Raw genomic sequence first — 144,179 nt, 5'->3', positions numbered from 1 at the left:
TATTCGACCACAACCTACCTTTGACAGAAAGAAGTTTGAGTATGAACTGGAGCCCTCTGCAGAGGTTGAAGTGAATCTGGGTGGTGCCTGGTCGCTAGGCGTCATCTCAGATGTTGGAAGCTGTGGATATGGGGTAAGGCTAAAAGGACATGATAGCTCAGAGGAAGAGGACTACATGCTTGTGTCGCGTGCTTTACTCAGACCCTACTGCAAACTGGATGATCAGGAATTGATGCCTTGTACAGCAAAGGTATTTCTCCAACTAGTCATGTTGTTACTTGTGATTTGGGTATTTTCTCCTCTTCTTTCTTGGTACTACCAGTCTACTGCAGTGTTCATTTTTCTGCTGTGAATAAAAGTTTACAATGTTTTCTTGCCGTGCTTGTATGCCTTCTTGGAATATGTGGTGTTTGTCATTTTAATGTCAGTATGCCAGCTTAGTTGTCCCTGTGCTCTGGACAAGCAGGTAACAAGGTTGAACAAGCTAGAGAACAAGAACATAAAAGGGAAGGCGCGCATGCTAGTTTCAAGGAAACTGCCTAACCTAGGCTGCACACGGAGTGGTGGTAAACAAAGACACAGCATGAAAAAGGTTGTCCTGATTCCGTTCTTCTTAAATTGCAAACTTAAATTGTGTCTTAAATTGCAAATTTCCGCGCATTCATACAGAAAAGCCCGCTTGGCGTGAGAGCTTCATTTTCCAATAGTGCCAGGACCTGTGTTCCATATCCATTATCTCGCTTTCACAGGTCATAGTGCTTTTATCAATATATATTTTGACCATCAAATATTGTGCTTCAGCATCTTATGCTAATGACATCATGTTTTTGGTATACGCTTTCTTCCTCCAAGCAATGACATCATCTTATGCTAATGACATCATCTTATGCTAATGATTTAGTTCTCTCCTAAACTGCGTTGTCATTTGGATAATTGTTGTTCAGGAATTTGCTTGTACAAGTTTGGATCTTCCATGTATCTCTGCACCTAAAGATGCTGTTGAAATCAAGGGCAAATCTAGTTATGTCGATGTAGTCGAAATCAGTGACAACTCTGGCTATGATGTTATTCATATCAGCGATGATTCGAGCTGTAACCCTAGAAGAAAGAGAAGGCGACAGAATCTCCTAGAGGAAGAACTCCATTCCCGGCATACTTCCTATCCGATTCAAGAATCACAATCCAGGCTGAATATGTCACCAGCACGAAGTCCTTTGAACTGTGACCCGTTGCTAGATGTAATGAGGCATCCTAAAGTAGAGTCGTGCAACCATGTGTCATCACCAATCTTGTCGCCATTGGAAACACCACAGGCTCATTTCAACAACAATGCTGGGCAGCTAATTCCTCTGCCAAGTTATCCGGTATTAGAGAAGTTGCCAGTTAAAGTGCTTCCTGAAATGAATGAAACGAAAGAAACAAATCATGCTCATTTACAAGCTGAGTTCTTGGCACCTGATGATTGTACAGCCGGAGACCAAAACTATGCTCTGCCTATAAAAGTTGAGGTACATACGTCTGTTATCTTTATTTGAGATGAAAATTAATCCCTTCTTGATTGTCTATCTGTTGCTAACTCACCTCAACTTAGGTGGAGAGCTGGGTCGCTGATATCCGCAAGAAAGAAGCAGGTACCGGTCTGACTACCTCAAACAACTGTGAGTACTTGTTATAACGACTTTGTGTTACATTCAATTGTAAAACCTGTCTTAACTAGAACGAAAATATCACCAGCAATGCAGACAATTACTGATAGTGGTGAAGACAATTCAAGAAGGCCACGTTCAGGAGATTCTGAGATACCAAATTCCAGTAAATTAGAACCATATTCATCTGAGCAACAAAGGTTTGAGGCCGATCTGCCATGCATGCCAGTGCCTAACAATGTTACTATTAATACTCTTCCTCTTGTTACCAGACATACGTTTCAATTTGTTTCTCGGAACAAACTGGAAGTGCCAGTGAGACATAAGAAGGCCCCTGATGCTGTAAGACCATCTACGTTTTCCCCCCTGTTTTATCTTCTGTTTAAATGTATGTGTATTTCCCATCCATGCTTGATCATCTTGATGCTATTTGTACAGCTGGAGATGAATACCAATTCGGTTGTCTTCTTTCCCAAGGAGCAAACACACTGTAATTTGGAGATCTTTAGTCCAAACTGTAAGTCTTGCCACAACTTTAAGATAGTAATTTTTGATGCATTGATACTTAATACTGGTCTGGCTGATCTGAATATTATTTTTCTGCAGCCAAGAAGATCATTGATGTGTCACACTATGAAAGTTATGCGTCATTACAGCAGCATCCTTTGGGCCAATGTCAAGTTCCAAATTATTGGAGTGCTGCAGGGCAATCTTCATTTGTGCATCCGAGCATAACAATGAACCTATTCACAATATTGCCAGCACCTAACAGTCATCCAACTACTTTTGCCTCAAGCTTGTTGATGGGGCCTTGTGAGAAAATGGAGGTTTTTGAGAATCTGCCACAATTACCACATTTCGGAAAGTTGATTGGTTGCCCTCCTGAGCTCCGCGAAGGAAAGGCTCTGGGGCTAATGGCATCCTTCGCAAATATAGCAGAGAGCATACAAAACATGCGAATTCAGGACGAAGAAAACGTCTTTGAGGAGAAACTGAGGTGCCTCTCGGAATTGGAAGAGGACGGATTTGATGTTAGGGCCCTGAAGGAGCGGCTTGAAAACCTCGTGAGCATAAAGAATCACCAGACAGAACTCAAGAAGAAAAGAGCAAGATTGGATCAGTTCATGCTTGAGAGAGAGGTGGACAATGCCTCTGTAGAGCAAAGCCAGAAGCTGCTCGACATAATGATCAAGGAGCTTGAGCTGAAACTTTTAGAGTACCGAGAGAAGAAGGCATCACTCGTGGAGAAGAAAGCAGCGAACTGTTCGGAAATTGCAAAGCTCCAAGGCGACATGGATCAAATTGAGGAGTCATTCCTTTCTGCCGAGTATGATTTCCACACCACCGCTGCTGCGCCGTGGTAAACATTGATGACAGTAAGTACTGCTTTCTTGCTTGCTCATTTGTGCACTGCAACCAAGTCCATTTGGATGGTGTTAACTGATGTGAAACAATGCAGGCAGAGAGTTCTGTTCACAGTTCACCTAGACATATCACATACGCATATGGTTTACTGATGTGATGTGAACCAATGCATTAGGGGAATGAGGCAGCTAGTTCTGTTTGCCTAGACTTGAAATGCTGAACTTAATTAAGTTTGTATGTATAATGGTTGTCACTTGAATTTGGTAGATCATCTCATTCAATCAGGCTTGCCCCCCTGACATTGATATGCACTGTTTTTGGCCTTTAACCCCCCCTTAATGTTGGCCAATCAAGCAGCTGTAATTTTCTTTGTATTCTCTTGGTTGTAACCCCTGTACTCCGTTTTTTTTTTCTACTCTAATGTTAAATTCCAGCAGATCTCCTGCCGTTGTTCTCCTTAAAAAAAAAAAAAATCAGGCTTGCCCCATCTTCAATGCTAGCTCTGTTCACTGATGTATGTGAACCAATGCATTATTAGGGGAGTGAGGCAGCTAGCTCTATTTGCCTAGACTTGAAATGTCGAACTTAATTAAGTTTGTATGTATAAATGGTTGCCACTTGAATTTGGTAGATCATTTCACTCTTGCCCCATCTTCAATGTGAGCAAGGTCTCCAACGTCTAGAATCACCTAACCTGGTTAATAGTTTTCTGCTGGAAAAATATGATGCTCCTCACAGTACTCTGGTTGTTGGGGAAAAGTGAAAACCTCTTTCGGGGATATTCCCAATCTCAACAATGAGAACTGAAAAGCGATCTTATTAACTTAATCTCAGACGTTCTTAGTTTCAGCAGTATGATAACCTGGAGTGAACACTGAACTGACCTTGGTTCTTACATCAGGGCTGCACGCGCACTGAATCTAGAAAAGCCTCTGGAGTAGTACTAATTAATTAACTAACGATATATAGCCAATGACTACTGGTGCAAACCTTATACATTATAGGAGTGTGTAATTAATTAACTCTGTGTGTGTGTGATGAGTTCTATAGCTAGCATTTCTCGTCGGCGTCGGCGACGGCGGTGTGCTGCTGCTGCTGCTCCGGCGAGGTGGCGGCGGCGGTGGCGGCCCACTTGGCGCAGACGAGGTAGGCGGCGAGGTTGAGGACGCTGAGGACGGCGAGGAGCCAGTAGAAGTAGTCGAGGCGGCTGCGGTCGATGGTGTCGCCGAGCCAGGTGGTGGCGCCCTTGACGAGCGACACGAGCACGCTGCTGAAGAAGAAGCCGAGCGAGAGCGTCGTCAGGAAGAGCCCCGTGCTCATCGTCTTCATCCCCTTGGGCGACCTCGTGATGAAGAAGTCCAGCTGCCCCGTGTAGATGAACGCCTCGCCGGCGCCCACCAGCAGGAACTGCGGCGTCAGCAGGAACACGCTGATCGGCGTGGAGTTCCCGGTGGTGGCGGCGACGGCGACGGCGAGGCGCTTCTTCTCGCAGAGCGCGGCGGCGGCCATGCCGAGGATGGAGAGGGCGAGGCCGATGCCGATCTTCTCCAGGTTGGTGAAGCCTTGCTTGCCGGTGAGTACGCGGCAGAGCGGGATGAAGACGCGGTCGTAGACGGCGAGGGTGAGCATGATGGCGCCGACGAAAAAGACGGTGAGCGAGGCGGCCGGGATCTCGAAGCCGGCGCCGACGCGGCGGTCCATGGTGGTGGCCTGCTCCACGGAGAAGGTGATCATCTGCGCGTAGATGGTCCAGAAGAGGATCGTCGTCGCCCACACCGGCATCAGCCTCGCCACCATCTTCACCTCCTCCACGCGCGACACCGAGCAGAGCTTCCACGGGTTGGGCGCCGCCCGTCCGCCCGGCCCGGCCACCTCGTTGTCCTCTTCGCCGGCCACCACCGCCGCCATGTCCAGGCACGGGAACTGCGCGGTGTGCGCGATCCGGGCGTGCTCGGGGCGGTCGTCCTCGTAGAGCTCCGCCGCGGTGGGCGGGCGCTTGACGACCCCGCGCTTCCGCGCCGCGGCGACGAGCACCTGGAGGATGTGGACGATGGGGCTCCCGGAGCTCCGCTTGTAGCGGTACCTCCTGGTCCCGGAGAGGAAGACGGCGATGGCGGCGAGCATGGCGGCGGAGCAGATGCCGTAGGCCCAGCTCCGGCCGACGTGGTCCTGGACGTAGACGAGCACGGTGACGGCGAGCAGCGTGCCGAGGCTGATGAAGAAGAAGAAGCGGTTGAAGAAGAGGCCCATGGCGGCGCGCTCCCGGCCGTCGCGGTCGTCGAACTGGTCGGTGCCGAAGCCGGAGACGCTGGACTTGAGGCCGCCGGTGCCGAGGGCGATGAGGTAGAGGCAGACGTAGAGCACGGCCATCTGCACCGGCGTCGGCTGCTCCCCGGGCGGCGGGCGGAGGTGGGTGACGAGGGTGGAGGCGGCGAGGAGGGCGGTGCCGATGGACTGGACGAGGGCGAAGACGGCGATGGTGAGGTAGCGGCCGAGGAAGGAGTCGGCGAGGAAGCCGCCGAGGAGGCAGAGGAGGAAGGAGGTGCCCATGAAGTCGGTGACGACGTTGGCGGCGGCGGCGCTGGGGAGGTGCATGGTGCCCGTCAGGTACGTCACCAGGTTCACCGCGATCCCCATCGTCGACAGCCGCTCGCACAGCTCGATCCCCAGCACCAGCGCCGCCGCCACCCACCCCCCCGTCGCCGACCTGTCCGCCGGGCATCCCCGGTAGTCCACCGCGTCCCGCACCATGTTTCCCCCGCCGCCGCCGCCGCCGCTCCACGCCGACGTCTTCTTCTCCACCTCCTGCACATATCCATGTCTTTAACTAACCATGCAGAACAAATTGCATGCAAACACATGACAGTGTACGTAGTTGCTAATGGAATTAATTAACTATGAAACTAATTCTTATAACCTACATGTATATATATGAAATGATTGAACAAGAAATTAATATTTGTATCTCACACGAACCATTAATTCTATGATATATTTCTGTCGACTCCTAGTCTCCTGTAAGCTGGGAGATCGATCGAGTGAAAGCCTTGGTTGCTCGACGACCTCGTCGACTTGCGATCTTCCCCTTTTATAGGCGCCAAGACGGGGGCATGCACAAACACCATCAAATTAACTTAACCACTCATCATTAATTAGCGTCGAAAGGGACTTGCACTACGTTGTAATCCCTGTTTATGCAGGATGTTTCTGCTGCACACATGCAAATGGTGGTGGGGGCAGGAAATGGGTACAATAATGCAAACCTATGCATATAACAATCCTAATTATATATATTCAGACTATATGATCGATCTGTCAGTCATAAGGGCACACACAAGAAAGTGATCAGATCAGATCAGCAGGTAGGAGCACTTAATTAAGCTAAGCTAACCCGGCCTCCATGCGTTGTCGTTGGACGGTCACAAAGGGGTCAGAGGAGAGAAGAGAAACTGCGACGTGGAAACTAAGAAAAGTGAGCAGCATCAACTGGGGGAGATAAAGTGTAGTACTAGTATGAGATGAGATGAGATTGGTGAGGAATTGAAGTTGGGGTTTCCCCTCTCTAGTGGGGAATGTTCCAGGAGCTTCAGCTACTACGGCAGCTGCATTCTGTTTGTGTACATATGCATGGGCCCTCTCATCTCATGCCCACTAGTGATCTCACAATAATGCAAAACTAGATATATAAATACTGATAGACAGAGGCAGGGGATCACTGGTTGATCTTGTTGTTCTGTCCAACTTTTCCAATTTTTCACATGAACTTGCTAGGTGCAGATCATTAGCAGATACAATTAGTATACGTTTGTTGTATTATTGAGCAATGCTGTCGATCAGTTGTGGCTCTAAAAAGAGAGAAATCAGAAGAAGGCTATTATAACTTAACAAGAAAAAAAAGTCCATTTTGCTCTTTCGAACTTTTTCCCTTGGAACGCTTAACCCCTTAGACAATTTCTTGACTCATTTAATTTTGACACCCCACACTATTAAAAATGATTCACACCTTACTCTCTAACAATATTTGTCTTTTTCGTTTCTCTCTCTATATAGGTCATATTTTGCAATGAAATTTGATAGGATTGATATATGCATTATAACTTACCTCTCAATATTTTTTGAGTTTTTAAATCGCTGCTTATATAGGTTAGAAGCACTGAGACTAATTTAAGAACAGAGGTTTTAAATTTCAAGCAAAAAGTCATGAAAAAATTTTAAACTATTTTGGAACTTCGATAATGGTGTCATATATGACTTTACAAAATTTAAGCTTAAAATATGACTTGTATAAAGAGAAATAAAGAAGATAAATGTAATTAACCAGTCAATTGAACTATTTTTAACATTTCAAGAGCTAAAATAAGCTGAAAAATAGTTTAGGGGGTTAAGTGATCAAATGAAATAGTTAGGGGGAGTAAATTATTTTTTTTTGTTAAATTCACATCGCTAACTGAATTTTGAATAAGGACTAGCTAGGTAGTGTCCTCCCACTTCCTAGATATGAGAGTTTCACCATGATATACATATTTTAAAGTTTTTTGAACTTTTGAGTTTTTTGTTTTATTATATGTTCTGGTTATCTACATTTGACACCCTTCTTCCTACCAAACTCGTTTTGCACAATTGCCCTTCGAGAAGGTGGCAGGGTTCTAACTTCTAAGGTGATTCTTCCTGTTATCATTTTTTTTCATACCATTATCTCATTAACTATATTTTATTATTTAGTTATTCTAGTTTTATCATTTGTGTTGTTTGATCATTATTCTTTAGAAATTCAACATGTTTCTTGTAAGAATTCTGTTATTTATGTCCATTCGCACGCCCTAATCATTTGTAAACACCTCTATTAACTAAATGGTAACATAAGTCACTGTATAATGCATTTTTTAGACAATGGAAACGATTTACACACTGTATAGAGCGTGCATGGAAAATTAAACAACTTAATTTGGCCACATATTGGTAAACAAAGTATATATTCATATGTACATGGAAATAGATGATATATATGCATATACCGGGATATTATATTCCATTATCTAAAAAAATATATGCATATAGATTTTGTGAAAAAAAAGGCATACCAAGTTATCATAATTCTAAAGTGTTTGAGATGTCCATTCTAATGTCGGGAATAACAAGCAAAGAAGAATGGAGCTGAGGTAGTAGTACATACATCTCTCGAATATTTAGAAGCACATTTGAGGGAATACATCCCTTTCTGTCCCATTACGCACTCGATCTACAGCTCAACTTTTTTTCCTTGATGCGGTTTAAAAGATCTCTTTAATTTTGCCCCAACAAAAACAGTGATAAGCCTTTGCTAGGTAGCATGGTGCATATGATCAAGATAAGCACTTTCTTAGCCAATGGCCACATCTAGGAAAACGACCTTGCTTTGCAAAGAGAACCATTAATTGGTATCTTCATGCACACCATGAACAGTACCTATACACTACTGCACATGGAAGCATATATTGTGTCCATATATTTCAGTTAGTTGGATCGATCTGATCAATCAGCTAATGTTGAGATCCTAGATAGATGCATGATGGATCATATTGTCTTCCTCCTCTGGCTGCCATCCCTCCATCTTTTGGAGAGAGAGAGAGAGAGAGAGAGAGAGAGAGAGAGAGAGAGAGAGAGAGATCCCACACCATAAGCATGGAGAAAAAAGGCAGCCTCCCTTTGAATCTCCTCCTCTAATTCCATGACCTCCCACACCTTTTGCACAGGGGCCTCTTCTTTTCCCCTTCTTACACCAGGTCCTCCATTTTGTTGATTTTTCATGTACACATCTCGATGAAATTATATATATATATGGGTCTCTGTTCCAACCTTTATATACGTATCGCGCGAAAAAGATCGACAGGTATATTTTTTTTGTCAAAATTCAGTAATATTGTAGCTGGCTAGGGTATCTACCATGATGATCGATCAAAACGATGGTGACAAGTTGTCAAATGGAAGCCTTCCAATCTGAATCCTAAATCCTAGCCATGCATGTACATATCACAGTAGCCAAAAACCACACATTTTCATAGTATGCACTCTATATATTTCTTTCTCTATCACCCCAAATTCCCAGAAGCCACCAGGTGCTGATAATTTAAGTATGGAATATTTTGTATGACCAATTAACGACAATTGTTTCTTTGCTAATACTAGCAGAACATATATATATGCTTGTAATTCTAGTATTAAGCTAGCTAGATCTAGCTAGATAGTACAAAAAATGTTGAATTAGTTAATCCATCGGACATATATATGCATGTTAACTCCATATATATTTTAAACTTAACTAGGAAGATAACCCGCGCATTCACGTAGGCATGCTTATTAGTTTGTTTGAAAATAGTTCTAACAAAATAAGTTGAAATTAAAGTAAGGTGATTTCTATTTTTAATTGAGTGTTCATCGTATCTTTTTTTCTGAAGAAATCTCGATAAACTTTTATTGGTAATAAATGTATTTTTTTACCACCCTGCAAGCCCTCTCTTTAAAAATTCATATACATGCAATTCGTTATGCATGTGATTCAATAAAGATGGAAAAGTTCTTTTAAAAATATTTATTGTATTTTAAATTTAGTGATCGAGTGATTCTAATTTCAAATCTGTATTCAAATCAAACTATTGTTTTATTCTAAATTGTCATTTTAGTGATTTAAATTATACTTAATATTGTATCGTTTAGTATTTGGACTCATCTTTTTAATAGTTATTTTATTATTTCAAATTTAATATATTTATAACTCATACTTTTATATGAACTCTTGATATTTTATATTCTACATGAAATCTTCTTATTTTTTTATAGTTTTAATATTTTTTTTACTTTTTGAATGTGTATTTAATCAAATTGCTTGTTTTATTTTTAGTTCTGAATTTAGTTATAAACTCCTTGTAGTTGATTTGCCTATCACCATCGGCCTCACGGATTATTTCGTGGATCTCCTCGTCAATGAGCCTCTCCTGATGCATTGGACATGATATGGCGTGGCTCGGCGGTAGAGCTGGAGCCGTTTTCTAGTCCTTGTCGAAGACGTGGAACATCTCTCTCCGCCCCTCTTCTCAATCCTTGTCCTTCATCTAATCATCTAGCGCACTATTAGGCGCAGGAACTCGTGGAAGTTGAAGCTGCCGCTACTGCCGTCGGTGTCCACCTCGCCAATAATGTCTTGCAGTTCCGCCTCCGTCGGGTTCAGGCCTAGAATATGCATCATGGTTCTAAGCTCCTTGGTGGTGATTGAACCTGAACTTTAGGCTCACATATTTGAATTCTTTCATCGTTTTCAAAGTGCAAATTTTGTTCAAATATTTGTAATTAGAACGGCTGCATTATCTAATTTTTATATAGTAAATATGAGAAATATGGATCTTGAATTATGTACTCCCTTCATCCAAAAGTCCAAGACCAAGGAGCAACTAACTCATTCATCATGTGACAAAACCAATAAACATGCAACCAATAAATACTAAAATGACTTATTGGTTCCAATCAATAATTTAATTTAGCACATAGTGACTACAAATAGGACTAGATTTTTAGAGAAAACCAAATAATAGAATGGGTCTTAGACTTTTGGATGGAGGGAGTATTTAATTATAAATAACACAACAAATCAAATAAATTAAGAAAAGTATGTGTAACTTGAGAATCACGATCATTTTGCTATCTAACTATTATCTTTTTATATATTATGTGTTAGCTAGAAAATAGGGGAGGAGAGTTGGGGGGGGGGGGTACCTGATTTTTTTGGAGATTTAAGGGTGAAAATTATTGGCTCTACCTGTTTAAAGGAATATCAATCGTTAGGTTTTCTTTACCATAAATTTTAGAAATTTTCTTCTCGTTTATTAAGCACTGTATGACGTCTTAGGAGCGTTAATTTGTAGAACGCCATGTGACAGCTTGAGAGCTTTTATAGAGAATTCAATGGACTTTTAGTTAGTATATAATAGATATTCAAAATGGAATGGTTGTGCTAGTACGTAGCTAACTGGAGCAAAGCATGCAGTCATGCATATAGAGTGGAAGCTGGCGCAACTTGGTGGCCGTGATGAAATTGTCGGTAGCTAGCCCTATTTCATTTCGGGACCCAAGAATAACATACAGTTGCACTTACCTGTATTTGCTTACCTTCCAATTGCCAAAATAAAAGGGGGTTATGATAGGTTATTGGACTTGGACCTAACTTATAAAGGAGCTCAAGAATGAAAATACATGTAGAAGCTTGGAGAATGGAAGACTTGAGAGGAATAATGTAATGTTGATATATTGTTTGCACAATATTGAACTTATCATGCATACATTGCATAGTGTTCAGGCTTAACAGAAATGCACTATGGTTGGGCGGATTGACTATAGGGTATCACTGCGTCGAGATCCTATATGCAGCTCACTGTCACATGGGATGGGCCTAAAAGGGTACATGTAGAACACATATCAGTAAAGTTTACTACGACTGTACATGCAGTACTGCAGAGAATCTGTATCCGGGTATCACTATTATATACTTTATTTTCCTCGAGAGGGTGAGATGTGCTAATTGAAGTGGCTTTATAAAAGGGGTGGATGTCTGTTGAGTAGGAGGCGGCGACTAGAGGAGCGGAGTGGAAGGAAAGGCAAGGGTAAAGAATGCAAAGTATTTACGTACTATTTTGGAGAAGGGATAGATATGAGATAAACATCCGGTCACCTTTGTTCAAAATTAATTGGGGCCATAGCCAAATTGATAAATATAATATAGGGTGTGTATGCATGGTAAGATATTATCTATATCCATGCACCCCATTTTGATCCTTCAGTTTTAAATCCCAAGCATGATTTCAATATTTATTTAATATTTATATATATGCGAAAGATACTACTAATGAACTGAAGCACTGGATTGCAATTTAATTATTATCTCTATGAACATGTTATGGCCATTGAGAATATCCACAGTACAATATTTATGAGTAAATAAAAATCATAATAATACAAATATACTTTTGTTATAAAGCTGTACATGTGATTAATTCTCATGAATCCAATCTAAAATGACTTGGGGACGTATGTCTATTTTTTTTAATTAGCAGTACCATTTTTATCTCTATTATTTAAAAAATGTAGTCGTCTTCCTTCCTGTTGACAGAAAACACGAGGCCTGGGAGATCTGCTTAACTCCAGTGCAGATCCAAAGCTCGCCTTCGGGTGTGCTAGCGTGCCAGTTGATTTGATCCTGTAACCAACAAGAAGTAGAAGCAAAGAAATCGCGGTTAAATCTATAAATGATAGCCGATCGGCTAAGTGCCGATGACATATCATTTATCTTTGAGCCGATGTCATATGTGTATCGATCGGCAATCTTGAATAAGTAAGAAAGAACTAAATCTACTCAATCGGCTGTAGATGTTAACGATATATACTCCTTATATCGATATATACTTAAATCAAGTGATTGGGATAGATCGGTCGCCATGCCGAGACAGTATAAATCACTTAGACCGAAATATATATTAATAACAGGACTATATATGTTTATAGCATAACCGATCAGATAGATCTAGCATGAATCGACTAATACTCCGATACTACTTTATATCAGGATATTAAAACAGGTATAGAATATCAAGCAAAAGTCTAATATATTCAAATACAGCAATATCTTGGCATAAAGGGCAAATTTAACATGTCAATAAAGCATATAGAGCAAATATAGTTAAATTAGATAAGATCGGCTGAAACTCCGATGCTACCCTAATCGGCAACCAGAAAGCAGGCTAGAGATTGATATTCTAAGCACGACTTAATAGATCAAACTCAACTGATACAACATTAAGTATAAAAAGAAGAACAATATCTAGACAATCAAGCCGCTGGAAGTTTCATAGAGTGGTAGATATCTTATATAATCTGAGTCAACGTCAAAATCTAACCTAATCGGCTGCCCTCTTCGACAGATGTTAGCCGATTGTAGATTAGATAGCGGTATTGCCAGAGATTATATAAAATATATGATAACCCGACGAATTACATAAACAAGATTAGAGTGTCATAAAGATGGAAGCACTAATCCCGAGAATGCAAGCCGTCATAACAAGTTTTACCTCTTGTTGAAGATCGAATCCAATGCAGCTCAACCCGAAAGTAAGAACTCGTCGAAATAAAACTAAAGCAAAAAGGTGGCGATGCGCCGAAATTGTATTGAACGTGTGTTAAAAGTTACATAGGGCTCGGGTCTATTTATACCCGAGAATTACAAGATATGTCCATAACGGACACGACTACTATCTCTAACAAACTCTAAGATACTATAAGTCTTTGCGGCAGACTTTTGTCCAATCATATCTCTAAGGAAATTACATAAAACATCCTAATTAATAGATACAATTGCCTCCTCAGGACTCTATCCATGTGCGGCAATCACCTTGAAGCACCTCAATCCAACCCAACATCACACATCAAGTTGTATTGCTAGGATCGGCTACGTCGGCTTACCTAATCCGACTCAGACTCAGCTGATCTTATCGTAGCCGATCTGGACTCCAGCCGATCCCTGCTCTGTTTCCGAACTCGATCTCCAACTCCGACTTCGCTTCAATCTAATCTTCTTTCCCAATGCCGATATTACCAAATTTGGTTGTTAACACTTCCGTCCCTTTCTCATTGCGTGCTTTTTTATGTGTGCATAGCCATAATAGCATTTTCAATTCAATCCACACATCCAACCCATCCTGAATTATATAGGCCTAGAACGTGTTTTATCCTCAATCCACTCATCAAACCAATCACAAAATCATATGGGTTTGACCTGTTATAAAGCACAAACATATTACTAGTATATGAGATAATCTGACATTTCACTCTAGATGCCACTCCAAGATATGTGTTGGACCATGCTAGAAATAAAAAAAAAAGAGTTTAAAGCGAAATGGTAGATTTGCATGTCTTCTGAATGACATTAAAGCATTATATTTTTGAGTGGTAGGTAAACCGGCCTTACCTCTTATAAGAGTGGTATATGTCAAATTTTCTCCTAATAAATATTATCTTGATTTCTTTTCATCTATTGGTTCTCTGACCTCTCCGGAGGCATAACACGTGTGACCACACTAGCCTTGCCACATGTTGAGTCCTCATGCACCAACAGCAATAAGCCTCTTGAAAAGCTAAAAAGCTCCAACATCCAACAAGCACTCGGAACTCATCTGCATTTCCTCGTGAAGGACACGCGATTTAGCTAAACCACACGGAATGAAAAATTATGTCACCATATAGCAAGCCATACAGACATACATACACATCCTACCAAAAACTTCCTAAATTAATTGACCAAATATAATACACTGATTGTTTGTGAAAGTTACAAACCTTGTAAGGCACGTTTACCTTCTAATGTGACATATAATAATGTGTTTGCATTCTATGATCAAGCTCAAGTTTAAACGTCTTTTTTTTGAATAATATGTGTGTGCTCTAGTTGATATAAATTAATTAATATGAAAAAAAAATATGCTAGCAATGTTAACTTGTAGGACCACCACTGTGTGTAATGAAGTTGAGCTATATTTAAAGTTCTTACAGGTACTCCCTCCCATTTGATAATTCCTACCACTTTGGATAAGGAAACATCTAAAACATATCTTTGACTATAATTTTTCTTTTAATATATATAATAAATAAATATTTAGCTTTGTTAAAGTACTAAGGGTGAGTTCTTTTGTAGTAGTTGGGAACTCCTACCTTCTGTACGAATAATGAAGCATCGGATTAACGTATGATTAATTGAGTATTAGCTATTTAAAAAAATAAATTAATATGATTTCTTAAAGTAACTTTCCTATAAAACTTTTTTTTAAAAAATGCAACGTTTAGCAGTTTAGAAAAAGCGTGCACGAAAAACAAGGGAAGTGGAGTTAGGAACTCACACTAAAGAACACAACCTAAATAAATATTTATTGCTTTCGAATGTTTAGTTCCCTTAGCAAAATTTTTCACCCTATCACATTGAATATTTAGGCACATGCATGGAGTATTAAATATAAACGAAAAAATAACTAATTACACATATTGCATGTAAATTGCGAGACGAATCTTTTAAGCCTAATTGCTCCATGATCTGACAATGTGGTGCTACAATAAACATTTGCTAATGACGGATTAATTAGGCTTAATAAATTTGTCTCGCAGTTTACACGTGGATTCTGTAATTTGTTTTGTTATTAGTTTACGTATAATACTTCAAATGTGTGTCCGTATTCCGATATGACACGCCAAAACTTATATTCCGATGTGACACGCCAAAACTTTACACCCCTGGATCTAAACACAGCCTAAATATCCTAAAGTTTCTTATAGCGAAAGTTCTGATAGTTTGATCACAACCTTATCCAAAACAACGAGAATTATGCAACTTGAGGAAGTATGATAAATTATAATTGAAACACTACCTCACAGTATTTTCTAAGCTAAAAGGGAACTTGTAAATTGCTAGCTAGGAACCAACCGGCTAGTGCAGCGCGCCTATATGTTGTGAAATTGGTTTATGTCGTTATACATGGCACTCTGACTTTGAAACATTCGGATAAATCCTCTTGTAAGTTGCTTTCATGTTGTTGAATTTTCCATTCTTTTGCATCGACTTCTTCCTATATTTTCCAAAAAGAGAAAATTAACAACTCCTTTCCTTGTAGCATCTCCAAAATCTCAAGTGTTGGCTAGGGTCTTTGAACCATGGAGGCATGGACAAGTGGCCGGACATATGACTGACAAACTGCACCATGACCATGACAACTCGCCACACATTCACCTTCAACTTGTGCGAAAACATGTTCTCCTTTTCAACTAGTAAGCTAATAAGACAATTTGATCTTTAAATTCCTGAAAACCTCAGTAATGACACTTATTTTGGGTGGCAGATACATAAAATTATAAGACAAATCCAACATATATATAAATACAAATCATGCACTGAGATTACCAAATAAATACTGTAGGTTTTATAAACCTTTCTTTTGAGAAACACAAGACAAACGTAAATGTTCACATACACGTATGCACACTCACCTCTATTAACACACACGCACAAAGACACTCACATACACGTGTGCATACTCATCCTTATGAATACACATACGCACATCCAATTATAATGAGAACATCTGAAAAATTGAGCTGACATATCTTGAGACTGATGAAGTTATAATCGATGGCTTGCTGTCAATGGATACATCATCTACGACTAAAATAAATAAATAGCCATAAATACGAACACCCGTACTAAGTCTAGAACTTTAACCTGCATAGACAGGTTTCACCGTAGGTTTGTAACCTTGATGGCTCTGTAAAACCTAGACAGATTGATGAGTTTGGAAATGCCAATTATTTATAATGCATACACATCATTTTTACCTTTCCTATATCAATATATTAGGCAATCCCTTTGCTTTCTTCATGAAAAAAAATCACAACATTTCGTTATGTGCATCCCCATGCTTGCCCTCCCAAGTACCAACCTACCTTGGTTAACTTGTGACCACACTACTAGAATTTCACTCCCCAGCACTAGTGACTTTTGATGCCAATAATTGGGAGATCAATAACCTGGCTATATTGTCAAAAAGTTGTTTCACCCTCCAAATTAACAATGGTATATTCTCTTTGACAGCAACTTTTCAGCTACATTTGATGGACTAACACACATCTAACTTGCCAGCCATAAGGAGTAGTCATATAGGCTCATGGCTAGTTGCTTCATGAGCATGTTAACTTGTTATGGGAGACTAATCACAATAGCTGGAGTGGGAATAAAAAGGTGCATGTGGATAGATGGCACCACTCTGTCATGATCAGTGTAAGAGCAAATCACCAAGTGGTGGTACAGGGGCTTGGATCAGAACAAAAAAAAAAGGGTGACTTCTGAAAGACACATGTCCATGTGTATATACATGTATGCTTGACATGCATGTTTGTATTTGACATTTGGTGTGTGTAGTGTAGTTGACATATGTTTGACTCTTCTGATTATTCCACAGGGCCCAGCTAACTCCTCCTCTAGCTTAAATTCTCCTATCCTTAGCATCATCTGGTATGTGTGTGCCGACCAGTTAGTGGGGCAAGGGTTATCAGTTATCTTCAGACACTAAACTTAATAATTATGTTATGTGTGTGACCCAGCTGAGCATTATATATGTTGGTAGCTAGAGAGAAGAAAAAGGGGATAACTAATGAAGCATGGTGCTCCTCCCAGCAGCTTTTTTCAGCTGAAAATGTTTTCTTCTCAGATGCATACCATGTGAGAAAGTTGAGGCTCAAGGGAGAGAGATCATGAGATCCATTGGATGTACCTGAGGCTGCCATATGATCTATGTAGGTGTCCATGCTTCCATGGACCATACAAAATATTCCCCTTGCCTGTTTGTGTTTGTTGTTGTGTTGAGGGGGGGGATTTCGGAATCAATTGGGTGAACAAACTGGATCACAAAGAAGTTATGATAACCAGTAAAAAAGACAATAATTTTCTTAGGGAGTGTCTAGATTTCAAATGGTTGAGAAGATTTCAAAAGTTTCTATCACTTTTCTCATTTCTTGAATGACAATCCAATGATTTTCATCAATTTTCTTATTACTTTTTTAAGTGACGCTATTTCTATTGAATAGTCCCACATTGGTTGTGTAAGGTCAATGGACCTAATATATAAGTGGAGGAGTCTCTTACCTTATTGATTAGCTTTTAGGGTGGGAAAGACTATTTACGAACTTTCTTTCTTAGATAAAATTATTCTAACCTGAACATAAATTTATACTCCCTCCGTTTCACAATGTAAGATTTTCTAGCATTGCCCACATATACATAGATGTTAATGAATCTAGACATATACATATGTCTAGATTCATTAACATCTAAATGAATGTGGGTAATGCTAGAAAGTCTTATATTGTGGAACGAAGGAAGTAGTTTATAAAAGATTACAAAATTACATGTAAAAGTATTCAAACTTAGATAAATAAAATAAAATTATATACAATGATAAAATCGCACATCATATGGCACAATTCTAGGCTTAACAATGTACAATTTTAGATGATTGAAAAGTTAATTCCATTTTTGATAAGCAGATAGATCGCATATATACGAGGGAAGTTGACTGATCATAAGTCCTCCCACCGTTTGGTTAATATATATTAAGAGAAAAAAAAGCTAAAAACGCTAGGAGAAAGGCAAACACACGCTCCTCGTGTGGTGAAATAAACATGGCAAAGTGTGATAGCCAACCAAGCGCGGATAGTGAAATCAGAAGAGAATGGGGGAGAAGATACCCTGGACAAACAACACTGGGGCCATATTAATCGAATAACCGTGGCATGTCAACGTTACAAATATACCCATCAGCACAATGCAATAATTGAGCTGACCCAGCACCACCATCAAAATCGCTACTGGCATCGACCCAAAATTTCTCCATGATCGAACACACGCACACACATCTCCTTCCATGACCAGTTCATCCCAATTGACAATTGTCATCGTAGTGTTAGCTGCAGCTCGATTTAGCCCAACAATTGATCATCCACTTGGCCGTCATCAGTGGCAGGTCAAGTAACCCGACACACACAGGAGAAGATCAGATTGCTCTAAATCGCTTTTAATCTTTTGGTTAGTTGCGTAGTCGAGTCCCATCCTGGCACCGGACCACCTGGCCTGCTGCCGGCGATTATCACTGGCTGCAGATCGATCCGTCTCGCTGATTAGATTTTAGCTTTAATCAATCTCAACGCCGTGCATTTCACCACCCATTATGCCCTGTCTCGTTTGCTTTTTTTTTTCTTCTTTTCTTTACTTCTCTTCTTCCTTTTTGTGCTTTAGAGAGATTAAGCCCATCTCGATCGCTACATCCTCCAAATATCTCGCTGATCAAAACATATCCTCCAGCTACGTGGTCAACACGCGTGTCCGGATCACTCACTCACGCTTTGCATACATAGTTGCAATTATTGGGCTTAGTCGACAAAACATCCCTGAAATGTTATGTAATTCATACTCTCTTCGTCCTAAAAAAACTGATTAAAAGTTTTTTTTTTGACGAAGGATGTAGTCTGTAATGATAGTGACAGATAAAGGAGTAGCTAGTTGAATAGTCAGGTCAGCTATAGCTAAAGTTTCATACAAAAATGGTCAGCTATAGCTACGTGGTGTTTCCTCTGAACCTATCACAAGTTCAGAAAAGGAGATTTTTTTTTTTGGTCTGAAAATTTTGTAGCTGTCTGTATCTCCCACTAACTCACATTCCTGAAGAAACAGATACTGAATATACCTCAAGAGTTAGGCATGCAAGCAGTGAGAGGTTGCACTCTCTGAGTCTCAGATTCTTCAAATGAGAATGAGAGGGCGTGTGCAAAAAACGCAGGCTTCTTGTAATGACCAATACCAATCTATCAATTCAGAGTGTCTTCTCTCCACCGTTCTTTTAACCTAAGAGAACAAGATAACAAAAGAGGATATTTTGTGGCGATCCTGAAAGGACATATACAAAAAGTGCAGAGATGCCAAAAGCATCTTTGATCCTGTCCCATGATGAGCTGCCCTCATGCCAAGAAGCTTTCAGAAGTTGTCATCCCACGCAATTGATCTCCCAAAATGTTCAGTTATCTTGATACCTTTCTTTCTTCTTCTGCTGCTGCTATGCAATTGCAACTTTGCAAGCATGGAAGTGATCAGATATCACTAAGTGCTCGTGGAAGGTAGGAAAGGAGATTCTATTCTAGACATTGCATACGCAGCAGAACAAGCAACTAAACTGAATTGAATGCACTGTGTTTTGTTTGCCCAAGGTTATTATATGATCATATGATGTATATATGGGTGTTTTATTCTACGATGACAAGGCAAAAGGAGCGCACTGCGGTGTCCTCCAATGGTAGAAGGTTGTGAGAAAGAAACAGCAGTGGTGTTGTCCTGATAGTTCCACTGTATCTTTTGCATGAAAAATCTCTTGCAAAGCAGCAAAGGAGACATCCATGATTAACCAATAATTCGTTGCAGAATCGCCGTAGGTGCGACACAACCAGATCTGGTCCAACCACCACCAGTGCATTTGATTCTCAGTATTCAGAAATTATATCCCTATCACTGCACTCACAGTCACAAAGGACACCCCATAAAGCTTATAGAAGTTTTTTTTTTTTTTTTGAAACTGATCTTGAATTTGCTCTGAAAGACTTATATGAAATCCCTTAATGATATGGGTTCCAAGCCGTTTCAAAAATGGGTAGAGGCTGAAGGAACCCAGGAATCAAGGTGTGTCCAGTTTTAGTCCTCTTGCACACAGCACAAGCTTGATCCAATTTAATATGATATGTTGCTCTTTCTCCAGAATGTCCCCCTAAGGCCAAATCATGAAAGGACTTCTTGAGTTTGTTTTCTCAAAGGATTTCATGTTCCCACAATATATCATGTCTCTGTACTCTCTGCATAATTTCTTGAGTTGTGCATTTGGATCAAGCCTAAGTTTATATTAGTTTCAATTTCTCTGCATTTTTCATCTTCGTTTAGGACCTATTTGGTAGAGGTCTAACTCCTAAATTTAGCTCCAGGAGTTGGGTCCGGAGTGAAGTTGTGGAGCTGCCTAAACCCAGCTCCACATCTCTAGTTCATTTTGTGAGAGAACTCCGCCCAGCTTAGCTCCTATTTTGGGTGGAGCTGAAACTGTTTAGCTGAGCTCTAGCTCCACAGCTGGAGCTGTGCCAAACAGGCCCTTACTCTCTACAACCTAGGTGGCTATCTGGGAATCACTATTAGGACTTCCATAAAGTGATCCAAGGATTGGACTATGGATAAAGCATTAGCAGTTCTATTTTCCTTTCCTATCTTAAATTTAAATTTATAGTAATAACTCAACAACTTGATGAGTAATTTGTGTCGTACTCCCTCAATTATCCTTTACTTATTTATATAGTCAAAACTGGCTTGTTCTATTCTAATGGATGTTCCAACAATTAGTGCTTCATTTCTTTTATGCTTTCAAGATTGCGATTCCTCTTTCTCCTAGGTAGACATTACAGTTGCTTTGGGGCCTATTTCAGGAGCGGATTCAGTGTATGACAAGTCCGAGCCTCGACCCAGTCAAATTTTACTCCATATCGCATGAGATTAGCGAGGACACTAAAGCAATGGGATATGTATATATTTATTTCATGTCTACATGATTTTTGTAGGAAAAAAATATGTTCAATCTAAATGACCATTTGAGGGCTTTTAAAGTAATTGATAAAATGATTTTTCTCTTTATATGATCTTTTTTAATAACTGACACCAATCTTTTTGGCACTAAATATTCCTTTCTCTATATTTTCAGGAGTTTTAAAGAACCCAACATTGATATATTATTTCCTTTTATTTGCATAGAATTGACATTATACATGTGAATCATCCAAATAATCAACCTCACACATTCTTGTGTTCTTAATTTACATGTTTAATGTTTTCGCCCGAGATGTGTTTCTACATCTTATCACCCTGTTTCAAACAAATACTATGTGTTAAATTCAGGCCTCTACTCTACAAAATAAGTTTTTCAAGTTCTGTCTTGATACCTCGGATCACTTTTTCCTTGTCAATACTAATGTGATTTCTTTACTTAATTTCCTTTCATAAGTTCACTATCTAAAGATATAACTAAACATGACCATCTGGAAAGCTTTTTCTTGGCAATAAATAGAAGTTGGTAGCCTTTGTCGGGGAAGAAAATTTAGGCAAATTTGATAAGAAAATTTAGTCAAAATTCAATACAAACATCACATTTATAAGAAATAACTTGCAGTATTATATTTTGACATATAACAAACTCAATATGTCACGCGACCCATGTACAAACACTCATATATTTGTGTTTCAATGTTATTATATTCCAAACATGATATAAGTTTGTTATATGACAAATTGTTCAAATATATTTAGTTTTAGACTTGTTTGATCCTCTCACCGTTGAAAACATAATAGAATATACATATTACAAACTCTATACGTTATACATGCAATCATTTCAAATCTCAATGGTTATATGACCAACAATTTATTATACTAGGACTTTTGGCGCGCTTCGCTGCGCCCCACCGTTTGTCAAGGGCTATGCAGCTAATGGATGAACATGTGCTGGCATTGTAGATTATTCTGAGGAAATGAAGCAAGCAATATGAGCATAACAATAGATGAAAATAAGGAATTGCAAGGAAGAGCCAATATGAGGTACGATGCTGAGTACAATAGTAGGAAGGTTTCTTAATAAAACCTCATCTAGCTAATATCAGGTACTAAAACAAAGGACATATAGCACTGGATCGCATGTAGTTTTATGAAGACATATATTGTGCTACTGGTCAGGATCAAACCAGTTTATTTTGTCAAGGTCGAGAGGTGGCACTAACGGTGACCCTCCTTCGATTGGACCATAATCAGAGTCAATCTGACCAGGGACCCATTGGAATGTCTTCATGATCGGCAAGCGCTGCTTTGTCTTCTCATACTTTGTGAGAGCTCCTTGATTGTCTTCAGTTGTATTGTTTTCATTGCTATAGTCGAATAACTTTTCAATGTGAATAAGTATGATAGATAGATCACCGTTTGGTTTCCACTTGAGATCAGTACATTGCTCCTCTTCCTGATTTGTTTCAATGTTCCATTCTATAATCTTGGGGATAAGATCACAGTTTGTTGTCCATGCAGCCAATCTAAACACAGAAAGATCCTGGATATGGTGCTCTCTGCATATATTTTTTCAATTCTACAGTTGTTGTCAAGCAGGTCTGATATAGCTTCCTTGTTCCATGATTCAGGTGGAACCCCTTCTAATGCCAGTATCACTCTCTGGCGCAATGGACTTGCAGTGCTGCCGAAATTCATTTCGAAGGGTCCAAATTCAAGCTTTGTTGTTCGGAAAGTGAATGTTTTTTGGGCTATTGCTTTCTGCTGTTGCTCTTCTTGTTTGCTGTGATCCATGAAAATAATAAGGTACATTCTGTGCCGGAATGGAAGCAAGGCAAAATCATCAGTTTGACAGTCACACACAAACCCTACCATTGCAGATATTTGTGTGGTGCTTGGATTGCCAGCTCCAAGTACCTTGACAACTACTGAGTCTCGGTATATAATATCTACTAGCAATTGCGAGGTTTCTTTTCTGTCTGAAAACTTTGCTGCTGCTAGGGGTCGTTTCCTTGCATAAGATGATGGTTGTGTTACCGGCATTGTAATCTGCCTGTTGCTGTCGGGTTCCATGTTGCTGTACAAAATAACAAAGAAGATTGCTAGTAAATGTGTTTGCATTTGACATGCAAAAAAACAACTATCTTGTCTATCGGGAGTTTAGGTTTTCCTAAAGGTACATCTACTCTGGGTTTCTCTTCTTATCTGTATCAAGCAATAATAGAGCCGACAAACATAATTCTTTCCAGACCCCCATACTCTAATCCTGCTCTATCACTATCCATTTCTCTAGCAAGTTCTCTCTCCCTAGCTCTCCCCCTCTTTCGTTTCTGAGAAACCATCCTTCTCTTCTTTCATCTTCTTCAGTCCATTTTTCATCTCCACCTGTTCTTTCTCTGATTGTTCCCTCATCTTCAACTCTTCTTTGCGGATTCCTACTTACAAGACAGGGGCAACATCTTCTTTGTTCCCCTTTCGTCGTCTTAATCAGTGCCAGGTACCACAAAGCATTGAATCTACCTGCCATGCTGCTACCTATGTTGTCTTTTCCAAGTCTTTTCGAGGGCAGGTGGCAGCTGAGCATAATTATGTTTATTGTTTTCACAGTGTGTAGGTTGGGTGATGTTGGCTACGGTTTGGAGAACGAATCAATTTTGTTTGCCATGTGAATTGTGTGGTTTAAGATTTGGGTTGTTATGTCTATCTAAAACGCTAGAGCTGATAAGTTTTTTGCACGCTTCTATGTGAGAAATAGCACACATGTTACGATAGTTTAATAGCAGTCGATACCAGCTATGCGAGGCAATGCTAACATGCGAGGAGATATAATATTTGCCACCATCTGTTAGCATCCAACATCATTACGACCGATCATGATAATCTAGCCATACAGAGTTATGTTGCCATTGCAAAAGCTACAGTTTGTTACCATCTGACAGCATTCAGCATTATCACGATGAATCATGATAATGTGGAATCCCAGCCACATAGATAATGGATGTTCACCTAAAAGTCTGTTTGCAAAAGGAGTAAGTCTAGCTTAATTGGTTTGATATGCACTCATGCAACACGGCAACAACGCAGTCTCTAGAATTATCATAATAACATTAGCCATAGATTCCTTTTGATCGGTGTGAAGAAAAGCCTTTTAGTAATGCTGGGCTTCTCAGGATCAAGGCTAACAGAGCAAAAAACAATAGCCATTCTGCTTGATGTATCAGGCCTTGCTGATGGCACTGCAAGTATGTAGGAAACATCATGTTAGAGATGCAGAAGATCTTTCGTATACCGTCAGAGACAACCACTATCATTATACCTGCCACCAGTGGCACCATCAGTATCATCAGCAGCATCATCTTTGAACAGTTTCTTAGCAGCACTAGTTCCAGGAGATGGCCTAGGCCTGTTTTTGTGTGTTTCGGTTTCCAGTTAGCTTGGCAGAAAGGTTTGCACCCGGTACTCTGATGGATAAAGAAATGAAGTGATGTACCTTTTTTTGTACGCCTTTGAAGTGTTGTTCTTAGTTGCAGGGGCAGAAGCCACTTGTGTAAGGCTGACTGCCTCATCATCCTATTTGACAGTAGATAGAGTTAGCAAATATGATATGCAATATATATATGCTACAAAGTCAGGCATAAAACAAACTGACCTCATAACAATCTTCATTATCACCAGCATCCTGTGCAGGACTCTTGGATGCATATTCATTTCCTGTGTTCTTATCCTTTTCTGTATTGATTGGTGGGCTACTCGGAGTGCGCTGAGCACCACTGAACCCAGCTGATGGGCTGGCCAATGGAAGTATCCTGAGATACAACCAGCGATAGAGCCATGCAAGGCATCAGAGAAGATGTTTGGGATCCAGATGGAGATTGCAAGAGAGCAAGGGAATGACTCTGAGCACCCTTAACAACTCTGTTCACTTGAAAAGCAACAATGCCGCTAGAGACCGTGTTCTCTGTGAAACTCACATTCCACACAAATTCTTTCTCAAGCAGATCAGTGATCTCTCTGGATATGCAGCCCTTGCCAGTTGGATTTTCCAGCATCAGTGCCTCAACTGAACGACCAATCAGCCTCTGCGCTAAACGCCCAAAGATAATAAATGTAGTATCTCCCGTGTCATCTCCTGCTATCACACTGAGTTTGAACCTACAGAATGTAATGTAGCATTAGCTGTAATGTATCGGTGTCTGTATTGCTTCAATTGCTTTATCACGACTCACCTAGGTGAAGCTGAGCCAGTTGGGGGGCATGTGCTGTTTCCACACCTATATAGATTTCCATATGGCTTTGCTGTCTTCTTGCATATATCGCATGCAGTATACCACCAAGAATACTCCATGTTAAGTTTCTTTATCACGACAGTCACTGAGAATTCATGTTTCTGTTAACATCAGACGGAAACAGTTAACACAGTTCATGGCATAATGCAGATTATAAGTTCATGAAGTGACTATAGCAAGGTCACACCTTGAACTTAAAAGGGTGCGGGTCTCTTATCTCAGTGATTGTCTTCTGTTCATAGTTGTTCTGAAGAACAGGTGCAGCTGGGAGATCAATCCATTTGATTGCCTCGTAATTCCCTTCAACACTGCACAAAAAGAATCAGTTTAGCTCAAAAAATCAGGACAAAGTAAGCTAAGAGAACATTGTCTGATAGCGAAGTGTAGAGAATAAACCTAGCAGCGAGGGTGTTGACCTCTGGCACATTAATATTTATGTACCATTTGCAAGCAGAGTTACCCGACAACGAAACATTCCCTATAACAACAGTGTCCCACGCTATGAGAACAACAGCTGAAAACATAGGACAAAATGCAAGCAAGGAAGCTAATTGACTTACATCCATGTCCTCTGACAAGTGTGCCAACAAAGATAACTATCTGTGGCTTCTCCTTGCCAGCACTGAGAATTTCATCTGCAGGAAAGCTTGTAGCTCTTTCTCCCCATAACACAATATTTGTTGTCTCATTTCTATGTTGTGTATGTTTAAAAGAAATCAAAGAGGAATTGTGGTATGGTAAGTAGTTAGTCTTGAACCCAAAACAGTGGTGTGTTGGAATAAAAGCAGTTGTCAGGGCAAGGCAATATGCGCAGTATGAAAGAAAAATGTTATGACAGTGATTGTCTGATGTAGATGACAGATTATTTGAGAGGGGTTAGAAAACATCAGAAAATGCATTAATAATATGGAGTAGTAAATAAGGGATGAGTGCTAACTCAGCATTGCGCATGTAGACATTCCTTTTTAAACTGTCACTGTCTCTAACACGTGTCCGAACAGTTGTCACAGATGATATGTCAGTGATCACTCCAATCACATCTGTTATTTTGAGAGCAAGAACAAAACACATGTGTGAGCAAACCAGAGGTAGTAATATAATAGATAACCAATTATAGAACCATATCTGCAGTACCTGTGAAAGAGTCTTTCCTGTCGACACGAGAGCGGAGCTCTTGGTAAGGTGTGAGAGTATAAGCATAGTGACCAAAGCCAGCTGGTACGTCAACATATTCTTCTATACCAGTCCATCTGGTGAAATTGATCATCATCTTGTTGTCAACTAGCCTGTAATGTTTGGTGCATGGCTTGACCCGATAGTAGGTAAGCAAGTAGACCTTGCCTTCGCTGATCAGTGGTTTGAATTTCTTGCCCCATGGAGGATAAATCATAGCAGCAATGGCATATCCCTAATGAAACAATACTGTCAGTAAAACAAATGACATATTGCTCAGGTTTTACAGCAGATAAAGTTCGCGAAGCAATCACCTTGTCACCAACCAAAACAAGACCAATATGGCGTAAGTCGCCTTCATCGTCCTGGTCATGATATTCCCATAACCTTGATACACGTACCAATAGAGTTGGATTCCCATCACCGAGCTCAAGGTTAGGAATCTGTACTTCACCCAGAGATCAGCGCACATTGAAATTTTGAAGAAGCTAAGTGCGCAAGTTAAGAGGTCATTAGATGAATATACGGAAAAAAATTCACATGGACAATGAAGAGCAGAAAAACAGAGGCACACAACAGCATCAAACATGGGCAGTGCGAGTGATAGCTAGGTACAAACATCCTGCAATTGTAAAGATTTAATATATTAGTGCACGGTATGGCATCCTGGTAATTTAGCTAGGGATCATCCAGGAAAACCAGACAGCAAAGTATACCGTAGATGTGACTGCTTGCAGTACTTCTTGGTAAACAACATTTTTGGTTTTCGTACAACATGCCTCGTCCTCATCCTCTATGAGAATCCTAAGACCTTCTCTTGATGTTGATCTAGAAACAACAACATAAAGTTGCCCATGTGTGAACACAGGTTTTTTCAAGTACACGCCGACTCGTGAAAGGGTTTGTCCCTGGCTCTTGTTAATCGTCATTGCATAACAAACACGAACAGGGAACTGTCTTCTCTAAATCGTAAAAGGCCACTTAGGACTTGTGGTGGTAAGTGCAATTCGTGGTATGAATGTTGTCTCGCCAATATTTGTCCCAGTTAAAATCACACACTCTAACAACCTATTACCAAGAGAAGTGACCAATAACCTTGTCCCATTGCATAGACCCATAGATTGATTTAGGTTTCGTAGTAGCATAATCGTCACACCTTTTTTGAGCACAAGCTTGTGCGATGGGAAGTTGTTGACATTAATTGAATTCAAAAATTCAGGGGGGTAAAGGATGTCAAAGTCAGGTAAATGATCTCTTGATTTTGAAATTGTATCACATATTAAATACTCCTTTGCGTCGCTGGGTATCATGTCAACAGTACAATCATTTATTTCATCAACTGTTGAGTTATTCGGGCAAACAATTGCCCGACATGCAAGGTAAGAATGATCTGTATAGCAATTTGCAAAGTGTGGAAAGATCTCATCTACTATAGCCCTTATTTTGTCACCGCATGTCTTGATCAAAAGGTCATCAGGGATATCAATCCATGTTGGCTCAAATTCGTCAAGCTTTTTTGTTGCAGGCAACCTACCGTCACCAAGTGCTAGGACCCAATCGCCAAAGTTGCTAAGATCGACACGGTTTTGGTCAGCAACGTTACCATGAAGAAGTCTCATGTTTATTGTCAGTCTAAGAAGAACAACATGCCGCCAAAGAGGAGAGTTCGTGATGGATGCATCGACTATAGAAGCACGTGAACCTTTTCTTATGACCGGCAATATTTGATGGAAATCACCTCCAAGAACAACAACTTTACCACCGAACAGAACAATGCAGTTAGAAGGCATGTGCTCAGAAAGCAAATCACGTAACGTTCGATCTAAAGCCTCAAAGCATCGTCTATGAATCATGGGAGCCTCATCCCAGATTATAAGAGACGTTTTCTGAATCAAATCTGCAAGCATAGTTCCTCTTTTAATGGTGCAAATGTTGTTTTCATCTATGTCGATCAGGATTTTAAATCTGGAATGAGCAGTGCGCCCTCTAGGTAGGAGTAGAGAGGCAACCCCTGAGGAGGCAACCGCTAGAACAATTTTTTTCTCGGATCTTATTTTAGAAATCAGTGTATTCCACAGAAATGTTTTGCCTGTCCCACCATGGCCATAGACAAAGAATAACCCAGGCCTGTTTTCGTTCACCCGTTGCATGATTGTGTTGAAAACATCTCTTTGATCAGTATTTAGCCTAGGTATATTCAAATTAGCTTCTGCAGTTAGGGCCGCAACATCAAGAGCAAGTTCTTCGTCAACCATCCTATCTCCTGTAATGTCATCTGAATAAATTGCCAGCTGCGGTAAGTCGTAATCATCAATGCTACCACCACTGTTTGAAAACACAATGTGAAGTTCTTTCATTAATAGAGACAGGAGCCTATCAGGAGGTATTACGTACGAAGGATTCGATAAAGCAGTTCTGACACGTCGCTGAATGTCATCGGTAAAATATGTCCAATATTTTTCAAAGAGCGAGCGCACATTTCCAACAGAAAAAAACATTACAACGGTAGCAAACAACTGTCTCAATTGGCCCGAAGACGCAGATACTATAGCCTCATCAAATAGCAAGTGCCATTCGTTATCGCTTTCAAGTAGGCCTCTTGCCTCACATGCTTGCCTAAAGGTCGGATAAACGATACCATCATAGGTCCTAACATCAGCATAGCATGTTGCACCTTTCACTATCATTAATAGCATTCGTAGGTAGTAGAGCTCACCGCTAACTGGGCTGACATAGTATATCCTGCCTATTTTTTCACATGGTGTTCTAGGACGCCAACTACGTGAGCTGCTGTCCCATGTCCACTCTCTCGGAAAATCACAGTAAGTAAGTGTTCGCGCACTGTTATGTTTTCTGTTAGCCTCGAACCACTTGGTTAGCATCGTTTTTTTGGCTGCAGGGCTGGATAGCAAGGACTTTAGGTCAGAACCTTTTTTGTATCGGACAAAGTTCATGTTTGGAAGGTGCACAGCTAGGCGTTCTACAGAAGGCACTCTGTAGTGAATGTCAAATTCAAATGCACGCCAAAGGGACTCACAGGTGGACAGAAATCTTGCATCGATATATTCTTGTATTTCATTTCGTGGAGCAGTACAGTTTTCAGCTGGTTTGTTCGGTGCATTTCCAGAAATCTCAAAGAATGCTTTTGTTCTATCCGCCCCTTTAGTGACATATTTGAAGAGATATTTAATCATATTAGATTTATTGCACCATTCTACATTAATGTGAGCCTGGTATTTTTTCAGAAGTTCCATGTTGTAGGGAACAACCCATCTGTTGTCAAGTTTAATATCATTTTTGAGAACATACCGACCATTATTGCTACGTTTGTAAACAGTGAATCCAAATTCATCCATGATGGTCTCTTCTTGAAAAGATTTAGGGAAATGCTTAGAGCACTCTCCCTTCTTCATACAGGAGCATGTTTTGTTCAGATCGCCACAAGGGCCATGGATCATAAATTCATCAACCAAGGCATAGCCTAAAGGGTCGGTTAGCACATTAGGTATTTCAGCGGAAATAAAACCATCGACAATAGGAGCACTAAACTCAATATTTCCTGCAGCAAGCCAAACCAGGCAATGGATATGAGGAAGGCCACGCTTTTGGAACTCAACTGTATACAACACTACATATAGGGATAGCCAATGTTAGGACCTATACAGAACATAAAAATGGAACTTAGAAACCAGGTAAACATCCTACTAGCAAGGACTGGACCAAATGTCTTTCCTTCTCTAATATCTGAAATGAATTCATTCACTTTCATGTTAAACACCCTCACAATCATATCGGAACGATCGCTTGGCACCTGGCCTGGCTCAAACAGCAAAGCATCATATATTTCTTGCCACTTTGAGTTGCATGTAAAGGTCACAAAAAGATCAGGTGAACCAAAAACCCGACAAATAGCCATCGCATCTTGGTAATTTTGAACCATGTAACAACGCCCTCCAGTAAAACTGGAGGGCAGCACATATCATTGGCCGACAGAATCCCCGGAATCGAGACCATGATCAATCGCATCAGCTATTCCCTGGATAGATTCAGAACGCAGGTCGGGCTGGTTGTCAAAAATGTACTTAAGCCTAGATGACTCAACAGTTGAGTATGAGTCAACACATAAGGAATCGCTAAGATGACCACAGCAAGTATATGGATTTGGTTTGTTCAATCGGTAATGTAAACGATAGCGGTAGTACTCAAGCATGGTAACATAGCGTCTGGAGGCACCAGTGATGCTAGGAAAGTCAGTGTACTTTATACCTAGATGGAATCCTCGTTCACCATAAGGAAAGAGCAAAGGGTACTGAAGAGCCATATAGGATGGGTGCAAAGCTGAGACACGTCACAATCTAGCATCGCAAGACTGAACCATCACATCATACGTGTATTCGCCAGCTGAGTAATCTCCAGCTACTATACCAGCAATATCACCACTCGTTGGCAAATTGTACTGGATTTCATCTCTTGAATCACAACCAAGCAATTTAAGTGCAATCTTTTGATCACCATTATCTTTTAGCCGATCTCTAGCAAAGCGGAATGCCTTAACCAAATCATTATGCTCATCAAGCATAGAACTAAGCCCATTAACAATGTCTGGGTCTGGTTCATCAGAAGGATTGTCTTTTTCGTAAATATTCATTCTGTTTGCAGTTTCATTTTCAGTGTCATATATGTAAAGTTGTGCAAATTTAGGTCGTGAGCCTTGCTGTGGCAGCAGGCTGCCAATACCTTGGTGGACAACCCCATTAATCTTGAACACACAAGGTGCGGTCCCATTGTTTATCGTCTTATCAATGTTGGCTCCTAAGGAAGTAAACGCAAAAAGAGAGTTATATGATCGGATCTGGCGTAAGAATCTTTTTGATCGCACACTACCATCAAACAGTTCTGCTAGCAAAGAAGGTGGTTTTTTCAATTCAGGCAGACTAATCTTACCACCTCTACAGCATAGGTTGTACAGAATCTTGCGCTATGAGACTACAGATCCTTTCTTTACCCTCTCCTGGTACCAGAAAACGGCACCGCAGTGTGGACATTCATGAGATGGACCACCATAGTAGGACTGATGAGGGTACAAAGCTGCACAACATTGATATGAGAGTACGACAGACAGTAAAGCTGAAGAAATTGGTGTAGTATGCAACACAACAAACCTTTCAAGGACGCAATATAGTCTTTTGGCAAAGGCAAGATGTCATCAGCACTGGGCGTGGGACCTATGCGAACCAAAATTGTGTGCAAAATAAGCAGTATGCGGTGAGTCAACCCTTTTTTACCCCGCAGGGACACATGGAAGGCATAAACCACCAGATATTTTCATACGCCGCCTTTCCCTATTAACGGCAGCAGCACTTCGTGGTATATCTAGCAATGATCTTTTCCCTATGTGTTCAAAAATACTTAGAGCACTATCCGAGCCTCGCTTCGTTTGTTTGGTCAAAATAGTTTTTTCGGTTTATTTTATCAAAATCTGGCTTACTTTTGGCATTTCCTACCAAAGGCTCACTGTCAGTGGGCTGTTCCATGGATGGTCCTGCACCAGCACTGGTACCCTGCTGCCCAACATGTACAGATTGAACCGGGACAGAACACATGGAATGGTTGACTGACTGTGAGGAGCTAGAACCTACGGCAGCAAAAATGGGAGCCTGCAAGTAGCCTATTGGACCAAACCAATATGTTTAGTTACCTGTCCAGAAACCAAAAGCAAACATATAACAGAAACGCATGGACAACAGACCCTGGCCTATGGAAGCATGCCGCCTTAGCCGGCTTTCACGTGCGCGCTGAACACGCAATGCTGCACGGCCTGACATCTGCCACAAATCCTAAATCACAAAACACTGTTCCCTGCAACGTTTCTTGAAAGACAAATGCATCAAACAATCCAGCTCAGAACACAATCTCAACGCAAGCATGTATACACAAAAGAATGAATGCACGAAACGGAAATAGCTAAATTAACTGCAAGGATCCTGGCAATACAAACCAACTCAGCATTACAAAGTAAACCCAAACTCTGCTCTAAGGCTGTTGTGTGCTATAGAAGAAGTGTTCTTCCCTAAGAAAACTAAACCAAAGTGATTTGCACTGGCCGAGCACACCCTCACACGGCAGATCTAGCGCCCCATAGCGTGACTGGAGCCTAGCAAGACATGAAGCCGCTGTGAGAGTAGCATCCACTGCAGAGGATGCAACCTTTCTATAGGAAAGCAGCATGTGAAAATTGTAGTCATGAACAGCGAACCGGTACTTTGCTTGCATGAACCTAACAGCCTGCTAAGCAACCATCTCGTGCGAAACAATTAGCGGATCTGTTGCAGCAACCCAAAAGAACTTCCTAGCCAGATTGTTGGATGGGTGAGCCTGACCACTGGCAGGGTCTTCAGGCGGAAGGATAAGCTCTACACCAGCTAACAGTGTACCATGCCCATCAAGCTCCCAAAGGTATGACACCAAGGGCAACCGGCAATGAGAACCTGCAGCATTCAACAACGAAACGAACGAAACCCCAACAACGGCCATCCTGTCACGTCCGGAATTTCTATCCAAAATTCCAAACGCTTACATGTGTGTGAACCCTCGTCCAGGAATCAGCCGAGGCACACAATAAGAAATTGATAATAGAGTACAATTATTACTCTAATTAATAAGCGAATAAAATGTCATTACAGAGGTAGATAGTTCCTCTCAATCAATAAAGATCTAAGCAGTGGAAAATAAGATAAACGGCGCAGACGACTCCACTCCACAGGCATCTTGACCAGGGCTACACCTAATCCTCCACACCATCAACATCACTGTAGAACTCCTCCTCTGATAAATGATTGCAAGGTGAGTATATGACATACTCAGCAAACCACGCAGCAAATATGCAAGTGCACAGGATAACAAAGGATGGCATAGTAGGGTTTCATTTGCATAAACAGCATTTAATAAACATTTCAGAATTTAATATAACAGTTAAGTAATAATTAAACAATATTAATCCAACGCTATACAACATACCCTGTTGCATAGGCCCAACCATTCTGAACAACCAATCCCGGCTGCACAGTTCTATCTCCAAACCAGGAATATACCATTCCAAACCAGGAGCTAATCAAATTATTACCAGTTATAGCATCTTTTATTATGATGAGAGGTGTGAGACTAATCACGAAAGACATTGTTAGACCCGCCCATAACCGCGGGCACGGCTATTCGAATAGTTTTACTCTGGCCAGAGGTGTACCACTGTACCCACAAGACACAGCCCCACGACATGTCACCATGCGCCTCGATACCACCACGGTACCTCGGAAAGGAGCTGTGACAGTACCCCTCGCACAACACAATCCACCACAGCGCACCGTTCCTGGATCATAATCACCCTCTTATAAACAAAGCATGGACTCCCCAGCGACCCCCGTGGGCTTATCTCCGCCACTTCTCAGTCTGGTGCCCCGCAATGAACCATGCTATACAAAAGGTAAAGCCGTTGCCCACACTGGCTTGTGGTTGGCATGGTTAATGTTTCACAACCGAAACTCGTGAACCGGTCCTTAATTGTCATGAGCACGACCATCAAAACCATGTGCTCACAACCCACCATTATCAGGTTTTAGTTGGCAAATCAATTAATTAACCAATCATAATTAACCATCATGAGCTATCATTAAGCCATCATTAAATAATAGTGAATCATAAGTTATCCTAAAAGTGTGCTAAAGTTTCTAAGCATGGCTAAGCAATCACATCTAATATCTAGCTGAACCAATATATAAAGCTCAACTAGTCAATTTATAATAACCCAAGGTATCAAGGAATAAAGTAATCAAGAACAAAAGGGCTATAACAAACAATAGGTTAATTCCACCCAATGACATTCGAAAATAAATGCAATAGTTGAATAGAAACAATAGCTTTAAACGGGATCAACATGCTCAAAGCGTTGTTTGGGATCTGTGTGACTTGCCTTGCTGGCCTTGGAACTCTTCAAATTCTTCTCCTGCGAAAACGGACTCTCCGGAAACGTCGGAATCTAAACAGAAAAGAGTAAAAACACCAAAACAGCACATAAACAAGCATAAACAGTACATGTGGATATTTTTAACATGTAGATCTCAATTTTAGAAAAATTTAGAGACTTGAACCAACTAAATCCGAGCTAAGATGAATTAGTTATGAATTTTCAAAGATTAAATCGGATTAAATCATTTATTTAGATTTTAATTGAATTATGACGCAATAATGAATTATTTTTGAAAAGGAAAAGGGAATTATTGTGTCAGCGGCTAGGGTTCGCGGTGGACTGGGTGCACGGCGGTGGTTCACGGAAACGAACGGCCGGGATCGATCCTATCCAAAACAGACGGCCAAGATCCATCGGTCCACGACCGGGCCACGGGGAACGACGACGATGACGTCGGCGGTGACGTCACCACCGGCGGCGGCTCGGGCGTGCATGCTCGCCGACGAACGACGGCACGACAGCGTGAACGAAGGGCATCTACGGGTAGCGGATGGCACGGCGAACTCACCGGTGACCAAAGTAGCGGCGGAGGAGCAACGGACGGCGACGGCGTCGAAGAAGAAGCGGCGGCGACCTTCGGCTTGACGACAGCGACGGTGCTCCGGTGGTTGACAGCGACGGCGAAGGGGCGGACGAGGACGGCGACCACGACGGTGACCTCCCCGAGCAGCGACGACGACTGGAGCGACGGCGGCGCACGGCTGGAGCGGCGGCGATGACGGCAGCGCGAGGGCTCACGGCGCTAGGGCTCTACAGGGGACGAGAGGCGAAAGCGAGGGTGGCGGCGGGTAGCGGCGGGCTTGGGGGTCCTTTTATAGGGGCAAGGAGGCGGCGGCGAAGGCCCACGGCGACCGGCGACGGAAAGGAAAGGTTAGGGTTCGGAGGGAAAGAGAAATCCGATTCGAGATCGAATCCACCGCTTTCCAAACGATTTTAGCCGACGATTCCAAAAGAGAAAAGGTAGAGGAGATCTCGAGGATCATTTCCCCTCAATTGATTTCACCGGAGAAGGAAAGGCGCGACCGAATTTGGAAGGAGACGGCGGCAGTGCGGCGCGGCTAGGGTTTCGGCGCGGCGGCTGGAGGTGGACGACGAGTCTGACAGGCGGGCCGCACCTGTCAGCGGGCGGACGCGCGCGCGGGCGGCGGCTGCGGGCCGGCTTGGGCCGAGGGAGAGAGAGAGATGGATTGGGCCGACTTTCGGCCCAAAGCCAAAAGAGGATTTTAAAAACCTTTTCCAATTTAAATTATTCATGAAATGCAATTTCATTTATTAAAAATACTTCCTTAACTCAAATAAATCCCAGAAAAATCTAGGAATTATAGAATTAAGCAAAGTATTTAATGAAATGTTATCTGGCACCATTTTATATTGGAATTTATTATTTAAAAAATTAGATCTTCTTTTCAAGGCTTTTAAAATCAATTCTAATAATTCCAATTAAACAACAATTTATATATTTAGGATTTTTAGGGTGTGACACATCCCGCCCAACAGCACTGCGAATTGCAGAGAGAGTTTTCAAACAGGAGATAAACCACCCTTAAACAGTACTTTAAAGGATGAAGGTGAGGAAGGAGGCAGTGTGCAAGAAGAAATCGTCAAGAAGCAACATATAGGGCAAGTATATAGGGCCAAGACCAGGAGACACTATATCTGTCCCTTTCGTCAAGCGTGGGAAAAAAAAGCGCTGACGATGCGTCAGCCCCACCAACGGTTAGCGCCCCCCCCCCCCCTCCCCGGCCCCTCTCACCCACCAAACATATAATGCAACAGAGCAAGGAATAAAGGCGCACAAAAAAAAAATGCAAGCACCCAAAAATTTTAAATAACAGCCAGAGCAAGAAAGCACCTTCGCCGCCACGCACCGGAACCGTCACAGCACCCGCCACAAGGAGGAAGAAAACCAGAGGAAAGAAAGGACCTCAGCCAGTTCGGACGGAAAGAAGCCCTCCCTGCACAGCACACGAACAAAAGATGAAGCAAGCATAAGATGGATCAAGAAAAAGAAGAAACAAAGGTGTCACTGACCTGGCCAAAACGCGAAATCACACAAGAAGGTGTCCTCCTATCAATCGGCAGTGAGGTCGCTGCAAGAAGCACACACGAAGTAAGCACAAGGAACTCCGCCACCAAGCACAGTCGATGCGAGGATAGCACATACCTCGCCATAGCCACGAACAGCAACAGAGAGGCCGGAGAAGAAGCGGAACAAAAGGGACAGCAAGACGGAAGAGCAGTACAGTGGAAGCAAAGAGGATTAGGCTGGAGAAGAAGCGGAAGAAAAGAAGAGGAGAAAAATATGGCGCCTTTCTCGCGTGGGACGCCGTCTCGGGCAGATCTGTACCACGTTGTCTAACACCGATTGGCCAGGCAGTACATTTGTGGGGCCCACCCCTCTGTCCACAACTACCCTCGCCATAAAAAATGGGACCCACACGTCTGCCCACCACCACACGCACGATCAAAAAATGCACACCTGGGCAATTTTCACAGGGCAACATCTACCCACCCCAACTATAGCAGCAGGGCCACCCACCGTACACAGCGGCAGGGCCACCCATCAGCGACCGAGCTGCCCGTCCCCGTCGAACGCGCGCATAAGGAAGAGGGAAAAAAGGGGGCGAGGAGGGGGCGAACATGGGGGCAGCAGAAAGAGCAGCATGCAGCAAGAATGGTGGGAGCCCACAGGACAGAGGCACATAGAAAAAACGGTGCAGCCCCACAGGACAGAGACACAAAAAATTTACCGAACGACGTGGATGCAAGTGCAAACGAACACGCTAGTGCAAATACCGCGCAAATCGCTCCGGGAGGAGCAGATCGCCCTTACCTTTAATTACTCCGATTATTTAAAAGGAAGAGAAGGGATCTTTACAAAAATGCAAACACCTAGCAACATGCATTGCGGTATTTTATATCTCACTGACAAATGGCCCAAACTAAAAACCAACTGAATTTTGCTTTGCACATAACAGCTTGCCTCTTGTATCACTGATGGTTGGTCCAACCTATGGTGGACCCCTTGTACAGTCTATGGAGCCATGCAACAACCAAAGAGTTTGCATCTATGGAGAGGGTAAAGCGAACGGTAAAGTAAAGCATGTACTACTACTACTAACCATGAACAGTGCAACAGTAGAAGTAGCTACGTGGATGGCTGTGGCAGCTCAGGCTGTACCTCTCTAGGAATATAGATATAGGTAGATGAGCCCCTAGTAAAATAAGGCCTATTCAATTTGAAATACGCATGCAACAAATAACACAACATTCTCTAAGTCATTCTTTAAAATACACGTCAACAAATAACAAAATATTCAATTTAAAACACATTTCCAAGAAACAACACAACTTTGTTCATGTGGAGGAGGAGGTCGATAGGGTACACACAATACATAAATTGATGACATTGCACAACTTCATTCCACAAACAAACATAACCCTAATAGTAGACACATGAATGAGAGCACACACTTGTCTAAAAGAAAACGCGCTCTAAGAAGAAACAACATGTGATTCTTCTTCTCTTCCATGTCAGGACAGGAACTGCATGCATGGGAACTAACTGAGGAATGGAAGAATGATGATGGGAAACATAGCGTGACAAACAATATATGAGCATACATAAACATGCTCTTACGCCAAGACATGTGGTTGGACGGCCGGTTGTTGCTGTATCAGAGAGGGCAACTCAAGCCAAGGTCCTCCTTATCAGCTGCATATTGTCCCCTGCTTGCCGCAACGATGCCAGGTGCACCTAGCTGCCATATGGCCTACATGACCACAAATCCAACAATGGCGAGGGCATTCCTTGTAGTTATGCATCCCTTACAGAAGGAGCACTTCTCCCAGCTTGCGCTTGATGACATTGTTTTGTATTGTTCGAGTTTCTTCTTTGACTGTATGATTATGAGTTTGGCAATAGACTTTGTGATTATGGATTTGGGACTTTATATACGAGCCACACCAGATCACCACGGGCATATTTAGTATATGACAAGCGGGGGCCTTGGCCCCTTGTCAAATTTAACTTTATATTGTATCCCACATGTGTCTGTTATATGGGCCCCAAATCACATGAGGTATATTCAATTTAAAATACATGTGCACCAAACAAGCCATTGATATTCAATTTAAAACACATGTCCAACAAATAACACAATATTTATTCATCGAGGAGTAGGTCAATAGGGTATACACATTACAGAAATTGGTGACACGACACAACTTTTTTGCATAAACAAACATAACCCAAAAAATACACACTGAAGCATAGCATAGCACACACTTAATTAAAATGAAACACACTCTAAAAAGAAACTAACACATGATCTTGTCCTTCTCACATGTCAGGGTCGACATCTCGCTTGTGCATGAGAATTAATTGAGGAATGGAAGAATGATGATGAGAAACATTATACATGCATACACAAACAGGCTCTTACCACCAAGACATGTTATAGAGAGGGAACCTCAGGCCTCGTCCCCTACTTGCCACAACGAGAAAAATGTCAAGTGCACCTAGCTGCCTTGTGGCCTACATGGCTGCAAATCCAACAATGACAGGGGCATTCCTTGTAGCTATGCATCCCGCACAAAAGGAGCACTTCTCTCTCTTGCGCTTAATGAAATTTTTGTGTTTTTGTTCGAGTTTCTTCTCAAACTTTGTGATTATGGGTTTGAGGCTTTATATAGCAGCAATAGCATATCGCCAAAGGTAGATTTAATGTATGACAAGTAGGGCCTTGGCCCCAGTAAAATCCTATCTTACTATAAAGTTATCCCCCACTAACTCCTTGAGCTTGACATGCAAAGATGCCACATCATCATCCACTAACAAGATGCCACATCATCATCCACTAATTAACAAGATGCCACATCATCATCCACTAACAATCATCACATTTAAACATCATGCAAACATGCTATATCTTTAGAGTTTTTATAATTTAAGAGCTTTTCAAATACAAACATGTTAAATTATCATCCAACATAATTCACATAATGTTTCAATGTATATCTTTATTATGTTTTATGATATCCTATATACTTTTATAGTGCATCCTCACTTAGTTAGTACTTAAATGATTAATCTATGGTCCAAATTATCTTTCTCCTTTTTTTCATCTAATTAATTCATATCACATCACCTGTTTTTAGCCTTTAGATGATTAATCTACAGTCCAAACTATCTCCCTACTTTTCTTCTTCCATAAAGTCATACCAGCTTACTTTTTACGCTTGAATCACCATTCTACATACTATTTAAATTTAAATTATCATAAACCACATTAATTTATTTAATCTGATGTTATCTAGCTATCTTACACGTTATTTTTTTATTGTTATCATACTAAATTCCCGCAGCAATGCGCGGGGTTTCACCTAGTTTTACTTTGTATTGTACCCCCACGTGTGTCCATCATATACTTATTCCGGTTTAGCTAACACATCACCCCCACTCCTCGGGTACTTTTCTTTTCTTCGCGAGCTTCGTCCTTCACGTCGGTGATTCAGCACTGCGCATCCGCTCTAATCTTCTCTCCAATTGAAATGGGAATTAGTTAACCAAATTAAGAGAGGTGAAATTATACCCTACCTAAATTTGAGGATCTCAATTCCCAAATCCTCATAGCAAACAAAGTGAAAAGTAAAAGGATATTCATGTCGCCTAGAGATAGGGTGAATATGCATTCCTAAAAGCACTCGCAACTGAATATACACTCCCGTCAGAGTATCTGACCACAAACACTAGATACTCCGATCAACATGTTCTGATTGACAAATTTGGTCAACTGGATAGTCTGGCTAAGTACCAGATATTCCGATCCCCTAACAACACCTCCTAAGGAGCTTGTGTCGAGAACAATCTCACCACAATGATTTGTGAAGGTTTTCCCTCAACACCACAAGGGAAGAGGTAATTGAGTGTAAACTGAGCTAGATTGTTACATCTTGGTGGTTGCTTAGAGGCTAAAGTTTCTTGTTGGTTTGCTAGCTTGGTGAGATCTACAATCGAAAGAGATCTGGCTTGGCTCCTTGGAGTGTTCTACCACAAGCGATGACAAATCAGAGATTTAGGAACCCAATGAGAAACATACTGATTAATGTCTTATGTACTGATGTTTGTGATGCAGAAGTATTATCGTTCTACCCTCATAGATTTCTTTTTTGCTATATAAATATGATCAGAAATTTGAATGCCGATAGCATGTATCATTATACTCTTTCATACCAGAAGAAACCAGATCTTCTAATTTTTATGTACTTCAATTTAGAACTTGTTTGGCAAGACTCCAACTCTAGCTCTACCTCTCCTAGAACTGGAGCCCAACTAAAAAAAGAGAGTGGACTGGACTAGAATGATCTGAAAAAGAACTAGAGAGGTGGAGCAAGGTCTGGGACGTTCCACAACTCAACTCCAAACTCCGCTCCAAGAGTTAGATTGAGGAGTTAGAGCTCTCCCAAACATGTCCTTAATTGGTCTATCAGATATATTCAGAATTAGGGAGGTATAAAAAAAGAGGTTACGATTTTGCAACTTCCATTTGAATTTTTTTTAAATCTTTACATTCTTTAATCCTTTCATTTTAGGTACTGTTCCTGCTTGATGGGAGGATTTAGATTGAAACATGTGTAAACTCCCTCCATTTTCTTAATAGATGGCATTGTTGACTTTAACATGATATTTGACCATTTGTCTTATTAAAATAATATGTCTCATTTTTTTTCTTTTATAACTTGTTTTCTCATTTAAAAAAACTTTAAGTATGGCTTATATTTTTTAAATTTATAATATGTTTTTAATTAAGACGAATGGTCAAACATTATACCGATAGTCCATTGCGTCATCTATTTAAAACGGAGGTGGTAACATGAACCAACCTACCAGCCCTCATTATGCTATTTCTAGCTCTTTTAACAGCATTTAGGATAGCTACATGCAGTTCTATTCATATGCTATAAGATCTATGCAAATATATTTTCCTTCCAGGTCATTCATGTTTTGGCTAGGTTTGGGTATCCGTGAAGCACTGGTTGTTTTCTATTTCTATGTTTGAAAGCACTATTTAACGGATCTCCTAAGATTTGTTTTGACAAAAAAAACAACAAGAGGGCAAACTTTACAAGAGAGATTACATAATTTGAATTTACAAGAAGTTTATGCTACAGTGTGTGTCCATATTGCCAAATGGGTATGTGTTCCTTCTTTACCATGAACATATGCAGGGTAAAATAATTCCTGAAGTTGGTCTTCCATAGGTTCCATGAAGGATTTACATAGTTAAAATTTTTATTATCCATATGTTCCAAGTGACGATGACATGACATCAATAAAAAGGGCTTTCCAAACTAATTTGCTGCAAGTACAATCATATTAATAAAGTTCATATGCAAAGTCACAGGTGAAAAAAAGATGCATCACATCCTCCAGGGCAGCACTATACATTGCATAATACACACTCTGGTCCTCCTTGGACGTTGTATTGTCTTCTTTTCAACATATCTCTAGTGTTTAATCTATCCATTAAAAGAATATAGAGAAATACCTTTAGATTCATTGTACATTTTCTTTTCCATATCAATTTTATCGGCAGAGGTGGTTGCAAGTGTTCATAAAAAAGATTGTAAACTTTTTTGGTGCTATACTGACCAGTGACCAGTACTCCATATATTGTGTTCTGAGATTACTGTATCTTGAATTGTACTTTCCATTTATTGAAGCTGTTGTAAAGACTAAACTGATAAAGGAAGAGTGAAATTGTCGTCTATGTTTGCACTTAGAAAAAAATCCCTTATTGATTGATCTTCATTTCTAACAAAACCAAAAGATCAGGGAATTTTTCTTCCAACATATGACCATTCCTGTTGTCTTTCTAGCAAACTATTGTATCCCTATTCCGAATGTTATTTTCGATATAGCTCTATAGAGTGGCAATAATCAGAAGATGTCTTTCCGCCAAAGGAACCTTTTTCAGAGAAAGCATGCGGAGGTTGCTGAGATTGGTAGTTTTCTGTCCAAACTAACTTGACCCAGCGAAGATCTCTTCTATTATAAAGTTTATCCAGTTATTTCATGAGCAGCGCTATATTATGGTGTTCCAAATTGATGATTCTTAACTTCCCTTTTGTTTAGGTTTTTTACCCTATCCTAAGCTGCCAAAGAACTACTCCCTCCGTCCTAAAAATAAACCATTCTAAAATGCGATGTGACATTACATAGTACAATTAATAGTACAATTAATCTGGACATGCTATCCTAGATTCATTTATTTTTGAATGGAGGGAATAGAATTGAGTTGCATACCATTTTCTCGGTAAACAACACCTCCTTGCTCTGTCTTTATGTTACATGATTTTTTTGGAACCTTCAATGTACACATGTGGTAGGTTGGTAATGATGAAAAAAATAGAATTACCACTGTTAACTTTGACCATGTGATAAATAAATTTCTATGGAAGATAGCCTCCTGTCAGTTCTATCTATAAGTGGACCACAGTCAACAACTCTGGACTTTGTTGTGCAACCCAGAATTCCTGCTATATGATTTATTGAAATTAATTTTAAGGCCTGTTAACTGGACATGAGTATGAAGAAGGGACTTAAGAAGAAAAAAAGCTTATTTTTAATATACTTTTGTTATAATAATAGTATCATCTACACATTGAATAATTGGAAAATAACCATCTTCTCCTAAGATTGTTGTGCAGGTTCAATGGTCAATGTACTTCTTTCCGAAGCTTCTATTCTTTTGAGCGCTAATGGTGTAGAGTAATAGCGGTTGAGGTAGGGGAGTTTCCCCGTAGGATCTGATGTCAAGGTCTCTGCACATCACCCGTGAGCCATCTCTGTGCTTCCTTGAGGTTGCCACTGCCACGGACGAAGGCAGAAAAATCTCAAGCCTAGGGCTGGTCTGATTGGACTTAAGTATTTTCACAAATCGTGTGGTATTTTCACATGATTTACATGGAATTTCAGAGCTAGGTCTAGGGCTCAATCTTTAAGCCCACCCCCAGAATTTTAAATTAAGTTGTGTATTCAAAATAAAAAATGGGTCAAAAGTATGATATTTGGCATGTATAATATTGCATAGTATTGATGGTATAATACATAGCATAGGTATTATGTGTTGGATACAACCTCTTGGGTTAAATACAACTACTCATTTTTTATACGCACGCATCACATATTATATATATATATCTATTTTGTAATTAAAAATATGGGTATTCATCCTAATACCCTTGAATTGTGTTGGGGCCTCCCCCGAGCAGCAGAGGCCAAGGAGGTGAGGGATGTCTATCGCATTATTTGTGTTTATATGCTCTCGGCTCACAATGTTCTCTTACATGGGCCTTATCCAATGACATGGGCAGCCTTCAACTGATCTGAGTTACACCCTCATAGAGAAGCACTAACTGATATTTGTGATGGCAATGACATCCACCTCCCTCAACTGCCTTTCACATCGCAAAGATGTCCTCACAACACAACTTTAAAGCAAAACTGGCAACAAAGAACAACAATGACCCGAATTGTTTGAATATTCTTTTGCACTATATTTGAAAAAAATTAGGTACTAAATATATTTATTGTAATTTTTGTTTTCCTGTCGTAACGCACGGACATTGTGCTAGTAATAAATAATTCTTGGTAAATTATATGATATATAGATGGTGAATACATTCAGAGATATGCCAAATTATGTGACGCGTGGAATGGATGGTACAGATTGTTTCGACAAGATGTGTTTTATTAATGATTTATTCAAAGATATATGACTTGTTTATTGATTTGCCTGGCTAGATTAAGCCAAATTCTGATGATGTTTTTCTGATGGCGAACTCAAACGGCGTGTGTGAAGTGGTCTTGAGAAATGAAAGTGACGTTTTCCTGGGGCAGCCGTCCACTTTTACCCTTTACTGTGTGATACTACAATGGCAGAAGCGTTGGCATGTCCTTGAGCTATGCAGTTAGCATCTGAATTGGGTGTTTCAAAATCAATCCTTGAGACCAAACAGTCTGGAGGTTCAGAAGATGGTAGCTGATGAGAAAGTCAGCAGATCAATATATGTAGTAATAATCCAAGATTTGAAGCAACGGCTAAGTTTGTTTCATGATTTCAGGATCAAATGGATTTGTCGGTCAGCCAATATGGCGTCCCATTTTTTAGCAAAGAAATAGTGTGCTACGAATTTACTTCGACCTATTTCTCTGTCTCACCAGAGTGTTTAAGGTCCCAGGTTGTTAAAAACTGTAATCAAACCGGTTCCTCTGAAAGGAAAAAAAAAAAGAAACCTAAGCTGTGATGATGCATGAACATCACTTAAGAGTTAGATTTGAAATCTATTTGCTGTTTGATTCACTAAATCTTTTTAAATAAATATCAAACCTTAAAGAGTAACGTAATTGATTTGATATTAATTTTGGCACAGATTTTGTGAATTGCGGCCATGAATTTCAGACCTGAGGCTAAAATCCATCAAATCCTCCAAAACATCATTTCACAATATACTGATGCACACATGGCACATCACCAGTAGTTTCAGTGCTACTTTAATTGCAACATGTATAGGCGTCTCTATGATGAACAAGATATAAAGTTGCAGACCCATTTTTTTCATTGTCAACTATGATGTCTGTTTAGTCAGGTATTCTCCGAAAACTTGAGATAAAAACGACATAGATATGCTTCGTATACATACACATGATTGCATATTGATCAATCCCCTATGGAACTTGATGAATTACATATCCATTTAAGTAGCTACCGTTTGAGGCGCCTCAACACTATCAGGAAAGTATCAAGGCAGAGTGTGTAGTCATCGAAGGCACTTATTCCACAAAATTTACCACGAGTCAAAACTAATTTGTCCCCTCCAATTTGAAGCCTATCAAAGGAGCAAGCGTTGGAAACCTTTACACCATGGCCAAAGTTCTTGTGTGCCTGCCAATGTACAAGTGTCAAAAGGATTTAACACAATCAATTAATGGCCAATAATGTTGCGAGATTAGTTAAAAGGCACAGTAGTATATTTATATATACTGTACCATATAATAAAACTATGCGAAAACTATAAAGTATTCCCCACCTCCCCACTTTTTTCCAATCTGTAAGGATATTCAAGAAACAGAACAAAATTAGTGATAGTTTCCGGATGGCTTAAGTGGATAACATAGTAATTAGCAATTACCATTTTATTCACTTCAATTTCCATTTCCATTTACCACCTTATTAACACCACGTGCGATGCATGTACATGCTTAAGACTGACTAGTGAGTGTCAACTATGGTCATTGCCACCAAATTATTGGGACATAACAGTAAACAATGGTTCAAAAAGAGCATGAGCTGAAGGGAAGATCTAAGTCAGATGGTAACAATTGATGAGTTTAGAACAGATGAAGCATGAGGAATCCTGCTTTGTTTGGCCTATTTGATGCATATCCAACTGACAATGGGTAAGGATCAGGGTAGAGCAATGTTGAGCACTTTTGTTCTACATCTGTACAAACTATGAATGAATTCAACATACATCAACTGCCCTCATCACTATATACCATCAAAATACGAGCGCATTTCTCTATGAAAATTCTGTACTACAGCTTAAGTTCATGATCAAACATCAAATATTCAAGCATGAAACAATCAACATCCGCATAAAGAAAAGAAAATAACAAATAGCAATAAGTATGGACTAAGAAAATGGAGTACATGGGAATCAATGATAACTAATTTCAAGCTGTAATGTTGCAAGATGCTTTCAAACTAAATTAAACTTACAAAAGATATGCCCACTATTTTAGCATCGGAGTTGCTCATTTGTTGTGCAATTTGATAGGCACAAGATAAACTGCCTGATAGAACTCCTCTGATAACCCCATTCTAGGTCTAGGAGTGCCAAAGAACCATATAGATCTTCATATTACATAGCTAAGATCAACCAAGTGGAAAGTGCACAACAGTAAACTTCATATTACGTAGTTACTGACAACCAATGAACCAGAACCTGTCAGCCCATACCTTAGAATGTATGAACAATTTTTCATATTTCAAACTACTGTACTCTAGAATTTCATTAATCTGATCGGAAATGAAGAGGGTGGCATTCAGTCAAGTCTCGTGATGTTAAGTGGAAAAAAATTGCTAGATACTACAGCATACCATTGTGATTTCCAGCATGACTAACCAAGAGGTCAAAAGTTCCCTTGAGAAAATACAATTCCTTAGTTCACTAATTAAACTCGACAGAGAGTTAAATGCGGGTACAAGAAGTGAACAAGATAGAAAACAACCTTCATACAAATTGAGTTATTTAGGTTCTCTTAAGACAATGGCACCAATAGCAACCACTGGAGCAATTTTTATCAAATATGAAATATCTACTTGCCTAATCATATGACGACAAGTTAAATTACAGATGAAATACAAAAGACTTACTTGCCAAGGCTTTATCATTGCCATATTTGGGTTATTTGTTTTAATTGGTAAGGCATCGATACATAAACTCTCAGTACGAAATTCAGGTGAGAAGGCAAGACAAGTAGACAACTCAAACTCCATATGGTAATTGTATAAACCAAGCAAAGGATTTCAAGAAAAAAAAACAAAAATGTTTGATTGATCTAGCCATGAATATTACAGAAGACTCTAGAGAACAACGGTGTTTCTTCAAAATCAGTAATCAATACCAGATATTATCAATGAGACTCAGCATAGAATGCCATGAAAACTTCATCCTTGAAAATACAAACAAACAGGATGACTGTTGATAAAGATGTCGGTGTAACAGCAAAAAATTTCATGATCAGATCATTAGAATAAAGTAGGATAACTTTGGTTCTGTTTATTCTACACAAACTGGAAGCTGCTAATTGTAAAAGAGTTGTTATTACTCATTCTGCAGCCAACTGGTATGTCCAACATCATTGTGCGTGCTTGGCACCAAATATAATTAGTGTGTCCAGCATGCAAATCTCCCCAAAAAGGTAAAATAGTTCTTTTGCCCCATAGTTTAGTGTTTGCTCATTTGCCAGTTGCCACATTCCCAGTGAATGACAACCAGAACTAGGGACCACATGTCATACACACATATGGGGCAAAAGAGCAAATGCCATCAACTTATTGTGGGACAGAAGAGCAAATCTCCCCTTGGAAAATTGGTTTACCAGCCACAACGGCAACTGATATTAAGATGGTCCCTGTCCAGAAGGGAAAAAAAAAAAAGTCTTGCATGGTGCACCATTCGTCGAAACAATGTTTAGGTACCAACTCAATAATCTCATTCCGTAGCATAACTACAAATAATGGGATGTTTTACTTCTGGTGTGCCATTCATCAAACAATGTTTACGCAGCATAACAAAATAGACCAATATTCTAGTGGAGCGCTTAGCTTGCTTGACATACATAGCTCCTAAAGCGTAATAAGAGTTAAACAAAAGTAGGATATAAAACTTAAAAGCACGGTTGCATAAGAAAGGAAAGAAACTCATGACACAGGGCAAAAAAGGTTGCAAATCACTAAATAAATAAATAATGCGTGTATATTGCTACAGAAAAACTATGTGCACAGAAAGTTGAATCGCACCTAGCTCCTCTGGACATATTACTGTGCTGTTGCCTCAAATTTCCGGAGCATGTCGCAGTGCGGCGTCTCGTAGGAAAGCCCCCAGTGGCGACGCTGCACCTCAACCCTACAATTCTGTGAGAGTATTGAGAAGTAATCCCGCTCAACATGCCGTTCGAGTGTTGCACGCTCAGTGCTCTGGTGTGGATACTGCTCCTCAAAGTTAGGCAACTTGACATAGTATGTGACTCCACGTGTGGTTTGGAATTTGTGCTCATAAGGGTAAGAGCGGGACAGCGAGTAGACAGGTTCAGAAGATGGCAGGAAGTTGAGCAACAGCAGCAATAGAACAGGCAACAGCTGAATAAGCATCCGGAGAGTGGAGCCACCGGAATTTTGCGCCCCATGGCCATGGTGCATGCCGCCAGTCCTGAAATGAAACGTCCCAAACTGCCCAAACTGTCTGGTGGTGGCAGGCGCCATCCCGCCAAAGAAGAAGTTTCTGAATATCTCATCCGGATCAAATTCATCCTCATAAAACCCATTATACGCACGGGCAGTGGAGGCAGCCCTCCTGTTGTAAGTCACCGGCTCGTCCGAGCCAACAAGGTCATAGCGCTTGCGGCTCTCGGCATCGCTGAGGCACTGGAAGGCCTTGGAGACGGCCTTGAACGCATCCTCGGCACCGGGGGCCTTGTTCTTGTCGGGATGCACCTTGAGGGAGAGCTTGCGGTAGGCCTTGCGCACGTCCTCCACAGTGCAGTCCTTCTCGAGGCCGAGGATCTGGTAGTAGTCCCTGGTGTGCTTCTTGACCTGGCGCACAACCTCCAGCTGCTCAGACGTGTATGACCTCTCACCGGCGCTCTCGTCCTCCTCCTTCTTACCCTTCTGCTTCCTCTCTCTCAGACCATCGCTCCCGGTTGCTTCCTCCGCGGATGCTGCCGCTGCTGACGACCGAGGTGGCGGCGGCGGCGGGGCCTGTGGGGACGACGACGAGGCGGAGGACGAGGGCGGGTCGTCCTGGTTGAGGAGAGGATCGAGCAGGTGGTCGATGGGGAGGGAGGGGTCGAGGCGCTTGGCCTTGGAGAGGAACTTGACGGCGCGGGCGCTGTCGCCGGCGTCCGCCGCGGCCTTCCCGATGCGGAGGCACTTGACCGCGTCGTCCTTGTTGCCCTCCATGGCGCCTCCCCCCGCGCAGCCGCCGCAGATCTGGCCGCGCGACGGCGAGTCACCCCCTCCTCCTCCTCCTCCTCCGTGCGATGGACCCCGATCGGATCGGCTCCGCCCCCAAATCCAATCTGAGAAGCGATCGATTCGCACAACAAGGTGGGGGGAATCAGATTCCGATTTCCGAACGAGCCGTGGAAATCGGCCGCATCGGATGATTGGGAGGCGCGACCGTGTTGGGAGATGCTTACCTCGCCGGAGTTGGAGCGGAGACCGGATCGGCGTCGGCGTCGGCGGCGGCGGCGAGTCGCCGTGGGAGGGGAGGAAGAAGAGAGGAGGGGGGGGAGATGTGATGAGACGGCGACGCGACGACCACCGCGGGCGGAGTCGATATTTCCCACGACTCCGTCTCGCTTTGCTTCACTTTCCTCAATTTTCTCAGGATTCCTTTTTTTTCTTTTTAGTTTTCCCTCTGTTTGTTCGTTCTCTCTGCGAGACTGCAAATACGCGTGAAGAAAAGGGTGTGGGCCTGTGGTAATTGGCCCAATTAGAAACCTATGTGAGGCCGTTTGTGGGTAATTAGTTTAGGTTTAGGAAACCGTAATGATGGCTCCATCGTTTGCATATTTGCAAACGAGTACTCCATCCATCCCAAAAATAGGCAAACATTGGTTTCCGTGTCGACCCTTGACTGTCCGTCTTATATAAAATTTTTTTATAATTCGTATTTTTATTGTTGTGAGATGATAAAACATAATTAATATTTTATGCGTGACTTGTCTTTTTTATTTTTTTTCATAATTTTTTTAAATAAGACGGAAGGTCAAACGTTGGGCATGGAAACCAGGGTTTGTCTTTTTTTTATGGAGGGAGTAATAATTTGTGAATAAAAATTTTATATGTGTGTTCCTAGCGATCTTAAAAAATAAAGTTTGAAAAAAATTCAAAATCAACTCCGAATTTAAGGTTGAAATTTTAAATTTTGGTTGATAAGTATAAGTATAAGAGAAAAAATGAGGCCTATAGTTTCCCAGTTGCTTAAAAAAAATTCTCACTCAACTCAATTGGTAACCGTGAGAAGCACGCGGTCACGTAAAAATTTTTATTTCCGTCAATAGAGATATGTTATGTGACGATGTATATATGAGTACGATGTTAATAGCCTAAAAGCTCAAAGTTTAGAGGAGTGACTTAAATTAAATTAAAGCTACCTTGAAATAACCATGATACCATCGAAGATTCAAATGGGAATATTGTGGGATACTCCTATTTTGGTGACAAGGATGAAGAAAAACAAGTGGTATCAAAAGACACTGAAAAACAATTGGATATATGCCAAACGCATGGGAAAATGAGTGTTGAATTGTGTCAGAATTATAAATGCGAACACCTAAAACTTAATCTATATCGTAAGACAACTTATGGCCTGTTTAGATTGGGGCCAATTCTTGCCCTACCTATCATTTGATAGTTTTGAATAGTACTCGTGCACGTGCAATGCACGTCTATGTTAAAATTATTGGTCCAATTCCACTAATAAGTGAAAAACAATAAATTTATTCTAAACCACTGATATTAACATAAAACTTAAGTGACAAATAATCAAAAGCCATCTGTGGTCCTTTTGTTATCTACTGCATTTCAAACAAAATAAATAAAAAATACGAAAGCTTCACTTCTCACTACATTTATAACAAAGTTTTACAGGTGCCATCACAAGTTAAACTTTTGCAACTAATTTGGTCTAAAATAAGCAACTATAGAACCATACTCTCACCGTAACAATATGCAACCTGGAGATTAAAAACAATAATCCAATTAAGCTAATCAACCTGACAGACTGTCACTTCTGTCCAAGGATGAATATCTCAATACTATACAATCACCCCTATTTTTTCCTTTCAAAAAAAAAATCACCCCTATTTTGCATCTGATATACGGATAAGCAAAACATTGTGGCCTTGATCGGCAGCAATGGCTGCTGCCGCAGCTGCCCTATAGGTGTAAATACCATGTGAAAGAAAACATGCATAGCACTCTTATGTCACTTGGCCATATAAAGTTTTCAACTCCACAATTATATATATACATCCCTCCTATCCTCAACATACCAGAGCACAGCAGAGGTGCATATGAATCCATCCAGATTATATATAGAGAAACAAACCCTCTTGTAATCAAGCCGAATTTGAAGAGAAAATGTATAACATATGCATACATTAATTCCTTTAATATCCAAACTGAAAATTAAGAATCAACAGTATCAGCCATGGAAAAGAACTGAGTTAGATCACAAAATCTTCTGACGAAACTAAAGATATTGAAGCCAATTTTCTATCAACCACTAATTGCATGCACAATTGAGTTGTTTATATATTCATACAACACAAAATTGTAAAGTGCCAACCCGAAGAAGTACATCTCGACGTGTCATGAACCTATGTTTAACTGCATGTCCATGCATGAAAGTCAAGGAACTCCAGTAGAAAGTGATGTTTCTACCTTCACGGAGTGACAGTAACATCAAATGCAAAGGTTATAAGTATAATACCAAAAGAAACACTGATCTGTTCATTTTGAAAGCAACAAACTATTAGCCTGAAGCACATGTATTCACAGTAAGAAAAAACTATTGACTGAGAGATCAACTTGGTTCACAGGAGAAAAAAGTATGCTTAGAGCTCCAACTGAGACACGAAGGAGTAGCTAAAAAATATGCATCATGAGCTTAGGACTTAGAGCCTCCTTTGCTTCTTAGAGCAAGTTTAATAGTATAGTCAACTACTAGCTCCAATTCATCTATAGCCAATCTAATAGTTCATTCATACAATAGTTACATACTACCCTATTAATACCTGGTCCCACCTGTCATACACACACTGCATCTTGGAGTCCGTGCTACAGGTGGCTATAAATCTGTAGCCCGCTGCTCTTCTCTCTTCTCATTTATCTACTTAAAATATGTTTGCAGTTGGCTTATAGCCTGCTATTGTACCTGCTCTTAGGTCCTTTGCTTCTTCGGTTCCTCCTAATTACTGAAGCCAACATATGGATGTCACAGCATTCACATTGCCATCTCCCAACTCCCAAGAAACTTGCTTCATTCTCATCCACCAAGGAATCAACCTATATGAGCATAACCTCATATGTCACCTGAAAAGAAAAATGAAACGTTCAAGTCTCAATTAATCAAGCTACTACTGATCATGGGATCGCAACCGGCGAGCATGTATATCCATCTGAACCATGTTGCAGTGTTTTCGTTATACATAGTGTAGCTGCAGAACACATGCAAGAATATGACCCCAAGGATCCATAATCATATCTTCTTGGCTGTTCCACTGAACAATTAATACTGAATTCATTATATGAAAATCCTGAAAAAAAAGGAAAAATGATGGTTAATTGGATCTCTTGAGAAAATGACAGTATAATTTATGCTCATAAGAGGCACCATCTATGAAAAATATATAATTTAGCATAGTCGTGACACAACGCAACATGAATTCTAATTGCACCGGACCTCATTCTTAGTAACATATAAATTAAGCAGAAAATCACTGGACAATGGGCCATACCTTATCACCAGAAGTCATATCTCGGTAAAACAAATATCATTATGTTGAGACTTGAGATGATCAGCACCCAAGGAATTAACACTTATCATTTGCACAGTTGTAAAGTAAAACCTAGAAATGTCTTAGCAGGCATTCTGATATGGGAGTTGTTTAGAGAAAACATTTAGAGATGTAAGTTGTCAGTTGCACACCAATAGTGATCTGCATCTCCCATTTGTACCATTACACCAAAAATAACTTTTAGATCACAAGCATTTGCAATTTTCTCATCTATAATAAATGCACACATTCATACGGAAGCATAAAAACATACACAATTTTAATTGCCGGAGTACCCAAAGTCATAAGCGAGAGTAACCGGGACAAGGGAAGTAGTGTTGTTGAACCTGACAGCGCCGCAACGGGATATATTTATTTGCTTGTGATGATGAACACCCATCGGTGTTATTATTGGTGGAGAAGGAGGACGATGTCCCGGAGCTGTCACAGCCTGATTTTCGTTTTAGGATTTAAAATTATTTAATAAATTATTAATAGAATTTATATTAAATGTTCATTAATTTTCAAGTGAAGTTAAATGTGGGAAATAAAATTTTCTAAATATAAAGCATGGCTGGATTTAATTTTTATTAAATTCTCCATGATTAATTATACTCTCTGAAATTTTCTCGGATTTTTCAGAGCTCAATTCCTAATTTTAATAATACAAAGAATATTTCAGTAATTATTCACATATTAAATTAATCATTAAATGAGCTGGTTTCAATTTTGTTAAATATTTTGAGTGTCCAAGTATGTTCAAGATTGTTCTTGGAATTATTTGAGCACTGGAAGTATTTTTAACAATTGAAAGATCATTTCAGTGATTAATTTAATTGGGAAAAGTAATTAGAATACCGATTTTTTTATTTATAATAACTAATCCTTCACAAATTAAATAAGTAGTAATTATATGTAGGGATTTACCAAAGTAGTAAGGATGCTATTGTCATCAGCGTCCAGGTGTGGACACTGTTATAATACATGTCCAGCTCGAGACGCACTTCTTAACAGCGTCCACAATCTGGTGCGACCCAATGTGCCTTACTGCCTTATCACACCGGCCACTGCAAGCGCTTGTTGACATCTCCTGCTAGCGAGCCTTCGTGTTGTCCTAAGCAACGTTAGCTCGATCACTTTGTTGGCGATTGAGCATGTTTAGTTACTTAATTATATGCTATCACTCTATAATTTTTGCCTTTGAAGTGCCCACGCATGCGTTAGCTTTTCCTTTATCTGGTCCGGCTGCCTCTAAAACAGATATATAGCTCATTGTTGGATCAATCAATTTGTATTTATATATAGGTATGTCGATTCATTTTAATATCGCTGCATATCGTATCAACGTAATATGGTTCTAGATAAATTATACTCATATATTTCAATAATCCAGCCAACTGTGTCAATTACAAATATAGGACAAACAATCTGGGTAGGTGTTGACGAAAAAATCGAACACACCGGCCTGGGAGATCTGCTTAACTCTAGTGCAGGTCCAAATCTTGGTGAGATACGAGCGTGCCAGTCAGTTTGATCTTGCAAATGACAAGATATGTAAATACTAGATCAAAACAGCCGATCGGCTGACAAGCCGATAGAGTAGTTCCAGCCAATAGCGATAATAGCCGATGCCGATACCAGCCGATAGCGATAGGGTTTAAGCAATCGGCTATATGTCCAATGTAGATAATAATATAAAGGCAATCGGCTGATGATGATGTAATAAAATAACAATATAATCCAGTATAAACCAATCGGCTAGCATTGATATGATAGAATAAGCACTGATCTGAAGGTTAAAGCATACATCGGCTGGAGGCCCGATGTCATGAAATCTACAAGATTAGATTAAACAGTGAAACCTTTGTTATCATCGGCTAAATCCAACTTATATGTATATGCAATCCTTATGAGCCGATGCAACGTCCAGATAACTCATCAGCTGAAACCCCGATGAAACCCTTATTGGCAATCAAGAAGCAGGCTAGAGATTATGGTTCTAAGCACGACTTAGTAGATCAAACTTAACTGATGCAGCACTAAGTATGAAAAGAAACATAATATCTAGACAATCAAGCCGTTGACTGAGTTTTCAGGGTGGTAGATGTCTAAGCTAATCTAATCTAGCAACGCGATTTAGCCGATACCGGCAGAAACCCTAAAACGAGAAGCAGCCGATAAAGCTAAATTGATATGAAAACTAGATTAACAGAGACATATGATAAATAGGTAGGCAAATATATCATCCAAACCAGAGCAATCCAAGAGGTCGAATGTACTGATGCAGCCTTAAACGACGCCGACATAGACGATACAATTGCCTGGACCGGCGGAATATTGGACTTATCCCTTCGCCGGAGATCGAAGACGATGCAACCCCGCGTCGGGTGCCAAGTTCCGCTGGAACGTAAAAACAAAAGTAGAAGTAAAAAGGGTGGCGATGCGCCGAATTGTATTGATCGTAGCGATTGATAGATTATAATGACCCCGGGTATACATATTTATACCCATAGGTTGATACAAGTCCTTGTCGGACAAGAAAAACTTTCCTAAAGATAAAAGGAAAAGATAAAGTCCTTATAGGACACTAAACACACTTTCCTAAAGATAAAAGGAAACTAACAAACTATTCCTAATTAATAGATACAACTGCCTTCTTCGGACTCGATCCGTACGTGGCAATCATCATGAAGCACGTCAACTCAATCCGACAATGATTCCAATATCATCTTGCCGGAATTGGCTACATCAGCTTGCCTTGTCCGATTCGGTAACTGCCGATGCACACTGTAGCCGATGCGGTTCCGAAGCCGATTCATACCCTGTTTCCGTTATCGATTTCCTCCCAAATCCGCTTTGGCCTTAACTCCAAATCTGATGCATGATTTACCAAATTTCGTCATTAACAGTAGGTACAATACGTTCTTGCATCAACTAGGCAAACAAAACGATTCAAACCAAGTATATATCCGGACACTAGATAAGTTCTTATACATACGAAGAAACGTCCACAATCTAAAAAAGCTCACTTAAATATATAAGCTAGTTACTGTTTGTTGAGTCACTAGCTTGGCCTCCACCATCTTCTGTGTGGGCACTCCTATCTCCATGCTCTATACTGCAACCTTTTCCTGAGTATACCCAATAGTCAAATACTTCATTGTATTGATACTTTTGGAGAACTTGACGGAACCATGGCACCACAAACAACAATAGTAAATCTATCAGGATGAAACAATCTTATTGCTGAAACAATCAACCGCACAAAAAACCTGACTAGGGTCTGCATAGAGGACGTCGCTGTCGAGCGGTCACTGGTGGCGGCGGCCTCTGGCGCAAGGAGGTCTGGACATTGTTACGAAGATGCTGACGGGATGCTGGACGTCGTTCAATACAGCGTCCAGGTCTGGACATTGTTACGAAGAGCGTCCATTCCTAGACGCTATAGCGTTTAGCATCCATCCTACAATTAAAATTTCCCTCTATCATTTACTAGATATTTAATTAATAGGTTGTTAATTATTATATATAAAAAAATCGGAATTAAAATTCCCTTTTCCTTTTCGGGCCGAAACAGGAAAAGTTCACATTTAATCCTCCGCCCATTCTTCCTTCTATTCGGCCGGCCTTATCCGTTCCCAAAGTCTAGTTTGCATCCCTCCTTCTATCGGGCTGTGCAATGGAAGCCCATCCAAAAGTCTGTTTTGCGTCCCCTCGCTACAGTGCATCTTCAACCTCCAGCTAGAGCCGAGCTCCTGTGCCCGTGTCCTGTTGCCGCCGCCTCCTCCTTCCAAATCCGACCTCCCCGTTGCTCCTCTTTCCAAATTAGTTGCGGAATGGAATCCTCTCAATCTCCTCAACAATTTCCCCAAGAAATCCTCAAATGTTTCTATGGAAATCCTTTCCAATTTCGCGGATCAATCTTTCCTTTTCCCGGCGAGGATCCTAAACTTTCCCGGAGTTTCTCCCGTCGATTTGGGCCCGGACCCGAGCTCTTGTGCCTATATAAAGGACCATCTAGTCGTCCTCCACCTATCCCCTCAAGTCCCGTCTTCCACCGTCGCTGGAAACGCTCTCCCCGCGAGCACCTTCTCTCTCCACCGCCGGTCGCCGCTCCAGCCGCGCCGTTCGTCGTCGTCCATCGTCGCCTTCGGTCGCCGCTGCCGCCGTTGGGTTCGCGAGGAAGAGAAGAAGATCGTCCTCCACTTCCCCGAAGCCGAAATCCACCGGAGCTCCATCGTCGCCGTCAACCCGAAGTTCGCCGTCGTGTTTTGATCTCCAGCGAGGCCCTGCTGCTCCTTCTGTCATCGCCAATCTTCACCGCCACATCCATTGGATTTGCAGCTGCAAGCAGAAGACCGTCCACCACCTCTTCTCCGCCAAAGATCGCCGGAAAGTCATCGCCACCGTCGATCAGTACCCCGTCGCCACTCCAACCTCGCCGCCGTCGTCATCCGTCGTCGTTTGCCGTCATTCAAGTCATCGGTGAGCTCCCCTCATCGTGCTCTTTCCTCCGGTTCAGATCAATTTAAGTCATCCAATCTTGGTCGACTCGATCAAGATTAATCTCAGCCGTCCAAAATCGATATAAATCTGTTCGCTCTTTTCAATGCCATATTATTCCTTTTTAATATATGTCATCTATCAAATATAATCTAATCTTTTTCGGAGGTTGTTTTAATCTTTTGTCTTAATTATAAATCATTTGTAAATGGTTTAATTAATTTGGAATAGTCTTTTTCTTTAATAGGCTTTAATTGGAATTAATTTTGTAAATTCATAATTAAATCATATGAAATTGGAATGAGGCCGTTCAAGTCTCATTCATCTAAAATCATGATCTACATGTTTGTTTACTTTATATGTTTTGTTTATTTGGAGTTTCTTAGTCTTTTTCTTTGTTTTGCGTGTTAGCTTGTCGTTTCTGTCGTTGCAAAGGTTCGCGAGTGCGCCGGAAGTGTTCAAGAAGATTAATTGAAGACCGAATATTGCAAGGCAAGTCACACAGGTCCCAAACACAATTCCTTTGAGCATGTTGATCCTATATTTAATTCTCTATTAATTTCAACTGTGCATTTATTTTCGAATATCACTGGTGGTGTGAACTTATTCCTTTGTTATGGCCAATTTGCATTGATTACCCTATGTCTTGATTACCTCGGGTTATAATTTGACTAGCTGGATTTATATATTGGTTCAGCTAGATGTATTAGATATAATTGCTTAGCCATGCTTAGAAACATTAGCACACGATTGGGATAACTAATGTTTTACTATTACTTATTGATGGATATTTAATTGTAGCTCACGATGGTCAATCGTGATTGATTAATTAATTTGCCAACTAAAACTTGATAATGGTGGGTTGTGAGCACATGGTTTTGATGGTCGTGCTCATGACAATTAAGGACCGGTTCACGAGTTTCGGTTGTGAAACATTAACCGTGCTAACCACAAGCCAGCATGGGCAACGGCTTTACCTTTTGTATAGCATAGTTCATTGCAGGGCACCAGACTGAGAAGTGGCGGAGATAAGCCCACGGGGGTCGCTGGGGAGTCCATGCCTTGTTTATAAGGGGGTGATTATGATCTAGGAACGGTGCGCTGTGGTGGATTGTGTTATGCGAGGGGTACTGTCACAGCTCCTTTCCGAGGTACCGTGGTGGTATTGAGGCGCATGGTGACATGTCGTGGGGCTGTGTCTTGTGGGTACAGTGGTACACTTCTGGCCAGAGTAAAACTATTCGAATAGCCGTGCACGTGGTCATGGGCGGGTCTAACAATGTCTTTCGTGATTAGTCCCACGCTACTCATTAATAATAATGTGGTAATTGATGGTAATTAATTTAGCTCCTGGTTTGGAATGCTACATTCCTGGTTTGGAGATAGATCTGTACAGCCGGGTATGGTTGTCCAGGATGGTTGGGCCTGTGCAGCATGGGTGTGCTGTTCAGTGTTGATTAATATTGATGATTAATTACTCTACTGTTTTACAATTCTCAAATATTTGCTAAATGCTGCTTTTACAAATGAGCCCTATATTATACCATTCTTTGGTATCCTTGTGCACTTGCATATTTGCTATGTGGCTTGCGGAGTATTCCATGTACTCACCTTGCAATAATCAATCAAACCTCAGTTGAAGACAAGTTGCGAAGGAGATGACGTTTGGCTTATACCCCAGTTAAGCTGCCTGTAGGAGTGGAGCCGGAGCTTCGCTAGACCATAATTCTGCTGCTATTTTCTCTTTTCTTTTGTAAGTATTTACGTTATTAGTATGATGAATCTGTATATTAAATTGTGTATCTCGGCTGATTCCTGGACGAGGATTTAATGCACAAATAAGTTCGGAAATTACTAGTGAATTACCAGCCGGATAGGCTAAATCTACCGCAGGGGTGTGGTGGCATTGGATGCTGGTAGTGGCGAGCGTCAGCCTCGTGGACATCGAGCAACCTCTGAGTTTCGATGGCGCGGGGATGACGTGCGTCGTGGTGGGCGTCAACGCAGCCGAGGAGGCTCAACAGGACTTGGGCCAAACCTCTGTAGCTTTGCCCATGCCGCCATCCCCACCCTCTCCCCTCCTCAACTGCTCCCTTTTCTGGTGTCGTCATCGAGGCTGAGACTGGTGGTGGTGCCGGTGGCTAGATCCGAAGCCTTCACATGGCTTGGTCCGGCGCCTCAGATTCGGTGCTGCCATGGCTGGTCAGGGAGGAAGAAGAGAGCTCACATCAAGGGCACGTAAGGGATGAGTAGGAGAGGACATATCACGGGCAATGCCAGCAGTAGCAGGAGGATATGATGGATATGCGATGCGGGTGAGGAGGTGATTGAGGGGAGCACTCTCGCCCCCGCCCCTCAATGGCGTGAGCTGCACATCAATCGCAGGGAGAGAAAGAGCGCGTGGATAGTGCAACGGATATCGCGGGCGCGGGGCGTGGATGGCGCGCGACAGCGGTGGCAATGAAGGCGCGCGTTAGCGTGGTGGGGATGGGGATGGGGATGGGGAGGGTTCCGAATCGGTGATTCCAGCTGCCCACTTTTATCTCTAGCCGTTGGATGAATTGATCGGATTTAGCCTATTAATTTCACCCGTTAGATTTGATTTCACCGGTTGGATTGCAAGCGGTGAACTCATCCTTTTTATATTAGTATAGATATTTGTTTACTATTTGGACTGAGGCTAAGGCCGTGTTTAGTTCTCAAAATAAAAACTTTTCACCCATCACATCGAATGTTTGGACACATGAATAGAGTATTAAATGTGGGGAAAAAAATAATTACACAGTTTGCGTGTAAATTGTGAGACGAATCTTTTAAGTCTAATTGCGCCATGATTTGACAACGTGGTGCTACAGTAAACATTTGCTAATGACAGATTAATTAGGCTAATAAATTCGTCTCGTAGTTTCCTAACGGAACATGCAATTTGTTTTGTTATTAAACTACATTTAATACTTCAAATGTGTGTTCGTATATCTGATGTGACAACCAATCCTAAATTTTTTTCCCCCACTAAATCTACCTAATTCAATAGGACTTCAAACCGAAACAGCCATCGTTAGCTCTCAGTTCGTCAAGTAGTCGTGACTATGAGTCAATTCTATAAAGATTATAGTTTTCGGTGAAGTACGGATGTGACTATGAAGATCATTTGCTACAGTAAACGCAGCGCTCTTTGCCACACTACCAGGCTACTGTTCCACTGTTCATCTTATTTCTAGCCGTCCGATCAGTCCTTTCGAGGCGTGCTGGCCATCCGTAGCATTAGGATAGCTTTTCTCCTCATCCATCGGGGGAAAAGTGTTGGAATGTAAATCATGTCTCCTCTATCACCGGCTCCCTTTCCTTCTCCCGATCATGGTTTCCGGTCATGTTTCCATAAATCGGTAGAGTGAGTATGGAAGATAGAGGCCTATGCATGTAATGCTCCATGATCAATACACCATCGCGTTGAGTCATTCTGTCTATCAAAAAGAAAACACGGTCTCCTGCTTCCCTGCATCCGCCGCCCGACGCCCTCCTGTTAACTTCGTCGGCGGCTACCCCTGTCGCTGCCTTCATGTGTGCTTTCATCTCCTTCTCGATCTCTTGCGTCTACTGCCAGTCTGCCGCGCAGCCATGTATTTCTCTGCAATCCTTGCCATCCTCACCTGCTGCCGTGCTATGGTTGGCGACGGTCTCCAGCCACCGTCCATATCTGTCCACCGGCCATTGAAGCTGAATCGGAGTCGTATCGCGCGCAATTGCTATCCTCCTCCGTCACCTTGCATGTTTCCTCCCAAAGACCCAAACCCCGTCGATTCGTGCCTTGCTACTGTTTCTAGGTGTTGTGTTGTTCTTGCTGTTCCACTGTCCCTCAAGGTACTCCCTCCGTATTTTAATCTATGACGCCGTTGACTTTTTAACCAATGTTTGACCTTTCGTTTTATTTAAAAATTTTATGCAAATATAAAAATATTTATGTCATGTTTAAAGAACATTTGATGACGAATCAAGTTATAATAAAATAAATGATAATTACATAAATATTTTTGAATAGGACAAATAGTCAAACGTTGGACAAAAAGTCAACGGCGTTATACATTAAAATATGGAGGTAGTATTTGTTTGCTGTCTTAATTAAAATACTTGATATGAGTGAACATAAATGTGTTGTATATATAGGCTAAGCGCATTGCCATTGCAATGATGGTATTCCGTAAATATTTGGGGAGGTAGCAGCTACTTCGCCCGGCGAAAAAAAATAGCAGCAGCTTTTTTTGGAGGGCCGCCTTGATTAGCCTTATGTACCTAATTTCTGAATTTAGGGGTGCTTTTATAGTTATTGATATGAGATCTGTGAACATAGGGGCTGTTCATTTTGATGTTAGTTTTAATCATACCATATTTTTTTTCAAAGTTACCCAAAATGGCTATGTTTAGTTTGTTGCTAAATTTGATCAATACATAAGAAATCATATCAAAATTTTGGCAATATTGCCATCTTGCCAAAATTTTGACATTGCCAAAACTTGGTAATGTTTATTTTAGCTACAATCTACACAAGCCCATAATTATGAATGTGGTGGACTTGGGTTAAAAAAAGCTTTTATACTAATTTAAGGTATTAATCCAAAAATCGCCACACAAAGCTAACAGTTAGAGGCACTGAACTGACTCTGTACCAACATTTTGCTTTCCAGTTTAATCTAACGTTTGCATCTTTCCTTTTGTTTTCCTTCAAAATTTTTGGTTTTCATCGATCATAATTTTCACTCATGGAAAAAGAACAAAAAAAAATTGTGATCTGCTGGTATCAGTGGCATTTGATAGCCGTTTATTTTGGATAAAAGGAAAGATCATGCATCCTTCTATTATAATGTACTTCCTCTGTTTCACAATATAGATCATTCTAACATTTTCTACATTTATGTTAATATTAAATGTAACATTAATATAAATATGAAAAATGCTAAAATGACCTACATTGTTTCAAACAGAGGGAGTACTTCTGTTTTTCACCGTGATTGAGAAGTCCTATATTCATTTTGGATATTCACGGGATGGTATCAAATCATGTTTCCCACATATGCATTGTAATTTTTCTTAATGCAGTACCCGTTAGACATGTACAGTGATCTTCTGTTGTTATTCTTTAGTAGATTTTATCGAAAGCAGGGAACTTTCTCTAGGAAAATCCATTACCCACTCCCCAGTGAAGAGAGATTTGATGCCCTGATGTATGCTGCACTCTTTCTCCAATGGGTTTTTTAATTTTCATGGTTGGTTCTGATTTACTGCTTGCTATGCTCATCGTCCCTTTTCTCCTTTGTTTCACAGCTTTACGCAATAGATATTTTTAGGTTCTTTTATGTTTATTTTGCCTAAACTTATGCCTTTTGGGTACCTTTTCTCTAAATAGCATCAAATTCAACCAAATGTTCGATGCTATTTATGCCAAGTTTAGTTCTAAAATTTTTCTTCAAACTTCAAACTTTTCTATCACATCAAAACTTTCCTGCACACATAAACTTCCAACTTTTCCGTCACATCGTTCCAATTCAACCAAACTACCAATTTTAGCGTGAAAAACACACCCTTAGTATATACTACACTACATTGGATCACTGGTACGGTGTTGTTTTTTTTTTTATTTTGGTTATATATGCATCAGGGAACTAATTAGCCATTTTGTCCAGATCAATCTTCATTTCCACATTTTATAAATATTGCGTGCATGCTTACCATTATAGTACTCTTCACGATGTTCCCGCGGGGTACAGCCTAGTAAATAGGATGACTGAAATAAGGTTCGAGTAAATGACACATGTTAGGTTAGCTATACGTATAGATTTGGAAAGAGGTAACCAAAACCAAATTCAAAATTTTCAAATCCCTCAAATTTGTAGGCCCCCAAACCTGCTGCCTAGGTTTCCAATTTGAAAGGAAAAAGTACACGAAAGGTCCCTTAACTTATCATCGAGTTACAAAATCGTCCCCCAACTGCAAAACCAGATATATAAAATCCCTCAACTTATAAAAACCGTTCACTTTAGGTTCGGTGGTTTTGACCCTGGTTTAGTCCGACGTAGCGGCTGAGTCAACGTGATACCCACATGAGCCTTACATGTCAGGATGCCACTTTCCCCTCCTTTCCCTTCCTCCTCCTCTCCCCCTCTCACTTTTCTCCTCTGGGCAGGGCGGCCGGCAGGTGAGGAGGAGGTCACCGAGGCAAGGCGAGAGAGGAGGCCCGACGGCCGGCGACGCGGCGATGGCGCCCGCCGGTACAAATCCCGCCTCTGCGGCGCCATGTCCTCCTTCCGCGGGCCGTCGTCTCCTCTGTCCCACCCGAACCCTATCGATCCCTTCGCCGCGGTAGCGGCGGCGACAGCGGAGGAGCCACCGCTCTGAAACCCTATCATCCCCCATGACCCTCCCTCGCCGGAGATGGAGGCCACCGCGGAGGCGTTCAGCTGGGAGGGGTGCTGCGTTGGCGGAGGTGCCGCGCCAAGCGTCTCGTTGACGTCTACTGGCGATTCTATTGGACGCTCGGGTGGAGCTGCGGGCGTGGCATGGGCGAAGCCTGCTCGAGGCAGAGCAGCTGCCGCCGCTGCCCTCCGCGTCCAAGGTGGTCAGGCCGGTGTCCGCGACGGTGCCAAGGCGGAGGAAATGCGGCTTCGGCGGGTGCAAGGTGTGGACCATGGCTATGGCCAGGTTGTGCCACTCCCACATCCTCTCTGATGACCATGGTGATGGCATGTCCCTTCCGCCGCGCTCTTGACAGACGGTGTGGGTGATGATGTGGCATCCTGACATGTGGGTCCCATGTTGACTTAGCTGCCACATCGGATAAAACTGGGGTCAAAACAACCGAAAGACCTAAAGTTAACGATATTATAAGTTGAAGGATGTCATATATCAGGTTTTTCGGTTGGGGGACGATTTTGTAACTCAATGAAAAGTTGAGGGACATTCGGTGTACTTTTTCCAATTTGAAATTGCTTTCTTTCAAGGCCACAAAAAACAAGTAATAAGTTCACCGGAGGTCCCTCAACTTAACAACGAGATTTTTTGAGGTCCCTCAACCACAAAACCAGAAATTTTCGCCCCTAAACTCATTCAAACCGTTCACAGGAGGTCCCTTGGCAGTATAGGTGGGTGGTTTCGCTTACGTGGCATCCTAGTCAGCAAAAAAAAAATTAAAAAATTTCGTGGGGCCCACATGTCAGCTGCACTTTATTTTTTCTTCTCTTTTCTCTCCTCTTCTCTTTCCTCTCCTCTCTCTTTGCCGGTGGCGGGGCAGCGATGGGGGAGCGCGTGACTGGAGTAGGTGGAGGGGCGGCGTCAGCGCACTAGAGCAGGCGGAGCACGCGGTGTCTCCGGGCGAGCGCGGCTGCAGCGACGGCCAGCGGCGGGCGAGCGCGACGGCGGGCAAGAGGCAGCTCCGAGTGTGGGAGGTGCGCGGCCGGAGCAGGTGGAGCGGCGGCGTCTCCGAGCGCGGGCGGAGCAGAGGGGCGGGGGCGCGACGGGCGAGCGGCGGCGAGGCGTCACCTCTTTCCCCCTCTCCCGCCAGCCTCATCTCCCCCAACTCCGTCCGCTCCCGCCGCTGCGGCGCGCCACCACGCTGGGCTCCTTCGATGAGTGCGACGGCGGCGGCGGGAACCAGCGGCAAGAACGACGTGCTCGTTCGCTCTGTCCGCTTTGCGCACCGCTCTCGCCGCCGCCACCAACGCGACTGGCGGAGTAGGCCGCCACGCTCCTCCTTCGGCCACCTCCGCCGTTGCGGCCTCCTCATCCGCCTGCAATGCTCATTCGCTCGCCCGACGCCCGCCGTCCGCTCTGCTCGCAGCCTGCTGTGCTTGCCTTCCGCTCGCCCGCCACCGTCTAACGCCGCTCCGCGTGCCGCCGCGCCACCCGCCTCCATTCTGCCCACAGGCCGCGCTCGGTGGACAACGGGCTCAAGGATGACCTCGTGTTCGGGGACCCCAACGCGCCGCGGTTCCGCCGCCACCTCCCGGATCCCGCCCCCACCTCCCGCCGCGGTCGTCCGCAGTCCGCCGCCGCTCTTGCCGGTTGTCGCCCCGCTCCTGCATGCTTCACCTGCCGCGGCCGCGCTCGCTCTTTGCCGCAGCCGCCGCTCTCGCCGGCCGTTGCCCCGCTCCTGCCTGCTTCGCTTGCCGCGGCCGCGCTCGCCCTCCGCCGCCGTCATCCCGCCCATCTCGGCTTGTCGAAGAAGACGAGAGAAGAGAAGAAAGGGGAAAAGGAAGGGATGTGGGGCCCGCACCATTTTCTCTCACTTACACGTGGTCCCCACGTACTTTATTTATTTATTTTTGCTGACTAGGATGCAACGTCAGCGAAACCACCCACCTATACTGCCAAGGGACCTCCTGTGAACGGTTTCAATGAGTTTAGGGGCGAACATCTCTGGTTTTGTAGTTGAGGGACCTAAAAAAAATCTCGCTGTTAAGTTGAGGGACCTCCGGTGAACTTATTCCCAAGAAAAATCGTAATTAGCAGGCCGCCAGCCCAGCCCACCTACTTCTCCTACACGGCCCAACTGCCACGTCAGCTAACCACCCCATTCAATCCACTCCACTCCACGGAGCCAACCCGAGCTCGCGAGATGGAAGCTCACCTCCGGCCGCTCTCCGCCGCGGCGCTCCTCCTTTCCCCCGCTGCGCCGCTTCCCACCGCCGTTGCTGCTTCTGCGAGGAGAGCATCCCCCGGTGGCAGGAGGTGGAGCAGCGTGAGGGCCAGCGCGGGCGGCGGGGGCTGGCTGTCGGGCCTGCTCGGAGGCAAGGGCGGCGGCGGCGCGCCGACGGCGATGACGGTGACGCCGGGGACCGTGAAGGCGGGGGACCCCGTCCTGCACGAGCCGGCTCAGGAGGTTGCCCCCGGGGACATCCCCTCGGAGAAGGTCCAGGGCGTCATCGACCGGATGGTCGCCGTCATGCGCAAGGCCCCCGGCGTCGGCCTCGCCGCCCCGCAGATCGGCGTCCCCTTGAAGGTAACCCACAACCGAGGACACGATTCGTGCGATCGCTCCTGCATTATTCCATTGCATTAATTGCTCCAAATTACTCCACTAAGTCGTCTACTGTTCAACTGTATAATTACCTGCTTATGTTTGTTCCTGATTGACACATGGCTGAATTGCTCGACCTGTTAAAATTTCATAGATTATCGTCCTGGAGGATACCCAAGAATACATCAGCTATGCTCCCAAGAAGGACATTGAAGCGCAGGATCGCCGTCCTTTCGATCTTCTTGTGAGTAGTAGTACATTTGTCCTATGTAGTTGCCTTCACCAACAATTATCATTAGGCAATATTGCCACCTTCTCATGCCGTTTTATTTTCCTTGTGTCCCTTGGATACCAGGTTATCATCAATCCTAAGCTTAAGACGACGAGTAAAAGAACTGCATTGTTCTTCGAGGGGTGTTTGAGGTACTCGCTAGAATGCTTCTTTGTGATGTTATTACTAGTTTCTCATTATGCATTGTACTGGATTACATTGTGCTTGTTCTCATGTGTCTTCTGGGGATGGCAGTGTAGATGGATACAGGGCACTTGTCGAGCGACACCTGGATGTTGAGGTTTCAGGTTTGGACAGGAATGGACGCCCCATCAAGGTAGAAGCTTCAGGATGGCAGGCACGTATCCTGCAGCACGAATGTGATCATCTTGAAGGTACATTGTATGTTGACACGATGGTCCCTAGGACATTCAGAATTGTTGATAACTTGGATCTTCCGCTTCCTGTTGGATGCCCTCCAATAGGTGCACGCTGAGGTGGAGAGCATTCCACATTTTAAAATTTCCAAGTAGAGATAATTGCACTCTATAGTATACATAAAATTTATCCCAAGTATAATATTTGCATTGCTGCTTATTTCTGTGATTGCCAATTTTCCATGAATTGATTTTTCAATGTCTGTTGTGGTCATACACATGCTGAGAATCACTGCCTTGTATGTTGAATTGACATCATGTGGTAACATTCGTTGTTGGTTGTAAGATGTTCACTCAATGTTTTTTGTATGGTGTCCATGGACTCTGGGAGAACAGGAATTTTACACTTCAATAGAACTGTACCTTTTCCTCCAGTTTTTGTCTCTTCAACGTAATTTGCAATACCATACACTTAATAGTGTATACTGATTATTTTTATCATATTTCTGATATTCTTGAACTTCTCTATATTTCGTACAACTTGAATTTTCTTTCATCTGTTTTGAGATTTGAAGCTAGTTGAGATTCTTCCAAGTTTATGTAAACTAATGTGGTTGGTTAAATTATACAAATTGCTTTTGGTGGTATGGTTGTGTCTCTGTCTCTCAAAGCAGCATGTGTTGTTTTCCTAAACTAGAGTAGCAAAAGGAAACATATCCATGATGGGTGTAACATGATTATGTTGTCTGATCATGTCTCAGAACCAGTTTGTTTATGCAGTATATTATGATATAATATTCCTTCTAACATATTAAATTCAATACCTTTCTGTATTAATTTTAGGATAGCTTGATGGGTGGTGGAAGGTAAGCCATATATAATTTAAACCCTTTTGAAAATGCAAGTTCGCAAAGAGCCTTGAACGCAAGGAAGTGAACATTATGTACAAAGATAGAATAAGAAAAATGAGCACTAATAGAAGTTCACAACAAGAATAAATGAACAGTTTGTCATTATGATGTATCATTTAATATGTAAGTATTTCTCCAAGTGTCTTAAAATAATATTTTAAAACACCCTTACAATCAGTTATCTGGATAATGGAGTGCATCTGTTACTTCCTACTGTAGGAAGGAATTATGAGACAAAAAGCTAACAAGTATGTACTTATAAGATAAATTGAACCTGAAGGAAACAGAGTTCATCAGTTACGACAGAATAATGAGGAACTTCACACATGGACCTTATAACTTGAGCATCAGCATTTAACAATCATGACAAGTACAAAGTGAGTCATGGTGCAGATGGAGGACATAAATGTTGCAACCAAGTGGCCACACATGACACATTAGAAATCAACTTAATCCTTCGAAACCAAAATGTTACATCTTCGTAGTCCCAAGTATATTGTAGTCTACTTAAAGCCCCAAGCTCTGAAGAATGGAATGCTTGACTTTAAAGGCATGCATACATTTGGAACAGTGTTTTGAAGATACCAATTTTCTGATTCTGGGAGATGAAGGTTCACTTGTTTCAGAGGCACCAAATTGTAGACCACTGTAAAGAAAAATAAAACAGGAGAATTTTCAGATGGTATGACAATCATATACTGTAGGCATAGACATAGCCATGAAATTAACACATAAATCATGTTTGAATCAGTGTTCATGCCCTCAATATTCGTTCAATTTCGAAACAGGCAACTCCCAAAGCATTCACCTACTGCAACTGTGCAAAACCAAAGGATTGAGTTTTATACGAAGTAGCAGTTGAGATTTTCTTTGTTACACATACCTTCAAACAATGAAAACTACAATAATGTGAGAATTAGATATAACTACGAAACTTTTAACATGTTAAATAACTAATCTACAGGAGTGTTATGATTTCAGTCTACCTACCATCACAGCAAGCCACAAGAAAGAGATGCCTTTATTTTTTAATATTTGCCTCTTTTATGTATTTTGTCCTATGATATAGGGGCTACGGGTTCAATAATTTGTTCTCATTGTTCATTGGTCTATATACTACAGTCCTATCATTGAGCTTTGTAAAAGATAGGCTGGACTACATGAAATTGAGTGCTACAGCCTACTGGTATGAAACTGTTGCCAAGTGTCTTAACATTATCTCCAATCCTGTTGATTAAGAGAACTCCTGTGGGTAACAAAAGCAATCATCACATCCAGGCTTGTTACAAACTTAGACAAAGTTTCCAGTCCATTACCTGGGCTGAAGGAGCTTGTCATGGAAAATGGAACATTTGTCAGAACTCTCACATAGGCTGGTCCTACTGACATCCAAAATATAGAACCTGAGCTGCACAGTGAGGTGGTCGAGTACTTGAGAACTTCCTTTTGGTCATAAAGATTGGTCATTGGGATCCTTCAAATCTGGCCTGAATGCACCAACTAGCCTATTGCACTAGCTTTTTTCCATCATACAGGGCACCATGCCGCACAACAAGGCGACCTGCACATGGTCTGCGGTTCTCCATATGTTTATTCTCCCTTTTTAAAGTAGAGGAAATTGTCCTTTGCCTCACCCGCTCATTGCAGAGAATCCAAACTCATAATCCATCAGTTTAGTTAATTGGTGTTGGACTATAGACTATAGAGATTCTGGTTGCTTGTGCCATTCTCCAACTCTGCTATATAGATGGCTTTAGGAAGACCCATACTGATTCAGAACTAATCATCTTTGGGAGAGGAGAGATACTAGCTACACATTCAGATTCAGAGCTAACATCCGCAGTCACCATTGCTTCATTGGAGGAGAGATCATTGGGTAGCAATGGCAGCCCGCCATGGTAGCAGCAGGAAGACAAAGGCAGAGCAGTGGCTATTCGGTGGAAGATGGAGGAGAACTGTGAAGGAGACAAAGCATCCTGTTGCCTCTGAAGCCAAGCCTCCAGCTCCAACATTTCCTACAGCCATTCAGAAGGATGGCGACATCTGCCTTGAGAAGTCCAGAGTTCATCTTCCTGGCCTGGGACAGAGGGAGATCATCGATATCGCGCCCGGGAGGAAGTCAATGCCGGAGGTGGAGATCAACATGAAGGAGGTCAGGGAGATCATCGATATCGCGCCCGGGAGGAAGTCGATGCCGGAGGTGGAGATCAACATGAAGGAGGTCGTCTCTGTGCTTGGTGTGAAGGTGATGGCTGCAGACATGTCGCCATTTATGCAGCTGCATGCTTTCCGGTGTGCTAAGCGGTCCCATGATAGCTTGGACAAGTTCAGCTCAAGGCAGCTGGCCCATGATGTGAAGAAGGTGAGCTTTTTTTTTTTTTCTTTCAATTTGTGATCTTTCGCTTGTTTGTTTACTTTTGTTTTGTATTCTGAAAGGGATTGCACTGATTCCGTTCATTGTATACGCTCCTTCCCTTTGTCTTTTGGACGGGTTCTTTGTGAAATCAAATTTTAGAAACTTATCATTTATGTTGTCAATTATGAGATGCACTTCTAGCATCTTCTGTATCATGCAATGCACATAGCCTTAATGCTGAAACACGTAGTAAAATCATTATCTGATATATTAGAACCTAAATAGTGTTGCTGCTTCACTTTTTAATACTTGTTTTTGAAGGAAAATGTAATCTGGCTTGGCTTCTAACATCTTGTCCTTGATATCCAACAGGAGTTTGATAAAGTTTATGGACCTACATGGCATTGCATCGTCGGCACAAGCTACGGCTCTTTCGTGACGCATGCGAGAGGCTGTTTCCTCTACTTCTCCATGGATAAGATCATCGTGATGCTGTTCAAGACCAAGATCAGGAAAGTGTTAGCATCATCTTGAGCTCCATAGGGACCAACCATGACATATCTCTTGTCTCAATGGTCAATACACTTCCATCATGAGAAAAAAAAGGGTAATTAATTAGTCTACTCTGAGAGTGAAGAAACAGGGGAAGAAAACCACCTCAAATAATTGTTTTGTCCGTGAGTTGCAAGTTGCAGCTGAACAAGTACTGTGGTTGGATGGTGCTGATGAATACTAAGCACCAATAGGAAAGCAGGTTGTATATGTAAATTAATTAATTACCACTTGGAAAGTGATGTGATGATGAACTGTTGTTTGGGTGTAGTAGTTGTTGTTCTCCTTGGGGACAGCTCTGACAGAGGCTATACAACAATCGCTGTCAGGATCACGTTGTGAGATTCCTGATTAGTAAAGATAATCACGGGCTAATACGGTTGATCAAATACCACCTCTCGCTGTGATGATGAGGTAGCTGGTTGACAATTGTGTCTAGCTCTTGTAGTAGTGGAGTAAACAATACCTGGATGGATGATGGATCTCGTCATCACCACCGCTCACTGTTTCCAGGTTCTAGTCCAAGCTCCATGGTTAGTCCAAGCTCTGGGTTTACAAGCCAAGAAGACTTGTTCTACCACGTGATGGCCATCAGCTCCTCTGGCTGTGCAACCATGGATGCATATGATGCCCGGATTGGTTGAGTGATAAGCTGTAAAAATATAAAGAAACCAATTAAAAATATTTATAGCTAAAATTCTATTTTACCCACCATTCCAAAATGATCATCAACACAGGTATACCAAGGCCCTATTTAGTTCACACCAAACTTCTCCCCAACTCCCAACTTTCCATCACATCATATCACATCCAAAACTTTCCTACATACATAAACTCCCAACTTTTTTTCCGAGTAAAATGCACCAGCGGTCCTTAAACTTGTCAGGAGGTTTCATTTAGGTCCACGAACTTGCAAAGCGCACATCGAGATCCCTAAACTTGGTTTATTGTATCATCCCGGTCCAAAACCGCGTTTGACCGTGGTCTTGCCTACGTGGCATGCCACGTGGATGATGACATGGAATTTTTTAATATTTTTTCTCCCTTCTTCTTTTTCCTCCCTTCCTTTTCTTTCTCTCCTCTCCAATGCCTCCGCCAGTCGACGCGGGAACGGGGGCGAAGAGGGGGGCGTCGGCGAGCTCGGCATGAGCGGGGCGGACACGAGCTCGGTGTGAGCGGCAGGGTGGCAGGGCGAGCTCGACTTGAGCAGCGACGACTGGGGGAGGAGGACGACGCCGCTGCGTGCGTGCGGGGGGAGGGTTGTCACCGGCCGTGGCCCGGGGGAGGTGTCGCCGACCGCGGCTGCGCGTGAGGAGGGAGGCGTCGGCGAGCAAGACGCGAGCGGGGCGGGCGCGAGCTCGACGGCGGCAGCGGGGCAGCAGGGCGAGCTCGAGCTCGGTAGCACGAGCTCCATGGCGTCAGCGGCCATATCGAGCTCCGTGTGGCGGAGGACGACGAGCTCGAGCTCTCTCCCCTCTCCATCGGCGAGCTCACCCCCAACTATCCCAAACTTCTAACTTTCTATCACATCATATCACATCCAAAATTTTCCTATATACATAAACTTTCAACTTTTTTTCCAAACCTCCAACTTTCCCCAAATTTCCAACTTTTTTCAATAACTAAACACAGCCCTACTCTTTGGCCGGCCCGGCAAAAAACTGAGCAGCAGCCGCCATGAACTCCCCACCCTCATTTCTCATTACTGCAAGAGAAATTTTTTATTTTTTAGACCTTTTAATTTTTAGATTTTAAAAATAGTCCTTTTCAAAAATAATTTTTTTTTGGCCACGCCAGTCGAATGGGCCAACGTCGACCGTTGATAGGAATTCCTTCAACCCTATCTCAAAACCAACCTTGTCCTTGTCGTCAAATGTCTCCTGATAAAGCTATTAAAAGCTAATTTGTTAGTCTGCTGTACTAGTAGCAGTGACAATCATTCGAAGTACTGATTTTGTATATCTATGGCGTGCCACACAAATACTGCGGACAAAATTTTTTGTCATCGGATTCTTTTAGGCTCGTGCTGATTTTAACGAGAGATTGGGAATTTAAAGAGATGGGATTGCTAACTTCTTTGTTTGATATTTGTTTGGGAGAGCACAGAAAACGTGGTGGTTTATTAATGTATAATTAATTAATTAATTAATAGCTAAAAATAACTTGAAAAATGAATTAATATATTTTTAAAACAACTTTCGTATAGAAATTTTTTGCAAAAAAACATACCATTTAGTAGATCAAAAAGTGTGTACGCGAAAAGCGAGTGGAAGAACTCAGAGTTTTGGTCGGATGGGGATCAAAAATTAAGGGATGAACTATTGCTTTCAATACAGTTAAGGGGTAAAAGTTGAGGAATTTCCTCTTTGCATTGTCTAATCAAATATCAACCTGTCGATGATATGGGCCTGGGGGTCTCAAGACTAGAGGGAGGAGGCTGCCCTCCAATACCACGTGGCCCTCCCCTGAGGGGAGTCAAGTCCGAGGTGGGGCGGCGGCCACTCCTTCCCAGACACTAGATGGAGGAGGCTGCCCCCCAATACCACGTGGCCCTTCCCCGAAGGGAGTCAGGCCCGAGATGGGGCGGAGGCCACTCCCTCATGTGACTAGGGGTCGGGCTCCCCCGACCCCCTTAGCGGGTCACCACATGCGGTGGGTTAGGTGGCCACCTTCGAGCGCTCACCTACCCGCATTAATGGCGACTTGAGCAGGCGCGCCACGCCGCATTTTATATGGCGTGTACCGCGCGCTAAATTGGTCTGTGACTGGTCAAATGACCGACGGGACTCGGGGTGTCAGGCGTACTACTGCATGGGTCAGGGGGCGTGCACCTTGTCTTGTCCCATCGGTCATGATGACGAGAGGTCTTAACCTCTCATCCCGGCCAGAGTTGGTCCATCCGCCCTGGTCAATTGGGGATTCCGTTTTCCGGTGCAAACAGGGACCCAGAAGTCTCCACCCATTAATAGCAGCTGACATGGGAGCCTCTCGTGTCAGGCAGCAAGATTTGACAGGCCCTATCATCAAGATGACGTGCGCTTGCTTCCCAAGTCAAGAGACAAGACAGACACTTAATGCAAAACACTTCTCCACCGGAGCTAGGTTTTTGGGCCCATGTGGTAACCCCTTAAGGTATAAAAGAAGGTTCAGACCTAGTAAAAAGGGGGATGGATCCGGGACGATCCATTTGACGCTCTAGAGCAGTCTCTAGCCCCGGAAGATCAACACCATATTTTACTCCAACAAGGAGATCTTGTAATCCTTCACTCAAGGAGCATAGAACAGGAGTAGGGTATTACGCTTCTTAGCGGCCCGAACCTGTATAAACCCTTTTGGTCTCATCGTCTTTGAGGGGCTCGACCCCCTCAAGATCACACTGCTTTGCTCACCGAATCCTTGAATCTCACCCGCTGCCCCCGATCGAACTCACAAAGGCCTCACGGCCTCCCGCTATAGAAGGTCACTCCTCGACACAACCCTTTATATTAATATAAAATCTTATCACAATATAAACTCCCACAGCTTCTACCAAACAATGGATTGATAAAAAGAAAATCATGATATCCTCACTACTAATTCCCTACCTAAACTCCTTATGCTCTCTCCTAAAATTTCCAAAACATGCTATGGTATTAAAAACAAGAGTTTGAACGGGAACCATTGGCAGGTGTGGTGAAGTTACATGAGTATACTCATAGAATTTAAATCTTGGTACCCACAAATAAGTTGCACACCAGACCGAGATGGCACATGCGGAATTGGCATGATCCTTTGAGATTGTTATGGATCCTCGATTTTTTCAGCATGTCGTTCCATCGATTTATAAAGTGGTGTTTTGAAGGCGGAACTTATGGCTTGTGTTGAGGGAATCTATCATGCCATGCAATGGGCGATGGACGATGCTTACTATAGTTGTGGAAACATATTGTAGTGGGATGATCAATATGCGTTTTTCTAAGTTGTTAGACCGACCAATGCCTTTTTTTTAAAAGAGGTTGAGTTCCTTATGGTTGGAAATAAAAAATTTGTATTAAAAAGGTTCAAGCTAGCAAATTATGTTAGTTGTGAAGCAAGCTCAAAGTTTTTGTGGGTAACTCTTGTAAACTCATCTCACATGTTGTGAGGGAGGATTTATCTTCCGATTAATAAATTTCCCGTTTCAAAAAAAAATTATGGTATAAGTTGCAAAAAATCTCATAACCCCAGGTATTATGACACAAAATTTCGCAAAACAACAACTATTTATCATTTGAGTTTGATCTGCCAAACTCACAATCATATCTCAAATTTATGAGTTATTTATCCATCATATAAATGTTACATCTATGTAAGATTTTAATAGAGCATGTCAATTTGGTTAACGGCATAACTGCTAAGCTTTAAGACTATAATACATATGATTATGTGCCACATCAAAATCTAAGTGGTTTTGTGTATGTTGAATCATAATAGACTATGTTTTATAAAATTTACTCTCAATATAAATTTAGTAAATCGCACTTCTGAATATATAAATGCGGTGGGTATGTCTTGTGTAATCGGATAAAAAAATTTCCTAATCTGTTTGGCATAGCTCTAGCTTCAGCTCCTCTCAGCCAAACAGTTTCAGCTCCACCAAAAATGGAAGCGGAGCTGAGTGAAGCTCTATCACAAAATAAACTAGAGTTATGAAGCTGGATTTAGACAGCTTCACAACTTCACTCCAGACCTAACTCCTAAAGCTAAATCTAGCAGTTGGCTAAATCTAGCAGTTGAAACTGTACCAAACAGGCCATGACGGCACCGTAATAAACCCAACGTCCTAGCTGGAACAAATTTCTTATTTGTCAATAGAAAAGTTGAGGTCGCGACTCGCGAGTATATGAGGTGGAAGGATAGGTTTATTTATCATTAATCCTTTTAATTTCACTTAAGTCAAAAAGAAAAAAATCTATACTCCGTAGTGCTTAGCTCAGCAAGACGACGAATTTAGAAAGCAGAGACTCCTGCGCCGCTACAGCAAAGCAAAGCATCTCGCGCCCTAGCCAAGCCAGCCATGGCGCCGTCGTCGAGGAAAGAGAGGGCGGCGGAGGCGAGGGCGAGCACCTCCAAGCCGTCTCCTGCGCCGGCCCCGGCGCCGGCGGTCCAGGTGCAGCGGCGGCCGGTGGGCGGGGGCCGGTGGACGAGCCGCCGGATATCGTTCTACGCCTCCCGCGCCTTCTTCCTCCTCATCATCCTCCAGATCCCGCTCTTCAGGTCGCCCCCTTCTCCCCTCCCCCAATCCCCTCTGATTTACCTCTGTTTCCGTGTCGATCGTGCGCTGAATCTTAGCTAAGTCAAGAACGCCTGATTAATCTCGTGGACGCTGGTGCTGCTTGGCGACTTGGGGCGTGATTACCAGATCAAGAACGGCTGGGACGCAGCACACATTCGTGTAGGGGATGCATGGTACGGGCCTTAGATAGGCATAATTGTGGTAGAATTCCATCGAATTCCTCGATTCCATGCAAAGCCTACTGCCCTAAATGTTGTGCTGATGGGGAAAGGTAGGCGGTGTACTCACATCTCGTCAGTTACCCTTGTTGGACAAGAAGCTGTTAAAGCCTCCATAGTTTCAAGCGGTTAAAAGCAGCCATAGTTTCTCGATGTGCAGGGTTTCAGTCCTCGGGCCGAAAAGCATGATTCAGGTTGCAAAATTTGGTAGAAGGCGAGTTCAAATTAGGCAAAATTTGCTACAGGACACTCAAAAAATGTGTAATTGGCTGAGAGACACCGCAAAAACGTGACACGGCTAATGGACACTACAAAAATTGTGTAATTAGCTATAGGACACCAGAGACAATATTTTATAATTTTTAGGTCAAAAGAGGTGAGAAATTTTTCGAAATGGCGAGATTGCCCTTGGCGCCATCTTCCTCCACCTGAAATCACAAAATTAGCTGGGAGCAGCCGCCGTGCAAGGTTGTCGATGGCGAGGCAGGAGGCGGCCGCGGCGGCATGGAGCGCGTAGAGGAGGCAGCTGCGCGCGAGGCCGGCGATGGCGGCGGCCGTGCGCGAGGCCTGCGATGGCGAGGCAGGAGGCGGCCGCGCGCGAGGCTGGCGACGGCGGCGGCCGCGCGTGAGGCCTGCGATGGCGGCGGCCGCGGCGGCGCGGAGCGTGGGCAGGAGGCGGCTGTGCGCGAGGCCTGCGACGACGATGGTGGCCGCACGCGAGGCCTGCGACGGCGGCAGCCGCGACGGCGCGGAGCGCGCCGAAGAGGCGGCTGCGCGCGAGGCCCGCGACGGCCGCGGCCGCAGCGGCGCGGAGCGCGTGGCAGGAGGCGTCCGCGCGCGACGGCGGCGGCCGTGGCGGCGCGGAGCACGAGCAGGAGGTGGCCGCATGCGAGGCCGGCGACTTGAACGGTTGCTGGCACCCTTGCTGTAGAAGAGCTTACGCACGGGCACGGTGGCCATGTCCATCTCGGTGACCACGGCCTTCTTCGTCGCTGGCTTCTTCACGACGCTCTGCTGCTTGCCTGCTTCTGTTGCGCAACAGCAGTTGTTGACCAGCCGCCGACGCCGACGCCGACGAGGTCGCGCAGGCGCCAGCGCCGCGATGATGAGGACGACGACTCCGCCGGCGGAGGCACTCTTGGGAACCTGTCGTGGATGGGCGAGCCATGGGAGGAAGATGGCGCCAGGGGCAATTTTGCCATTTCGAAAAATTTCTCACCGCTTTTGACCCATAAATTATAAAATATTGTCTCCGGTGTCCTATAGCTAATTACACAATTTTTGTAGTGTCCATCAGCCGTGTCACGTTTTTACGGTGTCTCTCAGCCAATTACACATTTTTTGAGTGTCCTGTAGCAATATTTTTTTTTTTTTTTTTTTTTGCGGGGAATCCTGTAGCAAATTTTGCCTTCAAATTAATCTAGTTTTGTACTGACGTGGGAAATTGTGTCTATATTCTGATAGAACTCGGTAAGAGTCAGGTTGTGACTTGATGAGACCATATCTTGGTTCCCCTTAAACCCTGGATTGGCTTGTTCTTTTTTGTCCTGAATCGAATAGTTTCTTGCTACGGTTTCTGTCATAAATTTACCAATATGAGCAAACCATGTAGCGCTCTCAACTATGGTTGCCTCAAAATGGATCCTGTATGCATATCACTACTTGCCAGTAGGTTTGATTTTAGTGCATAGGTGTGTATGGTAGTAACAGATTAATGTGGTAGTTCAACTTCTTCCCTGCTATTGCTAGATTGATGGGCTACTTTTTTGTTGCCATTCCTGACTGCTCAATGTGGTTCAGTTTTGGACTGGATCTACGTAGAGGGAATTCTCTCCTATCTTTTCATATATTACATTGTTTCATAAGAGTCCTATAATTTCATATCAAGATTTTCCCATACCTGTACACGTGCTAGTGCTTTTATCTTGACTCGCCTTTTCCTCCTGAGCATGGATTCTAGGAAATTGTATGTTACTTTGCTTCTGTAACCATGCTTGCTTATTTTACCAAATTACATTTTAGTTTATTGCTTAAGGTTGTCATGATTGATAAGGTCGATTTTGGAAACTAAAGTACTTGGAAGTACTTTTCTGAGTAGGACGATAAATATACTAAGTAGATTCTGCTTACCTTCTTCTGCCATTTCAGGGTCCCTTGTAGAGCAGGCACATGCACAACGCCCATTCAAGTTACATCTTCGCAGTTGGTCTCAAATGAGATATTCCCACCATCTGTTGTGAAAGCCCTTCTCTTCCCTGGGGCTATAGCAAGCAACCTTACTAAGAGCATGACATTTCCTAGGTGGAATGACCTGTTTGATATTTACAATTTGACAGAAGCCAAGACCGCTTCAGCAGTAATTGATCTCCAGCGTCTAGAGGTACTCTTTTTTTTTTTTTTAATAACTGGCCAACTTTCTTAAGCAGATAATTGTGACAATTGTTACACTTTACTCTCTTTCTCACTTCTCAACCAGATTCTTGCTGGAAGCTACTTCTGTGCTGCTGGAGCACTTGTTGGTGTCATAAACCCTGGGAGGATGACCTTGTTTGGTACCCTTTTGGTTATCTGGGGTCTAGTGAAAGAAGCGCTCTTTGGGAAACCGGTGAACAGTGATCCAACACAATCAGTTCATGTCTATCCGACCATTTTAATTGCACTGATTTGTGCATTCTTGTCAATAACTTACAATGTAAAGAAGACAGTAAGAAATAGTCAGTCTGTTTCAATCACTAAGCCTCTGCAAAGTTCTGCCAAGTCGAAACTGAAGTAGACACTTCATTGTCTATTTGCCCCTTCATCCTTGTAGTTCATTTCCACAAATTTATTGTTGAAGACTGGCCCAAAGGATAACACTACTGTGGTTCTTGTGTACCACTTTGAATACTGTAACCTTCAGTTTTCACCTTTGTATCAAAGACTTATATCTATAACTTTTATTGCAAGCATATTCACTTTAATTTCCCTCGTATTTATTTATGTATATGCTGTTTACACTGTTAAGACTACTGGCATCATGTCACCCTTCCTCTTGAAGGATGATATTTTATCTTTTTGTAAATTCCATCTATTACTTGCTATAACCTATAGCTCTGAAGTTCTCAGATACATGGGAAGTTTTCCCACAGTATAACTTGTTCAATATTCATTTTCTTTGTCAGTACAATCTTGGTTTAATCCTCTGATAAATCAAGAATTTATGATTACCATTTTAGTTTAACTATTTAAGTTTCCCAGTAACTTTGTTTTCACCTATATTCTCACACTGGCCCAATGGACGATGTGCCCTTCTATTTTATTCTGCATTTGGAATTCTACACAAGAAGTACTTTCTGAACTGTTAGCTGATGAATCGAACAAAATGGAGTTGAAGAGGACAGGACACATGTATCTGTCAGAATTTGCTCTATCATGAAGTGATACATCATTAGCTGCAGTACTGCTGTCCTAGCATTTGTATACTTGTATTGTGTAAAGAAGGGCAAGAATCAAGGCTGCATGTGCAAGTGGCTCGTCTCCTATCTCTTGCTCTCTGTTGATGTCTGGTTGATGATGAGATCAGAGGAAAGGAGACAGGCTGAGCCCCACCCAAACCCCATGTGAGCATTGTCCTTTTAACCTGTCTGTATTTTTGTACACTCTGCTGCTTGCCCTTCTGGTGAAACCAGACCTGAACTCTTTTTTATCTACCCGACTGCAGCCTGAAGCTGATTAACAAGCCTGAAGAAGCAAACAATGCCACGGAGCTACTGGATTTGTCATGTAGAAGGGGCTGAAGAGATAAGCTGATTCGGTCGAAACGAAATGTTAGGTGGTTTCTCAAGTCAGCTATCATAGTCTTCTACAATGCTCTTCTTGTCAGATTTCTCTCTTGGCAAGAGATAAAAACAGGCATAGGCTCCTCTTCAATAATTGAGATCCCTTCTCTCTATGTTACTTCCTCCTGCTGTCATAATGATTGCTATGGTTAGCCTGTCAAGGTTATACATGAGCCTATTTGGTTCTTGTTTTTACTAGTATAAGTGGTTGCTTAAGATCTAAAACTATCCTTCCACCTAGACTACATTAGCCTCTGCTAGCCTAATTTGTCAAGAAGCCCTGCTTTTGCAGTTCACATTCTTCCCAAGCCTTCCTACAGACTGCTGTTCAGACTTCAGTTCCATGGTTCAGATGTCTATACAGAGGTCAGTTGTTCTTCTGTTACTTCTTGAAATTAATTTTAGCATTTACTGGTGTTTAGTGTATTCAGACTTCGAGAGCTATGGCAAAATGACTCAAAAATGTTTGCAGGGCTGCAACCATTTCACCTCCTTGTTCCTTATCCTTGCCATTTGATTGTGTGAGTGGTACAAGTAGAAGATTTGCCTCATGTAGATCCCAGTATTCATGCTTTGCCTATAGTGAAAGACTATCTCCAAATGTTTTGAAGACCAACAGTGTCGTCGATCCCTCTGAACCGAAGATTTTGGATGCGAGTTCTTCTGCTTCAAGAACTGGACAATATAGTGCAACTACTCATCTATCAGGTACAATTGGAGTAATGGGAATATCTGCCTCTTCCTCTCTCAGATTCTTACAGAAGCTTGTGCATTGGAGTACTCGTGATGGAGAAGAGGCACCTCCCTTTCTTGTGTGTAATGATCCACTTCTTAAGAAGGAGCTCATGTCATCTCAAAATTCACAGCGCCCTTCCGACTGTAACACTGCTCTTGGGAAGTTAAGGCTGAGGAGGCTCCTCTTGGAGAAATCTGGAGTATGCTGCATTGCCATGCCATGTAATACCTTACATGCCTACCATGATGAAATTTCACAAGGATGCTCTGTACCTTCCCTCCATATTGGTGATTGTGTTGTAAAGGAACTCAAATCGGCAAACTTAAAACCTGTTGAATATGGAAGTAATGTTTGTGTCGGAATTCTATGTACAGACAATACATTGAATGCAAAGTGTTATCTAAATAAGCTGGAGAGCCAGGTAAGACATCTTTTATTTGGTCATCAATCATCGTTTTTGCAACAACATATTTATCTCTTTTTCTTAAACAAACTACTATATATTTAATTTAAATTTAATGTTTACAAATAAGTAGCTTTATTGCAAATGAAATAGTAAGATGTAGACAGAATGCTTGTTTCCTACCTTGCTCAGTTTGCAAAATTTTAGCAATCAATATTTCAGGCCTTCATTTGGAAACATCTATATGACAACCAAAGCACTTCATATATGTTCCACCTGTTAGGCAACTCATGTCCTATATCAGTAACGAATGATCAGATTTTCTTTTCCCAGTTTGCTTTGCACTGGTATACTTTCTTTTACATGACAGGCCAGTTTACAAAAAGATTGACAACTACAGATCTTATGCCGATTGTAGTCTGCCCATTCCCGATTTGCCAATCCCATGATAACTTGTCCATTTCCAATTTGTCATATTATTGATATCCCTTTAGACATTCTAGTTGACATTTTCCTTCAATACTGTACACCCATCCCATCCAATTGGCAGCATATGGTTATGTTGTTTTGTTCTTAAATTCCATTTTCACAGGGTTTTGAGGTGCTGCTTCCAGATAAAGCTTCATTGGAGCACACGGTATTACCAGCCATCGGCGCTTTTAGGAGAGGGGACATGGAAGGTGCAAGAAATCTGTTGCGAATATCACTACAGGTTATGTTCGTGAGGGCTGTCAATACAATAATCCTTGCATCTGATGACTTTGTTGGTATATTACCTGATGATGACCCACTGCTCAAGAAATGCATAGACCCAATGGATGCTTTGGTTAGAGAGACCATCATGTGTGCAAGAACAGATAGCCTGAGACCATGATATCCTTCAAAGTGATGCTGGTTCCTTGTACAGTTTGCAAGTAGTAGATGTTTTCATTTTTTATCTCCAGCGAGCACACATGTAAATTTTAGGATCAGAGAAGAATTCACTATTCATCACAAGTCAATATCATTAATAGTACAGTGTATTATGCAGTGTGATCTGGGTATGCATTATGCCTTGCTGCTAAGTCAAGAAAGATGCCGAGTCCATCTGCGAGTTCAGATTTTGTCAGATGTGTTTGTGGCCTGGCCACACCAGGGAAAACTTCAAACAAGAATCTAGAAATCAAATAGATGATGTGGATGTTTCTGTGGATCAGCCTGTAGATAGAACAAATGAAGACATCGTCGAATCTTAACTGCGCAGAAGGAGCACCTTTCTTTTTCAGATAAGTAGCAACTGCCTTGACATCTGAGATCACAGTTATTCAGTAACATCTCCCTCTTGTCAAAAATATATCCCCATCAGAAAGAATGCAGCCTCATGCTCTTCCAAACACTTCTACAAGGCGTGTTCAGACTTCAGAGCCTGTATGGTAACACAGTTATCAGAAAGTTATCAGTGTGTTTTTTTTTTCAGAAGTTGTAACAGAGATGATGCTTCCATTTTGACTTGGGAAAGCCAATCTGAGTGGGCCTGTTCACTGGTATTCCAAGAGAATCTGGTGATTGGTGTGGAGGAGGAGGGGGAGGGGCTTGAATGTTCTGTGCACAGGTGGGATTGCAAAAGGTGTGCACAATGAGTGAGCAATGATTCAGGCTGTCTGCAGGGGCCTTCACCAAACAAGTGGCTACCCTTTCTCCCATGCAGGAACCAGGGACAAAAAGAAAGGAAGCACAGGGGACAATGCAACACCAATTGGGCCTTCCTCTCTCTGTTCTTCAGGGTAAGCAAAGGCACCAATGCTTAACCCATGATTGATCATATCAGACCCTGTGCTGGACAAATAAACAACTCCAGCATCATGCTATTGTGCTGTGATATATTTGTATACATATTCAGATATGGCTTTGTTTTTTAAGTTCTTCGGTCGTCGCGGTCGGGATATTTATTCCATTATCATAAGAAATAATAACAATACTACATACATATTCAGATGTTCTGATGCTTCATGACCGATCACACACTTTTCTTTTCTCCTCTTCACAAAAGGGGAAGAGGAGATCAGGAGAAAGAATAGTGCTATCTTCCATTCAGTCTGAAATGATTTGAGGAAGCATCTGAAGATAGTGTAATGCTAGAGCTACAGAAAGCCTTTGCAATGTGTTTGTGTGTGTGTGTGGAACGTGGATTGCCTGTGTGCGGCTGCTCTGCTGCCATTTTGAGTGTTGAGGTTTTGTTGCTTGATGAATTGATGATGATGATGATGATGCCCAAAGTGGTAATAATGCTCTGCATCTCGATCACCTTGCTTTTACAAGTAAAGCAGCGCCATGATTGTTCCCTGGAATCTTATCCAACTATACCTCCACACACACACAATTCTTCTTGTTCATCTCTCCCTCTATAAATTTGTGAATTCCAATTGAAAGCAAAGCTATGCTTCTAGTATCAATCAGTAGAGAGAGAGAGAGAGAGAGAGATGAACAAGAGGTGGTCACATCGATCGAGCAGCAATCTGATTGAGAAAACATTCGCTTGTGGCTGCGATAATTCGCTGTCGCCTCTTTGTTCCCTGTACATGATAAATATAATAAATATATAATAATGGCGAAGCACTAATTCGGCTTTGCATATGCGATGAACAATTAGCAGGCAAGGGAGAAGGCATCTGTTTATGGATAGATTTCTGCCAAATTTGTACGCCACCGGGATTGCAGTTACAGTCAAACGATTAGGAATAATCCATGTCATGCTCCATCCACATACTACATTTGTTCATCAAGCATTCTAATTCTTCTTTCTCGCAAAGTAGACTTAGAGTTAAGTGTAACTAAGAGAGTGAAAGACGGGGCAAATCACAGGCCAACTCGCATTTTTGCTTTCTTAATTATCTGCCTTTTATTGGGAAAAAAAAGAGGAAGACTGATCAGTCATCAGCCACAATTTTGTGCCGTTTTTGTGTTTTTTAGTGCCGTTACCGCTCTTACAAATGAAAAAAAACCCTCAGGTTATCGAGGGTTATTCTAAAAAAAAATAGAAAAAAGAAAACCCTGAAGGGCATGACCGGTGGCCGATCAATCTTGTCCGTCGATCTTCGATCTCGTAAATTTTATTTCCCTCTCATTTCTTCTCAGTGCAAGGCATATATCATATATGTCAGATCAATCAACCTGAAAAGAGTAGAGAAAGAAGAGAAGAGAAAACTGAATTAGATGAGATCATATATTTAGCAGCAGTTTGTCACTGTCAAATTGCAAATGTGCCATCATGTGGGTAGCTTACCGTAGTATCTGGGGAAATTGCACCGGAAGCACTCGGTTCTGTTAGCGTAGTTCTGCACGTTGCATTCCATTCTGCAAAATCACCAAAACATGTAAATATGCATCAGCACTAACATTCCATATATATATATATATATATATATATATATATATATATATATATATATATATATATATATATATATATATATATATATATATATACACTTCTTCAGAACAGATGATAACATTCACATTCAGAACTATTATCAATGCTGGTCGATCAGTTTTTTTTTTAAACAAAGCTTGAGGTGTCGTAATTAAAACAAGGAATGCAGAACTGACACGTCAAGAGGTAATATTCCAGTTGGCATGCAGCTCCGGATTCTGTTGGGCATAGAATCTTTGGACTAGACACATGCATGCTTTAGTTTAGCGTTTCCTTTTTAAACACATATAACTAATACTATTAATGTTAAAAAAAAAACTAATACTATTTTCACAGAGACATGCTCGATCGTGGCAAAAGAACAATTTGCACACTTATGCATGCATCTCCGTGCAATCTAATTAAATTAATCAGCTAATGTGATTAGCCAGAGGCAGAGCATGCTGCATTCCCAAGCAGCCACCTCCGCCTCTTAAAATAAAAAAGAAATATAAGACGTATTTTGTTTCGTTAGGACAAGACTTAGACTTGAACGAGCTAGGAACAACTAATGAAGTATGAAATTACCTGGGGCAGATCCAGTCGCCGTTCTTCCAGCCAGCCTGGGAGGCGACGGAGAAGCCCCAGCCCTGGGCGACGGCGGCGGCGGAGTCGTTCTTGGCGGCGCCGCACTTGAAGCAGCTGCCGCGGCTGGCGTAGTTGTTGACGGCGCAGCAGCGGCAGCACCAGTCGCCGGGCTTCACCTCCCACCCGCCGCCCATGGCGGCGTAGTCCGTCCGCTCCACCCCGAGCTTCGCCTCCCCGCACCGCTGGCACGCCTCCCTCTTGCAGAAGTTCACGTACTGGCACGACCTGCAGCTCCAGTCCCCCGGCTTCCTCATCGCCATCGCCGCCGCCTTCGCCTCCATCTCTATCTACCTATCTATCTATCTATCTATCTATCTATCTATCTATCGAGCAAATAGAATGTACAAGAAGAAGAAGAAGAAGAAGAAGAAGATGATGATGATGATGATGGTCGTTATCGAGCAAAGAGCAGAGCAGAGCGAGCTGAGCTAGCTGGAGCAGACTGGAATGCTGCTCAGCAGCTAGCTAGCAAGCTTGCTTGCTTGAGCTTGAGCTCTGATGAATGGATGGATGGATGGAGGCTTGGGTTTGGAAGGGCAGGTGGCGCGGGCTTTTATATAGGGTTTGGTGATGCACTGGAGCTTAGGTGATGAGCTAGGCCAGTTGAGTTGGGGCCCAAGTAAAGCCGCGCACCGGGGGAAGAAGCATCCATTCGTCCATCTCTGCTAGCTGCATGTTATGTTGTTGTTGCTGTTGTTGTTGGTAGTAATATTGTGCGTGCATGCATGCATGTCTTGTCTAGCTGCCTGCTGGCTATAGGCTACATATGCTCCCTTTTGGGCTGAGCTAGCTAGCTCTCCCATAACTGGGGAATCTCCAGGATTGATGGGACTTGTGAATTCTCTGCCAATTAACAAGTGTGAATAAATGAATTATTGAAAATGAATAGGAGCCTACAAGGTCAGGCCTTTGCCTTTCCAGCTTTGATTATCTTTGGTTATGTGCATGCATGCATGGCTGTGTTTATATATTCATGTGAGGGATAGAATTTGTGGTTGTTGACATGGAGTAAATTTAGTAAAACGGCGCAAACTTTCACAAAACTATAAATAAATTAATTAAGTTATACTTCCTCTGTTTCAAAATGTAAGATGCGGTTGTTTTTGGAGTCAAACTTAAAAAAACTGACTTACAGCAAAAACTAAAACATCTTAAATTTTAGAAAAGGGGATAGCAATGTTGAAAACTATATATTTAGCCATAAATTTAGCAAAACTCTTGAGATCCATGGAAATAATGGTGGATAAAATCTCTAATTAAGACCTTAGTATTTGATCATAAATGTTCGCTTTAGGTATATAGTTTGGAGTACACATTTCACTTTGAACTAAAAATATATTGACAAATGTTACACACAACTAATGGATCGATCAAGTCGTGCCCATGTTTTTACTTAACACCAGGTTTTCTACTTTATTGATTGGACCAGAGTTCATGAATAAACCCCACCACGATGGCTTCAGCGCAAGTACGGGCAAGGTGTAGGTGACTTGTAGCATTGCTCCACCCCTGCTAGGTCATGAGATCAATCAATCAATGTTCTAACCTATTCCATCCTCTCTTTTGCTCTAGCTACCACCATGAAAAAAACGAGTAGGAATTATGCGCGATTAATGATGGCTAGAGCAGGAAGTTGGGATGGGGGAGGGGTTGGGAAAAATAGACATGCATGGACACATGAATGAATAGTCTAGGCATCTTGCCCATCAGCTATGGTGATGGTGCTTTGTCTGAATTTAGGAACTGAATAATGGTTCCAATTCCTTTCAAAAGTGGAGGGTTGCTTGATCAAATACTATCTAAGTACTTCCTCCGCGTCCTAAAATATAGCTACTTGTAGTGTTTAAATTTTATTTTAAAATACAGCTACTTCTAGAGTAACAAGAGATATTTGTAGTGATGAAATGTCAAAAATACCCTTCTTCTTCACCATACCGACCAATCAGCACAATTAATGAAGGAAAATTTAGTCTTTTTACCTCTTTTTTTAGTTATCTCTATGAAAAACTCTAGAAAGTAAGGTAGATAGTATGAGATGATTCTTCTAAGCTATATGTTTAATGTTATGATTTATTTATAGAATAAACTAAATTAATATGTGCTTATATATCCAACAGTAATAAATATTTGTATTGGCCAATACTCATCCCATTCAAATCAACATTGAGATTTAACTTGCCTTTCCACATCTATTATATTGGCGAGTGATGCACACCATATATAAAAGAAGTCACCTCAGCAATACGTGTCCTATTTTTCCTTGGTACATTCAATTTTCCTGACAACAGTCCTTTAACTCTTGTAACCGGGGACATTTGACCATGAAAAGCGGAAACGCTGAATTGCAAGGTAAAAAAGTACATGAAAAAAAATTTTTTTGCGAGAAAAAAGAAAAAAATGTTTTATGGTTATCCGACACAGGAAATTACAAGTCTCTAAAACCTAAACAGTGAATTAACTTTCTTGCGGGCGATTGTCAGGAAATCTGGTAGGAATCACAGTACACTTCGTTGTTGGTTAACAGTTGACAAAGTAAAATTCCCCCTTGCAATTGCAGATTATCCTAATGATTCATGCATGAGGATTTACCATATATATCTAGCAAAATGTTTCATGATAGAGTGAACTATATATTACCATATTTTGCTTCCTCGGTAGATAGAATTGAGAGAAGACTCTCTGCTACCTCAGTTTTTCTATCTTATGGAAATAAACTTACTATGGTTAATTCAGTTTTCTATTCCTACCAACCTACTGTATGTGTACTTTGAAGTTGCCTAAAACAATAATTGACAATATTGATCGAGGAAGGAGACACCGTCTTTAGAGAGGTTATGATGTCAATTCCAATAAGAAGTCATTGGCTGCTTGGGACAAGGTTTGCAAACCTAAGACAAAGGGGGTTCTTGGGGTTATCAATCTTACAATCCAGAACCTCCTTCTAAAGTATCTAGACAAGTTCTATGATAGCAAGAATTTGCCCCGGGTCAATCTTATTTGATCCTCTTATTATAGAAACGGAGTGCCTCACTTATCCACCCTCAAGGGGTCTTTTCGTGGAAGGATGTTTGCAATTTGATAGATTTCATTGGAGGCATTACCAGATGTTTAATAGGAGATGGAGTTTCATGCTCTTTTTGGAATGATGGACCTCCTCTTTCTATCCATATGCCAAGACTGTCTTCTTTTGCTTTGAATGCAAAGATCCCAGTCACAATTTTCTTTCAATTTAGTTGAAAGATAATTTTCACTTGCCCCTATCTCAAGAAGCTTATCTTAACTTGTAGTCTTTGAAAGTTTTGCTTGAAGAGGTAAGCTTGTCACAGGAAAATGATACATGGGCATATATTTGGGGTAATTTGAAGTACAGGTCACAGAAGTTTTACATTCTTAATTTTAGAGTTTTGCAACCACCTCAGCATTTCCTTTGGTTACGGAAGAGTAAGACAGGTCAAAGTGTTTGGTTGGTTACTACTCATGGAAAGATTAAATATAAAGTATATGCTGGATCATAAACATTGTGCTCCTCCAAACTGTGACCTCCAATGCGTGTTTTGTTCAACTCAATCTTTGGAAGATCTTAATCATCTTTTTTTTTTCCAATGCCCTTTCTCAGTGAGATTTTGGAATATCTTAGATATTGTTTGGGACACCTCTTTGACACTAGATAGCATGGTGGTGGAAGCCAGAGATAGATACCATGGCCATTACTTTATGGAAAAATTCTTATTTGAGACATGAAATATTTGGAAGCAAAGGAATGGTTTTATTTTTGAAAATACTCATCCTTGTTTGTCTTCTTGGAGATAACTCCCTAAGGCTGATCTCCTCCTTTTTTTGTTGTTTAGGTTGAATGAGAGAGATAAGAATGTAGTTTTGAGTTGAATTAGATTGTTGTAATTTTTTTTCTTTTTTCCTGTACTTGTTTTCTTTCTTTAATAAAAAACTATTTAACAACGGGGCCTCCTATGCTGTAATTTCTTTAAAAAAACTATATATTGCCATGAAGGTCTCACTACTAGAAAAAGCATTTTTCCCAACGTGGGGGTCTTATTTTCGCAGGCAGACATGACCCTTAGAGCCAAATGACCGCCTACAAAAATATAAATCGAGATGAAATTTGATGTCTGCCTGCGAAAATATTTTCACAGGCGGACCACTTAAGCGGCGCCTGCGAAAATCATTTTCGCAGGCGCCGCATCATTTTCGCAGGCGCCGCTTAAGTGGTCCGCCTACGAAAAAAAACTTGAATATAAATAGACTCGGGATAGGAGGAGATTTTTTCTAAGTCTCCACACCTCACCACTCACGGCCGGCAAGCTTATCCATTCAACCCCTCAGTCCCTCAGCTCTCTCATCCCCTCCCCCTCACCTCTCCTCCTCTCCCCACCTCAACAGCCGGCCTCTCCCCTCCCCTCACCTCTCCTCCTCTCCTGGCGGCGGCGGCGGCGGGCGGTGGCGGCGGAGGGCAGCGGGGGCACGCTCCCGGCCCCTCCCTCCCAGATCTGGCCGGAGGGGGGCGGGGGCAGCACGGCGGCGGGCGGTGGCGGCGAGGAGGGTCGAGGCGGCGGCACGGCCACGGCGGCGAGGGCAGTTGAGGCGGCGGCGGCGGCTCCCGGCCGCCCCTCCCTCCCAGAACTGGAGTAACAACGGCGGGCCGTGGCCGTGCGGCGGCGGCGCGAACGATGGCGGGCCGTGGCCGTGCGGTGGCAGCGGCGGCTCCCGGCCGCCCCTCCCTCCCAGATCTGGAGTGACGACGGCGGGCCGTGGCAGTGCGACAGCGGCTCTTGGCTGCCCCTTCCTCCCAGATCTGGAGTGACGATGGCGGGCCGTGGCCGTGTGGGGCGGCGGCGGCTCCCGGCCGCCCCTCCCACCCAGATCCGCGTTGACGACGGTGGGCCGTGGCCGTGCGGCGGTGGCGTGGACGACGGCGGGCCGCGGCGGACGACGGCGCGGCGCGGACATGCAGCGGCGGCGGACGACGGCTAGGCGGCGGCCGTGATTTCTTGAATTTTTTTATTTGCTTTCTTCTAGAATTGATTCGGTGATTTTGGATGAACCGTGGATGAATTGATTCGGTGATTTTTGGATGAACTGGGTGAATTGATTGGATTGGATGGGGAATGGGTGGGAACTAGATTGGGAACGGGAAGCTACCGTCGGAAACGGCGGTGGCTGCCCATTTTTTTTTAGTGCTTGAAGCTATTTTCGCAGGCGGACCTGTTGCGTGCATGTGAAAATCAACTATTTTCACAGGCGTTGAGGTGCAGGCGGATGGCTTGTCCGCCTACGAAAATATGATTCGGCCGACTGGGAAAAGAATTTTACTAGCAGTGTCTCTCCCTCTACAAATAATGATCTGTAAGTCTGTAGTGCCTCAGTCAACTTAGAAACTCTAGCTTTTCCATTCTTTAATATTTAACTAGTTTTGATTGTACAAACAACAGTTTTAGGTACACTTTCATATATTCTCTGACTTGCCTTGTTAATTTAATTATACACGGAACTAGAATAAGAATAACCGACCATGCATGCATATATATATATGCACAAAAAAGTTTTCCATGCGTCCAAAAATGAACATATATCCAAACTGAATTATTACCTATATATATGTATGGGCTTTCAGCTTTCTCGTGCATATATGTGCTAGCTAGGCATATGTATGCATGTGTTTTTCATGGCACATGCGTGCGTCGCAAACAAGCAAACTAATAACCCGCAGTTTACACTTGTAATGTAATTAAAAAAAATATACACAGCGCATATGCGTGCGTCGCAAACAAGCAAACTATTAACCTGCAGTTTATCCACGTGTAACTAAAAGAAAAAAAAACCAAAGCATGGGATCGAATCACACCGTACTAGAAATATCAGACATGAAAATATGCACGCAGTTCATGCTAGTTCTCAACCGATATATTTATAGGGGTAAACGAAATTTGATGAAATATATTTATTTTGAATGACTTAAGTATTGTGGATACTGATAAGCATTTTCATATCTTTGATTTAGAAATTTTAGATTATATAGATTTGTGAATTTCGTTATAGTATCTTGCAAGATACTAATAATAGGGCATCATATTTTTGTACACCACACTAGTCACATCGTATTTTATATCAACTCCTGAATTGGGCAGGATATTTAAAATTGTTAACTATATTAGGGTATATCACCTTTATAGGATATGATTAGATGCTTTTTGGCTATAGCTAGAAAATTGCCTTATTCTATTCGTCGTATTTAGAGCACCATATATAACGTAATTTAAACGGCAACATATCCTATGCACATAGGCCCTCACGTATACACACGTGCACACCAACTAAAAAATATCACAAAAAAATCTAGAAAAAATCATACACATACTTTCAATTGTATTACACCTAGGGTTAAAATCTTAACGTCAAATTCATTATATTTTAGCCGTAACAAAAAAACAAAAAATCTAACAGTTTTAAGGTTGCAATTTTGTCAGAATTTTATCTTTTTTGGTATTCTCTATGTAGAATGAATTTGAAGATGTGACTTTGCACGTAGATGTAATACTATTGAAAGTACATATATGAATTTTCCTAGAATTTTTTGTGATAATTTTTAGTTGTTGTACATGGTGTGTACACGCGAGGGCCTGTGTGCATAGGATACGCTCCCAACTTAAACAGCTATAAACTTGGGCTCCTTGCCTTTAGAACATATGGATTTTAAATAAATTAGATTTGTTCCCATGAAATTTCTGCAAATTCATCTATTCCAAAGAGGCCTTAGGGTGTATTCTACACTCCTATTCCCAAGTCCCAACTCTACTCCCTCATTTTCCGTGCGCTCGCTTTCTGAACCGTTAAGGGCTCGTTCAGTTTACAGGATTTTTAAAACGTAGAAATAGGAAAAACGTAGGAATACTATAGGAATACATGTGTAAACCTATGTTGAGCAAGCCAACCAAAGAAATGCAAACATTAGATTGGAGTGGATTATTTTTTCCTATGCTTTTCCTTCAAAAATGAAGGAATAGAAAGCTTTCCTATAGTTTTCCTATGTTGCATTCATATGAAATGAATGGTAGTTTAAAACCTATTTCTATTCCTATGTTTTTCCTTTGCAATTCCTTTGAAACGAATAAGCCCTAAACGGTGTGTATTTTTTTCAAAAACTTTCTATAGGAAATTTGATTTAAAATATCATATTTATCCATTTTCCAAGTTTTTAGCTAATATTTAATTAATCATGCCCTAATACATTGTTCCATTTTGTATGCCGGGGAAAGAGTTCCCAACCCTCAGCGCCCAACAGAGCCTAATGTTTCGCTGTCTCCCTTGTTGATTTATGAAAGGCATGATAGTATCACTACTTAGTGTATATTGTGTTGTTAATATTTATATACAATATGTTTGCTCGCAGTTATAAGATAATGGACATAGGAAAAACACTTCCAAATATAAATACAGTGATAGTACTTTGGTTAAACAGAACAGATATACCTTTGTAATAGAGAAATATATACACGTACTAACTAGTCGACTGTCTGTCAGGGGTGGACACACCCACTGGGTAGGGTGGGTCAACTAGCCCAGCTACAAAGGGCCGGAGCTAGAACGAAATAGAGGAGGATATCACTTGTTTAATTTACTCTACTTTAAATTGAGTTTAAACTGATGTAGGTGTCAATGTTTATATTAAAGAGGGTGCATACATGGTGAAAATAGATGAGATATAGCTAAAGTAGGGATACAAATATTTATGGAAATTCATGACCAAATAAATGAGCATTATTTCTATACAAGTGGTACCATTTTTGTCGTTCTGATTTTGGCCAAACATAAAATTTGATTTTTTTCTATTTCTTTAGAACTATATTACAGTCTACTAAATAGTTAATTTGGTAATATATATATAAAAGTTTATTTTACTCACCAAAACTATTTTGGCGGAGCACTTAACCCCCTAAATACTTTTTTTGGGGGTTTATTTCACACTCCCAAACTATTCAAGGTGGATCACCTTACTCTGTAACAATATTTCTTAATTTCTTTAATCTCTCTATGCAAATCGTATTTGCACTGAAATTATGTAGGATTGGTATATCCATTATAACCTACCTCTTGAAATCTTATTAAGAAATTTTTATCACTGTTTACATAGGTTGGAAGCACTAATTGTGAAAATATTTTGAAACTTTGATAATGGTGTTATTTATGAGAAATGTTGTTAAGCAGTAAAGTGAACCATTATTAATAGTTTAAGGGTAAAATGAGAAAAAAATACTTTAGGAGTTAAATGATCCAATGAAATAGTCTGAAATAGTCTTGGGGAGTAAAATAGACTTTTCAAAATATGAATGTTTTGTAAATCATTTCTAAATTAATAATTTTTGGGTTCGACCATTTTCATCCCTAATTCTCAACATGAGGCTTCCATTGCCATCTCATCTTCATGACTACGCTCATTGCCTCACCTATCTGACGCAGACGTTTGTTCGACTGTTAATCTTTGTTAACTTGCTTGATGTTCGTGAGATGCGCCTCCGTGCCAGTGCCATAAGCTGGCGATTATGGCTTGTGTGCGATGTGCCATCATCCAATTAGGGCTAGCGCCTTGCTAGATATCGCCCCATCTATATATTTTAAAGCTGTGTCTGCCACTGCTGCCTGTAGAATATAAATATTCAATGAATCAACCGTAATCATCTCTTCGAGAGGGATCTCGTTCTTCTTTCTATATAGGCTTAATATTGAGAGAGAGCTGTTCTAAAATTTTTTATTCATAGCTTGTAGTATAACTTAACTATTCTTTGCAGATATAATTAATAAATTTAAACTGTGGGGGACTTCCAAGCAGTATTTTGGTAAAAAAAAATCAGCAGTAATAATAACTGCCAGTTCACTTGTGTGCTAAGTTTACTTATACACCGGTAGTGACGTAGGGTTTATAGATTCTTGGTTCTAAAGTAATGCAAACGTAATTTGAACAACTTATATTGACTTTGAAAAGTTGGAAACATGTCTTTGACAGAAGGTAGTAACATTATAATCTATTTTTATCTCCCTCCAATCCTCAAGAGGACAAAAATCCTGGTCAATTATTAGGGATTGGCAGCATATATTGTCCACCAAACCCATCTAGGTTGCCAAGTCTCCCAGCGACAGAGATGTCGTAAAACACATGTGGTATAGTATAATATTTGATGCTCCTGGGACAATGAGCCCCGCAAATTATACCGGTGACTTTATGTGATTCCCATGCATGACTCCCTATCCTTTAATTTGCACACTTTGTTAGAAAGGGCCTTGAGAGATGGATGTGAAGCTCTAATGCAAAAAAAGGCGAAGAGGATCGATGGATGTGGAGGTGCTGGTGTACTGTCAGAATGTTGTAATGCAAAAGAAAAGCCATATATGTACAAAATATGAGTATGCAAGGAAGGTTTTATGTGGGGGTTGTATATTCTCTTTACTCACAATCATGCAGCCAAGGTCCATGGCCAAGGCCAGCCCAGCCATCCATCCATCCATTGTGGTTTAGATGCCCCTTCCATCTTGCAATGTCCACACAATCCGCTGGCTAGTGTACATGTAAGATACACGCATGCACACATTCGAACGTGCTTCATCGGTCGATATCTATGTTTGTGTTACTATGGATTCATATCCTTTGCCACTATAATCAGATAAAAATATCATAATAGTCTATAACAAAACCTCCGGTTAACTAAAATTGTACTATATATATCATCCACCCTCATTGATTAATCGTAAGGTGCAGATATAATTGTGCGGACTTGTGAATTTTTCCTACATAGACAGAGCACACGGTAGCTAGATAACCGTCAACATCATCAAATGCCAGTGGAACAATGCACATGCTTGCTCTACTATAGCAAGCCAGAGAGCTCGGATAGATGGCTGTCTAGGGTCGCCGGGTTCTCAATCCACCACTGATGATATTATATATATGCTAATATAATATGAATGTAAGGTTCTCTATATAAGTCCGGAGAACTTGGGCCGTTGAGTTGTCGATCACATGACGGTCATGCTAAGCTTAAGATAGAGGGAATGAATTGAGACACAATCTCGTAGCTAGCTAACTACTCCCTTCATTTCATATTATAAGTCGTTTTGATGTTTTTCATAATAAAACTTTATTAAATTTGACTAAGTTAAAAAAAACAACAATATTTTAAACACCAAACTAGTTTCATTGAATATATTTATATGTCTGTTTTATATTAAAGAGTAAATTGCATCGACGGTATACAAACTTGTCAGGTGGGTGGAATCTAGTGTATGAACTTGTAAAATGCTCGTTTTGGTATATGAACTTATCTTGTGCGTGCGAACTAAGGTCAAAAGGACATTACATGACTAATTTTGTTTATTTAGGTGCTGATTAGGATACTATATAAACATATATATGCATGAGAAGGTTTCTACTTAGACATACTCCCTCCGTCGTATAAACAATTAACCTAGTATTAGATGTGACACATCATAGTACTACGAATCTGGACATACCTCGGTCTAGGTTCATTGTACTAGAATGTGTCACATCCAATTCTAGATTTATTTTTTTATGGAGGGAGTACACTTATTCAATAAAAAGATAGAGTGAGATATAGTGATTGTAGAGAAAGATATAAAAAACCGAGCAATAATATAAGGAGAAACATACGAAATTCAAGATAAAGTAGAGAACAAATTTATAAATATAGCATGTTTTATGCATACTCACTATACGCATGCACGCCATATCCTAATCAACATCAGCTAGGTAAAATTAACCTTGCCAAGCCATTTTGGACCTAGTTCGCATGGATTAGATAAGTTCGTGTTTGTGTATCAAAACGAGTATTTTACAGGTTCATGTACTAAATTGCACCCACCTAACAAGTTTATATACCACCAATGCAATTTATTCTATATTAAAAATGCTACTATGTTTTTCTATGAATTTAGTCAAGCGTAAAAGAGTTTGACTAGAGCAAAACGACTTATAATATTAAACGGAGGGAGTGGCTAGCACTGCTCACACACACACACGCACACAAAAAGGCAAGCTCAGCCGCCAGCTCTCGCCATTATTCGATCGATCGGCAAACGCCGCCATGAGGGATCGATATCGTTTTCAGTCCAGCCTAGTTGCCCAGCTACATCGATCGATTGATCAGCTGCTGCCGATGGATGGACGCATGGACACATCTATATATCTCTGTCAGTGTCACCGGGCGGCTACAGCAAGCATTAGCTATAGCTGCAGGCATTTCCCGGGTTTAATCCGATCAATTCGCTGCACTGTGTATGTGTGATGTGCAGTGGGCGTTGGCATAAATGTCATCACCATACATTGCGTCGTGTGCGTGATCGATCATGGGAATCAAATCTTTCATTCTGCTCCATCCGCTTCTCATTCCTGTCGGATCGATCATCCATATATATACATAACTATATATCTTCTTTCTATCAATCTCTGTCATTAAATTTTTCCATATGCATCATCGATCTCAATTTGCACATATAAATCGTTTGCCCCCACACTGGCTCCATAATTTAAAGTTCACAGTGGAGTATTCGATTGATCCGGGTGTGTTTGATTTGGACTGCGAGCCCCCGACCATGACATGAGCTGTTTTGTGTGTGCGTATTCCTAGATTCTTGCCGGTTGGAAAGATCGTCTCATGACGATGAACAAAAGGGAGGGTTGATGTAGGATTGGACATGCATGTGTGAGGCCGGCGGCCGGCTGGATTCTCAAGTTGATCAATTTGCATTTGGGCACTACTTGGATTAGGGCAATGTTGGAACTGAGAAATTCATTGTAACACCTCATGCCCGTATGAAGCCTGTAAAAGTGGTGTCGTGTTTGTGGGGTTTAGACCGATATGCCCAGAAGTGATGTTCTGATAGTGGTTCAGTACCGCCTTGGAAGTTTAGTAAGGTGATGGCGGTTAACACTTAAATTTAGCACCTAACGTGAAAATAGGAAAATATGGCCAAATTTTAAAAGGACTTAGCTTGCCACGTGAAGCCGGTCTGGCCAATCGCCATAGTGCTAGTCTGTCCGGCAACATGTGACCGATCAGACCGGCATAGTCCAACTCTAAGTCCAATTAATTTTCTTGCTTGGGTCCGAGATTTTTTTAGTCCAAATTGATCCCTAAGCCTAATGGGATGTGAAGAAGGCCCTTGGAAAGAAGATCTTCTCCTTTATAAGAGCTATATATGGTTGATTTGATTCTAGCCCCCGACTTTAGCTCTTATCGAATAGTTCTTTTACCTTTATTTTTTAGCCATGTTTTCTACTTTATCGTGTACCTAGCATTAGTTCGTCCATCTTTATCGATTTGCACTGTAAATCATTCGCCTTCGCTGTAAGAGTGTGATACCCTTTATAGGTTTGTCCTATAAAACTTTCGATTCGCTCACGAGACGGGTGGTTATCTTCATATCGATCTAAATTGGTCTAGAGGTTAATTTGATCTTTAAATAGGCCCAGCAAGCCGGTTTAGCTGTTTTCTAAACCCATATTGATTTGGAGCTTTCTAGATCGAGGTGGTTGGTGACTCCGTCAACATCGCAATTTATTAGGTGAGTCCTATGTTGGTCGGAAAAGGCGCTAACAATGGCTTGTTTATAAGCCTGTGTGCTCCAACCATAACACCTCTGGGTTAACCCCTTTACACAAAGCAATGATGAAAGTTTAAGTGGGGTAGGAGTACATCGAACCGCTTAACGTGTAAAGCGGACTAATGCAGATTTTGGAGGCCAGGTATATCTGTTGGATCCATCAGCAAATTAAAACCAAACTTACAAGGGCACGTACCATGGTATCTCTCAGTGTTTCAATATGAAGATAGTGCTGAAGAAATTTAGCAAATTAGTGCTAGAATGTTAGTGTCTCATACCATTTCAAAGACTTATTTTACTACAACACTTACTTTCAATAACACACACTGCCTCTGTACATTATTATAAATGCAACTTATATATACATGCTAGAAAATGCAGCTTAATTATATGTATACTAGAAAAATGTTAGTATGCTCAAATATAAATTCAAAATAATTTTAGAATAGATTGCACGCGTAAATTCTCCATTAGTAACAGAGCTAGTAAACTTTTTGTTTTCTAAAGTAATGAAAGAAATAAACATGATATTATAATCCATCAACCATATATATTTAGAAGCCTGCTGAGAAGTAAGTCAAAATTAAGTTGTGTGGTACTCTCTTCATCTTCAAATACTGTCACTAGATACTATTCATCTTCAAACTTTCATTTGCTTGGTTGTTTAAAAAAAATATGTGTATATAGACCCATATGGCATGATAATAACGAAGTGTTGCATCTTAAATATCACGAAATCTGTGCACCATGATCTAACTATTTAAAATTTATTATTTATGGTGAATATTAAATTGTAAGCATATATTTGAAACAGTTCTGGATTTTTGATATTTTAGTTCTTTTAAAAAATATTTTACAAAGAGAGATATGGACCTCTAGCTTTGTGTGCCAGGGTGGTTGGTACCCAGGTTGAATGTCTCGGTGCTAGGGGTGAAAACGAATCGGGATCGGTCGGATCTCACCCTTCCCATATCTTAACCCATATTTTATAATCGAAATCGGGTCGAACACAAATAGTGCCAAATACGGATACAAACTCGTATAATGTCGGGCAAAAATATGGAACAAATATGTACCAAAATGGATACGTATACTATATAACGATTACGGATATTTATTAAGATATCAAGTCGAAGCAACAATCATATATATCACAAAGACAATAACCATTTAACAATTCCATGTATCTACAATACGATTATATTAGGCCTTTAGGACCTTAGGAAATAAATAGGGTACAATACATAGTAAAAAAGTGCCTCACAAAAACATAATACGGGTAATATTCGTATAATTATCCAGGTAATACCCGAATTTTTTACTGGATAATCCGTATCCGTCGGATACTACGTTCCCGAATCCAATCTTGTATCCGCCAAAAAAGACCCGTATTCGGACCTGATATCCATGAAAGGTCCTGGGTACCCAAAATTTCGACCCTAATTTGTCTCGAAATAATGTGGCTGGAATGGGCGATCAATCGCCCTTGCTATTGGCTAGTGATCACCCCATTCCCCCCTCCCTCCCTCCACCTGGTTTCCTTTTTTAGCACCACATTACTTACCTATTTTAGTAAATTTATACACCTCAAGTTTATACACCTCAAGTTTACACATCTAAAGTTTAGAGACCAAAAGTTTATAAGTCAAAAGTTTATATATTCGATTCAAATTTGAATTTGAATTCAAATATTTTTTTATATATAGTATTTCTATACATCTAAAGTTTATAGACCTAAAGTTTATATACCCGTTTCAAATTTGAATTTGAATTATATCTGATTCAAATTTGAATTTGAATTCAAATATTTTCTATATATAGTATTTCTATACATCTAAAGTTTATACACCTAAAGTTTATAAATCCAAAGTTTATAAGTCAAAAGTTTACATACCCGATTCAAATTTGAATTTGAATTTGAATTTGATTTCAAATTTGATTCAATTTTGAATTTGAATTCAAATTCAAATTTGAATTCAAATTTGAATTTGAATTTGAATTCAAATTTTTTATATATAGTATTTCTATCCATGATTTTTTCTAACTTTTGTTTTTTTAAAAAAATTTGTGGTGTCCTGTAGTAGAAAGAGAAGATGGGGAGGAGAAAGGGGGAGAAGAGGGAGGAATCGGCATTGGGGGAAGGGAGTGCGGGTGATCGCTCCCAGCTATCACCCGCGCATTAGCAGGACCCATCAGTTTGACGCCAACCTCTACCACCTAAGAACAACTTCATGATTGCTATTGATTTGTTGTAAAAATTTGAAAACACTAACATATCAATGTATCCTAATTTATTTTTATTTATAAAAACTTAATCTGAGACAATGGATCCTTTCATTCTCCCTCACCCCTAAATCCTGTTGATTTGCCGTCAAATTTTGAGGAAAAAACAAATCAATCGATTTATTTTAAATTTTAATAGCAAATTAATAGGATTTAGGGATTGGAACGAGTGAGGAAGCCACATTTTCCTCCCAGATTATTTTTTCTTAATGCAGAATAAATTAGCGGAGAGCAAAATAAATTATGATACATAGATTTACCATTTTTTTTCACAATTTAACAGAGAGGAAACGAAGTTATTCTAGATGGCAGATCGGCGTCAAACCAACTAGTGGCGAGGTCAGGTGTCGGAGCTTGCTTATTTAGCACCGAAACATTCAATGCTGGCGTCAACAACCCTGGTAGGGTCCATATCTGCAATAAGAGTACAGCCCACTGCTAACTTCAAATCTCTACTACTTAAAAAAACAAAAACAAGAGGTGCTTCCATCGTCCGTCAAATAAACCAGACGAAAAAACCGAGCAAAAAAAACCGGACGGAAAAAAGTCTGATCCAAGAAAAAACAGAGCGAGAAAACCGGGAGAAAAAAATGTCCGATAAAAAAAAGGGCGGAAAAAACAAATCTGGACGATCCAAACAATACGAACCGGGCAAAAAAACCCGGCTAAAAAAACGTCCAATCCAAAAAACGGAGCGAAAAAAAAGGGGAAAAAAATCTGTCCGATAAAAAAAAAATACGGGGCAAGAAAAGGATAAAAAACGAACGAATCAGTAAAACAAGGGCGAATTTTTTTAAAAAGTCCGATAAAAATATAGGGCGAAAAAAATCAGTCCGATAAAAAAAAGCAAAAAAAGAAAAAAATCGAAACGAATCCGACTCCATCGACGCGGTAAAAAAAGGCGAAAAAAATAAAAAAAATGTCCGATTCCAAAGAAAAAAGAATTATATGTGACGTGGTAGAAAAAATCGAATCCTACTGTATCTAGAAAGGTTCGACACTATAATAAAGTGGTGGAAAAAACCGTTCGTAAAAAAAAATACACGAGAAAAAAAATAAAAAGGGCGGAAAAAAGCGCGGCGGAAAAAAAGTCTAATTTCATTTTAGTAGTCCGTTTATATCTCTTATTTATCTCTAATCTAATCTAATCTAACTATTTAAAAAGAGAAGTTTCTACCGTATATTAAAAAAGAAAAAATACGTGAGAAAATAAAAACGGTTTTAAAAAACGCGTGAGGAAAATAATGTCAGAAAAAAGCGCAAAAGAAAACACACTAGAAAAAAAAGTTCTGTAGTTCGTAAAAAAAAAACACGCTAGAAAAAAATATTTCCATCGTATGTAAAAAGAAAAAAAAAGCATACGAGGAAAAAACTGTTAGAAAAAAAAACGCTAAATTGATGGACACTTGGTTGGATAGGCTCATCGACTTTTTTTCCATCTCCTACACGACTTTTGTTTCGTCATGTATTCTCCTATATTGGAGACCTTGCACATTTTTGTAGGCGGTTATCATAATATTTTTGTGAAGTATAACTATTATTCTTGATAACATATTATATAGAAATAATCTTAGAAAATAAACATATTTTAATTGTTATTTAGAGAAGAGTGCATAGTGACTCTATTTTGTGTAGACTTGACCATACGAGGTAGTGTAGGATTTGATTGGTTGCAAGAATGAGATTAAAAGAATATTTTAGATTATATGCATGTTGTTATATGAATAATCCAATTATTTTAGGTAAAGCAAACATCGTAAGGTTGTCATCATCGAGGTTGAGCTATTACATTTAAGATGTTCCTATTTTCTAATTTTTTAATTGTCATCGACATGGTTATTCATGAAAAATGTATATTATCATTACGTTTTTTCATCCGTTGCAACGCACGGGCATATTTGCTAGTCATCTATAACCAATGTAATAGCTAATTCATATAATAGTTGCTTACTATACTATTAATATCTGTTCCCACCTGTCATACACACATTACGTCTTGGAGTCCGTGCTGCAGCTGGCTATAGATCTGTAGCCCGCTGCTTTTCTCTCTCTTCCTTTATCTTTTTAAAATATATTTATAGCTGGCTTATAGCCTGCTATTGTACCTGCTCTAAGGCTGTGTTCTGATTCAACGGATGGGAACTAATCCCTCCCGCACGAAAAACGGAGCGGTCCATTAACGCATAATTAATTAAGTATTAGCTATTTTTTTAAAAAAATGGATTAATTTGATTTTTTTAAGCAACTTTCGTATAGAAACTTTTAAAGAAAACGTGTTGTTTCGTAGTTTGAAAAGCATGCGCGCAGAAAACCGGGTTGGAAACATGGGATTGCAAACACAACCTAAGTTTTAAGGGGTCTATTTGCAAAATATGGTCTCTAAATAGATTAAAATATCAAAAATTCAGTGAAACTCAATGGTATATATGGCCAGATACAATGTACGCGATAGTGTTTTTTTGACGGCTGAAGCTTCCTCTCTGAGTCGTCGTCCATTGCCTAGCACAGCAGCTTTTAGAGATGCATATGTTGCCATTTTATTATTCTCTTCAACGGGCATAATTAACAAGAAGAATGCAACTAGGCGACCAGACTGTGTACTAGGATTGAATTATCATCAAATATATTCCATCGTTGACCATACAAATCAAAAGCATGCAAAGTATTGAGATTCACACAAAAGCACACACAGTAATGCAGACATCACGGGTGATGTAAGCTGCAAAGATTATACCCTATTTGCTTAGACTTTTAAGTCAGCTTATGAGTAAAAGAAAATCTAAACCTAAACAATCAATCAACTTTTCCATTTGGCTTTTCTAAAGCCATAAACTAGTTTTACACTGTTAAGCTAAAAACTATATTGAAGTAACTTTTTTGGCTTATGTGGAGATTCTACCATTAGATTTAACGCTTCTAAGCTACGCACCAACTTATAAACTATATAAAGCCAAAAGGTCAGCTTATAAAAGCTTAAGCGAATAATCCTAAACTTAAACAAAGAGAGCCTTTAGACTTTCGCTGACTAATAGGCATAATTAATTTGCATTAAAGAACACGTGATTTGAGAACATTCTACTAATTTTCACTATGCCTTTTGATCTCTCTTCTTTGTTTCAACATCATGAAGATTGATTTGTCTCTTCTAGAGGCTCCTTTTTCAAAACTGGATATTGATAATCTGGTAAAGAATCTTCCCACGAATAGAGCACCTGGCCAAATGGTTTTGATGATCTTTTTTATAAAAAAGTGTCGGCCTATAATTTGCCATGATTACTACAAGCTATGTGCTGATTTTCACTTGGGATCTCTAAATTTAGATTCTATCAATAACTCTTTTATCACTCTGATCCCTAAGAAGTTGAATCCTATGTATATCAATGATTATAGGCCAATTGCTCTCATGGGAATTGCCCTTAAAATTCAGACTAAGCTCTTGGCTGATAGATTACAGAAAGTCATTTTGTCTTTGATAAGTTAGAATCAATATGGTTTCATTCAAGAATTAAAGAACCATTCAGGATTGAACTTTGAATTCCTACATCAGTGCCATCAGTCAAAGAAGGAAATTGTTCTTTTGAAATTAGACTTTGAGAAAACCTTTGACACTATAGAACATGAGGCTATGTTACAGGTGATGAAAGCAATGGGATTCACTGATGTTTGTTTAAATTGGGTATCAAAACTGTTCTCTTCTTCTTCTTCTTCTTTTGAATGGCATTCTTGGAAAAAAATAGTTGTAAAAGATGTGTTAGATAAGGAGATCCTCTTTCTCCTCTACTTTTTGTGCTTGCTGTTGAATTGTTGCAAGCTGTCAGTAATAAATCACATCAAGTGGGTCTTCTTTCAAGACCAATCCCTCTGGTCGATGATCATAATTTTCCAATAGTTCAGTATGATGATAACACTCTTCTCTATGTCAAGGAAAGTGGTAGGGAATTATTTGTTTTAAAGCTCTTTTGCAAACTTTTGCTCAAGGTACTAGTCTCAATGTTAACTATCACAAATCTTGCCTCATTCCAATTAATGTAGATGAAGATAAGGCACAAATGTTGGCAGGAGTGTTTAGGTGTCAGATTGGTTCATTGACTTTTACATACCTGGGCTTACTTTTGGGTACTACAAGGCCAAGAGTGGTTGATTTTTCTCCCTTGATTGACATAACTGAGAGAAGGTTGTCTGTTAACTCATCTTTTCTCTCCTATGGAGATAGACTTATCCTGGTTAATTTTATATTTTTCTCTTTGCCTACATATTATGTGTACTTTTAAGTTGCCTAAATTGGTGATAGAGAATATTGATAGAGCTTGGAGGAATTGTCTTTGGAGAGGATCTGATATTAATTCAAATAGAAAATCTTTGATAGCCTGGGATGTAGTTTGCAAACCTAAAGTCAAGGGGGGACTTGGTGTTATTAACCTTATGGTTGAAAATCAAGCTCTTTGATCAAATATATGGACAAGATCTATAATAAGATGGATCTTCCCTGGGTTAGTTTAATCTGGAGCTCCAATTATATGAATTGTGTGCCTCATCTGGTCAGAGTTTCCTTTTGGTGGAGACACATATGTAAATTGATGGTCATTTTTAGAGGAATTTCTACGTGCTCTTTAGGCAATGGGGCCACTTGTTCTTGTTGGGAGGTCCTCTTTTTTGGTTCAGAATGCCAAGACTATTTTCATTTGCCGCTCACAAGCTGGTTTCAGTCCAGAACTTTAGAGGAACAAACTTGGAAGATAATTTCCTTTTGCCTTTGTCTCAGCAGGCTTATAGTGAATTTTTGGAGGTGCAGAGCTTGATGAATGAGATTAATGCTTCCCAACAGTATAATCAATGGGGTTATTTTGGGGAATTTTAAATATACCTCCCAAAAATTCTAGGACTTTGCAACCTCCACAACATCTCTTATGGCTTTGGAAGAGTAAGGTCACTTCGAAGGTTAAAGTTTGTCTGCTAGCTACTTCTTTTCGATAGATTGAATACCAAGTGTATGTTTGATCATAAGTGTGCTCCAGTTGATTGTGATCTATCATGTGTAGTTTGTCATCAACGACCTTTGAAACTCTGATGCATCTCTTCTTCTAATGCCCTTTCCCAGTCAATTGTTGGAGCATTTTGGGTTTAGTATGAAACACTTCGATCCATCTTCAGAACAAGATGCTACAAAACAAAGCTGCCTACAATGGAAAATATTTTATAGAGAAATTTCTCTTGGGATCTTGGAACATATGGAAGCAAAGGAATGGTCTTATTTTTTTTATCATAGACACCCCTCCTTGTCTCTCTGGAGGCAACTCCTTAAGGGAGACCTCATTCTTCTCTTGTTTAGACTTAATAAGAGTGACAAAGATGTAGTGAAAAATTGGTTTATTTCTTTGTAATTCTTTGTATTTTTCATCCTTTCAATAAAATCTTTCCAACAATGGGGGCTTCCCCTGCTGTGTTCATGTAAAAAAAACATTCTACTAATTTAGTCAACTTACTTGGGAACTTTCATCGATGTACTCCCTCCATCCTAGTTTGATCATCCTCTACGCAAAGGGAACCAAGGCCAAGGACACCAAAATATTTATCATTATCAAATTAATACTTAACAGTTAAAGGTGATTCATTGCTTTGTTCCCCGTGAATTGCTCATGTTTTAAATATTGCATGACACTACACCAATAGAAATTAATCTTAATTTGCTGCATGCAACACATTCAAATGATGCACGTTTACTTTTTGCATAATAAATAAACAGATACTTGTTAAATGATGATCGTTTTGAGAAGACCTCAAAAAACTTAGGGGATGATCAAAATGGGATGGAGAGAGTATTATCACTCTCACATTCCAAAGCATTTCTAGATGTGGCATTTAATCTCTAGCCATCATAAGTGCAGTCTTTCATAGCGGTTAATCAAAGTTAATGCTACTTTGAAAAACGAGTAGAATATAGTTAATGAGGCGTAACAATGATCATTTGCCACAATTTCCTTGTTTGGTAGTATGAAATTTGCTAGAAGGTAAATAATCGGAAACGAATGGAGAGTAGGACAGGAGGATAAGATCCCGTGGCATTTCAAGAGATTAATATGATAAAGAACCAAAGATGAGTTAAAATTAGTTCAAACTTGATCGTCTCCAATATTTAAAGGTAAAATTTGCTACAGGACACTTAAAGTTTGTGATCTTTGTTGTGGGACACCCAAAGAATGTGTATCTTCTTGTGGACACTGTAAAAATATGGTAATTAGCTGCTAGACACCTGAGGCATTATTTTATTATTTTCGGTGAAAACGGAGAGAGAAAGAGTATTGAAAGTACCAAAATGCCCTTGGACACTTTTCTTCTTCCTGCATCAGCTCTCTTTTCTCTTTTCTTTTCTTTCTTCTCATCTCTTCTCTTCTCTTCTCTTCTCTTTTTCAGCAAGCCTGGGCGACAGAGGACGGAGTGGCGGCGAGCGAGCGCGACAGCGGGTGGCGGAGGGGGGGGGGGGGTAGACGACAGGTGGGGTAGCGGCGGTGGGCGTAGTAAGGAGGGGGCAACGTCCTCCTCTCTTTCTGCGACAACATCCCATCGGCGTCGTCCTTCATCGCCGCTAGCTCTAGCTTGCCCAGTGCTTGGATCCAACCCGCGTTGCGGCGGCACCCACCATTAGCGTCGATTCCGAGGGCCGCCGCCGGGGGGCGGAGGTAGTCCGATGTGGTGGCGAGCTCGTTCGCCACGGGGACCTGTGGGGACGTTCGCCGCTGCCTCCGCCGCGACCGCAACGCCGCGCCCATGAGCTTGTCTGCCACTGGGGCCCGTGAAGGCGATCGCCGCTTCCTCCATTGCCTCTGCTGCAACACGGCTGACGCCCACCGCAGCAACAGCTGACCTAGCCGCTGTCAAAGCCTCTTGTCGCAGCTGGTTTTGGATGGGATCAGGTAGAGAAAGAGCAGGCATGGGCAAACTTGTCCTTTTCAAATTTCTCTCTCCACACTTTTCTCGAATATAATAAAATAATGCTTCGGGTGTTCAGCAGCTAATTATTATATTTTTGCAGTGTCCACAAGGATATACACGTTTTTTGGGTGTGACACAGCAAAGGTCAAAACTTTGAGTGTCTTGTAGCAAATTTTTCTATATTTAAAATGAAGGAATCTCACGGGAATTTTGTAAGAATCGAACTAATTGCGATGAAATGGCTGTGAAATTTCTATGTTCCAAAAACACCACGTGATCTTGTTGGAGCACAAAAGCAAGGCCCCGATATTTGTGCTAGGGTCGAGCTCGATCAGCTAGCTATATATGAGGGTTTTTGCAGGGAACACCTATGAGGATTTTTCACTAGTGATCTCCTTGTTTGGTATGGTATTTTCTAGAACAAGGTAAATAATCTAAAACAAATGGAGAGTAGGACAGGAGGATAAGATCTCGTGATATTTCAGGAGATCGATTAACTATGATAGAGATCAAACCAAACATGAGTTAAAATTAGTTCAAACTTCTCTCCGATATTTGAAATGAAGGGATTTCACGGGAATTTTGTAAGTATCGAACTAATTCCCATGATATGGCTGTAAAATTCATTTCTACGTACGTTCCAAAAACGCCACGTGATCTCGTGGGAGGAGCACAAAAGCAGGGCCCCGATATTTGTACTATAGGATCGAGCTCGATCAGCTAGCTGCTGCAAGCGTACGTACGTGGATGAGCCCCAGCGCTTGATCGGTCGATCGATCGATAATATCCTGAGTGTTCCTCTGAGATTTTGACGTGATCAAGCTAGCTAGCTAGCCTTTAGCTGATTCGCTAGAACACTCACTCAATAGTCAATACTACTGCAGTGTGCAGGTTACAGATAAGAGAATGGACGAGAGCTGCGTGCTGCACCAACGAGAGGCAAGCAGATGGCACGCCTGCCGGCGGACGAGGTGCGCCACCTGTCGAAATGCCACTAGCACTCTCTCAGATTCCATGATGGGAGGGGTGGGACGGGTTGTTCCAAATTTACTATTTCATCCCAGTATGTTCAAAAGATAAAAATCTCAGTTTTGTATTTAGATTGAAGGGTAAAATTTTTTATCATGTCACATCGGATATACGGATATACATTTGAAATATTAAACGTAGTCTAATATTAAGAGTGTGTTTAGATCCCAAAAATTTTTGGTCAAAAATATCACATCAAATGTTTGGACACATGCATGGAGCATTAAATGTGGACGAAAAAAACCAATTGCACAGTTTGCATGTAAATTACGAGACGAATCTTTTAAGGCTAATTGAGCCATGATTTGACAATGTGATGCTATGGTAAACATTTGCTAATAACGGATTAATTAAGCTTAATAAATTCGTCTCGCAGTTTATAGGCGGAATCTGTAATTTGCTTTGTTATTAGTCTATGTTTAATACTTCAAATGTGTGTCAGTGTACTTCAAAAAAAATTGGCCAAAGAACTAAACACGACCTAAAACAAATTACAGGTTCCGCCTGTAAACTACGAGATGATATTATTAAGCCTAATTAAACTATCATTAGTAAATGTTTACTGTAGTACCACATTATCAGATTATAAAGAAATTAGCCTTAAAAGATTTATCTCACAATATATACACAATCTGTGTAATTAGTTTTTTCTATATTTAATACTTCATGCATGTGTCCAAACATTCGATGTGACAGGGTGAAAAACTTGCCAGGGGATCTAAACAGGCCCTCATATAAGCTCGAAGAAATACATATTTAATTATAATTATATATTTACAACATTAAAACATTAAAGATTAATTTTAACCAATAACATAAAGAATAAATTTTTACTACTTATTTTTCCTCTCACATCCTCATAAAGCAAAATTTCTATTTTATAGAGGCCAAGTGTTTGTTGGTAACCGTAGCAACGGTGTTTGTATCATTTATTTATTTTTTTCTCTTTTTCTGCAACCAAGTATTCCCAATAGGCAATGCTAATAATAATTGCACATACCCTAATCACTTCTGAAATTTATTGAATACAAAGATTAAGAAAGAGATGAAATTAAATGATAAATGGTTGTGAACTTGTGATTGTGGTTGAGATAAGAAAGCGTGGGTGAAGAAATTAAATAAGAGATGGTTATAATTAGTTGAGATAAGGAAGTACTCCCTCCGTCCAAAAACACCTAATCTAGGAGTGGTGTTCAGATTCGTTGTACTAACAGGAGTAGGTGTAGAAGTTGCTATATTAATTTCGAAACAAAATTCAGTTTCTATATTTTAGGATCGAGAGTCGAAGAAAGTTTTTTTTCTTTGTTCTTTCAATTCATGGGTGTGCATCAGTGAGATACCCGGGGTGGGTGGCTTTGCAGAGTATGGGATGCGGCTTATCGATCGTGCATGGAGAACGCAAAAGTGAGGATAAAAAAGAAGCTAAGGGAGAAAACGCAGTTTGTTTTTGTAGTGATATCTGGAAAGTGAGATTAGCATGTTTCTCTTTTGACATGCGATCCCTTTTTTGTTGTCTGGTCGTACTAGATAATTAACTAAGCTAGATCACAGTATAAGTCTATCGATAAACTCTCTAGTTAAAAGTGAATATTGTAACCTAGAATGAACATGCATGTTGAAAACAATTCTATATATTTATATATGCTTATATAGTTCATCCCACTAAATATAGTTAATGTTATTTCTGTTTTCTTTCATTAAGCTTTTGGATCATACATCTATGGTACAAATTGTCTCTTCTTTCTTCTCTCACAAAACAATATAATCTCAATTATTTTTAGGCTCAATTATCAATTAGATATAAAATATGTTAACCTCACACTATATAAAACATATAGGAAGTCATTTTGTTTGTACATATTATGCAACTCAATTTCCTAGTAATGTGACGGGGTATTGATCTAGTTAAATAGACAAATCCTTCTCAGTTATTACAAAATCTGGTTGTGCCAATAATTCCAACCTCGCTAAGCGTGGATTTTAGATTGCGAGCCTATTTATCTCGTAGGATATAAGTAGACTAATCCGGAAACCTATTTTAATTTACAGATCATTTTTGCAAACCAATTTATAAATTGATATGCTCGAATAATTTATAAATAGGTTCGTGGGTCAACCCATTTACAACCATAATCTATACATGTGCATTGACCACCTAGCAAACCCCTCTCCTGACAGCTGGCCATGATGCATGGTAGTAATTACTAGGATTTGCCAAAATATTGGTTGGGAATTTATTTGTTAGAGATTGGAATTAGACCAAGTGCCTAGTGGGAAGAGAGATTTAACAAAGTCAGAGGCGCCTACCAGTAGTCCACTTGTCCAGCATTGACAAGATCACACACTTGCTTAGCTTGGCCCATGACACCAAATTATATATAGCCTAATTCATTTCTCTAGCTCTTCTTCCTGTAGGGCATCTAAACTTTAAGCCACACATGCATGATCATGCCTGGCCAGTGGATGCTGCTAGGAGTAGGAGGGTAGCAATGGTACGACCAAGAGTAGGATGTGCTCTCTGCACAGAAAATTAGCCCCTTGTTTTGAGTTCTACCATGATGGATTTCTAGCTATGTGTCTAACAGTTGTTAAAAGGAAGACAGCATCAGAAACATGAAGAAATAAAAGGCCACACTATATATAGATACTTTTGGGATTAATTAAATTAAATTAATGGTGTCCATAGTGACCCTAACTCAAGTAATGGTGTTGATCACGTTCAATGAACATGATGGAAAGTGACCCTAACTTAGGTTGATAGTGTATATGTATGTAGGGCTGTCAAAAAAAAAGCTCGAGACTCGCGAGTGCTCAAGCTTGGCTCGTCTAAAACTCGATTCGAGGTTGGCTCGAGCTCTTAACGAGCAGAGCATGAACTTAACCTCGCGAGCTTTGTCAAGCTGAGCTCAAAGCCTAATGGTACATGCATGGAACTTTTATGTTTTATTTGATGAGTAGGTTATGTATATAGATTATTATACATTTATGTGAAAAAATAGTATGTCTTGATATCATATATTCTCCTTTATTCTTTCTTCTTTCTATAATATGATTAACTTAAAATTATTGTTTCAATAAAAAAAATTCGAATCATCAAATGTACATTATCATATACTCGAGTCGAGCTCTTGAGCCTAACCGAGCTCAAGCCAACCTGCTTGAAAGCTCGAAAGCTGATTAGGCTCGGTTCGAGCTTCTATCGAGTCTAAGTTTTTTTTGTTTCCTAAAATATAACGAATTTGAGGTTATTTACATGTAGGTATAATACTATTAAAAGTATATGCACATTTTTTGTTTACACATAGGTGGATACCTATATGAGGAGGACGTGAGCAAGGGAGGCGACCGTGCGCGCATTAATTACCCAGTCCCAGTCCCCTCACTCCCTCAGCTTGCAACCCCTGACCTCCCGGCTTTACGGATTGGGAATGCGATGCCCACTTGCGGGGATCGATCTGCCACGTTTGTCGATCGATCGGCCTCCAACGGCCGGGATTGGGAAGTTGGTGGTGTGACAGGCCACAGCCGGTGGTGCGATTTGCCCCTGCAGATCGAAGTGATGCTGATGCTGCTTCGCATGCGTGCTCATGGAGAATTTCCTTTTTGGCGTGGGTCCAGTTGACCTCTCCCCATCATCAATCCTCCGTCTTTCTCCTCCATCCGGCCAAGCTTTGCAATTGCAATATTGCATGCCGGCCTTGATCGATATCCCTCTCCATGGCTCCATTATTGCCTCAACATAATATTGTTCCTTGATCCATGAGTCACCATCATGTAGACATAATGAGAGGGACACGCATGGAATACTCTTTGATTATATGTAGCCTCAAACTAAATGTGATGCAATGTTCCTAGGTACTGATTGGTAGGGTTTTCTTTTTTTTTTCTTTTTTGTCCGCGGCTTATAATCCGAAGACACGTCACATAATCAATGAGAAACAACAATGTAAAACTTTGAGTAAATTGTATTAGAGGTATACGAACTTGATAGGTGGGTATAACCTTGTACACAATACTTATAGAACCAGGGCCGTGCCGTCAAATTTGTAGGCCCTGTACAAGGCTCTAAGTGAGGCCTAAATCGAGTACCAAATATATCTAAAATAATGTATATACTGCAGAGCAAATGCGATATATCAAGAATAGTACATTTTTTAACTCTTGCATAATCAAAAACTGTCAAACTGAAAACGGAGAATGTTCGTTGTTGTTGCTGGCTTGCTGCCTAGTGCCTTGATTGTTGGTTGCTTGTTAAGTTGCTATTCGCTGGTTGAATGAAAATATGAAATTGGATGAGCCGGCTGGCGGCCTGGTGCTCGGAGGAGACGAGACGTCGAGACTCAAGATGAACTTAATGTTACAGATATGAAAATAAAAGAGAATACAAAACGCCATGGGGCCTCGGGGCTCGAAGTCGAGAATACGAAGCGCCACACACGCGAAGACACGCGCGGACTCGAACGGGGTTCTGGCGCTCTGGCCTCACACGAATACATGAGCCTTCTTTGGTTGGGCTGATTTTCTAAGGCCCTAGAAATTTGGAGGCCCTGTATGATCGCATGGGCCGCACGCCCATGTGCACGGCCCTGTATAGAACACTCGTTTCGGTGCACGGACTTATCTCGTGCATGCAAAAACAAGGACATACGACACATTGTGACTAATAATGCTCAGTTCGAATCTAGTTAGAATGGCGCTCACACACATCTAGAGGTCATGAGGCATGCTATATAAGCGAATGACCTCTACTTGATATTTATTTTTGTTCTTCCATCGTTTTTAATTCACTGCATCCTTCGTATTTTTCACTATATGATCAGCGTCCCATATTATACATTTGACTGAGCACATGCATATCTAGATCGCATCATGCTGATATGTGTACCTATGTAGCAACTTGATAAAGGTTCAACTCGGTAAGATTAAACATAGCATACTCATTTGGCTTGGTTCGGATGCACAAGACAAGTTAGTGTACCGAAATAAGTGCTCCCTAAGTTTACGTACCAAGTTTCTCCTATCTATCTATTAAGTTCCTGTACCATCGATACAATTTACTCTAAAACTTTTATATTTCTATTCGTAGCAGTCTGAAAGACAAAGCTGCTAAATTGAAAAATAGCAAAAAAGATCATAATTAATTCTAAAATCAGTTTTTACATTCAAATTTTCTAGTGATATATACAGATAAATGTTTCTTGTTTGTTTACAAGAGAAATAAGGCTTTGGTTTAGATTATTGGGCGAATTATTGCCTAAATCATCTACTTAATTATAGGAATAAATTTAACTTTTAAAAAATATATTTACGAGTAATTCTAAACAAGTGGTTTAAGCAATACGGTAAATGTGTACGGGGCATCATGGTTTTTTTAAGTACATGTACGGTCTTTAAACTTGTGGATGTGTGTCATCTAGGGTCCTGTTTGGATCTGTGGACTAAATTTTAGTCCCTGTCACATCGGATATTGGGACACCAATTAGAAGTATTAAACGTAGACTAATGATAAAAAACCATTTCATAACCCTGGACTAATTCACGAGACGAATCTATTGAGCCTAATTAATCCATGATTAGTCTATGTGATACTACATTAAACATGTGCTAATTATGGATTAGTTAGGCTTAAAAAATTGTCTCGCGAATTGTAAGTAGTCTATGTTTAATAATCCAAATTAGTGTCTAAACATCCGATGTGACAAGAACTAAAGTTTAGTCCCTGAATCTAAACACCACCTAGGCAACTGAACTATCAATATATATTTTTTCCCCAAAACTTATTTTGGGTGTCATAGATCCAAATGAATTCCAACCCGTTTTATATGGTAACATGGCATGTCACAGTGCACCTATGTATCGATGGGACCTACATGAAAGTCATATAAATATAAATTAAAAGAGAGAAGAGAAAATGATGCTTTTTATTTTTGAAAAATTAAAATTAAAATAGAGGAGAGAGAGAGTAAAAAATGTTTATATATTTTTTTTCTACATGTAAGCACCACCATGGATGCCATGTCAGCACATGTAGCTAGTTGGAGCCCGTTTAGGTCTATATGACACTCATGATAAGTTTGAAGATCTAGAAATTCATTTTAAGAGTTAAGAGTTCAGAGATCTAAATAACATACCCATGTAAGTTTAAGGACCACCCATATACTTCACTTTTTTTTCTTCCTTAATATCTACTTCCTCCGTTTCATAATGTAAGTTTTTCTAGCATTGCTCATATTCATATAGATGTTAGTGAATCTAGACATCATTAACATTTATATGAATATTAGCAATGTTAAAAGTCTTATATTATAAAACGTAGGGAGTATAAAATAAACTAAAATATTTTATATCATGGTATGGAGGTAGTACATAGCTGACACGGCATGTAGACCATGTGGTCACTCGCTTGGGTTGGCTATGCATGTGGTTGGTGCCACCAAGGACCAATTTTGCCATGCATGGTGAACGGCAATAACTGGGAGAGAAAAAATTAGAACAATGGACATTGACGTGTGGAGAGAAAAAAAGTCATATCTAACCAGTTTGGGAAAACATCATTGATGTGGTGGTACACCATGATTAAATCCTCATGTCTACAAATATAATTGTGTACATTCTTGGTACAGAAGTCTTAAATTTACGCTTTCATCGTTCAAAGGGAATCTATACAATATTCGACAATTTTGAAAAACTTCTAATGTCTATTATATAATTATAGTATCATTTTATTATAATGATAATGTAACTTCTGAATTATAATGTAAAGTATAGATGCATATTCTAGACTAAATATCATCGTTTTTTTTCTTGTCTACTAAATATCTCTAGCAAGATATGGCAATGAAAGTATAGATGCATATTCTAGACTTCGGTCCTTTTGGCCTTCTATATATTCATCAATCGTCATGGTCTGATTGGATCACTCGACACAGATAAAAAGATTCTAGCTTGCGTTAGCTCACGGAAAGGTTTGATGCTAGCACTTAGTAGTTTCTGTAAGCAAATTATGGGGACAAATTTGCTAGCACATTTTATAGGGTGTATTTGGTTTGCTCCCCAACAAGTTCAATTCCTCACATATAGCTACGAGGATCCCAATCTCATAGATACCCATATTAAGAATTGAGTAAACTTTACAAAACTCCAAGTATTATTATTTAAGTTGCACAAAATCACAATGGTTTCATAGCAACCACTAGTACAGAACACTCAATAAGTGTTGGTAGGGAATAATCTCACTTAGGTATCGATTTTTCAACCGGCACCACGAAGATGGAACTAATGAGAAGAAATCTATCAACGGGAGATACTCATAGACCAGATAAATAGGGTATTAGGGTACGTTGGTACGAGGACCTATACGATACGACATCAAAACAAACAAAAGACAATGATTATGCTGGTTCAAGCCCCTCGTGAGGTAATAGACCTAATCCAGTTTATATGAGATTGATATGGGAAACCACATAGTACAAAGAGAACAGATGAATCCGATGATACCGGCGAGATCCTTGTCGAGATCGTTCGACAAGATCTCCCGGCGGCTTTGGCTTGTGTCCTTTGGCTTCGTAAACTATGGTCGGTGTGATGGCACTATGATTCGATGATCCTGAACCCCTCCGACGGTGTGCCTTTTATACCATGAGTTGCCTTAGTCTTCAAGTAGAACTTGGAGACAATGAACTCTGCACGATCTAGAATAATCCCTGTCCTCTCCGAGTAGGACTCTGTTAATCACCAGCCCGTGAGGATATTTTCCATAATATCTTGTATACTTCCTTATCGCATACGAAAATATATCGTATAGAAGATGGTATATATGCCAATCTTGCATATTCGGTAAATCGTAGGATAGGAGATATGCCTTATCTGTAACCCTGACAGTAGCCCTCTACTTCAATTTAAATGAACTCGCAATGTCATCCATGATTTCTCTGCCAACGTTATCACACCCTTCTGATCATTCTTGATGGGAACCGAGAAGACGCCGAGTTCTTGATAATATTGAAAGAAGTTCAACGGTCCACAAGTGAATTTAATTTGAAGTCTAATCAATCTGTCAGCAACGGGCTTCAGAAATTTTCGGCGGCAATCTCTCTCCTTCCCTCGAAATACGAATCGTCTGGTAGTGCGCTTATATAAAGCGATTTACTGGATCCATTTCGAGTCTGCTCGCCTCTGAAGCTTTCCAACTTCCTTGCGCTTGGACTCTCGGTTTCCCCAATCCTCAAAAAAAATACCCTACCTTTCTTCTTCCCCTCTGGCAGTCCCATCGACGGCGATAGATCTTTGGGCATCCAGCACCGATGCCGTGGCGATGAAGAAGCTGCAGGTGGATGGAGCACTCCCCGGCCGCGAACGCCCGGAGAGAGAGGACGGAGGTACTGTTCCCCAACCCATTCTAGGTCAGATGGTAGTGGTAGTCTGGTAGAGGACTGTGTGATGTGGTTTCTTGCCTCCGCCTTCTGAATTCCTTCTTTTGATCTTGAACTTCTACCGGCTTTCCCTAATGCACATCAACCCCAACTCCATTGCTTTTCTAAGCATTTTCGTTCACCTTTGCGAGGCCTACGTTGGTGTGGTGCCTTGATCTCTTCCGCTACTACTACAAGCTCCGGTGGATGGAATCCAACAGAATATCAGGATGTTGTGGATTTCATCTTCCTGATGGTATGAAGGCGGTTTACATCCCCTTCCAATGCCCATCATCCCGGAGCCAATGGTGGTCGAAATGGTTTTATTTTGAGATAAAAAACGTCGACCCTGTACTGATGTTCCCGGAGGACAAGCCTGAGCATTCTCAGGATTGGACCACCAAGCCTTCTCTGACCCCCTCACGCCAAGAGTTTGTCAATACAATTAGCAGCCTGCGAGAATGGGGATTGACAGAGTATGAAGTCTCTCAAGACTTCATTACCCGGTGTATCCAACCGCTCCAGGCCCGTGCTCACCCTGCCTTTGACTACATGGGGAAGGACGACGAGATGCAGATCTCGATGCGGGGTACTCGTTCTCGTGTCATCGTCTATATGTTTCTTTTGCTGTCGTTGTACTCATATTTATCCTGAAATGGTCTTGTCTCCCTTTGCAGATCTTAGCAACAAGACGGTGGCTCAACGCGTGGGGTGGGTGCTGATAAGTGTTGCGTCAGGTGCCGATGAGCCGACGAGTGTCGTCTGCGAGTTCACCAACGCCGAGAAGTCCGCCATCATCAACATAAGTGTCTGACTCCATTTTGTTCACTTGTCTCCTCTTGATTTGGGAAACGAAGTGACCTCATCTTGTACAGGCACTACCCTTGGCGGATGCCATTGGGCCCCTCGCCGACCGCCAGGAAGTGGGCCCTCACTGCTCCTAGTGCCAGTTCTCATTCTTGAACGAGCGGCTCTGAGGTGAGTGCCTTTTCTTTTTACTCTCGGTATATCTTGTTTCCGGCGAGAAGTCAGCTCTTATTTGCCTTGTTACTTAGGGTATTGGCGATCTCCATCTAGCTCCCAGACTGCTGAAGAGGGCCAAAACCAAGTAAGTGAAATCTCGAGCTCTTGTTCTCGGAGTTATAACTTCTGATTTTATTCTGTGTTCAATCAGCACCCCTTTGTGTTTTTATCGACAGGGCCTCCCCAGCGTCCTCTGCTCAAAGCGAGGACCGCGTCGCGACCAGCGCGTCGCCTATGGCCGCCGCAGTGCGCACTTGATCCACCGTCCTCGTGCCGTCTCCGACTCCGCCGCCGCCAGCCTGTAGCGACCCTCGTATTCCACTTCCGAGGTAGAATACCGGTCTACGGCTCATTCCTTAGTAAGAATCAACTTACCAAGACCTGAGCACACCAGAGTAGCATAGCAAAAAACAATTGTAGCGAAACCCATTAAATAAAAACCATAAGAAATTAGTTTTTATCAAAATAATAACACTAACAGTACCTTGCTCTTCTATATCATCATCACCTTCATCATTTAGTTGATGTAGAGATATGCAACACTTGATCAATTTTTGCAGAATCTTCTCGTCACCTAATTGTTAGCTCAACACTACAAGGAATAATATATAGGGGATGAGTACAAATGGTACTCAACAAGTCCAACTATAGCAATCCAACAAATATATGCCCATAATCCACCTGCATAATACATATATGTCCAAAGCCACCATAATCCAACAAGGAATTTTATGCATGTTCATAAAACAGTGTTGTAAAAACTCATATTAAGTAATTATAAAATCTACTGCATATAAGGCACCACAGGTATTAGAACCTCCGATAGGTTCCTTTCCTACCGCGTTCACGGTTCCTACCCAAAACAGGGAGTGACATATCACAATTCATACACTCTGCAGAGGTATGTCGCTGTACCCACAGACGCCTTAAACCTTTTAATGCCCACGCCCGTTGGCGCTTGAAGCACACTTCATGGTGTATGCCGGCAAGGCTAAGGTCATAAGCTTTTCATCAATCCCATCTATCAATTATCTCTGCGGGTGATTCCCGCAACAACGGCGAATCATTGGATCCCGCAACAATGGTGATCCACATCATCTAATCGGATTCCGCAACAATAGCAACCCTCTTCACTAGGCCACGCTCACAGGATTCGCGGAAGTCCTTAAGCCCGCAGGATAAAGCCATTAAGAAAGAACTACTAAGCTAGCCTGTCCCATTCCAGGTCATGTGGTTGACACGATCGCTACGGCACTTAAATGCCATATAACAATTGTTATTTAACCTTACGATGATAAATATATGCAGCTGAACCCCGACCACCATGGCAAGTTCAGAATACACCTATATATGACCGACTGCTCCACCAGCCAATCCAATCCATCAGCATATTTATTTTAATTATAGAAAGTATAATTTAATGCTAGGTGATACATATAGATTGCAATTACGAAAATATAACAAGAGTTGGTCAAAGGTGTTGGAATTGCCCGCGATACCCAAAATCGAAGATGAATAAAGAGAGAATCTATTCTATGCCACTGAGTTTATCCCAATTCAACGATTCACCACTGACATTGTCTCTTTTTACAATATACCGACGACTTTATTAACTGTCTACAATATGCCATTGAGATGGGGCTCTTTTTAAAAAATACCCAAAATACCCTTAGAGACATACATGGTTAACAATTAATTTATCTCATTAGAAAGTTTCAAAAAAATGAAATTTTTTATATGGCCTCCCCACATAACAGGGAAGTATGTATACATATTTTCAATTTTTTTTGGTATTTTTTTTTAGAAAATTTTTTTTTGTGTGGTATACTAGAGAGAAATAGCTTACACAAAAGATAATAGCAAAAAAAAAATCTTATGTTGCATATGAAAGATAATTTACATTAAAAAAGCAACACAAAAAAATGTTTTATATAGGATATAACATATATGTTATATTTTATAAAAATATAAATAGAAGAAAATTGAAACTTATATACTGTGTAAGGAGGCCACATAAAAGTTTCACATTTTTTGAAACTTCTAATGAGATAAATCAACTGTTAATCTTATATGTCCATAAGGGTATTTTAGGTATTATTGAAAAATAAGCCTAACCCAATAGCATATTGTAGAACAATTGATAAAGTCACTGATATATTGTAGAAAGAGACAAAGTCAGTGGTAAATTGTTGAACTATAACAAACTTAGTGTTATAGAATATATTCTCTCATGAATAAATCAATGAAGAATTCCAAGAAATCCGATATAAACGCCTAACTGAAAGAAACAATAAGACACAACAAAACACGAGAATGTTTATATGAATGCGATGCACATGATATGTCTAACCGTAATGCACATGCTGGATATATATAGGTTATGGACTTACTTTTATTAACTTTTATTTTAAGAAAGAGTAATTATTTTACTTAAAGAAATTTGATTCACTATAGAGATTTTATTCAACAGCCCTAAGATATATTGCTTTCATAGAACTAAATATATTTGTTTTCTTAGAAAAATAGTTTATAAGGTATATTTCAAGAAATACTTTTATTTAGATTTATAATATGAAAGATTTGGTTGCATATATATTTAATTCAAAAAGACACACTTTAATTTAATTTAAAAATCATCTGAAGTGAATTAAAATAAGTAGCTGTAATAATACATTAGAATATGCAAGAATTAAGTTTGAATAGTTTAAAGAATTTAAATGTCATATATTAATTTTTCTTTATTTTCTAACTCTACCTAAATTTTATTAGCCCAACTACTAAATCCCAATAAGCACAAGCCACTTAGCCCACCATCTTCCTCTTAGTCTTTTATCCCTATGCCATTAAGAAAGTTGCTGCTTACGTGTGCCACCAAAAAGTTTGGAGTTACTTGTATGCCATGAGCCCAACTTTCATTGACCCGTATGCTATTTTGGATGGATGGAGACATAACATAGGTGTTAGGGGCTTTGTAAAGACAGTTTTGTCCTTGTGTACAATAATGGGTTTAAAAAATCAGAAAAGTGAAAAATAATTTAGAAAAGGCATTAAAAATCAAAAAATGGAAAATAATTTTTTAAAAAAGGTAAAAATCAGAAAAAAGTGAGAATAAATTTTAAAAATGTTTAAAAATCTGGGAAAAATTGGGAAAATGTGGGAAAAATCTTCTTGATGGCTTGCTTCTTCCTTGGTGTCTCCACTGTCTGTGGAGAGACTTCATAGGATGCAATGTCGTCATGAACAACTGGAGGGTGTTCAATTTGGAGAGCAAAGGGGTTATTGGATCTAGTTACAGACCTTGTGTGAAAGCAAGAAAAGGAGATCAGTGAGGTTGTAAATGACAAGATCAGGAAAAGTGAAAGATCATACCTGCTCGTCACCGAATTGTCAGTACTTGCTAATGTTGGTGGCCCCTTCTTTTTGACAGCGTTTTTAACTCTCTTTGGCTTCTGTGTAGCACTGGCCACCACCTCATTGTGTGGGAATACCATGCCTGATCTAGGAGTGGCCACAACAATGCTAGTCACTGTGTTACTGGAAGATGCTTTCTTCAGCCTTTTTTTTGGTGGACCCCTGAAATAAAGTTTGGGAAATTGTTATTTTGCATAGGTAAACATGAAGTGTTGTAATTGTGTAGCTATGTCTAGGAAGTCTACATCTCAGCCTCATATGCAGCTATGTCATCTGGATTGCCTTTCTTACATGTGTACCAATGGTGCCCTAACTAGTGGCATATTGGGCACTTATGTTGCCTTTTGCCAGTACCTCCCTCAGTGCCTAATTTCTTACTACTACTACCTCTCTCCAAAGCTGATTTAATCATGTTCTTCCTTCTTCCTCCTACAGTTGACTTAAGCAATGGAGGATGCATGAAGAAGCCATGGTGGGTTTGGACCACATGGACTTGTCAGGAATAGAGGGCACAGAACCTTCATATGCAATTTTGAATTTCTCAATTGAATATCACTCATCCACATAGTCTTCAAGTTTGGCCCCAGGGATTGATGTGATGTAGGCAATGGCATGTTTGCATGGTATTCCTGACCATTGCCAAGCTCTGCAAGAGCATGTCCTCTCTTTTATGTTCACTACAAACCTGGAGGTACTAGCAGAATTTCCCTTAGCACAAACTTCTACAATGCCATCAGGTGAGCTTGTGATTACTTCAATGTCAAGGTTATAGCTAGCTCCTCTCAACTTCTGCACTATATGAGGCAAGATCTTTCCTTCAAACTTTTCGGCAACCCTTTTTCAGCTATTCCATTTAATCAAGATCATCTGTCTAATGGTATCCATCAAGTCATCCAGATGCAGGCCCTTCTGATCCTTTACCTGCCAACATAGCAATCCAATTGTTAGTAAACATGAAAATCAATGCAAAGAAAGTGTTAAACAAGACAAGCTTACCCATTTATTGAATGCCTCAGCCAAGTTATTGGTAACATAATCCACTTTTGACAAAGTGGAAAATTAGCTCTTGGTCCACAATTTCTTGTGATTTTCCTGAAGATATTTCATAGCCTCTGGTTTGGCTGCAGCCATGGCTTGATAATGTTTATCAAACATGTAAGGACTCCAAGAATATGCAGATGCCCACAGGTGATCATCAAAAATTTGTCCATTATGTCTCTTCTTGAAATTCTGTACTAGATGGTACATACACTCTCTATGTTTAGCATATGAAAAAACCACACTCACCCCATACTTCACTGCTTGCCCACAATCAGTGCTGAATTTAAGCCCAACTGGGTTGCCTATAGCTTCTTTCAACCTATTCATAAACCACTCCCAATTCTCATTTGTTTCTGAGTTAATGACACCAATAGCTACTGGGTACATCCAATTGTGACCATCAACTGCACAAGCTACACACAACCGGCCCCTGAACCTTCCATTTAAAAATGTACTATCTACTGCAAGGTATGGCCTACAACCTAATAGGAAACCATCAACACAAGCTTTCAAAGCAAAAAACAACCTATTAAACCTTATTTTGTTGTTGATGGTATGGTGATCAATTACAACAAAGGATCCAGGATTAGTATCCTCTATCTGAGCCTTAAATCTATACAGGTTGTCAAAACTGCAGGACCAAGGACCATAAAGTTTATCCATAGCATGTTGCCTACCTAGATAAACTTTCCTGTAGGTCACCTCAACTTTGTGGCTCTCCTTCAACCTCCTCCTCAGCTCTTTGGCACCCAATGTTCCATCTTCCTTCAACCAATCAAGTACTTGTTCACACACCCAAAACTGTGTCACTCCTACACAAGTGCCTGCCCTCCTAGTGCTTTGACAATTCTCATGATCGTATGGGTTCCTTGTGATCTGCCAATTTAGACATCAATGGTTATTTACTACCAAAAAAAAGACATCAATGCATATAGAGTGTTACAAAAAATTTACCTTCACTGTGACTTGATCACTCAAAAGAGTGGTATGAATTCTCCACCTACAGCCCACATTCTTGCCACTGCAATACACCCTGTACCGAGATTTATCACTCTTTTCAATGTTATATTGGAACTCATATTTGGTAGCATGTGTAGCTAAAGCCAACTTAAAAGCATTCATGTCTGAATACATAGTGCCTACTACCATAGGAGGATCATTCTTGTCATAGTCTGCATCAGGTTTCTGGGAAGGCTCTCTATATGTAACAATGTCATCTTCCTCTACATCATCTTCCTCTACTTCATCATCTAACAATGTGTCTGGTTCAGATTGACTAGTGGGAATGGGAGGTGCAGGACCAATGTCAATATACAAGCATTCATCATCAACACTCACATGCTCATTGGATGGGCTTGGGCTAGCAAGGGATTCACTATCTGCAGATTTAGTATGGTTTAGTTCAACTGATTGCCCACTCCCAATTTCCCACTATGAAATGTCAGGAGGCTCACTATCCAATCCGGCGTCCATCCTACAGATGAATAATCCTCCACTGTGAAATGTCAGTGTTGAATGGACAGGAAAGAATAGAGGTTTTACCTCGCTGCTTCCATGGGCGGCGACCTGGAGGCGGCTTGGAGGCGACGTGGGCATGGGCGGCGACCTGGAGCCGGCCTAGAGGCGGCTTGGAGGCAGGGGGCGCCGGCCTGGGGGCGAGGGCGCAAGGGCGCGCCGGCCTGGGCGCGGCGACAGGGCGCGCCTGCCTAGACACGCGGCGATGGGGCGCGCCACCTGGGCGCACGGCGACGGGGCGACGGGGCGCGCCGGCCTGGGGCTACAGGGTGACGAGGCAACGGGCCGACGGGGCGACGGGGTGCCGGCGAGGCTAGGCGGCGGCGGCGGCGGCGACGGCTCCGGCAAGGTGAGGCGGCGGTGGTGGCGTGTGGCTAGGGCTAGGGTGCAGCGGCGTGTGGCAAAAACGAGGAGAGAGCAGGAGAGGAGAGAGTGAGAGTATAGAGCTGAAAATAGAGCAGGGGCAAATTAGTCATTTTCATACTTGGGTCCCACATGTCAGAGATATGGAACCGTTAAGTTCTAACGTAAGGTGGACGGAATGGCACACGGGTCAATGAAAGTTAGGCTCATGGCATACAGGTGACTCCAAACTTTTTTTAATGGCATAGGGGTAAAAGACTCTCTTCCTCTTCTCTCCCTTTCTCGTTCTCTTTCTTTTTCTCTCGCTCTTCCCTGCGCTGCCGCATCCTCAGGTCTCGCCCGCCGCTGTTCCCTGCCTCCGGCAGCCGCCTCGCAGCCGCTGCCGGCCTAAATCGGTTCCGTGGCTCCTCATGTGTAACACCCTGAAAATTTGACCAATAAAAACAAAACTCTAAAAACACGGATTTTCAAAAAAACTTTTAAATTAATTGCATCATGCCGATCTTATTCGCCTATTTTATTTGAGTAAAGAATAGTTAATTAGGAATAAACCCTAGAAGTAAATTGGTAAAATAAATATAATTTAAAATAAAGATTAGGTGTGGATAGAAATAAATAAAATATTATCGCGACCATATTTGTATCAATTAAATTTAAATGCGATGGAATAAGAATTAACCCTAATTAAAAATTCAAATAAATTATATAAATAAAATATGAGTAATATTAATCTAGGGTGAATTCATTAGTTGAGATAACACAAACATTGAGAAAAATTCATATATGCAAAAATTAGAAATTGTGGAACCAAATTTATATAAGAAATAGACTAAAATGAGAAAAATAGGAAAAAGACACTGTTCATTGCACTCTAGGTGCTCGACGGGGTCCCCTAGCCCAGCCTCTCCTCTGCCGCACGTGCCTAGCCACCCCGAGCCCCGCGCCGCCCGCCATCTTGTCACCACGCTGCGCCGTCCTATCGTCGTCGTCGCCGTCGCGCCGTCGCTGTCGTCGCTCTGAGCCCCGCGCCGCCGCCGCTGCCTCGCCGCCTCGCGCCCCGTGCGCCGCCGTCGCGTCGCCGCCCGTCGCATTGCCGCTCGGCCGTCACCTCGCCCCGGCGCCGTCACGTCGCCGCCCGTCGCGTCGCTGCCCGTCGCATCGCCGCACGCCCGTCGCCTCGCCCCGTCGCTGTCGCGCCGCGCTGCCGTCGCGTCACCGCCCGTCGCGTCCCGCCCCAAGCCGCACGCCGCCGCTGTCGCCGTCGCCGTCGACGTCCCGTCGCCGCGCGCGTCCCATCGCCGCCTCGCGCCCTGCGCCGCCGCGCCGCCGTTGCGTCACCCCTCCCCCTCTCTTTCTTTCCCCCCTCTCCACTATAAAAACTCCACCCCCCTCTACGTTTCCCCCACTCCATCTCCCTCTTCCTCCCCTCTTTCCTCTTTACCGTGCCACCACCTTTGTGCCGCCGCGCCGCCGCCCTCGCGCCGCACCGCCGCCTTCGTGCCACCGCGCCGTGCGCCGTCGTCGCGCCGCCCTCGCGTCGCCGCACCACCGCCTTCATGCCGCCGCCCTGTGCGCCGTCGTCGCTGCCACCGCCGTCGGTAAGCCGCTGCCTCCTCCCCTTGCTCGGTCGCCGTCGCCGCCCCAGGTAGCATGAGCCGAGAGAGAGAGGAAGGGAGAAGCCGGGAGGGAGAAGGAAAAAGAAAAGAAAGAAAGGGAGAGAAAGAGAGAAAAAGGGAGAGAAAAAAAGAGAGAAAAAGAAAGAGAGGGAGAGAAAAGAGAAAAGGAAGGAAAAGAAAAGAGAAAAAGAAAGAAAAGAAAAGAAAAAAAAGGGGAAATAGAATAGGGAGGTTAATAGTTTAGAAAATTTAAAATAATTAGAATTTAATTATAGATTAATGATAGTATTAAAATTGCAAAATTTAATATAAATTATAGATTATTCTTGGTAATTTCTATAAGAAATCAATTTGCGGTAGTAATTTAGATGTAATTAATAACTAAACAATTAGATGAATTCTTATAGATTATTATAGATTATTTTTGGGTAATCTCTATAAGTAATCGATTCACGGTAGAAATTCGGATTTAATTACTAGGGATTTTAGCCGTGTATTATATTTAATCATAGACTAAATTAAATCGTACAATATTATAAGATAATTCTAGGATTTTGTCCGATATTTAGCTCGCGATAGAAATTTCTAACCTATTATATGGATATAATGCTCGGGTAGATTAAATTAAAAACTTATGATAACAAAATATCTATACCCGCAAAATAGTTTAAGTCGAAATTGGGTTTGCCCTAGTTCGTGAATAGTAAAGTTAATATAAAAGAATCGACTTTCGCATTCGACTTCCATTTGGATTTACTTGGATTTTTATTTGAATTCTAACGGAATTCAAATCAATTTTCGCACATAACTATAGAGCTCGAGGGAGTTGCGGATCCAAGCGAAGGTCAAGACCTGCAAGACTTTGAGCAAGGCAAGTCATCACTATTCCTTGAACATGTTGATCCCAATTGCGAAATTATTTTTATTTACAAATAAGATCGCATGCAATGATGAACATCCTATTTGTGAATATGCCATACCTTGATTATTGTTTACCCTTATTCCCTTGTAACCATAATTACATATGAGTCCCTAGTCAACTATGACAAATGCTTAGAAAAGCTACTCTAGAATCATGCATACTCATATTTATCAAATGCTATATGCTTGGGCAATTACCTTTGGGAAGGTAATTGAGATGCAGCATGTGGAGACATGAGCGCCACATTGCCATGATGTTGATGACATGATTTGTGAAAGGAGAAATAAAATTAAACAACTGTTTTCGACTGGGGCGGACGGAGGATTTGGGTGGTATCCGAAAAAGGCTAGTACCGTCCCCGGTCAATTAAGGACCGAGCCATGAAGTTAAGCATGAAACGACCCCCGTACAACCGCACTTCTCGTATGGGTATAGACCTAGCAGAATAGATAGCTGAGCGGAGGCAGTATCCATGCATAGTGGTCTCTTGATGTGTGAGGCAGGGGCTCTTTGGTGGGGCAACCATTGGTAGAACCGCGAGGCGGGTGTCTACAGTGGTGTCACCATCGGTAATACTGCCATGTGAGAATTTAAACATAATTATAACTTAATGCATGTGTGAGTCTTTCCTTCCCGGGTGCGCCAGAACTCCTCTCACTGCTAGAAACCGTGTACGCCTAGAGTGCATGAGGGTGTAAAGTTCATGGAGCGGGTACTGCCAATGCGAGGTTATCGAAAAGCTTTGCCGTGACGCGTCTCATGTGTTGGGACGAGGCTCATGTGTTGGGCAGTCGCGGAGTGCGGGTAAAGTGTACATCCACTGCAGTGTGAGTAAACCAAATCTATTCGAATAGCCGTGCTCGCGGTTATTGAGCACCGGGACATGTATTACACTTGGCTAGACTCTAAATTCTTAACTTGTGTGGGATGGGATATTGCATGATGATTTCTATACTGATGGAGCCACTTCCTGAGAGGCGGGAATGTGGACGTCCTCAGAAAACCATGATGACTCAATGGCGGGAAGCTATCCTTGGGATCAGAATGGATGGTGGACAGAACCGTCATTGTTTAATATGAACACTGGTACTAAATTTTGATCAGTCTGTGCTAGGTCTTAGGTTTGTGAAAAGAATTACAAAACTTGCTTTGCGCAAAAGAACCATAGCCATCTTTTGAATACCCCTGTCATATGCATTGTTGCTGTGGTGGCTTGTTGAGTACGGTTGGTACTCACCCTTGCAAATATAAACTTAATCAGAGGCCGGAGATGAAGCTTCGGAGGATCCCTATGCCTATTACCAGGAGGGTGATGAAGACGATGGCGCTCAGTAGGTCTTAGTTACGGTCGTTGCCTGTGGCAATGGCGTGCCGCTGCCTTAACTCCGCTGCCTTACCTACTTCTGTTTTTGGAATGTATTCCGGACCGCTCAGTCCGATGATTTAAGACTGTGCCTGCGGGCTTATGATGTAATAATTCGTACTAGACTCTCGTGTATGTGCACTTGGTATTTCAGCTATGAATTCGTGTGTACCAGACTACTTGATCCAGGGAAATGGTACTGTTTACACGATTGATTCCTGTTATAAAAACGGGGGTCCACATCATGAGTCTGACCCCAAGCTAAACCTAACTTCCAACCTCCTCAACCCTAGATGCAGCCGGCGGCAAAACTCCGGCGAGGTAAGGATTCAGGGGAAGTTCCCTGGCTTCCACCACTGCTACAACCGCTACTCCTCTCTTCTACTTCCTCCTCTAATCTCTAGTGTTTTGTACTGTCAAGGTGGTTCTTGTCACACCCAGAAATTTAGCCCAAATTTCCAGACTATTTTGTGTATTAAATCGTAATATACACAAAATGACAAGTAATATACAGTTCCAAACGTAATATACAGTTCCAAACGTAAATAAAGCGTAAATACTTACAGAAGAGGCACTTAGTCCTCACACCGAAAAGAAAGCAGCAGCAGCGGAAAAGACGATCCTAGCGGGGCTTCAGCTCCACTCCACAGGCAAAACTCAACTTGGGTCTGAGCCTTGGTCTTCTAACTTCGCCTCCAGCTCAGAAGCACTACACTTCTGAAAAAAAGGGGGAATAATAGCAAGGCTGACTACAACCACCGTACTCAGCAAGCCACACCAATGATACAGACGTGCAAGGGGATACAAGGATGGCTTGTGGCTATTTGCATAAAGGCGGTTGTAAAACATTTTATTGAGCAAAACAATAAAACTATTGAGTAATTAAAGTAACATTAAATCTCCACTGATCAACGCTACACCACGTTGAACAGGCCCAACCAACCCACCTGAACTACAGTGCATTGAGTCGATTTATTAAGGTGGGACTAATCACGGTGAATCTGGTCGACCGCCCATAACCACGGGCACGGCTATTCGAATAGTTTTACTCTGGCCAGAGGTTTACAACTGTACCCACAAGACACAGCCCCACGACACGTTTCCGTGCGCCGACATGCCACCATGACATACCGGAAAGAGGCCGTGACAGGACCCTTCGCATAACCCCCTCTAACCAAGCACACCACACCTCGGGTTTCAACCCCACTCCTTGCAAGGCAGCGGGCAGTCCCCTCTCGTGCCTTGGTGAATCCGGAAGCCGCATAGGCCGTCGCAGGGCCCATCCAAACTCCATCACGCCCACCCTTGCCTGGATGCGTCAGCTAGAGGAAAGCTACACTACAAGCCCAGCCGTTGCCCACGCTGGCTTGTGGAAAGTATGAGGAATTCTTCCAGGGTTTCCCGCGAATCGGTCCTTAACTGCCATGGGTGCGACTAGCAAAACCATGCACCCACAGCCCACCATTCAGTCGCATTTTAGTTGGATAATTACGACCACTGAAACATGGTTGGGTGTCTCGAGCACGCAGCTCGTTCTGATGCTAAAAAGGTCTAATACTGCAATTATCCCATCAACTGAGCTAGTGGTAATTAAGCATGGCTAAGCATATAGTTCTAGCTAGGTCACATAAGTAACATGAGCTAGTCGATTTATTACCCAATGTTGACAAATGACAGATATCAAGTAAACATAGCACAAGCAAGCAGATAGGTAATACCCGGATCCCATGTAATTAGCAAGACATGCATGTTTATTTGTAAACGGTAAAACATCTATAAATTGGGATCAACATGCTCAAGGGGAATGTGTGACTTGCCTTGCTTCTTCAAAACAATCTTCCGAACTCTTTTCCTCGCGACCGCGAACTTCCGAAACGACAGATCCTACACGCTAGCACGCAAAACAAGGAAAAACTCTAATAAACACCAAGAAAACAGTACATGAAAAGTAAAAAAACATGTAGAGCTTAATTTTAGATGAATTTTGCAAGTTGAATGGCTCAATTTTGGAGTTTATATGAATTAGATATGAATTTTAGAAGTTTTGAGCCATTTAAATGAATTTCTGGAATTAATACCAATTTATTGCGCAATTATTATTTATTTTTACAAAGGAAAAGCAGACTGCTGACGTTAGCAAGGGGAGGCGCGGACCGCGTCCACAAAGGGGCGGGCCCCACACATCAGCGACACAAGGGGGTACCGGCCCACCGTGGACCGAGTCCACGGCGGCGACCGGACATGCGGGCACGCCCCCGACGGCCCAGATCAGCCAAGGCCGATCGGACGGCTGGGGACGGCCGGGCGGCGTGGCCTGGCCATCGCGCACACAAGGCCGGCGGCGGCGGCGGCACATGGGCCGGGCGGCCACCGGCGGCGGCGGCGCGACGCGAGCAAGCACGGTAGGCGGCCGGCGAAGGGGAGAAAGAGGGAAGGGAAGGGGAGGGGAGGCGGTTCTCACCGTGGGCTGACGACGGAAGAGGGCGGCCAGCGGCGACCGAAAAGACTCCTCAGCGGCGAGCGGCACACGGGAAATGGCGGACGGACTTCGCCTCGACCTAAGGAAGGAGAAGATGGGATTAGACGAGGAAGGGGAGGCATGAGGCGGCGGGAAAAGCGGCCGGATGAGGAGGAAGAGGTGGGGCTTACCGGCGCGCGAGGGGAGTGGAACTCTGGCAGAATTCCAGCGAAGAGGGGCGGCGACCGAGGAGCGGCGATGCTGGGGACAGCCACGGCGCGGCCCGGAGTGGTTGGGAGCGGCGGCACTCGGCGACCGGAGGTGGCAAAACGGCGGCGGCCTTGGGTTCGCGGTGGAGAGGTGGTTGCGGCGGCGAGTTGGGGAATTAGAGCGGGGGCCGGTGTGCGGCACGAAGCGGCGGAGCTGATGGTGGGGGTGGCGCGGCTTGAGGTGGACGGGAACAGCGGCAAGCGGCTGCCGGAGGCGGCAAAACAGTGGCGGCCTCGATCTTGATGGTGGGAATGGTGCTGCGGGGGTGGAAGGGGAGAACGGAGTGGATGCCGGGGCGCGGCACGACGCGGCGGAGCTTTTGGCGGCGGCGGCACAGTGCGGCAGCGACGGGAGCGGCGGGAAACGGCGGCGAGCGGCGGAGCGCGGGCTCGCGCGGGGAGTACGGGAGAGCGTGTGAGGGACTCGGGGAGGAGGGGGAAACGGAAGAGGAGTGCCCAGGGAGGGTTTATATAGCTCCGGGAGGAGGAAATCGTGGCTGGGCGGGGCGGATTTGAAGGAGGAATGGGCACCGGCGACGTGGGCGAGGTGGAGCTTGAATAGGCGCGAAAATTTGGGGAAAAATGGGGGACGGGGTGGAGTGGGCGGCGACCACGTCCACACGGTCGGACGTGCGCGCGGGAGGTGGGAGGCGGCGGTTTTAGCGGCGTAGTGGGCGGCAATGGCAGTTGCCCCCGGGTGGCTTGAGGTTGGGGATGACAGGTGGGGTCCACAGGTCCCACCTGTCAGGGAGGGAGAGAGAGGAAGCGGGATGGGTAGGAAAAATAGACTCCAAGGGCGAGTGGCCCGAGGGAGAGAGGCCGGCCCGAGAGGGAGAGAAAGGAAGGGGGAAGGGGACGGGCCGCGGGGAGGAGGGAGGAGGATTGGGCCGGGAGCGGCCCAAAGACAAACAGGGGAGTTTTAAATTGTTTTCCATTTAATTTAATTGGTTAAATGAACTTTGTGCTATTAAAATTATTTATTGAGCTCCGAAAATTCACAGAAAAATCCGGAGGATATTTTAGGGCACAAAAAATATTACAAAATATTCTTGGCCAATGATTTTTAAAGGAAAATTTTAATTCTTCCAATAATTTCACTTGATTGAATTGATTTAACTTTTATTTAATTTCTAGGAAATGGATTATTAAATGATTTTTAATCCCGAACGAAAATCAGGGCGTTACTGTTCTCCCCCTTTTCTACTACTGATTTATGGTTGTGATGCACTGTTGATACTTGTAGACTAATCCTAATGGTCAACTTGATGACTCTATGCTATGGATTGTAATTACTAGTTCTAGGGTTCTAGGTCAATTAATTTGCTAGATTTGATGATGCCTATATGCCCATGATGAATGAATGCTCAGATGAATAAACCTATGAATTTTATTACTGAAATTAAAATCACACTAACTTGATTATATCCTTATATATGCTTATGAATGAATTGAATGAATGAGTGTGCATATAAACAGACTAATGACATAGTTATGCAATAATTTAATTTCCACTAACATGATTATGTTCTTATACATGCTGACATTTAGAAGTAACTGAAATTATGAAATAGTAACACACTACATGAACAGATCTTTATAACTGTTTCACTAAATAACATATTAAACCACCAAGCTGCATAGTTTGATAATTATAATAAAATATATATACCATGGATTATTGACTGTAGTCCATAAAGCTTGTTCTTGAGGTTAGCAGATAATGATTTGTTTCATTGGACGATGTACTGCTACTATCTATGCCTTATAGATCAACAACTCAATTTATGCAACAATTTATTAACATAGTTGATGAGGGGAGGATTAAACTGTTGATCTGATAATAAACAATTGCTCCAACTAGTAATCTATTTTACTGGAATATGCTACTACATGCTCCTTTTTATTTTAATCTGAACTATTGGTGTCTTTAGAACTTCTACAATTCAGTAAGGTTTAAACTAACTCTTAACTATTTATGAAATCAGGTTCATGGTAAATTTTAAAATATGAGCTAGGGTTCAGGTATTAATTCCTAAGTCTAAGATTTGATTTGCTCTATGCATCAAGTATGATATATCTGTATGAACAAGATCTGAATTTCTAGATTTGATAATAGCATAAGTCTAATCACATACACACATACACATACGCGCACACACACACACATACATACATACATACATACATACATACACATACACATACATACATACATACATACACACATACGTACACACACATACACACACAACACACACAGAGACAGACAGACACACACAGAGACAGAAACACAGACACACACACAGACACAGACACACACACACAGAGACAGACACACAGACACAGGCACACACACAGACTGACACACAACACACACACACATTCTCTCTCTCTCTCTCTCTCTATATATATATATATATATATATATTACTAAATGGCGTAATTGTAACATCGTGGTATATATATGTTACTGCACTTTTGATAGTAACATCGTGGTGAAATTGTAGTAAACTAGGAATCGAAACAAAAATATATATGCTAACCATATTTTTGTTACTACATAAAAGTGTAAGTGTTACTGCATGGCAGATACATGCTACCACAAGTTTATGCAGTAACACTACAAAACTTATAATATTTACCACACTTTCACAATAACGTTATGATGGAATTGTACAATAGATAGTAATAACACTTATGATATAGTATTACTACTTGTGGAGAGTTAAATTTCAAAAGACCAATCTTTGAAGGTTCTATCTACCCTTGCCCTATGAGTAAACTAAGCCAATTCATCTCTCTCTCCATATTACTGCACCTTTTTTTTTCTTACTATATATATTCTTGCAGTAACGTTATCAAGTAATCGCAGTAACACACTATGTTACTATGAAACTTATAATCGTTACTACATCTTGTAGTAACGATATTACGTGATTGCAGTAACGCATAGAAGATCAGCAGTAATACTTATGATATAGAATTACTACTCACGGAGAGCCAAATTTTTAAAAAACCAATCTTTGAAGGGTAATATCTCTCACATCATGTACTACTTTTAAAAACTGTTTGCACCATGATGTTAGAAAAAAAGTGCTTATCGAAAGTAGATCCGTCATGACTATATTATGACTACATTCCAATATTGTTACTGCAAGTAAGACATGGTGTTACTGCACTATGAACATTGCGTTACTACGTCGTTCATATCTGATCCCCTCCCCCTCCCGATATAGGGTAAGACTATTCTACACCCGGGGTATAGAATCCCCATCCCTTCTCATCTGATCCCCTCCCCCTCCCGATCTCCTCCCCCGTGATCTCCTCCCCCTCCTGATCCCCCCTCCCTCCCTTCTCTCCTCCCCCGCGATCTCCTCCCCCTCTCTCCCTTCTCTCTCGATCCTCCCTCTCTCGCTCCCCCTCCCTCCCTTCTCTCTCTCTTTATTTCATTCTCTCTTTATTTCATTTTTTCTATGTTTTTTTCTCTTTTCTGGAAAAATAAAAAATAAATGCCAAATTCAAGACTTGAACCCATGACCTCATAGTTCAAAGCACATTCTTCTAACCAATTCATCTTATGATACTATTTGTTTTAAGAATTTTATGAGAAAGTAATATGATTATCAATTCTAATATCTTTCACTATCGAAACTCATAACATATTACTATACTCTACTAGCAACAATGTTGTAAGAGTACAGTAACATGTGACGTTACTGTATAAAACATAGGAGGTTACTGCACTTCTGGCAGTATCATCATAGTAAAATTGTAGTAGACCAGGAATCAAAACAAAAATATATGGGTTAAAGCCTCACATGCTAACCATATAATTGTTACTGCACAAAAGTAGAACTGTTACTACATGGTAGGTGCATGTTACCACTTCAAAGTAGCTATGTTACTGCACGATAATTATAGTTTTACTATGTCATTTTTACGAGATGAAGATTAAATAGGTGGGCTATAGGTAATGTCTGTAGGTCACTTTGAGCGAGGTCTGATTGATGTAGGGGTGTTTTGAACAATTTTATACATTTGGTAAAACCATGTTGCTACATGTATATGCCCTTGTTACTGCAAGTTACACATTCTGTTACTGCACATGGAGGGTTAAAGTTCAAAGTGCCAATCTTTGAAAAGCAATATCTCACAAGATATATATTATTTTTTAAAATCGTTCCCACCATGATGCTATAGTGTTACTGCATGTAGAGGGTTAAACTTCAAAATGTATCTACGTACTCCCCTCTTCAAGAAACCATTCTTCCTCCCTCTTCTCAAGAAAACCGGTCTCCTCCCACCAATATAGTGTTACTGCATTGTTGACAGAAAACACGTGGCCTGGGAGATCTGCTTAACTCCAGTGCAGGTCCAAAGCTCGCCTTCAGATATATTAGCATGCTAGTTGATTTGATCCTGTAATCAACAAGAAATAGAAGCAAATAAACCATAGTTAAATCTATAAATGATAGCCGATCGGCTAGATGCCGATGACATATCATTTATCCTTAGGCCGATGTTATCCATGTATCGATCGGCAGTCATGAATAAGTAAAGAAGAACTAAATCTACTCGATTGGCTGTAGATATTAACAATATATACTCCTTATATCGATGCATACTTAAATCAAGTGATTGGGATAGATCGGCCATCATGCCGAGACAGTATAAATCACTTAGATCAAAATATATGTCAATAAAAAGATTATATATGTTTATAGCATAGCCGATCAGATGGATCTAGCATTTATCGGCTAATACTCCGATACTACTCTATATCAAGATATTAAAGCAAGTATAATATATTGAGCAAAAGCCTAACATACTTAGATACAGCAATATCTTAATATAAAGGGCAGATTTAACATATCAATAAGGCATATAGAACAAATGAAGTTAAATTAGATACGATCGGCTGAAACTCCGATACTATTCTAATCGGCAACTAGAAGGCAGGCTAGAGATCGATATTCTAAGCACGACTTAATAGATCAAACTCAACTGATGCAGCATTAAGTATGAAAAGGAGAACGATATCTAGACAATCAAGCCGCTAGAAGTTTCATAGAATGGTAGATATCTCATATAATCTAGATCAACGTCAAGATCTAACCTAATCGGCTGTCTTCTGCATACAGATATTGGCCGATAGTAGTCTAGATGGCGATATTGCTAGAGATTATGTAAGATATATGATAACTTGATGAATTACATAAACAAGATTTGAGTGTCATGAAGATGGAAGCACTAATCCTAAGAACGCAATCCATCATGACGAATTTTACCTCTTGTTGAAGATCGAAATCGATGCAGCTCAACCTGAAAGTAAGAACCCGTCGAAACAAAACTAAAGCAAAAAGGGTGTCGATGCGCCGAAATTGTGTTGAACATGTGTGTTAAAAATTACTTGGGGCTCGGGGTCTATTTATACTCGAGGATTACAAGATATACCCATACCGGACACGACCATTATCTCTAACAAACTCTAAGATACCACAAGTCTTTGCGGCAGACTTTTGCCCACACTTATCTATAAGGAATTTACATAAAATATCCTAATTAATAGATATAATTGCCTTCCCAGGACTCTATCCATGCGTGGCAATCATCCTGAAGTACATTCACTTGAACCCGATGTCGCGCACAAGTCGTATTGTTGGAATCGGCTATATCAGCTTATTTAGCTCGACTCAGACTCAGCCGATCTTGTCGTAGCCGATCTGGACTTCAGCCGATTCCTGCCCTGTTTTCAAAGTCGATCTCCGCTTCCGACATTGCTTTGATCTAATCTTCTCTCCGACGCTAATGTTACCAAATTTGGTTGTTAACACATGCCCCCCAAGTCCGGGATATTTGGTAATGTTCCAGATTTGCCATAAGCCGACTCCGAGCAAGTTTCGCACTCCACCATTATTCCAGCGCTTTAAATACTAACCGTTACCCCCGAGAAATCTCACGCCGTGACTTCCGTTTTCACCGCTCAAGCGAAACCTTTTCTCTCTCTTCTTGGTGATTCCTCCGCCGCAAAGGTGATTCCTAGGTGACTTCCTTCCCGGCGAGATCTCCGCCCGCACCAATGTCGTCTTCCGCCAGCCCACTTGGTGCACCATCGGCCGAACAAGCTGAGGTAAGTTCTCATCGGCTAAATCCCCTTCTTTAGCAGCAAATCAATCTTCTCCAATCTGATATCACTCTCTCCCTCTGGATTGCTTTGGATTTGTAGCACCTTTCCAACCTAGTTGCGATTCCTAGCCTGGTGCATGAAAATCACTACTTTCTTGGCCCAGTCGGCAATCCAGACCCCACCGAGTTTATTATTGGTGAAACCAACAGGATCCCCTTCAGATTAACCAACCCGGATCTAGGTCACTAGAAGAACACCTTCAAATCCTAGCCATCCCTAGAGAAAGTTCCACCAGAAAAGAGCTGGACCACATGGTTCAAACGTGTATCAGCCAGCAAGAGGGTTCACTGGGATGAAATTGGAATCGGCCAAGCACTTGACCTTACTATAGCGAACTCAGCCAAAGATGAACCCCTGATGGCAGCTGCTTCTTACTTCTGATCAAACACTACCAATGCCTTTCTGTTCAATCAAGGGCCGATGACTCCAACTCTCATAGATATCAGTATGATCACAGGTCTGGATGTTACCTCATCGGCCAACCCTATGAGTTTGAACACAAAGAACCAATATGACTTCAAAACCAAAAGTATAGGGGGTTGGTCAGGCTATGTGGCAGCATACATGGGCCAAGGCTCGGTCACCCCTCGAGAACATGTGGCTTTCCTATTAATGTGGCTAGAAAATTTTCTTTTTTGTGGATCAAGTTGTGGCCCCACAATCAACTGGCAATTTCTGGCTGAAGCTCTAGAAACAAAGAAACAATTCTCCTTGGGCAAATTCTCCTCGGCTATCTATACCAGATGCTGAGCAATGCATCGGCTAAGATAGTAGTCGGCTCAGTAGTTGGAGCAGGTGGACCCTGGTGGCTACTACAAACCTGGTTAAACCTGATAGTCATGAAGGTTGTCAATTGGCCATCCATATCAGAAGCTGAATTCCCAAGAATAGAGCCAATTGTAGATGATGATGGAGAAGAGCGTACTCATCGGAGATGCACATCATATGGAGAATACGCTTCTACACCAACTGATGCCGGAGCAAAACTATTGGCTGAACTGCTCAAGGATTGGTTTTGTAGCTTCTATGAAGGCTTTCAGAAAGATGCTAGAATCTGGTTCCTTTATGAAGACTCTACACAACTTGAGCACCCAGTGGACTTCAGATTCGAAGACATCAACCATGAAGTATACCAATCATCTAGGGAAATCTTCTCGGCTGCAATCAGCCCATGTATCCTTCCTGTTGGCATTCATCAAGGAAGAAACATCCAAGCTTCTTATGAATTCTATCATCCAATGAGCTCAGCTAGACAACTCGGAATGGGCCAACTCCCAATTGGCTTGTTCTTTGCTGACAAGATCCAATGCCGAGGAGGGATTTCATCAACCCTGATGATGGATCGGCTGCTTAGCCTTCAAGGACCCCCTCTGGGCAGTATTGACAACATAGAACTGGCAACATTCAGAAGCAAAAGCTTCGATAGGTGGTGGGGTGAATGGAAACTGCATTTATTCCACCAACCAGCTTCAATATATATGACAGACCTCTTTCCAGATGTTGTCCCTCAAGTAAGTCTCCAACTTTGCCCAATTTTAGCTAAATAACTGTTTGGCCAATTAATCTTAACCAATCGTCCTTTTGGTTTGCAGACAACGGAATCTTCCCCTCCTCATCAAAGCAATAGTGGCAAAGACATCCAATATGCCCCAGGTTTAATTCCTAACGGAGGTATGCTATCCCCTCCAGTTATCGGCTATGATGCCCCCAAGACCTCAGCTCTTCTTCAAGGGCTCGTTAGAGAACCAGCCGATGCCAGCAAAAAGAGGAAAACCAGATCGTCGGCTGTAAGCATCGTAGCCCCAATTAAGAAGAAGAAGACAAAGAAAACCAAGCCAGCTGATGATCTGCCTACCCTGGATCCATCCATCGAACAAGCTCTGGATGAAGAGGCCATTGAAGACGAGGTTGATCAGGCCGCAGCCGAGGTAAGTGACACTGAAAGAACACCATCGGCTTCACCTAAACAAACCTCTCCAACTCCTTCTGCTCCGGTTCATTTCTCAAGGGTAAGTATTTCTTGTTAATCCCTTTCATGATTATTTTGTCTTATAGCCGATCACTCCCAAATGTTATAATTGTAGAAAAAGAAGACTACGGTGAAGAAGAAATCGGCTGCAACAACATCTAAACCAGCTCCACCAGTAAGATAGTTTTAACTTTCATTAGTTAATTTTTAGCCGATTCTATTTGACACTAGTTTCCCTTTCAGCCTTCACCTCCTTCTCCTTCTGTTCAACAATCATCAAGTGATCAGACTCCCTCAGCTGCGGGAAGTCACCACGTCGAGGAAGAAGAACAACCAGCTGCTCCTGCTACCCCAGTAAGTTTCTTTTATCATAACAAGCATTCAAATCGGTTGTAATCGTTTAACCTCTAATCTGCTTCTAAACTGTCACTACAGGTATTAGCCGATCTTTTCTCTTTTGACATCAGGGACTACCTTGATGAAGGAGAAGAAGATACCACAAGCAAAGCCTTGGCTCCTTTATCTGATGATGTGAAGAAAACTCTAGGAAGCATTTTAGATCGGCTAGAGGCATCATCGCTGAACAGCTTGGTGGTTGACTGTGGCTCAATCAAGGCTCGGCTACATGAGATTCAAGCTTTAATCCCAGATGAGTTAGCCGATATCCTTACTCCAGCCGTTTACCTTGAGCAACACCAATTCAAACTAGAGAAAGCCAAGTTAAGATTAGCCGAACGGCGAGAACGTAAGGATATTGAGGCCACTATCCAAGCCAACCGACAACTTATGCATGAAGAGAAGTCCAAGCTTGATCAGCTATCTGAAGGCCCAATCAAGTCTAACATTGATCGGCTTGAGGTTCGCAAGATTGACCTCTTAGCACAACTTGAAGAATGTAACGCTGAGCTGGATATGGAACACAAGAAACTAGCCGATCTCCCCAAGTCTATTGAAGAACAGAAAGCGAGACTCAAATCGGCTATTAAGCATGTTGCCGAACTGGCCAAGTCCCTAAAAGTTATCCCTAGAACCGATGCTCAAGATGCCCAAGCCATAGAGGAAGTAGAGCAGATTGGGCAGAAGGCTATATCGGCTATCCAGTGATACTTATCACGGTAATCTTTGTGTAATAGGACTTAGAATTTTTGTAATCGGCTAAAACATTCTGATACTGTACTGATGGAACGATCCTTTGCGCCGATTAATACGACTTTGAAATTTGCGCAAACAAAATTGAAAATTTTACTGCATGCTGATATATATACGCCCCCGTAGTTTTACAATGTCGAGAGCATTGATAAAATTATGAAACAACTAAGGGCGATATAACAATATCGGCCATTGTACATCGGCAAACCACAACCGAGCACACCATGAAAAACAACTAAGGGCGATATAACAATATCGGCCAGCTCAAGGCGATGTAAACACATCGGCTGTCATGGATCGGCAAAAGTAGCCGATCATGCGTTAACCCAAACACTTGGGTAATATTTCTTCAAATATTTACCATTGAGTGCTCGCCCATAAACTTCGCCATCAAGCCCTTGCAACATATATGCTCCCTTAGACACAACCTTATGAATCTGGAATGGTCCCTCCCAATTCGGCGACCACTTGCCGAATTTACTATCACGAGTACCAATCAGCAAAATCAGCTTCCATACAAGTTCTCCTTCCGAAAAATCTTTAGATATAACTTTCTTATTATAATGCCGAGCAGCACGTTCCTTATCCTTAGTAACCTTCGCAAGGGCTCGCAATCATGACTGAACCAAATCCTCCCTCTCATCAGCCATAAGATTGTAATACTCATCGGCTGTTAAATCGTTTTGCAGCTCCGTTCGTCGAGAGCCGATTCTAACTTCCCATGGCAAAACAGCCTCATGTCCATAAACAAGTTTATAAGCAGGAACTTGAATCGATCCATGACAGGCCATCCTATAAGACCACAATGCTTCGGCAAACCGAGTATGCCATTGCCGAGGATAATCAGAAATTTTTCGCTTAATCAATTTGATCAAACTTTTATTAGATGCCTTGGCTTGCCCATTAGCTTGTGCATAATAAGGTGAAGAATTCAACAAATTGATACCCACGCTATCGGCAAACTGAACAAACTCATCGGACACGAAGATTGAACCTTGATCCGTAGTAATAGTTTGAGGAAGACCAAATCGATAGATTATGTGTTCCTGAACAAATTGAATAGCATCCCCAGAATCAACCTTCTTCAAAGGAATCGCCTCTACCCACTTGGTGATATAATCAGTTGCCACCAATATAAATTTATGCCCTTTACTCGATGCTGGGTTTATTATACCGATCATATCAATTCCCCAACCTCTGAACAGCCATGGTTTAATAATAGGATTCATAGCCGACGCCGGTGCTCGCTGAATTGCTCCAAACTTCTGACAATCTTGACATCCCTTATAATATTTGAAACAATCCTCCAGCATTGTCGGCCAAAAGTACCCTACACACCGAAGCAACCACTTCATCTTGTGAGCCGATTGATGAGTACCACAGATCCCTTCGTGAACTTCACCGATTGCAACCTTAGCCTGATCAGCACTCAAGCACTTAAGTAATACCCCATCAATCATCCGATAATAAAGCTCATCATCCAACAGTGTATACTTTAATGCCCTATACCTTAATTTCCTGGAAGCCGATTGAGATGGATTACTCAAATACTGATGCACATCATACCTCCAATCATCGGCTAACATTGCTGCAATCTCAACTTTAACATCTTTGATCATCGGCTTATACCCCGATGCCCCTTGGGCCAAATCATTAGCTTCAAGATTTTGTTCTCGAGATACATGCTTCAAAGTAACCAGCCGAAACTCTTTCATTAGTTCCAGGCACTTCTCATTATAAACCATCAATGTATCATTCTTGCATTCATATTCTCCTGCCAATTGGCTGATTACTAGCAAAGAATCCCCCATGATTTCAATAGAATCGACTTCAACTTCCTTGCGTAATTGCAACCCCTTAAGCACTGCCTCATATTCAGCTTGATTATTAGTCGCATACGGTTTAATAGTATAAGCGAACTCGAAACATGCCCCCCTAGGGGAAATTATGACTAAGCCGATGCCACAACCATGAGTACATACCGATCAATCAAAGAATAAAGTCCATGGCACTATCTCAACCGAGCCGATTGAATCATCACGATGTTCTACAATAAAATCGGCAATAGCTTGTCCCTTAATCGCCTTTGGTGATTCATACCGAAGATCAAACTTAGTCAAGGAAAATATCCATTTTCCAACTCGTCCCTTTAATATTGGAGCCGACAGCATGTACCTGACTACATCGGCTTTGCATATAATGGTGCACTCGTTAAATAATAGATAATGCCTCAACCTCGTACACAAAAAATATAGACACAAGCATAACTTCTCCACAGGAGAATACCGAGTCTCAGCATCCAAGAGCCATCGACTAAGATAAAATACAACTCGCTCCTTCCCCTCCAACTCTTGAATCAACACCGAGCCGATTGACTTCTCACCAGCCGATAAATATAACCTAAACGGTATTCCTTTCTGTGGAGGAATCAAAATAGGAGGAGAGCTGAGATACTCCTTAATATTATCCAAAGCCCTTTGCTGCTCTGCTCCCCAAGTAAATTGCTGATCGGCTTTTAACCTCAATAAGGGTGTAAAAGGTTCCAACCTTCTAGACAAATTAGAAATAAATCTTCTGACAAAATTTATCTTGCCGATCATCTCTTGTAGCTCCGTCTTATTTTCTGGGGGCTGAATTTTCTTGATCACATTAACGCTCCTTTGGGTCACCTCAATCCCCCTTTCATGAACAAGAATCCCCAAAAATTGCCCGGGCGACACACCAAAAGCACATTTTGTCGGATTCATCTTCAAGCCATACTTTCTGGTTCTCTCAAAAACTTTCCTTAAATCGGCTATGTGGTCCTCCACCTCTTTAGATTTAACAACCACATCGTCAATATAGACTTCAACCAACCAGCCGATTAAATCATGATATATATAATTCATGGCCCTTTGATATGTTGCTCCAGCACTCTTCAAGCCGAAAGTCATGATGACCCATTCAAATAAGCCGATTTCACCAGGACATCTAAAAGCCGTCTTATGGATATCTTCCTCAGCCATGAAGATCTGATTATATCCTGCATTCCCATCCATAAAACTCAAAATTTTGTTCCCTGATGCAGCATCAACTAATTGATCGGCCACTGTCATTGGATATTCGTCCTTTGGTGTAGCTTTATTCAAATCTCGAAAATCAATGCACACCCTGACCTTGCCATTCTTTTTAATAACTGGAACTATGCTAGAAACCCATTCGGCATATCGATAGGGATGAATAAAACCAGCATCATACAATCGTTTGATCTCAGCTTTAACCGGCTCGAGCATATCGGCTTTGCATCTCCTCAGAGGTTGCTGGCGTGGTCTAACCCCTAGCTTGATAGGTAGCCGATGTTCGACAATCGATCGGCTGAGTCCGGGCATCTCGTAGTACTCCCAAGCGAAGCAATCTCTAAACTCTTTTAGGAGCTCTATCAGCTTGGTTCTAAACTCTGGAGACAAATTTTTGCTAATAAATGTCGGCCTTGGCCGATCGCCTGGACCTATGTCTATTTCCTCCAAATCATCGGCCGACATAAAACCTGGACCTTGCTTGTCATCGAGATCATCTACTGTATCCTTAGCATAGACATTCGAACCCTTCACAACGCCCTCAAAGTAATAGCTTGGGTTCTCCATCTTCGATTGGCTGTATATCAGAATCGGACACTTTTAGAAAATCTCCATCCCAGACTTTTCCAGATAAACAATCAAGGCCATCCATCTCCCAAAGGGCTAAATCGGCACTGGCAACGTTAACTGACCTATCGGCCGGCACGACCTCTATCTTGTCGCCTTGCCATTGAATCAAGCATTGATGCATAGTCGAAGGGATGCAACAATTGGCATGAATCCAATCCCTTCCAAGCAACAAGTTGTACGAACCCTTCCCATCGATGACAAAAATCGTGGTAGGAATAGTCTTGCTGCCGACCGTTAGTTCCACATTTAGAACACCTTTGGTTTCCGACGGATTACCACCAAAGTCTTTAAGCACCATATTTGTCTTGATGAGATCCTCGGCGTTCCTACCTAGCTTCCTGAATGTCGACCCCCGATTTTGTAAATCGGAAATCTTCTGTGTTTATCAGTACCAATCCCTGAATCAGTAGTTGGTACACACATACATAGCCGAATCACAACATATCACGAATG

General features: G+C 41.5%; 7 protein-coding genes and 4 pseudogenes across 7 annotated transcripts; 6 read left to right on the top strand and 5 right to left on the bottom strand.

Annotated features, from left to right (window-relative positions):
- Positions 1-3,493, top strand: part of LOC127762079 (uncharacterized) — a 5,933-nt pseudogene extending 2,440 nt beyond the window's left edge.
- Positions 3,494-3,771: 278 nt separating this feature from the next.
- On the bottom strand, positions 3,772-6,114 carry LOC127762640 (protein NRT1/ PTR FAMILY 6.2). Its single transcript, XM_052287118.1, has 2 exons — positions 5,988-6,114; positions 3,772-5,816 (listed from the first exon to the last, which is right to left on the bottom strand). The coding sequence occupies exons 1-2, from the start codon at positions 5,988-5,990 to the stop codon at positions 4,062-4,064; spliced, it is 1,758 nt and encodes a 585-aa protein (XP_052143078.1). The 5' UTR covers positions 5,991-6,114; the 3' UTR covers positions 3,772-4,061.
- Positions 6,115-24,412: 18,298 nt separating this feature from the next.
- Positions 24,413-28,444, bottom strand: LOC127777288 (uncharacterized; annotated as a pseudogene).
- A 16,833-nt stretch (positions 28,445-45,277) lies between these two features.
- On the bottom strand, positions 45,278-49,884 carry LOC127777146 (chaperone protein dnaJ 49). The gene is made up of 3 exons (XM_052303688.1): positions 49,667-49,884; positions 48,270-49,546; positions 45,278-45,626 (listed from the first exon to the last, which is right to left on the bottom strand). Exon 2 carries the CDS (start codon positions 49,425-49,427, stop codon positions 48,288-48,290), a length of 1,140 nt encoding a protein of 379 aa, XP_052159648.1. The 5' UTR covers positions 49,428-49,546; positions 49,667-49,884; the 3' UTR covers positions 45,278-45,626; positions 48,270-48,287.
- A 13,939-nt stretch (positions 49,885-63,823) lies between these two features.
- On the top strand, positions 63,824-64,295 carry LOC127777123 (uncharacterized; annotated as a pseudogene).
- A 1,818-nt stretch (positions 64,296-66,113) lies between these two features.
- On the top strand, positions 66,114-67,604 carry LOC127760497 (peptide deformylase 1A, chloroplastic). The gene is made up of 4 exons (XM_052284766.1): positions 66,114-66,524; positions 66,697-66,786; positions 66,898-66,965; positions 67,069-67,604. The coding sequence occupies exons 1-4, from the start codon at positions 66,141-66,143 to the stop codon at positions 67,307-67,309; spliced, it is 783 nt and encodes a 260-aa protein (XP_052140726.1). The 5' UTR covers positions 66,114-66,140; the 3' UTR covers positions 67,310-67,604.
- A 158-nt stretch (positions 67,605-67,762) lies between these two features.
- Positions 67,763-71,811, top strand: LOC127760498 (uncharacterized). The gene is made up of 2 exons (XM_052284767.1): positions 67,763-70,463; positions 70,830-71,811. The coding sequence occupies exons 1-2, from the start codon at positions 69,984-69,986 to the stop codon at positions 70,989-70,991; spliced, it is 642 nt and encodes a 213-aa protein (XP_052140727.1). The 5' UTR covers positions 67,763-69,983; the 3' UTR covers positions 70,992-71,811.
- Positions 71,812-75,971: 4,160 nt separating this feature from the next.
- On the top strand, positions 75,972-79,441 carry LOC127783800 (uncharacterized). The gene is made up of 3 exons (XM_052310963.1): positions 75,972-76,244; positions 78,630-78,861; positions 78,958-79,441. Exons 1-3 carry the CDS (start codon positions 76,045-76,047, stop codon positions 79,252-79,254), a joined length of 729 nt encoding a protein of 242 aa, XP_052166923.1. The 5' UTR covers positions 75,972-76,044; the 3' UTR covers positions 79,255-79,441.
- Positions 79,442-79,544: 103 nt separating this feature from the next.
- LOC127783790 (uncharacterized) lies at positions 79,545-83,404 on the top strand. The gene is made up of 4 exons (XM_052310955.1): positions 79,545-80,080; positions 80,182-80,665; positions 80,772-81,456; positions 82,031-83,404. Exons 2-4 carry the CDS (start codon positions 80,643-80,645, stop codon positions 82,310-82,312), a joined length of 990 nt encoding a protein of 329 aa, XP_052166915.1. The 5' UTR covers positions 79,545-80,080; positions 80,182-80,642; the 3' UTR covers positions 82,313-83,404.
- A 1,009-nt stretch (positions 83,405-84,413) lies between these two features.
- LOC127758373 (uncharacterized) lies at positions 84,414-85,989 on the bottom strand. Its single transcript, XM_052283913.1, has 3 exons — positions 85,415-85,989; positions 84,701-84,771; positions 84,414-84,588 (listed from the first exon to the last, which is right to left on the bottom strand). The coding sequence occupies exons 1-3, from the start codon at positions 85,753-85,755 to the stop codon at positions 84,584-84,586; spliced, it is 417 nt and encodes a 138-aa protein (XP_052139873.1). The 5' UTR covers positions 85,756-85,989; the 3' UTR covers positions 84,414-84,583.
- A 36,258-nt stretch (positions 85,990-122,247) lies between these two features.
- LOC127777033 (uncharacterized) lies at positions 122,248-131,364 on the bottom strand (annotated as a pseudogene).
- Between the last annotated feature and the right edge of the window lie 12,815 nt (positions 131,365-144,179).

This window comes from Oryza glaberrima, chromosome 1 (assembly GCF_000147395.1).
Source record: "Oryza glaberrima chromosome 1, OglaRS2, whole genome shotgun sequence".
Taxonomy (NCBI): domain Eukaryota; kingdom Viridiplantae; phylum Streptophyta; class Magnoliopsida; order Poales; family Poaceae; genus Oryza; species Oryza glaberrima.
This window is presented reverse-complemented; position numbering and strand designations above follow the sequence as displayed.

Bases quoted from the DNA above. Each gene is read 5' to 3' on its own strand.
- LOC127783790 (XM_052310955.1), top strand. From the start codon at position 80,643: ATGGTTCAGATGTCTATACAGAG. The intron at 80,666-80,771 runs GTCAGTTGTTCT...AAATGTTTGCAG, and splicing joins GTTCAGATGTCTATACAGAG to GGCTGCAACCATTTCACCTC. The intron at 81,457-82,030 runs GTAAGACATCTT...CCATTTTCACAG, and splicing joins TAAATAAGCTGGAGAGCCAG to GGTTTTGAGGTGCTGCTTCC.
- LOC127760497 (XM_052284766.1), top strand. From the start codon at position 66,141: ATGGAAGCTCACCTCCGGCCGCTCTCCGCCGCGGCGCTCCTCCTTTCC. The intron at 66,525-66,696 runs GTAACCCACAAC...AAAATTTCATAG, and splicing joins AGATCGGCGTCCCCTTGAAG to ATTATCGTCCTGGAGGATAC. The intron at 66,966-67,068 runs GTACTCGCTAGA...TGGGGATGGCAG, and splicing joins TTCTTCGAGGGGTGTTTGAG to TGTAGATGGATACAGGGCAC.
- LOC127777146 (XM_052303688.1), bottom strand. From the start codon at position 49,427: ATGGAGGGCAACAAGGACGACGCGGTCAAGTGCCTCCGCATCGGGAAG.
- LOC127783800 (XM_052310963.1), top strand. From the start codon at position 76,045: ATGGCGCCGTCGTCGAGGAAAGAGAGGGCGGCGGAGGCGAGGGCGAGC. The intron at 76,245-78,629 runs GTCGCCCCCTTC...CTGCCATTTCAG, and splicing joins CTCCAGATCCCGCTCTTCAG to GGTCCCTTGTAGAGCAGGCA. The intron at 78,862-78,957 runs GTACTCTTTTTT...CTTCTCAACCAG, and splicing joins TTGATCTCCAGCGTCTAGAG to ATTCTTGCTGGAAGCTACTT.
- LOC127760498 (XM_052284767.1), top strand. From the start codon at position 69,984: ATGGCAGCCCGCCATGGTAGCAGCAGGAAGACAAAGGCAGAGCAGTGG. The intron at 70,464-70,829 runs GTGAGCTTTTTT...GATATCCAACAG, and splicing joins TGGCCCATGATGTGAAGAAG to GAGTTTGATAAAGTTTATGG.
- LOC127758373 (XM_052283913.1), bottom strand. From the start codon at position 85,755: ATGGAGGCGAAGGCGGCGGCGATGGCGATGAGGAAGCCGGGGGACTGG. The intron at 84,772-85,414 runs GTAATTTCATAC...GTGATTTTGCAG, and splicing joins GGCGACTGGATCTGCCCCAG to AATGGAATGCAACGTGCAGA.